This window comes from Papio anubis, chromosome 5 (genome assembly GCF_008728515.1).
Source record: "Papio anubis isolate 15944 chromosome 5, Panubis1.0, whole genome shotgun sequence".
In the NCBI taxonomy this organism is placed as follows: Eukaryota; Metazoa; Chordata; class Mammalia; order Primates; family Cercopithecidae; genus Papio; species Papio anubis.
The window spans coordinates 154,722,324-154,866,502 of record NC_044980.1 but is presented as its reverse complement, the minus strand read 5'-3'; the positions used below and the strand labels follow the sequence as shown (position 1 = coordinate 154,866,502).

The 144,179-nt window shown below is 35.5% G+C and overlaps 1 protein-coding gene across 2 annotated transcripts; it reads right to left on the bottom strand.

Moving 5' to 3' along the window:
- Positions 1–40,006: 40,006 nt before the first annotated feature.
- Positions 40,007–129,469, bottom strand: GABRG2 (gamma-aminobutyric acid type A receptor gamma2 subunit). 2 transcript variants are annotated; one of them, XM_017960107.3, is made up of 10 exons: positions 128,684–129,469; positions 102,679–102,830; positions 101,094–101,161; positions 98,789–99,009; positions 95,128–95,210; positions 92,407–92,544; positions 52,388–52,540; positions 46,229–46,434; positions 43,778–43,801; positions 40,007–42,435 (listed from the first exon to the last, which is right to left on the bottom strand). In XM_017960107.3, exons 1-10 carry the CDS (start codon positions 128,788–128,790, stop codon positions 42,160–42,162), a joined length of 1,428 nt encoding a protein of 475 aa, XP_017815596.3. In that variant the 5' UTR covers positions 128,791–129,469; the 3' UTR covers positions 40,007–42,159. The 2 variants fall into 2 exon arrangements, with proteins under 2 accessions (XP_017815596.3, XP_009207791.4); XM_009209527.4 differs by lacking the exon at positions 43,778–43,801.
- Between the last annotated feature and the right edge of the window lie 14,710 nt (positions 129,470–144,179).

The following is a 144,179-nucleotide window of genomic DNA, read 5'->3' as shown; positions in this document are numbered from 1 at the left end:
GGGAGGCTGAGGCAGGAGAATGGCGTGAACCCGGGAGGCGGAGCTTGCAGTGAGCTGAGATCCGGCCACTGCACTCCAGCCTGGGCGACAGAGCGAGACTCCGTCTCAAAAAAAAAAAAAAATTGGTAGAAAGATAAAATAGAGGTCTTTGTTCTTGAAGGCAAAACCAAGTAGTGGAATGAACCAGGCTTGAAATCTATTCTACCTTAAGTGATCCTGATGTTTGCAGTAATGAATTTCCTTATTTTTTAAACCTGTGTTTAAACAATATAGTTTTTCATATTTAAAGCAGAATGTGTCTTAATAAAATAATATAATCAGGTAAATCAGTATTTACTTAACTAAGTATCTACGTCTCATGACTTTTGTCACAGATCTCAATTTATAACTCTTATAGTTTGTGATATAGTCACAAAACTCGTAGATAGAAAGGCTGAAATCCAATGTTTCTTTACCCCACAGCCTTCCCAAATAACCATCACACTTAATTTTATTTCAAATTTAAAATGTGGTATTCCTAATAATATTAGAATAATAGCAGTAATTAGTATTGATGGTATTAGCAGCAGCAACATCAGTATTTACTGTTTCAGATATTGCCAAGAATGACACAAAAATTCTATTTTTAAATTCTAGCTTTAATCTTTTGAGGGAATGAAACTTTTAACAAGTGAGAAATTGCTTCTTAATTGTTCATGGTATAGAAACACTCTCAGTGGACCTACTTGGTTCTCTAAACAAGATCACCACCAGTTTTGGCTGGCACTAATATTCTTGGAGTTCATATAAACAATGCAATTATAGTATTGTACCTCTTTTTTGCTTTCTGGAACTTGCTGGTTTGGATAAGACTCATCTTTCTCATTTGTGAAATGAGGGAGTTAGATAATGTGTATAGTTCCCTTCAGAACTGGGTTATGTAAGAGTAATATTATACTGACCCGTAAGTAATGATTGCTTTTCCTCTGTGTGTCCATGATTATGAATGACAGCTAGACTGATGGGCACAATCCCTTCCATATTAGGGGTTTACAACTGCAAACCTAGGCAGTGGCAGTTGGTCAAGATTTCATATGCGAGTTCGCAAAAATAATGACACTGAATAATAATACATACTCGCCATGTTAGAATGGACCCAAGGAAGCTGAAGTTCTATGAAGATTTTGACGATTGCCTGAGTCATGCTGAAGAGAAAAACAAAAATGTCATTAAAATCAGTATCTTGGCCAGGTGTAGTGACTCATGCTGTAATCCCAGCACTTTGGGAGGCTGAGGCAGGTGGATCATTGAGGTCAGAAGTTTGAAACCAGTCTGGCCAACATGGTGAAATCTTGTCACTATTAAAAATACCAAAATTAGCTTGGTGTGGCAGCATGAGCCTGTAATCCCAGATACTTGAGAGGCTGATGCACAAGAATCATTTGAACCCCAGGTCAGAGTCTGGAATGGGTTGAGATTGCACCACTGCACTCCAGTCTGGGCAACATAGCAAGAATCTGTCTCAAAAAAAAAAAAAAAAAAAAAGGTTTCTTGACTAAGAAATATATCCTGCTTCATAGTCCTACATTCAGCAACACGTGACCCCTCTGAATTTATGTGGCCTGGGAGTAAGGACTCAGGAAGATATAGGAAGGGAATCCTGAACATCCACAGCCTGAGATAACCTGTATGTGAATGCAATTTTCTGTGGCCTATTTATTCTTATTTTTAGGCCTTTTAACCTTAGTATTAACCCCTACCTATTGAGCAGAGTGTCCTGGAACACCACCTGTAGATTGTGCTCTGCCAAATACATAGAATTCCTGTGGAATGAAGAGTCTTAGGCCATTTTCTATGTGGATTGTTGACAGCCTTTAAGCCCCACCATTCCCCTTCCTTTCCGTGCAATGCCTGAGAAAGCTCAGAAAGGGTGAGTATTTTCTTCTTTGATACTATCAGAATGTTCAAGCCATGGAATCTCTAGACTGTGCATTGGAAAACACAACCCAGCCTAATCAACTAACCACCATTAAAACCAAGCATTTCGCTACCCTTTCAAGCCATTTCTGGACCAACTTGAGAGCCAACCCCTGCTCCCTCCTAGAATGTCTCATTATGTAGGTAATAGCCATTTTCATTCCCTCTTGGTGTATGTGTAGGTAGAATTATCAGTCTCAACATCCAATCAAATTTTAGGTGAGGGATTCATCCATCTCTATGGGGTAACCAAAACATCATCTATGTTTCCTTATAAAATAGGGATAGTAACTTCATCTTTGAAAGCTTGTTAAGAAGGTAAACAGTAATTTAGAAGAAGCTAATGCATTTGCTGGAAGTTATATTTCTTACTGCAAAGGAACATAGGCATATTCAAGATCCCTGGGCTTCTAGATGATACTCTCCTAAAAATGAATTATAAGTAAATTTAAAAAGGACATTGAATATTTAGAAAAAGATTGGCAGGAGGAGATGAACAGCACATAGTAGGAGTCAACAATTAGAGACATTTTTATTTCATTTAAGACTATAGAATAGAAGAATAAGAAGAATAATAGTCAAGTTTCCAAATTATGTCTGCATATTTGCTTTTGATGAAATCTTTAACATAAAATTAATTTTCCAACTCCAATGGTTGATTTTTACTTTCCATTATATGTAAAATATATATGTAATATTGTGTTTTTTCCATTAATTTTGTTATGAGTCTACACAAAACTCTCTTCCTAAGAAAAGCACTAGAATGAACCAAAAGAAAAACAACAAAATCTGATTCCACACAGCTGGAAAGCTCAAACATCTTTCTTTTTTTTCTTTTTCTTTTTTTTTTTTTTGAGACAGAGTCTGGCTCTGTAGGCCAGGCTGGAGTGCAGTGGCGCGATCTCCACTCACTGCAAGCTCTGCCTCCCGGGTTCACGCCATTCTCCTGCCTCAGCCTCCAGAGTAGCTGGGACTACAGGTGCCCACCACTATGCCCGGCTAATTTTTTGTATTTTTAGTAGTGACGGGTTTCACCGTGTGAGCCAGGATGGTCTGAATCTCCTGACCTCAGGTGATCCACCCACCTTGGCCTCCCAAAGTGCTGGGATTATAGGAGTGAGCCACTGGGCCCGGCCTCAAACCTCTTTCTTAACACCCTTGGAAAAATTATTATAAGCAACTAATTATACAATGACTTTTCACAGTTATCTTTTTGGAAATACTGTATTAATGGTGCAAAATAGGTTACAGTTAAATAAGTGAGGAAATTTACAATATAGTTGGAAAGTGGGCAGTGTGTATTGCAGTTCTACAAGGAACTGTTTGGAAATCTTTACAGTTTCACCCAAGGGATCATGCTGTTATTGCATAATTTATGATGCTGGGTAATGTCATGCTTAGTAGCTCTAAAAAGCTAGGAAAATAGCCAAATAAGTGGGGAAACTATTATAAGAAATGCAGTATTCTTATGCTTATTTATCTAATTCAATTAATCTACTCTGTTCTATTTGTAACAAAGATAAATAAAATGATTGAACATATGGTTAAACTAAAAGGCAAGAACATTGACTGTGATCCAATCAATCAAAATGTAGGTACTATGATTTCTCTAACTCCTATCTGAAATTGCTTTTCTCAGTAGAATTACATTTAATCAACCAATTTGAGGAATTTTACTCTCTAGTGTTGCATTACTTGTCATGAAATGAATGCAACTGTCTTCTAAAAGCATAACCTTTGGTACTATATTTCTAAAAATAAAGCATAGTCCTCTAAAGTAGATGTTTTCATGCAGGTGGTATGCAAAATTTTAAAGTAACCATGGCAGGTCTAGATTGCAGCTGTTACTCAGACAGACAGAGCAGTGTCCAGAGGCTCCCTCCATGAATTATTATTCCAGAACAACTACAGGAATAAATCAAGAAACCTGAGAGGACTCACAGACCCCTTTAAGGAAGTGGATTGATCCTGCAGGACCCGGGAGACACCCCAAATACTGTGAGTGTCCAGACTGTGGAAGTGGGAAACATCCACAGCTGAACATCTGCCACTCTCACTGCGGAAACTGAAGGCCTAGATTATGGGAGAGGATTTTGAACTTACCTGGAGCTGAGTCAATTTAAAGAGCAAAGCAAAATACAGGGGTAGAGGAAGCAGTGGGAAAAGCCCAAGGATCTTGTAGGGTCCCCTATCAAGCTGATTTTGTCGGGTCATACATGAGTTCTTCAGGAGGGTAGACAGAAGTGCTGGAAAAAGGCCACAGGGAGAGGGAAATCTCCAGCTAAACTTCATAACAATTTGAACTGACTGAGAAGCCTCCTGGTCAGAACTCAGGGAAAGACATGAATCCGGTGTGCAGACTTCACAGGCAGGGAAAGAAGGAAAGCCATATTTGCTTTTGCTGCTGGTAGGTGGGTAGTCTGGGGCAAGTTCTCAGCCCTGCTTGCCCATTGCCTGGAAACAGACTCGGTGCTGTTGCAGGGGGCATGGTGGGAGTAAGACTGGCCCCTTGGATTGTGTACTGGGTGAGGCCTGTAACTGCCGACTTTCCCCCACTTCCCTGACAACCTAAATGACACAGTAGAGACAATCATAGTCCTTCTAGCTACCCAATTCCATTGACCTGGGAATCTCATCCCTATCCGCTACAGCAGCTGCAGCAAAACCCACCCAAGGAGTCAGCTCAGACACACCTAGCCCTGCCACCACTCAGTGGTCCTTCCCTACCCACCCTAGTAACTGAAGACAAAGGGCATATAGTCTTGGGAGTTCTAGGGCTCTGCCCACCACCTGTTCCTCCACAAACTACTGATGCTCTCTGGAAAGCACCACCTCCTGGCAGGAGGCCAACCAGCACAAAATTAGTGCATTAAACTACCAAAGCTAAGAGACCCCACAGAGTCCATTTCACCCACCTGGCACCTTCACCAGAACACGGGCTGGTATCTATGGCTGAGAGAACCACAGAGAGTTCACATTACAGAGCTCTTTGCAGACAACCCCCAGTACCATCCCGGAGCCTGGTAGACTTGCTGAGTGGCTAGATCCAGAAGAGAGATAACAATCATTACAGCTCTGCTCTCAGGAAGTCACATCCATAGGAAAAGGAGTAGAGTACTACATCAAGGGAACACACTATGGAACAAAAGAATGAACAACAGCCTTCAGCCCTAGACCTTCCCTCTGACAGAACCTACCCAAATGAGAAGAAATGAGAAAACCAGCTCTGGTAATATGACAAAACAGGGTTATTTAACACCTCCAATAAATCACACTAGCTCACAAGCAATGGACCCAAAACAAGAAGAAATCCCTGATTTACCTGAAAAAGAATTCAAGAAGTTAGTTATAAGCTAATCAGGGAGGCACCAGAGAAAGGCAAAGCCCAATGTAAAGAAATCCAAAATATGACACAAGAAGTGAAGGGGTAAATATTCAAGGAAATAGCATAAATAAGAAACAATCAAAACTTCAGGAAACATTGGACACATTAATAGAAATGCAAATTGCTCTGGAAAGTCTCAGCAATAGAATTAAACAAGTAGAAGAAAGAAATTCAGAGCTTGAAGACAAATTAACCCAATCTAACAAAGACAAAGAGAAAAGAATAAAGAAATATGAACAAAGTCTCCAAGATATCTAGGATTATGTTAAATGACCAAACCTAAGAATAACTGGTGTTCCTGAGGAAGAAAAGAAATATAAAAGTCTGACAAACTTATTTGTGGGAATAATTGAGGAAAACTTCTCTGGTCTTGCTAGAGGCCTAGACCTCCAAATAGAAGAAACATAAAGAACACCTGGGATTCTTCTCAAAACGATCATCACCTAGGCACATTTTCATCATGTTATCTACAGTTAAGACAAAGGAAAGAATCTTAAGAGCTGTGCCAAAAGCACCAGGTAACCTGTAAAGGAAAACCTATCAGATTAACAGAAGATTTCTCAGCAGAAACCCTACAGGCTGGAAGGGATTGGGGCCCTATCTTCAGCCACCTCAAAAAAAAAAAAACGATTATTAGCCAAGAATTTTGTATCTAGTGAAACTAAGCTTCATATATGATCAAAAGATACTGTCTTCTTCAGACAAACAAATGTTGAAAGAATTCACCATTACCAAGCCACCACTACAAGAACTGCTAAAAGGAGCTCTAAATATTGAAACAAATCCTGGAAACATATCAAAACAGAACCTCTTTAAAGCATAAATTTCACAGGACTTATAAAACAAAAATACAATTTAAAAAAACTAAAACAAAGAACAAAAAGTCAAGGTATACAGGCAATAAATAGCATGATTAATGGAATGGTACCTCACATCTCAACATTAACAATGAATGTAAATACCCTAAATGCTCCACCTAAAAGATACAGAATTGCTGATGAATATGAATTTACCAGTCAACTATCTGCTGCCTTCAAGAGACTCACCTAACACATAAGGACTCACATAAACTTAAGATAAAGGGGTGGAAAAAGACATTTAATGTAAATGGACACCAAAAACGAGCAGGAGTAGCTATTCTTATATCAGATAAAACAAACTTTAAAGCAACAAAAGCAAAAAAAGACAAAGAGGGGCATTATATGATAATAACAGGCCTTGTCCAACAGGAAACTATCAGAATCCTAAACATATGCTCCTAACACTAGAGTTCCCAAATTTATAGAATAATCACTAATATACCTAAAAAATGAAATAGACCATAACATAATAATAGTGGGGAACTTCAATACTCCACTGACAGCACTAGACAGGTTATCAAGACAGAAAGTCAGCAAAAAAAAACAATGGATTTAAACTATACCCTGAAATAAATGAACTTAACAGATACACACAGAACATTCCATCAAACAACTGCAGAATATACATTCTATTCAACAGCACATGGAACTTTCTCCAAGAGAGATTATATGTTAGGCCACAAAATAACCCTCATAAATTTAAGAAAATTGAAATTATATTAGGAACTCTCTCAGACCACAGTGGAATAAAACTGGAAATCAACTCCAAAAGGAATCTTCAAAGCCATGCAAATGTATGAAAATCAAATAACCTGCTCCTGAAGGAGCAGTGGGTTAAAAATGAAATCAAGATGTAAATTACAAAAATGTTTGAACTGAACAACAACAGTGCCACAACCTATCAAAACCTCTGGGACACAGCAAAGGTGGTGATAAGAGGAATGTTCATAGCCCTAAACACCTACATCAAAAAGTCTGAAAGAACACAGACAATATAAGGTCCCACCTGAAGGAACTAGAGAAACAAGAACAAACCAAAACCAAACCCAGCAGAAGAAAGGAAATAACCAAGATCAGAACAGAACTAAATGAAATTGAAACAAAAAAACCCACAAAAGATAAATGAAACAAAAAGCTGATTCTTTGAAGAGATAAATAAAATTGACAGACCGTTGGCAAGGTTAACCAAGAAAAGAAGAGAGAAAATCCAAATAAGCCCAGTAAGAAATGAACTGAGAGATACTGCAGCTGACATCATAGAAATACAACAGATAATTCAAGGCTACTAAGAACATCTTTATGTGCATGAACTAGAAAACCTAGAAGAGATGGATAAATTCCTTGAGAAATACAACCCTGCTAGCTTAAGTCAGGAAGAATTAGATACCTTGAACAGTCCAATAATAAACAATGAGATTAAAATGGTAATTAAAAAATTACCAATAAAAAAAAGTCCAGGACCAGACAGATTCACAGCAGATTTTTAACAGACATTCAAAGAAGAATTGGTACCAATTCTATTGACACTGTTCCACAATATAGAGAAAGAGGGAACCCTTCCTAAATCATTCTATGAAGTCACTATCACCCTAATACCAAAACCAGGAAAGGACATAACCAAAAAAGAAAACTACAGGCCAATATCCCTGATGAACATAGATGCTAAAATCCTAAACAAAATACTAACAAACTGAATCCAACAACATATCAAAAAGATAGTCCACCATGATCAAGTGGGTTTTATACCAAGGATGCAGGGGTGGTTTAATATACATGTCAATGAATGTGATATACCACACACACAGAATTAAAAACAAAAATCATATGATCATCTCAATAGATGCAGAAAAGGCTTTTGATAAAATCCAGCATCACTTTATGATTAAAACTCTCAGAAAAACTGGCATAAAGGGATATACTTCAATAAAATAAAAGCCATCTATGAGAAACCCACAGCCAACATAATACTGAAAAAGGGAAAAGTTGAAAGCATTCTCTCTGAGAACTGGAACAAGAAATAAAGTCCCACTCTCACCACTCCTATTCAACATAGTACTGGAAATCCTAGCCAGAGCAATCAGAGAAGAGAAAGAAATAAAGGGCAACCAAATCAGTAAAGAGTAAGTCAAACTGTCACTGTTTGCTGATGATATAATTGTTTACCTAGAAAACCCTAAAGACTCCTCCAGAAAGCTCATATAACTGAAAAAGAATTCAGCAAGGTCTCTGGATAAAAAATTAATGCACACAATTCAGTAGCACTTCTATATACCAACAGCGACCAAGTTAAGAATCAAGTCAAGAACTCTACCCTTTTTACAATAGCTGGAAAAAAAAAAAAAAAAAAAAAACCAACAACAACAACTTAGGAATATACCTAACCAAGGATGTAAAAGACCTCTACAAGGAAAACTACAAAACACTGCTGAAAGAAATAATAAATGACACAAACAGATGGAAACACATACCATGCCCATGGAGGGTAAAATCAATGTTTTGAAAATGACCACACTGCAAACAGCAATCTAAAAATTCAATGCAATTTTCATAAAAATACCACCATCATTGTTCACAGAATTAGAAAAAAACAATCGTAAAATTCACATGGAACCAAAAAAGAGCCCACATAGCCAAAGCAAGACTAAGCAAAAAACAAACAAACAAAAACAATAAAACAAATCTGGAGGCATCACATTACCTGATTTCAAAATACATTGTAAGGCCATGGTCACCAAAACAGCATGGTATTGGTATAAAAATAGGCACATAGACCAATGGAACAGAATAGAGAACCCAGAAATAAAGTCAAATACTTACAGACAACTGATCTTTGACAAAGCAAACAAAAACATAAAATGGGGAAAGGATGCCCTGTTCAACAAATAGTGCTAGGATAATTGGCAAGCCACATGTAGGAGAATGAAATTGGATCCTCAGCTCTTGCCTTATACAAAAATCAACTCAAGATGGATTAAGGACTTAAATCTAAGACCTGAAACTTTAAAATTATAGAAGACAACATTGGAACAACTTTTCAAGGCATTGGCTTAGGCTAGAAGAACCCAAAACAAATGCAAGAAAAACAAAGATACATTGCTGGGACTTAATTAAACTAAAGAGGGTTTGCAGGTTAAAAGTAACAATCAGCATAGTAAACAGACAACCCACAGAGTGGGAGAAAAACCTCACAGTCTATACATCTGACAAAGGACTAATATCCAGAATCTACAATGAACTCAAACAAATCAACAAGAATAAAGCAAACTATCTCATCAATAAGTGGGTTAAAGACATGAATAGACAATTCTCAAAAGAAGATACACAAATGGCCAACAATCATATTTTAAAAAATGCTCAGCATTCCTAATGATCAGTGAAATTCAAATCAAAACCACAATATGATATTACCTTACTCCTGCAAGAATGGCCATAATCTAAAAATCAAAAAAGAGTAGATGTTGGTGTGGACGCAGTGAACAGGGAACACTTCTACACTGGTGGTGAGAAGGTAAAGTAGTACAACCACTATGGAAAACAGTGTGGAGAATCCTTAAAAAACTAAAAGTAGAACTATCATTTGATCTAGCAATGCTAGATTCCTCTGGGTATCTACCCAGAGGAAAATAAGTCGTTATACGGAAAAGAGACTTGCACGGGAATGTTTAGAGCAGCACAATTTGCAATTGCAAAAATATGAAACTAGCCCAAATACCTATCCATCAACGACTGGATAAAGAAACTGTGATATCTATCTATCTATCTCTCTATCTATCTATCTATCTCTCTATCTATCTATCTATCTATCTATCTATCTATCTCTATCTGTCTGTCTGTCTGTCTATCTATACACATATATACATGATGGAATATTACCCAACCATAAAAGTGAATGAATTGATGGCAATCAAAGCAACGTGGATGAGATTGGAGACTATTCTTCTAAGTGAAGTAACTCAGGAATGAAGCATAGTATGTTTTCACTCATAAGTGGGAACTAAGCTATGAAGCTGCAAAGGCATACAAATTACACAACGGACTTTGGGGATTCAAGGGGAAAGGGCAGGAAGGGGATGAGGGATAAAAGACTACAAATAGGGTACAGTGTATACTACTCAGATGGTGGGTGCACCAAAATCTCACAAATGACCACTAAAGAACTTACTCATGTAACCAAACACCACCTGTTCCCCAATAAACTACGGAAATAAAAAAAAAAAAAAGTAAAACCTGATAAATCTGAAGGAAAAAGTAGAGAAATTAAAATCAGCTGGATATTTTAACATTTTTTCTATTATCAGTTGATTGTACCAAAAAATAAAACACTCTGAATTCAGTAGGCTACAGAAGAGAAAAATACTACTAATTTGCTCTAAGAGACATGTACTGAACAATATACTCAACAGTAGAATGTACATTTTTATAAGTGCACATGAAATATTGACCAAGATAGAGCACACCTTGGGTTATAAAATAAATTAATGTACAACTCTAAAGAATAAAATCTCATAGAATATGTAATCTGACCACAACAGAGTTAAACTAAAAATAAAAAACATCTAGAAAAAAAATCATGGCATATTTCCCTGTTTCAATTTCACTTAAGTCGTTTTAGAAAAATAATTAAATAAGCCAAACACAATGAGACACACCCATGAGAAGGACCAACATCTTCAAAAATGACAACTAATATTTAATGGATATAAAGCAACTGGAACTATCATACATTTTTGATGGGACTGTAAAATATTGCAATGTATTTAGAAAAAGTTCTGGTGGTTTCTTATAAAATTAAACGTATATCTACCCTATGATGCAGCAATTCCATTATTAGTTTTTTACCCAAGATACATGAAACCCTAAGCTCAAACTGATTTGAAGCTGGTGTTGTGCACCTGTAGTCTCAGCTACTCACGAGGATGAGGCAAGAAGATCCCTTGAAATCAGAAGTTTGAGTTCAGCCTGGTAAACATAGCAAGCCCTCGTCTCTTAAAAAATTGGAAAAATAATATTCCCAGTGGCTTTATTTATAATAGTCTTAAAATAGATAAAAATTCATTTTCCATGAAAGAAGGATGGTTAAAATAAAACTCTGATATATTTATATGATAGTATACAACTCAGAGATATAAAAGAACAATTACTCATAATGTGCAATAATGTGGAAAAAGTCTCAAAAACATCATCCTGTGTGAAAAAAGCCATACACCAAAGAATATATATGGTTTGCTTCCACTTGTATAACATGTAGAACAGGTAAAACTCACCTATAGTAAAAAAAATAAAAAACAACAATGATTGCCTTTTGGGAGTTGATAGTAGGAATCTTCTGGGAAGGGCTAGAGGAAAACTCTCTGGGGATAATGGTAATAATGTATCTTGAAATTGGTTTGCATTATACAGATGTATGCATTTGTCAACAGTCGGATAACGGTACATTTGGGATTTGTACATTTCACTCTATAGACATTTTACTCTTAAAAATGAAAATGAATTAAAAGAATGATGGATAGGTCAAGAGATATGTGAGAAAACAAATACAGCAAAATTTAAAAATGTATCTAATATATGACGGTATTGGTCCATTTTCATACCACTCTAAGGAAATACCTGAGACTGGGTAATTTATAAAGAAAAGAGATCTAATGGACTCACAGATCCACATGGCAGGGGATGTCTCACAATCATGGCAGAAGGCAAAGAAGCAGTAAAGGCACATCTGACATGGCAGCAGGCAGGGGAGTGTGTGCAGGGGAATTGCCCTTTATGAAATAATCAGATCACATGAGACTTGTTCAGTATCAAAACAACAGCAAGGGAAAAACCTGCCCCATATTTTAATTACCTTCCACTGGGTCTCTCCTACAACATATGGGGATATGGGAGCTGAAATTAAAGATGTAATCTGGGTGTGGACACGGTCAAATTATACCAGTTATATATTAATAAAGAAAATGACAGAAATGGTTTTTAACATGAAATTAAGTAGAGTTATTACTACAAATTCTGTCCTTTAAGAGTTTAGTATCATTTTTTAAATTAAAATTAAAGCCCAATAATTTGTATTTATATTCTTTATTGAAAGCATAGGACTTCATTTGAAATGAGGATTTTGAACCACTGACTTCATTTTATTTACACATGTTTTTAAGAGATGGGAGTCTCACTGTGTTGTCCAAAATGAACTCAGACTCCTGGGCTTAAGTGATCCTCCTGCCTCAGCCTCCTGAGTATCTTAGATTGAAGGCATGCTACACAGCTCCTGGCTTGAATGATTAGCTTTAAGCCAGCAATAAATGAATAAATTGATGAATAAATAAATAAATAAGAAAATTCTGCTATTTCCAAAGGTTTTGATGAGATTCACACTCATAAAGAAAAGTTGAGAACAAAGGATACTGCAATAGCATTACATCAATCATGGCAAGATAATTTGTCTTTGTTTTAACAGCACCAGTTTGAAAAAAAAAGAAAGTAAAAGGCTACATTGTATTTAAATGCTTATTTAAAACTGAAAATAAGCCTACATTTTCATGGATCTTGTACATGAGAACATACCATTCCTCAATTGTACAAGCTCATTTAACTTCTGATTCTGGCACAGTTCTAGCTACAAACATCTTGAACTTCTGAAAAACACAAATTAAAATTATTTTGTGGAAAAACTTACGCTTACAAAAGAAAGGAAATCCACAGGTGCTAGAAATAAAGATTAAACAACATCCAAGCAGCAAGAGGAAAGTGTAAAAAAATCCACCACTTTAATCTAGCGATTAAGGTTTTAACAATGACCCAAGAATAAGAGACAAATGTTACTGTCTATAGGAATTAAACTTCCTGCTTAAAGCCATGTCACACAATGAGTTATTTTATTGGCTGCTTGGAAACCTATATGTAAATTGTGTTAGTCCCTGCATGATCTCAGGCATCTTATCTCTCATCTAATTCTTGCTTTGCTTATTTACAAAATGGAAATTATAGCTACCAACTCTTGGGTAGTTTTTACTAAAAGAAAAATCTATTATATTGGAGAATGGAAATACACGAGGTTTAATGGGAAGATATAGAATGACAAATCAGTAAATTTGATATATATGTATATATACACACTCTCACACATACATGTTTACATTCATGTCATTACTCTAATATATATTTAAATATATATTTTAAATGTGTATGTGTATATATATTTTACCATATACATTGTTTTTAAGCTTATGCTTTCTATATAATATTAAGGCCATACTTTAAATATATGTATTTGAGCATATGTATATTTCAGCCTATCTCCGTGCTTAAATGAACACCATTACTTTAGCTGTTGGATATAGCACATTGCATAGATGTGCCATACTTATGATAATCAATCCCTTCTTAATGTCTGTTCTGAACTTTACATTATTAACGAAACTGTAGCAATGTATTTTTTTTTTACCTTTCCTTCAAGAACTTATGTGGACATTGTGTTATACTGAAGTAGACCAATAAAACAATGGATTAGAACAGGAATTTTGGAAAGATACCTTTAAATGTATGCAAAATCATTAAAAGAAGGAGGTTGCATACACTTTGAAGGGGAAATGATTAATGAATACTTTTTGCTGGATTAAATAATTGTACATATGGAATAAATTAACTTAGGTCCTACTTTTAAAAATATAAAAATATGTACATAAATCATTAGCTCTGCTACACACCAACAATGACCAAGCTGAGAATCAAATCAGGAACTCAAGCCTCTTCACAATGGCTGCCAAAAAATAAAAATAAAAAAAAGCAAACAAAAAATAAATAAAATAAAAACTTAGAAATGTACCACCCAAGGACATGAAAAATCTCTACAAGGAAAACTACAAAACACTGCTGAAAGAAATAATAAATGACACAAACAAATGGAAACACTTCCCATGCTCATGGATGGGAAGAATCAATGTTGTGAAAATGACCATACTGCCAAAAGCAGTTTACAAATTCAATGCAATTTTCATCAAAATACCATCATCATTCTTCACAGAATTAGAAAAAAAGAATCCTAAAATTCGCATGGGACCAAAAAGAACCCACATAGCCAAAGCAAGGCTAAGCAAAAAGAACAAATCTGGAGGCATCACACTACCCAACTTTATACTATAACACTGTAGTCACCAAAACAGCTTGGAACTGGTATAGAAATAGGCACACAGACCAACGGAACAGAATAGAGAACCCAGAAATAAAGCCAAATACTTACAACCAACTGATTTTCAACAAAGCAAACAAAAACATAAAGTGGGGAAAGGACACCCTATTCAACAAGTGGTGCTGAAATAATTGACAAGCCACATGTAGAAGAATGAAACTGGATCCTCAGTTCTTGCCTTATACAAAAGTCAACTCAAGGTGGATCAAAGACTTGTATCTAATACCTGATACTTTAAGATTCTAGAAGATAACATTGGAAAAACTTTCTAGACATTGGTTTAGCTGAAACTTTATGACCAAGAACCCAAAAGAAGTTGCAACTAAAACAGAGATAAATAGATGGGACTTAATTAGACTAAAAAGCTTCTGCACAGCAAAAGAAATAATCAGCAGAGTTAACAGACAACCCACAGAGTGGGAGAAAATCTTCACAATCTACATCTGACCAGGGGCTAATATTCAGAATCTACAAGAAACCCATACAAATCATCAACAGCAACAAAACCAATCCCGTTAAAAAGTGGCCTAATACTTTTTATGACTTAGACTATTCTCAAAAGAAGATACACAAAAGGCCAACAAGTATATGGAAAAATGCTAAACATCACTAATGATCAGGGAAGGGTAAATCAAAACAACAATGAGATACCACCTCGCTCTTGCAAAGATGGTCATAATAAAAAATCAAAAAATAATTCATGCTCGTGTCAATACCATGATATGGGTACACTTTTACACTGTTCATGGGAATGTAAACTAGTATAGGCACTATGGAAAACAGTGTGGCGATTCCTTAAGGAACTAAAAGTAGATCTACCATTTGGTCCAGCAATCCCACTACTAGGTATCCACCCAGAGGGAAAGAAGTCATTATATAAAAAAGATACTTGCACACACGTATTTATAACAGCACAAATTGTAATTGCAAAAATATGGAACCAGCCCAAATGCTCATCAATCAACAAGTGGATAAAGAAAACATTACATATATGTGTGTGTATATATATAAAACATTCTATGGTGTATATATGTGTGTTTGTGTATATGTGTGTGTGTGTATATAGATATATGCAAATACATATACCATAGAATACTACTCAGCCATAAAAAAGAATGAAATAATGGTATTTGCAGCAACCTGGATGGAATTGGAGACTATTACTGTAAATGAAGTAACTCAGGAATGGAAACCCAAACATCATACATTCTCACTCATATGTAGGAGCTAAACTATGAGGACACAAAGGCATAAGAATGATACATTAGACATTGGGAACTCAGGGGAAAGTATGGGGTGTGGCATGGGAATAAAGACTACACATTGGTTGCAGTGTACCCTCCTTGGGTGATGGGTCCATCAAAATCTCAGAAATCACCATTAAAGAACTTACTCAAGTAACCAAACACCACCTGTTCCATAAACCTATTGAAATAAAAAAAAATAACTTGTATGAATGCAAAAAATATATATATATGCAAATTAATTATATCTGGAATAATTACCTTAATATTAAAACAATGAAAACTACAAAAGTGTTACAATAAAATATATAAATAGAGTTTTACGTGTGGGGAAGACTTTCTGAAGGAAAACATGTAAGTTCAACCACCATGAATTAAAAAATTCTGCATGCCATAGAAATCATAAAGTTTAAAAAACAGCTGGGTAGACTAAGAGAAGATATTTAAAACATCTATACCTCTCCAATACAAGTAAAATATGCAAAACATAAAACAAACACATATCAATGAATAGGGGGAAAAGAAAACAAGAAGAAAGAAATAAAAAACAACCAATGGTATGGACAATCCATTCAAATAAGAAACCTGAATGATCACAAACATGAGAAAGGATTTTGAATCTCATAAATTTGTAAAAATACAACTTAAAACAAAGCAGCACAATTCAAATCCTATGAATCAGAAAGAACATTAAAAAGTTTTAAATAATATTCATCAGCAGAAGTGTGAGAAACATTATTCTCTTATATTTTTTCTGGTGGGAGTCTAAACTGATGCGACTACTTTGAAGAGAAATGTCAGTGGATAGGAAAACTGATGAACGCAACCACTCAGCATTTCTTTCAAACTATACAGACTGTGGGTTCTCCTTTGATTTGAGTTGAAAACATAATGTGCATAAATTCAGAGGATTACAGAATCCCTGAAATCTATTCATGAGTATTCTAGAGTGTCCATTAACTTCTGCACCAGTGATCCTTTGTGTATAATTATGTTGTTTGCAAACTAACATCATATAATACATATCTAAAGACTAGTAGAGATTTTGTAGGAGCTGAGAACAACTTAGACATCTCAAAACTACCCGTAGAGCAAGGAATGGACCTTTCCCTGTTATAAATTTTTCCCTTGGTACAAGTCAAGCTGAGAGGCAAATTAATAACAATAATATTAATAGTTTTGGTATTGATTTGACTTAGTAAATTTATAGATTGAAAGCTGTCTAAAATGTCAATTAAGAAAATAAAACCTAATTCCAGGAAATTTTATATTGTGTGTGTATATATGTATAATTATATGTCATTAATAATTATACTATATTATAATAATATGTAATATAGTATAATTATCTATGATAATTATTAACTATTATATATGATAAAATATAGTATGTTATATATATTATCATGAATAATTGATATATATGCTAATAATATATAGTATATATTATTAGCATATATATACTATGTATTATAATATATAGTATATATTATATATTATTATTATACATTATTATTAATTATTATATGTTATCTATAAATATATTATACAATATATTATATGTTATATAATATATAGTAATATATAGTATATATAGTATATAGTATATGTTATATAATATATAGTAATATATTGCATATATGTATAATACATATACAAAACACAATATACAATTTCTTGGAATTAGGTTTTATTTCCTTAATTGACATATATATGTTACAAATATATATGTAAATAATACAGAATAAATTATTTATTAAGCCAATCTGGCTGGCATACAAAAGACATGTGCTACATTAGGCATATGTAATACCAACCCCCCATCCTTGACTCCCTGTCCTTTCCCATGCAATGCCAATCTCTCAGGTCACTTTATTAATTCAACTACATTTCAAGGATCATATTTAACTGGCTAAAACTGGCACATAAGATGTATGCTGGCTTAAATGATGGCCCTGGAAAACTAATGCAAAGTGGAAACAATTTAACTTCTGAGGGATAAAATCTCCCTGATGCTCAGCTTAACAGAACAGGAAATCTGTCCCTTAGATGCTGATTAACTTTGCTTCATGCTCTAATAACTAACGCCATGCAAATCCGATCAACTAGCCCTGACAAATTTAACTACAATGCAAACTATCAGTCACGGCCAGAAAAGAGTCTATTCTAGAAATTGCATAGACATTAGCAAGATATTTTGGCAAGGGCATGATATTAAAGGTGCCTTCCCTTCACCTATGTACTGGATCCCATCACATTCGGTGTCCTTAAGGGTCTGGGTCATTTAATACAATTTATTTTATTTTTCTCAGCCTTTTCTTCTCTGTTGACCCCTCTCAAGAGTATTAAAACCAATAAAAGTTTCTCCCATCTTTAAAATATAAAATTTTTCCTTCACCTCTTTTGGACTCCCTGAAGCTATTCTCTTATCTTTCTCATTCCCTTTACAACCAAGTGTCCTGAAGAAGCTGTCTGCAAAAAAAAAATGGCTGTATCCATTTTTTCACCCTCTATTTGTGTTTCACACAACTACAACCTGGCTTCTGTCACCTCTGCTAGGCTGAAATTGTTGTAGATAAAAATCACCATTGACTTCTTTGTTACTTCATTGAATGGAATGTCTCCGCCCTAGTTTTGGTTAATCTTTGCTTGGAATTTGATGTGTTCATCAACCTTTCCTTACATTGTATTCTATTTTGGCGGGGGAGAGAGCATGTTACACCACATCCTTCTTACTGTGTCCTTCTCAGCCTCCTTACTAGAATTTTCTTTTGTTTTCCTCGTGGTTACAACCTCTTTTTATTCTGAACACTTTTCCTCAGTGAACTTATCCATTCCCTGATCTTCATGTACTGTTTTATATTTTAATAATTTAAGCTATATTTCCAGTGTAAGTTTTACTCCTTATCTCCAGTCCACATATCAATGTATCTATGGAAGTATAGCCTGGTGGTAACATTGCACCACTATTAAATGTAAGAATCATAATAATTGAGAACTCACTGTTGATGAGTCCCTGATAAATCCATTGATGAATTATCAACCTTAAAAGGCAGTTTCAAATATTAACTCCCTTTAAAGATAAGTAAACTGAAGTTTACAGATATTTAATAAATTATTCAATACATTCAATTAGAATTGAGATGTGTCTTACTCCCAACCCCATGCTATTAGCCACTTTTCATTCTGCCTCTAGTGATAAATATGCAAGGGCTTCTCCACAAAAACTCAAATCCAACAGAACCTAAATTGAAATTTTCCATTTGATTTATTATTGCAATAATTTGCAATTATTCATCAATTTATACATTCAAGAAATTAGACATTTTCTCTTGCAGATCATGTGTAATAAATCGTAAGTTTTGTAGCTTGTCCTTTCTTAAAACCTGAAATATACAGCCAAATCTCTCTATCCCCACTGTTCAAAACACCATTTAACCCACCCCATAATCACTGCAGCAACTTCCTTACTGGTGTCCCTGTTCCAGTTCATGACCCTTCCAATCCATTTTTCACAATGCAGTCTGAGTGATTTTCTCAAGTTAAATCTGGTCATGTCCCTTTCTTGCTTACTTAGAGCCTGTCAATGTCATTCCACTGCCTTCAGGATAAGATCCAAACTCCTTAGTAAGACATGCAAGGTCATTCATGACCCAGCATTTGTCTAAATCTGTGGCTTCTTCTATCCAAACTACTTACTTCATTCTAAGTTCCAACCACTGGACACTATTTGTAGATCTCCAAGCAGGCTGCACTTTATTTCACCTTTAAGATTTACAAAAAAAGTTCTTTTCTACTGCCTAAGAATGTGACCTTCTCTCTCATTCAGTAGGCTAACTGCACATCATCCTTCATGATTCAGCTTAGATGTTAACTTCCTCTTGTAAGCCTTCTCTCCCTCCCCAAGGTCTCCCTATGATCTCCCAGAGGATATAATCATTACCCTGATCATAGAATTTATCACACTGCCTCTTTTCTTTTGCATCTTAATTACCCACTTTTTTTTTTTTTTTTTTTTTGCACAACTGTCACTGAATTTTATGTCCCTTCAAGGGTAGGCACCTTGACTTTCTCTTGGCTTAATTTTCCCTAGAAGCAGGGCCTGAGAGAAAGATTCAAGTGCAATAATTTTGAAAGTGATCTTCCTTACTGACGACAGAGTAAGGAAGAGAGACAGGGAAGGGAAAGTCATCAATAAACAGATCATCAAGGACATTACCACTCTAGGTGAGTGGAGCTTAGATTCTCCAGGAGACAGTGTAAAATATGTGCCTCAGAGTTACTCTAGCCTAGGAAAGCGTTACCGTATTCACACACTAACTAGTGTGAGCAACTAGCCTGATAGCACTGAAAGTTACAGTTTTATCACTGAAAGTGCTACATCCTGGATAACCCATCAGTCTCAGACAAACCAGAGTAATCACCCTAGAACCAACTTCCATTAGTTATGGTTAAAGGCAGCTAAAGAGAAGACAGGTGATTGGAGGAATGGGGGATTGTTATAAATTCCCTGACACTTTTAGTCTGTTGTGTAGACAATAAGATAAACTCCAATGACCCAAAAGCCCCCAGGCAAAAAAAAAAAATGTGCAAGAGCTGACAGTTGAAGGTTGGGCTCTTCTACATCAGATACAGATGGTAGATGTGAGTCTCAACAGCATTGGCTATTACACAGGCTTTCCTGTTCTAGTCTTCATACATTATAATGTCTGCTTCATAACAGATGTTCTAAACCATTCATTAGATAAGTTGTTTTTAAAAAGAAGAGGTTTCTGACTCGTTCTTGTTCTATTCTACCGAGAAGCATCATTTTATCACTTGTAAGTATTTCCTAGCTATTTTTGAATGAATAAATGAATAGTAGAATAACAGCCTCACTGATTGAAGTAGATAATCTTCAGGGTTTTTATAAAATGTGAGAGATTCTTTTATATATATTATGTATGTGTGTGTTTTTAATCATATATACACATATATATACCCCCCTTCCACAGTGTCCTCTATTATCTCATGCATGGGTGCTGTGGACCGCAAGCACACTATTTAATCATTCTTAATCAGTCCACATTAGGAGACAGGAAAGTTGCAACTTTCTTTCATCAGCCTCACAGCAGAGTAGCTGTGACTAATTGGAGGAGGGCAACCATGACCCAGTTTTGGAGCCCTGGCGCTTCTGCAACATTTAAAATATCACTGTGGGATGGTGGAACATATTGACCAGTGCCATCTGACCTCCTCCAATAATGGAAATGTAGAGACAACTCCAGTCTCAAAAGCTATTTCTCTCTTGCTTCTTAAGAGCACTTTCTGTATTTTTCAGGAAAAAAGAAAAAAAGGAACTAAAAGTGGAGGTGCGGGTGTGGGAGGGGCTGAGCCTTCAAATAGCTCCCTGAAATGTCATCTGAAACAGGAAGGGTTTGGAGGAAAGGACAAAGGGAATGTGTTTAAACAACAACGGAAAGTAAATGCACTCAACTTCTGGTTTTTAGAACACTTGACATTTTTTAAAAACTTTATTTATTTATTTATTTATTTTTTTGAATTGTATATGTAGCCCTGCGGTCTACTTTGCTACGCATATACCTTTTTTTTTTTTGTATGATTTTGATTTACTGAGAACAATCTTTCCCACTCTGACCGTATATATTTTAAAAATCCAGATTTTTGTCATAGCAATTTTACAATTTAAGAATATATCCATTTTCTGCTTATAAAATTAATTTGTACAATTAAAGATTTTAGAAAACTCAGAGGGATATTTTTAAAAATAAAAATCACTGATGGTCTCTAATGTTCCAAACAGCATACATATTATTAATATTTTTTTCTGTGTGGCTGGCTATCTATCATCTCTCTATCTAATCCATCCACAAAATTTGATTTTCTGATTGAACATATGCTATGCGGTGTACTCAAAATTTACTTTGGGGGACCCGCAGTTAGGTTCCCAGAGAAGTTGCAAATAATGATTTGTTTTGAACAGGAGCGATTTTTTGTAGTTCGTTCTCAGATGGATGGCAAAGGCTTGATGTTTTCCTTGCAGAACTCTCTTTGGGTGTTGGTCTTCAAAGCAGCTAAGATCTAGGCACAGTTTAGCAGACCGTGTGACTCTGGTCAGGGAAGACAGGCTTACAATTCCTAAAACAGCTATTTCAAGTCATCTGTCACAAAGATAACCAATTTTCATGTGCCTAATTCTTGTTTGGCCAATGTATGTTACATAGATGAGTGTCAATAGCACGAAAGATTTTCTCATTTGGTAAGAGTTAATGATTCTCCATGGATATGCATATAGGCATTATTTTCACAACATATGAATTACTCTGTTCATACAACTTGCAGAATATTTTTCAACTACTGAAATAATGATACAATTTATTTGACTTCTAGTTATATAGTTAAAATCCGTGGTCAACTGATAACATGCATTTTGTGAAGTGAACAAGTATAAATCTAAATGAACATAACAATGATCTACGGATACTCTAGAAACTGTGTTCATTATCTTTACACTCTTTCAAAGGCAGTATCAATACCTGGGAGATTGATATGAAATTTCACATATAGCTTATGGAGTATAAGGTACAAAAGTTAAACTTTGAGTTAATATAGTTCAAGTCCCTCATGAGAAAACTCTGGATATGCTATATTTTTTCCTGAAGTCACAATGTTTTTTGTTGAAAAACCAGTATTTAAAATAAAACTAATCTGATTTTCTTTAAGATCCCTTATATTATGCCTCATGGCTTCACAACCAAAGTATGTATTTTAATTTATCATAGATGTATATTGTTTGTTGATATATATAAAGAAATATAGAATATGTATATATGCAAACATACACCTTTATGCAATTTTTTTTTTTCAGAGTCTCGCTCTGTTGCCCAGGCTGCAGTGCAGTGGTGTGATCTCAGCTCACTGCAACCTCTGCCTCCCAGGTTCAAGTGATTCTCCTGCCTCAACCTCCTGAGTAGCTGGGATTACAGGTGCCTGCCACCACACCTGGCTAATTTTTGTAATTTTTTTACTAGAGACAGGATTTCACCATGTTGGCTATGCTGATCTCGAACTTGACGTCAGGTGATCTGCCCTCCCTGGCCTCCCAAAATGCTGGGATTACAGGAGTGAGCCACTGTGCCCAGCCACCTTTATGTATTTTTGAAGTTTCTATTGAAATAAATATATGTATTGAAAAGGGTACTGATCATATATTTTTCACAAAATAGGTGCAACCTATCCACCTGTGCAGAACCCAGATCAAGAAGGAGTTTAATGGTGTTATCAATATCGCAAAGTGCTTCTCATGCTCTGCCCTTTTCTCCCTGCTCTCCTCCACAACACACACACACACAAGAATTCTCCTCACATCTACAGGTCTTTCTCCATCACCTGATCTGGAGCACAGCGGCACGATCATTGCTCACTGGAGCCACCTGGGCTCAAAAGGTTCTCCTCTCTTTGCCTCCTGAGTGGCTGGGACTATAGGCACACACCACCAAGACTTTGCTATTTTTTTTTTTTTTTTTTTTTTTTTAGTGGAGACAGGGTCTCACAATTTTGCCCAGGCGGTCTGAAACTCCTTGCCTCCACTGCTCCTCCTACTTTGGCCTCCCAAAGCTCTGAGATTACAGGCGTGAGCCACCACACCTGGCTCTTTCTCAGTTTTATATGAATGGAATCTTAGTGTCTTAGATCAGGTTGTTATAACAAAATATCATAGACTGGGTGATAATGGTAGGAATACATTTCTCATAGTTCTGAAGAATGGAATTCTGAGATCTCGGCACTAGGATAGTCAGGTTCTGATGAGCACCCTCTCTGGATTGCAGATTGTCAATTTCTCATTGTATCCTGTGTGAAAGAAGGAGAACTACCTAGCTTTCCAGCCTGAAAAAGCACTAATCCCATTCATGAACACTTCACCTTCATTACTTACTTCCCAAAGGCCCCATCTCCTGATATTGTCACATTGGGATTAAGGTTTCAAGTTACGAATTTTGGGGGCACACAAATATTTAGTGTAGCGCAAATATGATGTTCATTTGTTCTACATTACAGATGTGAGATTCATACATATTTTATCTGCTTGCTGCACAGAATATGTTATTCTGTATTATATTTACTATATATTCTACAGTACAAAATATGTTATTATGAGACTATACCAAAGCTTTTTTGTTCATTCTGCATTTGATAGGCATTTTAGTGTTTTCGCTATTTGAGTTATTAAAAAAGTAGTATTCTATGTCTTGAATGTACAAGCTGGTAAAAATTGTGCTCTGATGAATATTTTTGTAACTATATTTTTGCTGAATATGTTTATGCTTTCATTAGGGGAATTTCTAGGTCATTGGATATGAATGGTTTAGTCAATTTTTCCAACACTATTCAAAAATATTGTGCAATTTACACTTCCACAAGTAGAGTTTGAGGGTTTATATGGCTTCACATGTTTGCAACACTTGAAATTTTTTCTTTTTCAAACTAGTTTCAGTAGTTGTATATTGATTTGGCATTACAGTTTTAATATGCACTCATGATAGTTAAATAGATTAGTTGGTATCTCATATGTAAAGAACTCACTTAAGATTTGACAATTTTTTATTGGGTTTTCTTATTATTATTGATTTGTCGGAGTTAATCATACAATTTTAGCGAGACCTTTTCCTACATATGTGTCAAAAATAACTCCTAGATCCTCTGTGTGTTGCTTTCTTTAATGTGTCTTTTGAAGAAAATAAATAATCCAATTTATCAGTTGTTGACATTATGTTTAGCATTTTATTTTGGCATGTCTTGAGTAAGAACTCTTTTCTCCTTCAAGTACTTCTTACATTTTTAAAGTTTTTATAAGTTATATAACAACATAGCTTTGAAAGAAAAAAACGTGCTAGGAGAAAAATGGAATAATCTTGAAATATGGCAAATATCTAAAATATCAATGTCCACGAAATACAATTTATTGGAAAAATGTGTATAAACATATAGAGAAATATCTTTTCTTTTTTATTTTCAACTTTTATTTTAAGTTTAGGGGTACATGTGCAGGATGTGCAGGTTTGTTACATAGGTAAACGTGTACTATGGTTGTTTGCTGCACAGTTCAACCCAACACGCAGGTATTAAGCCCAGAATCCACTAGCTGTTCTTCCTCATCCTCTCCCTCCTCCCAACCCCACCCTTTGATAGGCCTCAGTGTGTGTTGTTCCCCTCCCTGAGTCCATGTGTTCTCATTGTTGAACTCCCACTTATAAGCAAGAACATATGGTGTTTGGTTTTCTATTTCTGAGTTAGTTTGCTAAGGATAATGGCCTCCAGCTCTATCCATGTCCCTGCAAAGAACATGATCTCATTCCTTTTTATGGCTACATAGTATTCCATGGTGTATATGCACCACAATTTCTTTATCCAGTCCATCATTGATGGGCATTTAGGTTGATTCCATGTTATGGCTATTGTGAAAAGTGCTGCAATGAACATATGTGTGAATATGTACATATTTGTCATAGAATGATTTCTATCCCTTTGGGTATATACCCAGTAATGGGATTGCTGGGTTACATGATATGTTTGCCTCTAGGTCTTTGAGGAATCACCACACTGTTTTACACAATGGTTGAACCAATTTACACTTCAACAGTGTACAAGTGTTCCTTTTTCTGCACAACCTCACCAGCATCTGTTATTTTTTCACTTTTTAGTAATACATTATGACTGGTATGAGACGGTATCTAACTGTGGTTTTACGTTTCTCCAATGATCAGCTATGTTGAGCCTTTTTTCATGTTTGTTGACCTCATGTACGTCTTCTTTTGAGAAGTGACTGTTCATGTACTTTGTTCACTTTTTAATAAGGTTTTTTTTCTTGTAAATTTGTTTAAGTTCAACAGTTGCTGGATATTAGACTTTTGTCAGATGCATAGTTTGCAAAAATTTTCTTCCATTCTGTAGGTTGTCTATTTACTCTGTTGATAGTTTCTTTTGCTGTGCAAAAGCTCTTTAGTTTAATTAGATCTCATTTGTCAATTTTTGCTTTTGTTGCAATTGCTTTTGGCATCTTCATGAAATCTTTGCCCATACCTGTGTCCTGAATGGTATTACCTAAGTTTTCTTCTATGGTTTTTATAGTGTTGGGTTTTATATTTATGTCTTTAATCCATCTTCAGTCAATTTTTGTATATCATATAAGGAAGGGGTCCAGTTTTAATTTTTGGAATATGGCTAGCCAGTTCTCCCAGAACGAATTATTAAATAGGAAATCCTTTCCCTATTGCTTGTTTTTATTACCTTTATTGAAAATCAGATGGTTGTAGTTGTGTGGCTTTATTTCTGGGCTCTTTATTCTGTTCCATTGGTCTATGTGTCTGTTTAGTAAGAGTACAGTGGTGTTTTGGTTACTATAGCCCTGTAGTATAGTTTGAAGTCAGGTAGCATGATGCCTCTAGCTTTGTTCTTTTTGCTTAGGATTGCCTTGGCTCTTTGGCTCTTTGTCGATTCTTGTACCAGTATAGTGGTGATTGGGTTACTGTAGCCCTATAGTACAGTTTAAAGTCAGGTAGTGTGATGTCTCCAGCTTTGTTCTTTTTGCTTAGGATTGTATTGGCTATTTGGGCTCTTTTTTGATTCCATATGAATTTTAACTTTTTCTAATTCTGTGAAGAATATCAATGATAGTTTAATGGGAATAGCATTGAATCTTTAAGTTGATTTGGGTAGTATGGCCATTTTTCATGATATCGATTCTTCCTATCTGTGATGATGGAATGTTTTTCCATTTGTTTGTGTCATCTCTGAATTTCTTTCAGCCATGGTTTGTAGTTCTTGAAGAAGTCTTTAACTTCCCTTCTTAGCTGTCTTCCTAGGTACTTTATACTTTTTGTGGCTACTGTAAATGGAAGTTCATTCCTGATTTGGTTCTTGGCTTGCCTTTTGTTGGATATATGCTAGTGATTTTTGCATATTGATTTTGGATCCTGAGACTGCTGGAGTTGCTTATCAGCTTAAGAAGTTTTTAGGTTGAGTTAATAGGGTTTTCTAGATACAGGATTATGTCATCTTCAAACAAAGATAGTTTGACTTCCTCTCTTCCTATTTGAATATCCTTCATTTTTTTTTTTTTATCTTACCTGATTGCCTTTGCCAGAACTTCCAATAGTATACTGAATAGGAGTGATGAGAGAGGGCATCCTTGTCTTGTGCTAATTTTCAAGGGAAATGCTTACAGCTTTTGCCCATTCAGTATGATCTTGGCTGTGGATTTGTCATATATGACTCTTATTTTGAGTTATGTTCCTTCAATATCTAGTTTATTGAGAGCTTTTAACATGAAGGGATGTTGGATTTTATCAAAGGCCTTTTTTGAATCTATTGAGATAATAATGTGCTTTTTGTCATTTGTTTTCTTTATGTGATGAATCACATTTGTTGATTTGCGTATGTTGAACAAACCTTTCATCCTGGGGATAATGCCTACTTGATTGTGGTGGATGAGCTTTTTGATGTTTTGCTGGATTTGATTTGTCAATATTTTGTTGAGGGTTTTTGCATTGATGTTCATCAAGAATATTGACCTGAAGATTTCTTTTATTATTGTAACTCTGCCAGGTTTTGGGGTCAGGATGATGCTTCCCTCATCTAATGAGTTAGGGAGGAGTCCCTCCTTTTCACCTGCTTGGAATAGTTTCAGTAGGAATGGTACTAGCTCTTCTTTGTCACTGTGGTAGAATTCACCAGTGAATTTATCTGGTCCTGTGCTTTTTTTTTTTTTTTTTTTTTTTTCAGTTTGAAGGCTATTTGTTCCTGCCTCAAATTCCAAACTTGTTATTGGTCTATTCAGAGATTCAATATTTTTCTGGTTCAGTCTTAATAGGGTGCATGTGTCCAGGAATTTGTCCATTTCTCCTAAATTTTTTTCTAGTTTATGTGCATAGAAGTATTTATAATGTTCTTTGATGGTTGTTTCTATTTCTGTGAGGTCAGTAGTAACACTGCCCTTATCATTTCTGATTGCATTTATTTGAATCTTCTCTCTTTTTTATTAGCCTAGTTAGCAGTCTATTTTATTAATTTCTTCAAAAAATCAGTTCTGTGAGTTATTGATCTTTTGAAGGGTTGTTCTGTGTCACTATCTCCTTCGGTTCAACCATGATCTCGGTTATTTCTGGTCTTCTGCTAATTTGGGGTATTGTTTGCTCTTGTTTTTCTAGTTCTTTTAGTTGTGATATTTGGTTGTTAACTTGAGAATTATTTAGCTTTTCAATATGGAAACTTCATGTTATAAATGTCCCTCTCTTTTTTTTCTTTTTCTTTTTTTTTTTTTGAGATGGACTCTTGCTTTGTTGCCAGACTGGAGTGCAGCGGCGTGATCTTGGCTCATGGTGACCTCCACCTACTAGGTTCAAGTGATTCTCCTATCTCAGCCTCCTGAGTAGCCGGGACAACAGGTATGTGTCAGCACACCCAGCTAATTTTTGTATTTTTAGTAGAGATGGGTTTCACCATGTTAGTAAGGATGGTCTTCATCTCTTGACCTCATAAGATGCCCACCTCTGCCTCCCAAAGTGCTGGAATTACAGGCATGAGCCACTGCTCCTGGCCTACATTTCCCTCCTAACACTGATTTAACTGCGTCACAGAGATTCTGGTAAATTATCTTTTTGTTCTCATTAGTTTCAAAGAACTTCTTGATATCTTCCTTAATTTTATTATTTACCTAAAAGTCATTCAGGAGCAGGTTGTTCGATTTCTATGTAGTTGTATGGTTTTGAGTGAATTGAGTGAATTTCTTAATCTTGAATTTAATTTGATTTTGCTGTGGTCTGAGAGACTGTTTGTTATGATTTCAGTTCTTTTGTATTTGCTGAAGATTGCTTTACTTTCAACTATGTGATAAATTTTAGAGTAAGTGCCATGTGGTGATGAGAAGAATGTATATTCTGTTATTTTGCAGGGGAGAGTTCTATAGATATCTATCTGCTCTGTTTGATTCAGAGCTGGATTCAGATTCTGAATATCTTTGCTAATTTTCTGTCTTAATGATCTGTCTAATATTGTCAGTGTGGTGTTAAAGTCTCCCATTATTATTGTGTGGGAGTCTAAGTCTCTTTGAAGGTCTTTAAGAACTTGCTTTCTGAATTTGGGTGGTCCTGTATTGGGTGCACATATATTTAGGGTAATTATCTCTGCTTCTTGAATTGTACACTTTACCATTATGTAATACCCTTCTTTGTCTTTATTGATCTTTGTTGGTTTAAAGTTTGTTTTGTCAGAAACTCAGATTGCAACCCCTGCTATTTTCTGTTTTCCATTTGCTTGGCAGATTTTCCCCATCCCTTTATTTTGAGACTATGTGTGTCTTTGCATGTGAGATGGGTCTCTTGAAGACAGCATACCAATAGGTCTTGGTTCTTTATCCAGCTTGCCACTTTATGCCCATTAATTGGAGCATTTAGCCCATTTACATTTAAGGTTACTATTGTTATGTGTGGATTTGATCCTGTCGTCATGATGCTAGCTAGTTGTTTTGCAGCCATGTTTATGTGGTTGCTTCATAGTGTCACTGGTCTGTGTACTTCAGTGGGATTTTGTAGTGGCTGGTAATGATTTCTGCTTTCCATAAAATACATAGTGCTTCTTTCAGAAGCTCCTGTAAGGCAGGTCTGGTGGTGGTAACAAATTCCCTTAGCATTTGCTCATCTGAAAAGGATCTCATTTCTCTTTTGCTTATGAAGCTTAATTTGGCTGGATATCAAATTCTGGGTTGCAATTTATTTTATTTAAGAATATTGAATATTGACATCCAATCTTTTCTGGCTGGTAGGGTTTATGCTGAGAGATTCACTGTTTGTTTGATGGGCTTTCCTTTGCAGGAGACCTGGCCTTCCTCTCTAGCTCCCATTAACATTTTTTTCTTTCATTTCAACCTTAGAGAATCTGATGATTATGTGCCTTGGGGATGATCTTCTTGCAGAGTATCTTACTGGGGTTTTCTGCATTTCCTGAGTTTGAATATTGGCTTGTCTAGCTAGGCTGACCTTTAGATGGGGTTTTTGTGTGTGCTTTTGTTGTTGTTGTTGTAATTGTTGTTGTTTTATTTGTTTTTCTCTTAAGAGTCTGGCCACTCTTCTGTAAGGCTGCTATGATTTGCTGGGGGTTCACTCCAGACCTGAGTTGTCTTGGTTATTCCAGCATCTGGAGGCTGTGAAACAGCAAAAATGGCAGCCTGCCCCTTCCTCTTGGAACTTCACCCCAGGAAGGCACTGACCTGTTGTTGGCTTGAACACACCTATAGAAGGTGGCTGGAGACCCCAGGTTGGAGGTCTCCTCAGTCAGAAGGAACAGGATCAGGGACCTGCTTAAAGAAGTAGTCTGGCTGCATTTTGGTAGAGCAGCTGTGCTGTGTAGGGAATCTCTTCAGCCCCTGATCAGTCTGGGCTCTCCAAGGCCCAAAGGCTGGACTGGCTGATGTGCCCAAACAGTAAAGCTGGTGGCCCACTTTATCCCCCAGGCCCTGTGTCCCAGAGAGAAATTAGAACTCTGTTTGCCATAGAACACAGGAAGGGGTTGCCAGAGGCCCCAGCTAAGAGGACCTGCCCAGTGAGAAGGAATGGATCAGGGTCTCATTTAAAAATGTAATCTGGCCATGCCTCGACGAAACAGCCAGGCCATGCTGAGGAACTGCCTCTGACCAAGTCAGCTTGGATTCTCCAAATCCTGCAGGCTGGAATGGCGAAATCATCCAAACAGCAAACAGTCACAGCCTGCCCCTTTCCCTGGGCACTCTATCCCAAGAAAAGATCAGAACTCTGTCCATAGAATATGGGGGGGTGACTGGAGATCCCAGCAGGGAGGTCTCACCCAGAGGAGGCATGAATTGGGATCTCACTTAAAGTAGTAGTCTAGTCATGTTTTGGTAAAGCAGCTGTGCTGTGTAGAGGTGGTGGGGGGGTCCCTTCCTTGTCTAAACTGCTTGGACTCACCAAAGCCCAGAGACTGGAATGATTGAGTCATCCACGCAACAAAGCTGGTGGCCTGCCCCTCCCCTGGCTCTCCATCCCAGGGAGAGTTCAGAGCTCTGTCTGTAGAATACAGGCAGGCAGGGTTGGCTGGAGGCCCTTGCTAGGAGGTGCATCACAGTGCGGAATGGATCAGGGTCCTGCTTAAAGGAGCAGTCCATCAACATTTTGGTAAAGAGGCTGTGCTACACTGGGGAGTTCCTTCCTTGTCGGGATCGTTTGGACTCTCCAAAGCCTGCAGATTGGAATGGCTGAGTCGTGCAAACAGCAAAGATGGTGTCCCACCCCTCTTCTTGGGGGCTCTGTCCCATCTCAGGTCTCAGGCAGGTTCTACCCTGTTGCCAGTGGCTGGCTGGAATTTCAAGATAATAAGTCTTATCTTGTGTGGTGCCATGGAAATGGGGCCTGCAGACCAATCCTGCCCAGCCCCTGGATTCAGCACCCTTCTAGGAGTATGTACAGATGATACAAGACCTAGAAATGATTTAGGCAGATAGCAAGGGTAAGAGAGTCCTCAGAAAGATTTCTTTTTAATAAAAAGCAGCCCCCAAATCATTTCTTTTCTAACAAGAAGCCCAGCCTGAAAAATCAGGCTGCAAACATGGATAAGCAAGCCAAAATCTTGCATAGGTAAATGCTAGCAGCTGTGCCAATAGAAAAGGGATACCTGGAAGCCAGATATATTCAACATGGAGGTTTTCTCTTCCCTTTTCTTTTTTGCTACATGTGCAGTAAAAAAGCAGGCAACACGACACCAGCCAGGTAGAGACCCCCTCTGCATAATAAAAGATTGGGGTGAGATGGACAGCTTCTTCATGTGCTATGCAAATGGCACACCTGGTCCAACCAATTTCATGTGCCCTATGTAAATCAGACACTGCCTCCTCAAGCTCTACTACAAAATCCTGTGCACTTCACCACAGAACCAGAAGACCCACTGCGGAACTTCTCTCTCTCTGCAAGAGAGAGAACTTTTCTCTTTTCTGTTTCTTTTGCCTATGAAACTTCTGCTTTTATACTCACTCCTTGTGTTTTTCCACGTTGTCCTTCATTTCCTTGGCGTGAGGGAAGGAACCTCGAGTATTACCCCAAACAAATGACTCTGCTTCACATACCTCCTGCCTTGCCTGAGTTGCAGTCACCTTTGTCGGAACCCTAGGGTCAGAGTATGTGCATGCCTGAGCAGCTACTCTGCTGAGACTCCTCACAGCTCTGTGTGTCAGACCCAAGGCCCTGGTGGAGTGGCACATGAGATGATCTCCTGATCTGAGGGTTGCAAAGATCCATGGGAGAAGTGTGGTTTTCCAGGGTTGCACACTCACTCACCACTTCCCTTGGCAGGAGGTAGGGGTTCATTTGACTCGATGTTGCTCCCAGGTAGGCAATTATCCTGCCCTGCTTTTCTTCATTCTCTATGGGTCGAATTGTTTACCCTATCAGTCCCAATAAGAGTACCTGGATATTTCAGTGGAAAGTGCTGTATTTTCTTGGCCCTTTTATTCCCCTCCATGAGTACTATGCACTGTAGCTGCTTCTAACCAGTCATCTTTTTCCCTCCCCCTGTCACATCTTTCTTAGCATATAATTTTGTCATTATTGTAATTAAAGCAGACATTTATTGAGTACTAGTGATGAGCAGCATGTTGTGATTAAACTTTGTCATAAACAACAGAACATTTGGAAAATTATAAATAGTATTTTCTACTCAATATACAAATAAAAATATTAGTGCTCAAAGTGTTACTAGTGATAATATGAAGACTAATATAACTTTTGCAAATAAGAATATCATATCCCAATATGAAGAAATTATTACATTTGGAATTCTGATAAAATTATTTCTAATAGTAATGAATTAATGGTCAGAGAAGTATAAATTCCTTTATCATTTCCCCATTGTATTATTTATTCCTCATTATCTCATCTTGCTCTTGGCCTAGATCTTGCTCTTACTCTCACCCACTATAAACACGTAAAGATGACCTATTTCTTACATTTTGTATAATGTATATGAAACCATCAAAATAAGCTTTTGAAGGATGTAGACATTAAACAGAATAACCAGAAAATTATCATCCTTTTATTTTTCTACCTTGGATTAAGTATTAAAACATTATGCAAAAAAATACAATAAACTCTCCAAATTGTGTTCACTGAGGGCTTAAAGAAATTAAGACAATTATAAATAATTGCTAACTTGTTGTATTAGTCCATTTTGTGTGCTATAAAGGAATACCTGAGGCTGGGTAATATATGAAGAAAAAAAGTTTAATTGGCTCATGGTTTTGCAGGCTATACAGTAAGCGTGGTGCTGACGTCTGCTAGGCTTCTGGTGAGGCCTCAGGGAGCTTTTACTCATAGAAGAAGGTGAAGCAGGAGCAGCACACCACATGGTGCAAGAAGAGAAAAGGAGCAAGATACAGAAGGAGGAAGTCCCAGAATTTTTACAACAACCAGATATTTTGTGAAGTAGTTGAGTGAGAACTCATTTATCATTAGGAGGTTGGTGCTAAAGCATTCATGAGACATTTGCCTTATGATTCAATAATCTCCTACCAGGCCCCATCTCCAACATTGGGGTTCACATTTCTACATGAGATTTGTAGAGAACAAATATCCAAACCATATTATTTATCAAGAAAGGAAGTAATTTTAGTCTTGATCCTTGTTAGAATTTACCTGGAAAAATCTCATTTCAGGAAATGTGTTTCTTGTTTCTCCTCAAAACTAATTGAGTCGCTTGGTGGCCATTGATAGTTAATTGTTAAATAACAAATCTCAGTAAGTTGTCTTAAATTTCATGGGGATTTTCAGTAGATACCGTCTTTGATGATACTCTCATATTAACATCTGAGGATTACCTTTGATTATGTTCATCAAGTTAGTGGTACTCTTCTGGGGGAAGATATGTGAGAGGATGCTTTAGAATGTTGTGATTACACACACACACACACATAAACATACACACACACACACACACACGTATATTTATATATATAGTCCTCCTTAAAATAAAAAAATAGAATGGGTATTTTAAATAAAAACTTCACAAATAATAGTCAAATAGCATCCATCTGACAGACTGTATTTTAAAAACTTCATCTCTCAAGTGGCTATTATGGGTCAGGCACTGTGTTAGGCAATAAAGATTTAGAAGTGTAAACTTTGGCCCTCACTTTGAGAAACTGTAGCTTTACAAGAAATATTGCATCAAGTGTATATATTGCAAATGCATGGATATGCATGGTGCATGTATATTAGCTTAAAATGTACAATTATTGCCTATCATAGGTCAATAGAAGCTTTAAAGCCCCGATTTTCAAGGTAGCAGCAGGAATTTATTACTTTAATAATTGGTACTAATTCCCCAGTGACAAACTAGGAAGTCAGCTATTTAATATAAAACACCACTGAGAGCACTTCACGATTCTCTGTCGTTTAGTCCCTTGGTAAAAGATCACTATGCCTGAAAAGCAATGTGTTTTCCAAAGAAATACACGTTGCCTGTGTAATTTCATATACATGCCTGAAAATACATTTATAATGAAAAAAAACCTGATTTGATCCTCTAGCAGACACAAGCAATTTTTAAAAATGAAAAATGCATTATCCTAAGGAAACCCCATGATCCACTACTTCATAGGTTTATTTTCTGTATCTAAGAAATAAATCTATTAATATTAATTGAAGAATATCAGCTTAAACCTACCCCACACATTTATATATATAGAATTTGGAGAGGTGTGAGGCATTTATGATCAGATATTTACCTCTGCATTAATAATACTAACCACCCACTTAATTTCACATTTCTTACCTCTTTTTGCATTATATTGTAAATTCTGTAAGGATAGGGCCTAAGCCAATAATTTTTACCAAGATATCTCCAACGCATAGTGCTGTTCTTGGCATATGGTAGGCACTCAACATACTTACTGAATTGAATCACATCTTCATTGCCTCACAATAACATCAAGTATTTTTGAAGAAAAAAAGAGATTGAAAGAATGAAAGGGGAGAAACAGAGTCAATAGAGGTTTAGAAGAGAAGAGCTAAATTTAAGTGCCATGTAAAATTGTCCTTCTTTTTTGTTCAACAGGGTCCACAATCTAGCCCTAATGAGGACTCAGTTTCCCCCATGACTTCAAGAGGATGGGAAGGCTGTCAATGAGAAAGTCATAGTCTTGTACACTGTAAGAGGCTATGTTCAGAGTGTCAGTACTAAGCTAGTCTGTTTTCCAAATGGTTTACTGTTTTCACTTTAGGTTAAGTTGTCCAAATTAAGTTTTAATTGTCCTTACAGTCATTGTGTTTACAGAAATAGGTCTGTGGTTTTGCTATTTTCAGCCTTGAACCCGGTATAGAATTGTACCCTTGAGCTCTCAGTGACTCAGAAGCCCTGTCTCTTTTTAATGTCTGCAATAACAGATGTGGAATATTGGCTCAGAAGGTCCACCCTTTGTGAAAATAGTTAAAGGTGCTATGGCCTGCAAATCACTGACTAAATTGGCACCCTTGCCACAGGACTCACCAGAAGGGCATGTCTATTAACCCACATTAACTTCCAGAAAGTAGTTGTATAAAGGCTTTTGCTTTATCGTTTTAAAGCCTGTTGAAAAGTTGTTCAGGTTGAACAGATTACCCAATATAAAATATATGGATCTGTAATATTCTAGCATAATAACTTTTAAAGACTACTTTTTCCATGGCATAGAAATCTATTTGAAAACCTCAAACTTCTTTATTTCAGAAAGTTATGATAAGTAGGGTACAAGTAAAGAAGATTTCTTTTGTAGCACTCATGCTAATTTTTGGAGGTTTTCTGGATCATTTCTAGTCATTTCTCTGGATCCATTCTTCAAAGTTCTTCATCACATGTTGTGCCCCATGAGGCTGACCTCTGGCGCACCCTATCTGCATTTCCCTGTCCACTAGTTTCCATTTGGTTTGACCAATTAGATATACTTTAGGTAGGAGAAGAGAGAATTCTGATTACTTATTCCTACACTCTCTCCTTGACTGGCCACTGTTGGGCTGTGGCTGTATTAGTTTAAAGTCACAGCTCCTGTTCTACAGCTTTTCTGGGTCTTGTAACTGTCCCTTCCTTTTGTGCTTTAATGACTGGGATGGTCTGGTAGGCAAAATAATAGTTCCCCAAAAAAGGTCCTTGTTTGAATCCCTGCAAACTGTACATATGATATCTTATGTGGTAAAAGGGAGTTTGCAGGCCTGGTTAAGGATCTGGAGACGAGATTATCTTGGATTACCTGGGTGGATCTAATGTAATCTCAAGGGTCTTTGTAAGTAGGAGGCTTGAGGTCAGAGCCAGAGGAAAGATGAAGGAAATGGACTGATGTAGTTGCTGGCTTTAAAGGTGAACATGAACCACAAGCCAGGGAATTCAAGAGGCCTCTAGAACATGGAAAAGTCAAGAAATTAATTCTCCCCTAAATCCTTCAGACGGAATGCAGCCTTGTTCACATCTTGACTTCAGCCACTGAAATTTCTGACCTTCTGAAATTCATTATGATAATGAATTTATATTGTTCTAAGTCGCTGAGTTCATGATAATTTGTACAATGGATATAGGTAACTAGTTCAGTTGATAGATGCTAGACCCGTTGTACTAAACCATCCTTTAATTGGTAGACTTTAACCTTGCCTAAATCTTTCTAAGTAACCCTTCATTAATTTTTCTTCAATTACTCCTTGGAGTATACCATTTGTTTTCTGCCAGGACTCTAATTGTTAAATGCTTATACATTTTAATTCAGCAAAGCTCATGTTTAGGGATTTATTCTATGAAAATAGAGGAAGACATATATATATATATATATATATATATAGTTATATATATTTTAAATATATTGTTATTTATATATTTATATATTGTTATATATATTTATATATTGTTATATATATTTATATATTGTTATATATATTTATATATTGTTACATATATTTATATACATATAAAACCCTCAGCTCTAAAAATATATATGGAGGAAAACAAAAATAAAAAGGTAAATACTATTTTAGTGATTAACTCTTGCTAATGGATTAAAAACAATATTGTTATGTGCATGTACATAGTTTTCAAACAGTCCATAAGATTTTTATTAGTAATTATAGAAAGGGGGCTTTTAAGCATGAAGGGACCTCCTCACATGTAGAGGAATGCTTTTTATACAGAGAAACCCTTTTCTGACTTCACTCACAGTTAGAATAATGACTTATTCTATCTACAACTACTTGTGTGCAGTTCCATTAGAGTTATTTGTATTCTTTTCTGACTTTTGTATCATATTATGGGCATTTCAGGGCCAAGCATAGCTGAAATTTATCTCTTCCTGCACTCACAGTGCCCTATATTAGGCCCATGGCATGAATTTACTGATAACTTTACATTAAACTGAATGTATAGATGCTTAATGAAAACTTATTTGATGAGGAACTTAATCCCACACCCATAAAACATACAAGTCTCAGAAAAACAAACAAACAAAAAAAAAACTATGAGGCAAATTTATAGAGCATGGAGATAGAAGATGACCATCATGATTTAAGATGCAAATTGATAGTGAATTATTTATAATATATTCTTGTCACAGCAGTGTTCATTTAATGTTTGTTTACTAAGCGGATTGGATGAATGCAAGTATTTAACTCAGATAAACATTAGGAGTAGGCCATTTGAAAGTCACATCAAGAACTGGAAGAGATAAAAGAAAATAACATATTGAACTTTAGTGAAACTGGGAAGACCTTACAGACCAGGTAGAGTCTTTAATTAGAGGCTGTTGAATCTGTTGAGCAGAGAAAGACATTCTAGGACTATTGTGCTTTTTCGTAGAAGTCTCAAGGAGGAAATAACATAAATGAGCCAAGATACCTGTGTGGAGATAAGACATAGTTTAATAGAGTCAGAATGTTAGAGGGTAATCAATAACATCAGGCCATAGCAAATAGCAGAGAAGCGATCGAATAAAAGCCTGCTGGAGAAAAAGGGGCCAAATTCTCTCATTTACATAAGAAACTGAATATCATCAAGATAGAAATATTTGGAAATCCCCAGATGTTAACTGATATTTCTATCCCTCGTCCAGTGATTTTTTTTTTTTTTTTTAATGAGAAAAGAGAGTCCTCACAAATGATGATCAATATTTTTAAGCAAAGTAGATATGGTCCTTGTACCCTGTATTTTCTGAAACTTCATATCCTCACTGAGGATAATTACTAGCATCCAGTAATTCTTTAGTATTAACTCAGTTTCTCCTTATAATAAAGTCTGAGATATACACCAATATTATCTCCATTTTTCAGGTGAGAAAACCAAGGCAGACAAAAGTTGACAGGGCTGATATTTGAACCTAGTTAATCTAGAGCAAGAGCCTCTGCTTTTCCAATTAGTTATACAAACCATAATTAGAGGAAACTATTTCTTTATTATCCAAAATGTGGCAAAAGAAAGTTACAACTGGATTTTGCAATTTCTCTATAATCTGTAACCTTAGAAAGAATCATAAGAGTTAGGTCACTCGCCACCACTTTGCTTAAATAGTAGAAAGAATGAACCTGCAGATCCTAGCCATGGAAACTTTTTGGTTGTCTACTGCCCCATACCCTAAAGGACAAAGGCTAACCCTAGGTCTGGAGTTGTTTAGATGTTTCTTTGAAACAGCATTCTGAAAGTAGTATGGGTAATATTAAATATCAATTGGTCATTTTACATGAGAAGGAATAAAATAAATACAAAACCCATTGACTTCCTTCTGTTATGAGGTATTCTAAAATTCCTGTCTCATTGCAATAAAATGAGTCAAAGTGAGGTTTAGATCAAAGAAAGAAAGCATCCTGCAGTTTGGTAGATCCTAAAATATTAACAGAAAGATAAAATATTCCAGAATATTACTTCTAAATTCTGAAATACTGTGAGACACAGTGGAAAGAGCAATGCTCAGATGACCCCTTGATCTGTCATTAACTAGCTGTGTGACTTTTGGCAGTTCACTGAGCACTGAAAAACATAGCCGAGCTTTTTTTCTGTCATTCCCCCATATTCTACACCTTTGACAAAGATTCATAGTGACAAAGCATAGAGATAGCAATTTTTGACATAATCCCTGAAGACCACATCATTTGGTTAACTTAATTTGACCTTCATTGCAGACAAAAATTGTTGCTACTAGTCAGAATAATATTGAGACTTAATACAAGGAATGAAGGCTATATAAAGATATACACTCAGCTAAAGTTAAGGGCATTGAGTTAGACAGCAGACAACATCTAAGTGAAAACTACATTTTTATAAGTTTGAAAGGTGAGAAATAGATGTTTAAATTAGATGCAGGAAGACATGCAGGATCAAGAGAATGGGGCTGAGGATGGTTAGGGCGACTGTGTTGTGAAGATCATACTATATTCCTGGGAGAATTACAAAAGACTTCAAGAAAACATGACATTGTCTCTGGAGTAGGGCTAATCGACTTTGTATGTTTGTAGATTTGGGGGGTATGAATAACAGTTCTTTGGCCTTAAAAATAACTAATGTAATGTGTAAGTTTTTTCCAATGAGACTGGAATTTCCAACATATAGTTTAAAAGACTTACAATGCAAATATTTCCTAAAAATAAAATAGAGTGATGTAGAGTCACTTAAAGGCTTATATGCATAATGCTGGATTCTATTAGGGAAGCTAGTTTGATAGGGTGAAGGGAGCATGACAACAGTGCATGGAAGGCATTGGAAGTGAGGGAGAGAGCTTTTGACCATTTGTTGCGTGTCATTACATAGGTTAGCATTAGTATACCTAATTTATAGCTGTTAAAATGGAGACTTCTAGCTGGGCATGGTGGCATGTGTCTGTAGTTCCAGCTATTCAGGAGGCTGCGTCAGGAGGAATGCTTTAGCCCAGAAGTTTGAAGCTTCAGTGAGCTATTATTGTGCCACTGCACTTCAGACTGAGTGACAGAGGGAGATCCCATCTCTAAACAAATAAACAAATACATAAATTATTTTTAATGGAGGATCCTGAAGGCTGAATCGACAATTGTCTAACAACTGGTAAATAGTAAAGCTGGGATTCCAACTTTGTCTGGCACTGGAATTAATGTTAACCGTACCAAAATTCTTGAGGTAGAGAAGGCTTGAATTTTTACTTACTTTATTATATGTCTGCCTTTCTTCTTCACTCTACAACCCACATGCCTCTCTTAATTTTTTTGAGGTGAAGAGTACCGCCATGCAAAACACAGTCACACAGCTCACAAATAAAGCTCACTGACAGGGGATTTGGGGAAATGAGACAGGAAAGAGAGGTCACAATCTCTAAGACAAACAGTCCTGCCAGACTACCGAGATGCCACCATGGATTAGAATGCAGCATTTTTATTGTAAAAGTCCACATGTTAGGCAGTTCCCTTTGTGAAAAGGTTTCCAAATACACAGACAGGGAGCAGCTTATAATAAGTGTTAGATTATATATAATATATATTCATATTGCCAATACTATGCACACATTGGAAAGCTAGCTTTTTGTAGTGTCCCCATTACAGAACACATTTCAAGTTGACAATAACATGTTTCTCACCAATGAAACTTGCCAACAACTCTCCCAAAGAGTCAACATTTAATATATTGACAATTCAAAACAAGAAAATAATTCATTCTATTTACATTTGTTTGAGGTTATATACTGGAGCACTGATATATTAAAGGTTTGTAAAACTGGCAGCTAAATGTGTTTCAAGATTCATCCAGATGACTTGATGATGACTTTACATGGTTTTATACTGACAAAGCTGCTCTCTCTTCTATTCTTTTTAGGTTATCTGTAAAGTTATACTAGCTATGACTTAATTATAACAGTAATAATTTCCATAAAAATAATTAAAAAGGGTGCTATTTTAGAAAAATAAGGATTCAGGATGAGTACATGAAGATAGAGCTCAACTCATCATGTTTTAAGTCTGGAGAAACTGCTTTGTTTAATTACAATATAATCTAATGAGACCACAGTCATTGGCTCAACCTCTATGTAAGTCATTCATTTTTGTTTTTTCGGTTTTTAAAATCTAATCTTCAGTACTTTTTCACACAGAATACTACATTCCAAACACTAGTCAGGTATGAATTTTGCTTATTCCTGTTATAAGTTCACAAACAAAATTGTGGATGGGTAAGGACTGACTCATCCCCAAACCTGGAAAAATAATACACAAACTCTAATTATGCCCTAGTAGAGTCATCTCTATACACAAACATAGGACATAAATATTGTTTTAAAAGGAGTATGGACTTTGCCTAAAATGAATTTTTGAAGATGAACATAAATAGCTAAAGTTCTTTGGATCCTACTGATTATTTTTACAAAATCAAATATCACTTGACAACACCTATGTGAGAAGATGAATCACTGGTTTCAGGCCAGCACAGAGATTTGCCAGAAGCATGTGAGGGCAATTCACTTCAAACCATATTTATTGAGCACCAACTATGTGCCAGGCACTATGCAAGGTGCTACGGACCCAAAGAGGAAATGACAAGGATTCTGCCCACAAGGCACTCACAATCACTAGAAGCAGATCTTGAGATGGAGAATAAGTTCTGTTATGATCTATCATCCTAAAAGGAAGAAAAAAATAGCGGCAAGCACATACAATTACTTTATACTCTAGTTATGAAATTGGGCATATTTAGAGGTGGCAAATGTTGATTATTCAGTCTACATTTTACTTAAAGTGTTGTAATATGTAATACAAGGAAAAAATAAGCTGTTCGAATCTTCATGCATGAGGGAGAAGGCAATGAAAATTACTCCCTCCATTTCCAAACCCAAATCCTTATAATTACATTCAGGATTCTTTTATAGCCCAAGGACACAAAATAAAAGACAATAGGATGATAACTTCAATCCATTTATTTTGGATCTAAAGAGATGCATGCACTAAACTTGAAGCATTCTAAGTTATTGAAATATTTACATCATTGTACATGAATGTGGAGGAAATTTTCTTCCTATTTTGAGATAAAGGCATAATAGATTTCTGGACTAGGCTTTCATATTTAAAGTGAATTGTAATTTTTCTTAAATGAGAGAGGTATTCTATTGGGATCAAATTTATCACAACTTGACCCGGAGTGAATATAGGGTACAGTTTTGGACCTTTTCTATCTAATTGCATTATGAATCTAGTAAGGATACCACCACTGTAAATAGTCAGGGCTTTCACTGTTTCATTTGCTGTAGCTGAAAAATATATTATTTGGTTTGAATGTTCTTGCTCTAATTTTACTTTGCCTTGCAGGTTTGAAACACAGCAAACATTGAAGTTCAAAGTACACTAACCAAAGGAGGGCTGGGCACAAACAATATGACATTATAAAATTTACCAGGTTTGGACATAGAAACAAATTCAGATCATTATCAACCACATAGAGGATTATTTAAGTGGACTTAGAACAGACATCTCTCCATGAGACTCAGTGAATAAGACCCATATCAATAAAACCCATACCTCTTCACAGGTAGAGGTAGGAGACCCAATAAACCAGATTAAACAGGCAGAAGGCAGTTGGGAAGAAGATCCGAGCATAGGAGTCCATTTTGGCAATGCGGATATGTATCCTCCCATGTCTCCAAGCTCCTGTTCGACAATCTTCAAAACAGCAGAAAAAACTGGCACAGTCCTTGCCGTCCAGACACTCATAGCCATACTCTTCATCTCTCTCTTGAAGGTGTGTAGCATTATTCATTTGAATGGTTGCTGATCTTGGGCGGATATCAATGGTAGGGGCCTGGGATGAGGGTAGGGAAGGAGAGGGATCAGTTAGTTGTTCTTGAGAGATCCTAGTCTGTTTTTCCACAATGTCACCAATGTGATGATGAATCTGAAAATGGGTACTCAGGAAATTGCTATGACATCATGATCTACAATGGTAAAATTGAACTTAGAAAGATAGCACATTTGCAGATTTCAAATTTTGAGCTTAAGCAGTGCAGCTGAAAATAATATTATCAAGCTAATAGCTATAGCAAGGAGATTGAACACCAAAAGAACTCAAAGTTAAAGATTTAAATAAAACTACATGGAGTCTTATTCTAGTAACTATTAGATGTGAAGTTGGTTACATGAATGCATTTAATGGTGCTGCATGTGAGTAGAACAGATAAATAAAAATGCATCAATTCTGAAATCAAATATTGTGTCATGCTTAGTTATAGGCAAATAGAAAACCCGTTACACTGAGCAAATGTATTACATGTTGTTAATAGAAAATGTTAAAATCTATATAAATATAGAATTCTCCTGATTTTATCCACAAAGGTATGGCTTATGTTTTAAAGCACTATGATATTTTTCCAAATATTCACCATCTATAAGCTTAAGAATGCCAACAATGTTTACCTACATGTGAACGTAAGTTGAGAAAAGAATGTTACTACTTGGCAAATTTCCTGCTAGACCAGTTAGTAAATTTCTATACAAGTATATGATACATTTAATGTTAATTTGGATGATTTAGTTTTAGGATAATGTAAACAGAAATTCTAACATCATGGAATCAGCTATTATATTTAAATAGAAATCTCATTGCAACATAGTATGGTAGAGCCAACAGGCCCAAGGATCACTTTGGAAACAAGGAATGGATATTTTAACTCAAAGCCTTTCAAAACGAATATTGTTCTTATAGAACTTACAGGTAAAGTTCAGAAAAACAGAAATCATTAAGTTTACGAAACAATAATGAACCAATCCATTTTGAATTAAGATTTACAGAGTTAAATTTTAGTTTTAAAAGAGTACAAACTTAGTAGGTGTAACCAGTAAGACTCAATCCCATTTTCATCTGAAAAGAGGAAAATCATTTTGGCTTTGATGGATAAAGCAGCCTTCTTTACCTATGACAGCTCATAAGGATTATAGCTTTTCAGCTTGGTGTAAGATTAATACCTATGTGAATTAGTGTATAGTTGCTGAATCAACTCTAGAAGTCTATAGAACTTTCTCCAACATGTTATCTCTAGTAGAATGCTTAAATATCTACTCATAAAACAAAATAAAACACCATGTAAGCATTAATAGTTAAATTCAGCAGTTGCATGCAGTGAATTTCCATTCCAAAAACATTATACCTTGAAGGAAAACATCCGAAGAAGCTTTGGGTGTGTAGACAGAAAAGAGAATTGCATTTGTTTTTAATAAAAAGGAGACAAAAAGAAAAGAAAAAAGAGAGAGAGAGACAAGATAAATTAAAAATACATTTTGAAAACATAGTAAGTGAAATGAACTGAAATTATAAACACAGAAGGAGAGTTCTGAGCTTGGGATAAAGTATTTGCTTAAAATTAAGTGTAATTTTGCAATTACTAGTGAAAGTTTTAATAAATTAATCTACAATTATTTGACTGAAGAAGCCAGAGTTGTTCAACTGTGAGGAAGTTTTCTATTGCCTGGTTCCCCTGTTTAAAAATACCATGATTCTATTTTCTAATTATCATCAAGGATAATTTAATAGGTGAGTCTTGACACAATTATCCAAAAGGCATATTAAACAGGAAAATAAACTTTCAGCTTCTCATTCCCAGTTTATTTTCTTGGTAGCTCTGATAAATCATCTAATTGCCTAAAAAGAAGTGCATGAAATTCTCAGGTAATTTCATTTTCTGAATTTTTTTTATCCTGTTCTCCTCTGCCTTGTCTTCTTCTACCATTTCCATGACCCTGAATAAAGGAATCTGCCTCTATCTTTGCAACAAAATCCACTCTGCAATGGCCTAGCTGACAGAGAGTGCCAAGGGGCTTTTTCCAAAGGACTCATCAGAACTTGTTTGAAAGTCAGTCCTCACGTCCTTGTTATAGCTGGCAGGTAATATGCCAACTCTCAATAGAACCACCTTCTTGAGGGAGAGTGAAATGGAAAGTGAACAAGAGGGAGCAAACAAAAACAACACAACAAGGAAAATAAAACAAGGATAGAGAAAATGGAAAGTCAGAGAGAGGCGAAACAGACAGGGAAGGGAAGGACTGCATAAAGCATTGTAAATATTTGAACAATTAGAGACAAGCATTTTTTTAAAATCAAGAATAATGATATTTCTTTCTTTACGTGTTTCAAAATCTTACATTCAAATAAACACATTACTCTTGCAGTATTTCACGTGGGTTTCTGGAGCTGCATCGGAATACAACCTAGAATCAGCTAAATACCCTCCTTACAATTCAACCTCCAAAGTCTCTGGGTTGGATAGCTAGAGACTATTACGGCTCCCAAAGCAGAAGAGCAGGATCCAGGACAGTCAGGTGATTCTCTTTGCCCATATCTTGGAAGGGAATGGACCTTAACTTTCATGGGGAGTTCTATGAGCCAGCCACTTTGCTCAGGTGTGTAAATGGGTAACTATGTGCTCTCCTCAACACTCACAATAAAAAACAGTTACTTTAGGCATTTGTGTTTGTGCCTCATCCTCACTGTTTGAAGTTTGGTGGCAAGTAGAAGTCATCTTCCCTGTTTTCAAACCGTGACACTGAAATCAATCCAGGCTGGTAAGTGTATAAATCATCAAAATCAACTATCATCACCAACTACTAATGTTAAGTACACTCATGTGTCGAACACTATGTAATATTTTGGGTTTAATTTTTCTGCCCTTCATTGTCACATTTATTTCTCATAGCAGTCCCACAAGACAAGTGTTTTTAAATTATATATATATATATATATACACACACGCAAAGAGGCTAACTAACTTGCCCATATAATAGTAAATCACTTGTTTTAAAAACAAAAAGATACCTTCCGAGAATGAAACAAATAGAAATTCTCTAATGACAATACACAAACTCCACCTCCACACACACACTAAATCATTTGCAAAAATATAGTCACCCTTGAAACTTCAAGGACCTTATAGCTTCCTAGTGGAATGCCTTAGATGGAAGTTTTAATTTAAAACATCAGTAATTTAATAATATTATCGTGGCCAGGCACAGTGGCTCACGCCTCTAATCCCAGCACTTTGCGGGGCTGAGGCAGGTGGATCACCTGAGGTCAGGAGTTACAGACCAGCCTGACCAATATGGTGAAATCCTGTCTCTACTAAAAATATAAAAATTAGCTAGGCGTGGTGGCGTGCGCCTATAGTCCCAGATACTCGGGAAGCTGAGGCAGGAGAATTGCTTGAACCCAGGAGGCAGAGGTTGCAGTAAGCCAAGATCCTGCCACTGCATTCCAGCCTGGGCGACAGAGCGACACCCGATCTCAAAAAATCAGTGAAACCTGGAATAATAGCAACTAGAAGAAGGTTGCATTTCTCAACAATGGCTTTAATCTCCACAAAATAAAGAGAGCAGGTAACTATATTTGCATAAAAATTCTGACAGAGAGAGAAAAATAGAAACAGACTTGAGTCTCCCTCAAGTAACTAATGACCATAAATGAATCATTATGGCCTGGCCAAACTCATACATTCTGTTTTCATCTTGGAGCCCCAGTTGCTGAGCCTTAGCCTGCAGATAGGCTAATGAAAACAAACTAAACCAAAATCATAAAAATTTCAAAGGTCCCAATGGGAAATGATACATACAGGATTTTTCTTCTTTTTATCTTTGTCCTTGCTTGGTTTCCGGTTGCTGACAAAATAATGCAAGGTGCCATACTCCACCAAAGCAGAGAAGACAAAGATGAAACAAACAGATACAAAGAGATCCATCGCTGTGACATAGGAGACCTTGGGGAGCGATTTCCGGGCAATGGTGCTGAGGGTGGTCATTGTCAGGACAGTGGTGATACCTGAAGAGAGGTACAATAAATCAGGTCATGTGATTGCATAAGCAAGCTGGGTAACTGAGTCACTCGTGAAACTACACTTGTTTCATGACTTCTGATGGGCAGTTTCAACAATGGGAAAGAAGGTATAAGTGGAATTAATTCACTCTATTTACAAATATTTATTGCCTGTCTACTATGTATCAGTTAAAATGACAAACACTGATGAATAGATTTGGTCTGACCTTTATGTAACTTATATTTTAGTGAGAGAGATATACTGTGAATCATGTCAGCAAAGAAAAGTATAATGTCACATTATGGTATGTGCCATAGAGAATACAGGGATGGTGAGAATCTAGTTAGATAGAAGGCTCCGAGAAGACCTTTTTGAGGAGTTGATGTTTAAAAAAAAATGTAAGAAGAAACTAACCTTTTGATTATTATTTGATTAAGGGAGGGTTCTGAGAAAGAGAAATCTTGTCTGTTTTTTAAATTTTTAGAAGACCTGGCACCTGGGGAGGGACAAGGGGCTTAAGATTATTTTGGTAAAAAGGAAGCTATAGGCCGGGCGCGGTGGCTCAAGCCTGTAATCCCAGCACTTTGGGAGGCCGAGACGGGCGGATCACGAGGTCAGGAGATCGAGACCATCCTGGCTAACACGGTGAAACCCCGTCTCTACTAAAAAAATACAAAAAAATAGCCGGGCGCGGTGGCGGGCGCCTGTAGTCCCAACTACTCGGGAGGCTGAGGCAGGAGAATGGCGTGAACCCGGGAGGCGGAGCTTGCAGTGAGCTGAGATCCGGCCACTGCACTCCAGCCTGGGCGGCAGAGCGAGACTCCGTCTCAAAAAAAAAAAAAAAAAAAAAAAGGAAGCTATAAAATGTGGCACATGCAGACAGTTTACACTTTGTTCCAAGTGCAAGGAGAAATTATTCAAAGATGTTAAATAGAGGAGGTGGGTTATGTGTAAGTGGCATGCTCTGATTGACGGATTCTTTTTAGATTATTATAGGATTCAAATAAGTATCTCAGAAGTAACATAATAAGTAATATTTACTGCAAACTTCCTTCTGACAAGCGCAATGATAAGCACTTCGTATACATTGTTCCTTTGAATCTTCACAGCAGGTATTTTCATTCTGAATGTGTAGATCAGAAGAACAAGACTAAAGAACCAGTACCTCATCCAATAGTTGGTAAGTAGCAGACAGAATTGAACACAGAAATTACATGTCTGATTTCAAAGCTCTTACTTTACTAATTATACAACAGCACCTATCCAAACCTGTCCTCTCCGTGATTGTTTAGTGACAGGGAACAATGTCAAGACAACCTATATTTATCAACCAGAGAAGGATGAGGAGATCTCCTATGTAAAAGTTGTGTTATTTATACTAAAGGCAACATGGATTCAATATTCAAATAGGTTCTAGCTCTTGCTATAGGAACTTAAGTCATCTTAACACTCTAGGCCTCAGTTTTCTCATCTGTGGTACTAACTCTTTGAAGGTCCACCTAGCTTACCATTCTACGATTCTAGTTCGGTATTTCTAATCCTGAGTGGAAGCATCTTTTTGCACTACAGTAAAAGCAGATAAAGCTCCCACACTCTAATTACCAGGTATTTGTTATTGATATATTCTTATGAAGGGGACTGAGAAAAGGAAAATACACGTCTTGCAGTCAGTTTAATGATGTGCAATAACATTGACTATTATCTTCCTAATTGTTCAAGTCTTTTAGCCATTTTTGAAGGGTTTAGCTACATTTCCAAGATTCTCCTGCGTCAAACGGAAGTGCTACGGAAACTTCAAAAGAAACAGGTCGGGCCAGGCATGATGGCTCACACCTGAAATTCCAGTACTTTGAGAGGTCGAAGTGTTGGTTGAAATAACAATAGAGGTCAAGAGTTCGAGACCTAGCCTAGAGCCAACATGGTGATCAACCTCGATCTATGTACTAAAAATACCGTCGGCTCTTTTCTATACTGTTACTGATTATGTAATAACCATTCTCCCTTTCTAGTCTGTATACTCTACAACAACAGAATCTGTCTTAATGCAGTGGAGCATCATGCTGGGACTCAATAAATGTCTGTTCAATGAATGTGTGAAACAATGAATCAATGCATAGTATATACATGAAAGATCAAAGATGCTCAATCTACATTTGATAATAGGAATCCATAATTATGACTTTTGGGAGATATTTTTGATTGCAAAGAACAGCAGTTAAGATTTATTGATCTTTCTTTTCCTTTGGCCAGGTACTGTGTCAAGCACTTTCTCTCTATTATCTCACAAGATCCTCATAATGATTCTATAATGTAAGTATTATTATTATTATTATTACAGGTAACAAACACTGAGCACTGGAAGGATAAAAATTTGTTCAAGATAGAAAGTGGTAGAGATGAGATACAAACCTAGGCAGCCCGACTTCAAATACTGTGCTCTGAACCACAGTATTTTAGCTCCATAAATACATGAAAAATATGCGGAATGAAACGCCAGACAGATGGGACCTATTGTAGATTCCTGACTGGGGAGGTGCTATGGGTCTGGCATCTTCCATGTTGTCATGGTAGAACCTTAGGAAAGTTTGAGATCCTCATCTACAAACTGGGAGTGGTGGTGATAATGATGGGGAACCTTATAAGTCTCTTGTGAAGATTAAATTTAAAAATGTGTGTAAGGTACCAATACCTAGTAAAATCCCAATAAATATTAGGTATTGATAGTATTTATTTTATGAAAGAAAGTTCTATTTCTTAAACTAAAAAACATTTAATTAGGTTGTCTATGCATTAATTCATGTAAGTTCCTCATTGTACCTAATCACAACTGATATTTTTGCAGAGGACTGAAAAACTAAATTGGCACTGTGGCCTTCATTTTACAATCAGGCCTGAGGCCATACTTGACCCTTGACAAGTGAAAATGTCAGTATTTATAGTAGGTACTATAGATGAGTTAATTTTTTTAAAATGTGGCATGTGATAATTTGGAAGAAACAAATTCTGACATGCAAGTTAAATACTGATCCAGCAAATTGGGAAAATGTTAGTTAGGCTACATAGACATTCATCACAGCCATGTAGAGGTAGACTCTTGAACAAATTCCTCAGGATATTTTCAGGGCTCTGCCTGGAGTCACAGGAAAGAGACTGCGGTGACATCAACAGTGAGAGGCAGAGTAGGGATGGTTTAAATTGGCTCCTCAACCAACAATAAGACCGCTTCCATTTTGATAAGCAAATAAGTTAGACTTCTCTTACCTGGGGTAGATGAAATATATCCATAGCTTTTACCAGTTCTTCCATTCTTGGCATGAAGTAAGCTCTTCAGGGATGTTACCTCACCTCAAATCAGTTGGGTGAAAAATACCAAATGGTATTTTCATTTCATTCATTGTCAGTACGCCAGAAATACACCTCACCAACTACCACCTGGGAACCAAACTACATTCACTTTTATATGCTCCAAGATGATGGCTACCCATACTCTAGGACTCTGTGCTCAGAAAATAGCCATTATCTCTGAGTCACGTGGATAAATTTATCTTGCTCATCAAACAACATGGCTTAACTGTTCTGTGGCAAGAAGCTTAAGGTCTGCATGTGCTTAAGGTCATCTCATTTAACTCTGGATTGTAAACATTGGAAAAAGTACTGGGACTCAGTGAAATCTAGAGCAGGGTTATAAAAGGTGACTGCACATTTGAATCACCTGGGGATGTTTTGTTTGCTTGTTTTTCAATCCTAACACCTAAATCATGTTCTAAACACATTAGATAAGCATTTCTTGGGGTTGAACTAAGGCATCTGCACTTCAAAAAGTCCTCTAGTGACTTAAATGTGCAATTAAATTTAAGGAGCACTGATCTAGAAAAGTGAGACAGCAAAGTTAAAATAGAGAAACTGGCTAAGCTCCGCTTCTCATCTGTACCTACAATTGGCCTTCAACAAGGCCTCCTACCCAGAGCAAACCTATGGCCCATCAGCTGAGGTGCAGATCTACTGTTTCCTTATGTTGTGACTTTGTGTATGTCATCAAACCTTGCTACAACTCTGCTTCCTTAGCTCAGCTCTAAAAATTGTGATAATAATGATCATTACAGCAACTTCTACATGCAGGTGTTGTGAAGAATAGAAAAGACATAGAGACAATATTGAGCATTCCTGACTTACAAATTATAAACAAATAGAAGTACCTGTCTGCTGTTTGCTCAAGGGCCTCTCGCTCATTCCAAAACTCACTCACTTTGATCCTTTCTTCCACCATAACCCTTTGCCAGTGAATACTCATTTACTGAGTGGGTTAAATGAGCTACCCAAAGAGTAATGAGAGAGATTTTGGCCAGCAAGAATCCAGGCTTCAAGAGGAGAGACTGATTGGAAATCTCATCCTTAAAATGTTTTTGGGAAGTGTGTGGATTGGAATACGTCAATGTATTTGCTCCATCCATTCATAAGTGTATACATTAATTGAACAATTATTTGAGGTCAGTCATGTTCCAGGCACTGTACTAGAGATGTACAAGACTGACATTCTGGCGAGAGACATAGAAGCACGTAATGCAGTATATATCCATTCACAGTGACGAGTAAGAGTCCTAAAGTAATAGGCTCAACATATTTGCGGTTTGTTTCAGCATGTAGCATTAGACAAGATATTTTAATTTTTGAGAAGTACTTGTAACACAAAGTACCACATATAACAGGAAAAATCAAAATAACTTTCTTTTGAAACAGATGGGAAACTAAATTAGGTTTGGAAGAGGACAGATATGCAAATGATGTCTTTTTTCCCCCACTAATCACTTCTGCCCTCAGCTTAATAACTTAGTACAGACCATTTTGTCAGAAAATGATTATAGTAGCCAACATTCCTGAGGCTTTACTTTGTTATGTGCAATTTGCATCAAATACTTTATTTAACCCTAGTAGAACCCAATAAGTTAGATGCAGGAAATTATACATGTTTTATATATGAGGAAATTGTGAATTAGAGATTAAATGACATTCTAATGTTATACTAAATGTGGGATGTCAAACCCATATTTGTGGGACTTCAAAACCCAATTTCCTAGCTATTACACCCTACTGACTCTTTAGACTATCAGCAAGAGATGTGGTTCTAGGTTTTACATAGCTGATGAAAGGGTGTTGAATTTTATTCACCTCTCACAAGCTTTAGTTTTAGTTCAGGTTTTAAAAAGTTGCACGTGCTGGGCTTTGTTTTAGTCTGTGTGAGTCTTCTTCCCCATTTGAAGAAAAAGATGTGAAAATTCAAGACAAAGATCACCATATATATTAGATTGAGCAAATTGCAAATAATCTTGAGTCGCTTCCTCCCCCCAAATTTCACAGGTAAATATGTTTTCTCAAAAATATTTTTTTCCATGGCTCTTCTGTAAAGAGCCAATTACTTCAAATGTTATCCCAATAATTACTCATGTGGCAAATAGCCAAAAGTCAATGGCATGCTGGTAAATGTGTAACAATTAACTCTAGAAAATAGAAGGCCCTGATTTTTATTGTTTCCATGTTCTTAATATGTCCTCCTTGGCTGATTTCACATTATCAGTGTGACATTACTGAATACCAAGTTCGAAAGAGAGTAACACAATCAGCTTTCACAAGCTGGTGCAAGCAGCTTCAGCATATGACCCAGAGACCTAAACAAACACATCTGTTCATATTAAAACAGTTTTTAAAAACTAGTTAACTAAAATTTCTTAAGAAAAATTACTCAAGAAAAGCTATCCAGGTAACTAAGGAGAACCAAACTGCAAAAGTAGGAAACCTTAAACACTGTTTTAAAAAACGACAATTCTCTTGAACATGAAACTAATGGTATTTCTATGCAATTGCAGGCTAAATTGAAAGCAGATCAACATAGAAATAGAAGTAAAAATTACTTGTATTTGCCACTTATCTTGAGAAACTGCAACATAAACAAAGGTGTCTCACCTAAAGATGTTCTGGCTGGAACAGCATCCTTATTGATCCAGAAAGACACCCAGGATAGGACGACAATGAGTGTGCAGGGGATATAGGTCTGGATGGTAAAGTATCCCATTCTTCTGCTCAGATCAAAGTAGACAGACATAACCACATAATCTCCTGGAACAGGACAAAGATAGCACCATACAACCCTTTATCAATCACTGGAAAGCATTTTAAAATAAGCATATATTCAATGGTCATGCACACACATTTAAATTAAGAGTTTTCTACAAGTGGTATGTTGAAAACTATTTTTGCCCACTTGGGTTAAAAAACAAAAACGAAACACAACCTGAACTGAATCCTGACTCTTTTAGAAGCAATTTGTCTACTAGATGGAAGGAAACATTTTTAGCATACCGATATATTTTCTTCTTTCTGTGCTTTCTGACGTCCTCTCTTCCTACTTCACAAACATTATAAAAATGTTCGTTTGGTGAGGAGGGCAGGGAACAGTATTTCTACATTGTGCATATCTTGTCTGCAATTCATTCTAGGTTTTGTAACAATTTCCTCTTATTTCTTAGGACAAAATCTTTATCTATAAAAACCAGACAGGAATATCGTGGTGCTTGACACTAATAAATGAACATTTTACTCAGAATTTATAACTAAATTCCTATGATGTGACATTTTTTCACATGTTAATTGAATCATATGGTTTTCCTTCATAGCAGTTACTTTAAATTTTAAATCTTCATTCATTTGTGTGGTGATTTTTGCAGTATCTTTCCCCCTACTGGACTTTATCTGCGTGAGTCCACAAACAGTGCCCATTTAAGCCCACCATTGCAAATGCTAGTGCTTAGCATTCTGCATGACTCCAAACAGGCATTCAGTAACATTTGTCAAGTAATTGTGCAAATGAATTCATGCCTTTATAAATTCTACAGATAAAATTCTCTAAAAATCAAGAAGATACATTATGGAACATTTGAATTAAAAAGCAAAATTTGGCCTGGCACAGTGGCTCATGCCTGTAATCCCAGCACTTTGGGAAGCTGAGGTGGGCAGATCACAAGGTCAGGAGACTGAGACAATCCTGGCTAAAAAGGTGAAACCCCATCTCTACCAAAAATACAAAAATTAGCCAGGCGTGGTGGTGTGTGCCTGTAGTCCCAGCTACTCAGGAGGCTGAGGCAGGAGAATGGCCTGAACCCGGGAGGTGGTGATTGTAGTAAGCTGAGATTGTGCCACTGCACTCCAGCCTGGGCAACAGAGCAAGACTCCTTCTCAAAAAAAAAAAAAAAAAAAAAAAGCAAAATTTATGTAAATAATCCAGAGAATATATTTAGAAAAACTACTAAAAGAATAAAGGAATAACCATGTAGCCGTGCATGAGAACAATTTATTGTGACACAGTTTGAAGTCTCTGACTTTTTAAAATCATGATGCATAAATTGCTGTTAAAATTCCATGTCATTCATTTTGAATTATCCCAAGTAAAATTTTAAAGCATTTTAATTTTTAAAATCAGAAAATATACTACAGAAACACATCCCAGTTACTACACCTTTTTAAAATACTCTTAGAGAATATCAGTTTCAAATATTGTATCTGCACTCACAATGTGGGATGAATAAATGAGATAGCTTTTCAAATGTTGCTTTTTTTTCCTTTGCTAAATTATATTTTGCTCTAAAATGCATAGATAATTAAATTCAAATCATATCTTTTAGCTTGATTAGTTGGCTTTGTGCCTACGTTTCCCTACTTACATGCCTGATTTAATCTGATTTGAAAATAAGGTGCCCTAGAAGCCTCATGCAGAGAAGATTGACTTAGAGGGGTGAGTTACTACTACTCAGTCTAGTTTTTATTTCCCACTCTCAAGCTTTACCCAATACTCCGCAAAGCTGCTGAAATAGAAAGACCTTTACTGGATGCTCTTTGAGGGAGTAGACTGTCGCCTAACGTTGCATTGTTTCCTAAGTGGGGTTTTGAATGCCTCTTAACACTGCCTTTTGGTAGACTGTCATACAGTTACTTGTTTAAGTCAGACCTGGTTGATGTAGTGATCATGAGCTAGCACTGATCAGGGAATTCGGCTTCCAATGGGACACCAGTTTCCTCCCAGAGATCAATAAGTAGCAATTATTTAGCAACTGTGCCTAAAGACTTGAAGGTAGAAATTTTTTATCAATGATAATAAATTTTAGCTAATTCCCACAGCATATGCTTCTCTATGTTAATTTATTGAACATAAGCTATTTAAAGCCATAGAATTTCATAAATTAGTTTGGTCTTTGCTTTTGTCCTAATTTAGAATATAATAGACACAGGCTATGATTGAAGAGTAAAAAGATTTAATTTGAGATGACCTCTATTAACATCCATCTTTTTGTTTCTCATTTCTTTGATCAGAATACTAAAGGCAAATACATCCTCTCTTATTCCAGTTAGGAAAAGCAAAGTAATAAAAGAAGATTTTTCATTTAAATAATAATATTCAGGGGTACCTTTTCTCCTATTTTCTCAGTCCTTGAGCTTTCTGCACATTTTAAATGTGTTTAAATAAAAAATTATGAATTATAATGTTTTCAATAAAGCTAGACAATTTTAGTAACTTCTTTTTACCTTATCATGTAAGTGAATGAGGATCTGCACTTTGGTATTAATGATCTGGCATTTTTAAAGGTGAACTTTAATTTTGTCCAAAGTTAACAAGATAATTACCTCAATTCAATTCTCCACTTCCCTTTAGGTCAGAGTCTAAACTTCCATCGTCCACTTATCTATCAATTTCTATTATAAGGTAATGGCTTCTGAGCATCTCTCACCATTGCCAGCAAGTCTACAGCTTTTCTACCAGTGGATTATGGACTCAAACTTGAGAACAAGCCATTTAAAAGCCAGGCAGCTTCACGGTGACAGCCTGATGCCTGTCATATCTCCAAGGCTTCGTCGCTTTCTGTATTCCTGAAACCTCTTGGGCTAAAGAGCCTATAAAATCAAATCCCCTTAAAGTACCGCATCAGTGATTCCCCATGCCCGAAAGGTTTAAATGCCAGGCAAGTCAAAGGTGGTTATTTCTGCCACTTCAGATTTATTCCTCCTATTGATTTATCCTAACATATGACATTAAAGTTATAGTATTTTATGTATTAGTTTCATTCCTGCTTTGGTCTTAATTTAGAGTTTATAGATGAAGGCTATGATTGAAGAGCAGAGACATATAATTTCAAACAACACTCATTAATGTTTATCTTTTTTCGTGTGAAATACTTATGTCTAGTTTTAGGAAGAGAGTATCAATGTAGGGGTTTTTTTTTAAAGCTGTAGTGGTAAATAACCATACGATAGTTTTAAAATTTAATATTTAGTGGAGTGTTTAGGTTCTTATTTTCTACATGAAACTATCTCATCTTAAAAACTTGAAGATTCCACGGTAAAGAAGTCTTTGCCTCTATTAAACCCCTGACATAATAGAAAATAATTTTCAAGTTGCCAGTCATGAAAGCCTACTATGTGTAGACACTGGGCTGAATGGTTTGCATATATTATCTGTAAATATCCTAAATGCTTTGTCAGGATGGTAAAAAAACGAAGTATCAAATGTATCTTCATTTTGTTCCTCTCTCACCATTCTTACTCAACTAAAACATAGTTGAATAAAGTATATCTTATTCTACTAGGTTAACTTTGAGGGCATAAATAGTGTTGTACTCTTCTTTACATTCCTTTCTCTAGCTCCTTTTTAAAGCCCACAGATATGTTTAATCACTGCTATGCACAGAGCAGTGTATTAGGTAATGTGGAGATTAAGACATAGGGGGCCTCATAACTGATTCTAAATTAAGTGTGTTAAAAGGACATAAGATTATTCTTTTTCTACAACCCAGATAGACAGAGAGATGTTCTGGGACAATGCATTCGATCTAGCCTTGGCATCCCTCATTAAACACTTGAATTGGGGGCATAAATCCGTGAGGCTGATTTTGACCAAAGGCATGCAGGAGAGTTCATTGAGTTTTCATTTGGGAAAATTGTTTTCTGAAATTAGATCTGTACCTCACTCTAACACACAAAATAAATTTAACATGGAACAAAGATCCAAATTTATGAGCGAATATAAATACTACAGAATGAAAACTATAGAATATCTATATAATCTTAGTGTCGAAAAAGCTTTGTCAAGTATAACATAAAATTTAAAAAGCATAAAGGAAAAAAGTTATGGGTTGACTGTGTAAAATGTAAGACTTCTGTGTTATCAAGACTGCTATCTGGGCACCGTGGCTCATACCTGTAATCCCCTCATTTGGGGAGCACAAGGCACATGGATTGCTTGAGTCCAGGAGTTCAATACCAGCCTGGGCAACATAGTGAAAACCCATCACTACAAAAAAAAAAATACCAAAAATTAGCCAGGCATGGCGGCATGCACCTGTAGTCCCAGCTACTCCAGGGACCGAGGTAGGAGGATCCCTTGAGCCTGGGAGGTGGAGGTTGCAGGTTGCAGTGGGTGGAAGGACATCCTTCTACCACACCTCAGACTCCTGCACTCCAGCATGGATGACAGTGAGACTTTGTTTAAAAAAAAAAAAAAAAAAAAAAGAAGAAAGAAAAGAAAAGAAAAAGAATGACTGCAATAACCAGTTTTAAAAGGCAAAACATCACATTTGAGTGTGGTGAGATATTTCCAAAATAAATAAGAATTCAAAGGCTAATATCACCAATACATAAAGAATTCCCATTTGTCATTGAGGAGAAAAAAAAAACTAAATTTTTAACTAAGCTAAAACATGAATGAAGAACTTATAAATACAAAATATTTGAAAACTCAACTTCAGAGGGGATCAGTGAAATCCAACATCTAATAATAGTATTTCATTTTCAGCCTGGCAGATTGAGGAAAAAATAATTCCTTGGTAATGTTTGGTCCTGAAAATATGTGGACAGGGATCAGAGGTACACTTTCTTGGTGGGGATATACAATGAAGTGAACTTTTAGGAAGATAATCTGGAAGTATATAAAAACATATTTTATTTTTAAATGTCTTGGATAAACACGACAGAAACAAAAAGTTTTCAAATATTGCCACTCAGTTGGCACCAAAATGTTCTCATGGTTTGTCACGTGCCTAGAAGTCTAGGTAGAATACCCAATCTTTGGGCAGAATCTCAATCCCTGAGCTTAAGTGATCCAGAACATTATTGTGTATAAAAGATTTCCAAATTAATCAGTTGCTAACTTCTATAAATGCTACTCCCAGGCAGTTTCTGCATTCATCACTTGCCCACCATTCTCGGGGTTGTTTATTCTCTCATTAACTCTTCTGGAGTACTTTCAATATCTCCTGCCAACCAGGTCCTGTGAGGTCAAGAGAGGGAAAAAATACATAGCTAAGCTCTAGCTTTTGCCATCAAGGAGTTGTCAGGCCAAGAAAGTCATATCAATATATTATCACTTCATAATGGCACAAGAGCTCTAATATAACAGATACATGCTAATTTATCTTACACACCACAATTAAACTTTCTGACAGGCACATTTTTGAAAATTCTGAGTAAATAAATCTATTTTCACCAAACTTAAATAGGTCTATGCTCCTCTTCAGAGAAAGACCAGGCTTCTAAACCTGGCATCAAGGCTGCCTGTAATCTAAATTTAACCTAGGTCTTTCTCTCTTATTATTCTATTTGTATCCTCTGAGCCCTAGACAAATAAATTAAATATTTTTATTTCATGCCTCTATGATTTTTCTGTCTTTATTCTTCCTGCCATCATCTCTCTCCTAGATCGCTAAATAATCTCTTTACTCTTTTTCTTCATTCCAACTTTCTGACCACCTATGCCACCACCACCACCACCCCACACATGTTCCACAATGCAACTACACCTGTGCTATCTAACACGGTAGCCATATTAAACACACTTTAAAAAATTAAATTCACTGTCTTAGTTGCACAAGCCACATTTCAAGTGTGCAAGAGCTACATGTAGCTAGTGACTAGCGTATTGGACAGTCCAGATTACAGAGCAGTTTCTTCATCATGGAACGTTCAGCTGGACAGTGCTAAACCAAGCTTTTTTTTTTTCTAGAATATGTATTTGTTCAGGTCATTCCCTTTGAGCATCTCAGTATGAAATTTACACTGCTTAACATGTGATTCTGGCCCGGTTTGCTTCGATCCATCCTGAACCGTCCCAGCTTTATAATCTCCCCACTTTGAGCTCAGCCATGTGATTTATTTTCTGCTTTTCCAAGGGGAAACTTCTCATTATTTTGACCTTGTTTGCAATATGTTGCTCTCAACTTCCGAAATGTTCTCTACCCCTCTGATCATGCCATATACATATAAATACTTCCAGACTCTTCAATAATTGCCCATTGATATCAGGACACAATAAAATTCTTTAACTTGTTCTCTAGGTCTTCATATGTTGTTTTGTTTTGTTTTGTTTTGTTTTCCCTCACTATATTCTCAGTCTCATATTCAATAGTGATTCTTCACTGACTGGGGTTCCTGTAGTTCTTTACATGACTTCCTCACCCTGCTTCCTCTTCCCACAGGGTTCTTTCACCTGCTGCCTCCTCTGGCCTCAACTCTAATAACCCATCTTTCTTTACTCAATTAACTCCATTTATTTTTCAAATGTAAATTAATGTATCTCATCATGAAAGAAGCTCTTATTACATCAAATGTCCTCAGTAAGACATCATAGTAAGACCTCAGTAAGATCACAATAAAAATATATGATGATGAATACTGAATTATATTCTAGATTATTAATATTTTATGAACTCTATAAGGGATGCAGCTCTAGCTATTTTGCTCACTATTTTATTTTGAGCATTTAGCACGGTGCCTGGGACATAGAGGGAATTCCACAATTATTTGTTACATAAATAAATGCTTTAGCTCAGAATGACAAGAAGAAAATTCTAGATGAGCTATACATCAGAAGTCTTTAAGACCAAGGTGGAGATTAACATGGGTTTTTAAGATATTAAACTTTTACATTACAAATGATTGCATCTGGAAAAATTTTTGCTGAACTTAATGTCAATGGATATAAGGTCACAGTGAGCTGTTAGCAATCTTAACTGCTTGCCAAGAAAAGAAAAAAGAGAGAAGGGAAATCAGCTTTATCAGAGTGGCTGCATTATGTTTAGTAAAGTATTATTCAGTGATTTGAGCTTCTCAGCCAGATCCAATTAGTGAAAGAAGAGAACAAAGGGGTTTGGCTGCTAAAACACAAGCATCACAGTCCGCCAAGACTACTAGGTGTGTTTTCGTTTAAAAACTTTGCCGTTCTCATTTCATCTATTAAGTTCGTGAAGAAGAACAAAATAGCAATTTAGGAAAATATAATTTTAAAAAGTGCATTAACATAATTTTTCTGGTTTAAATTTATCCTTTAAAAACTCCATCTGAATATCCACCTAGGACAGGGATGGAGAACTATAGTGAAGAACGGGAACTGCTTTGAATCATTTTCCCTAGAAGGAGAGCAGTAATTTGTTCCCTCCAGGCTGCCGAGGAGGGATGGTCTCAGTCTCTTAGCTGAGATGGCTTTATCTTGGCCAATGGTATTTCTCTAGAAAAAGTGGCAAGTAGTGAGCTGTCAGCAGCCAACTCCTAAACATCTGAGAGATGGGTGTGTGAGTTCAAGGAAGGTGATAGGGTGGCAGGGGCGTCAACAGTGTCCACTGCAAGGGCAAATGTGAGATTAACTGGGTTCAAAATTCGAATCGTGTCACTAACGGGTTATGCGATTTCAAGCAACTTTCCTATGTCTCTGAGTCTCAACTTCTTTATCTGTAAAGTAAGAATAATAATGGAATCCACTTCGCAGTAATATTGTGAACATAAAAAGAGTGAATATACATGCCATTCTTGGTACAATTCCTGGCACATAGGATGGTATGATAATGTCAGTTATGACAAAGCAGAGTATCTATGAAATATGATTGAACACTGTTCTGACCCGTAATAAACATAGGAGAAACTTACCAAATATTTAAAAGAGAGTTAGAGTTAGAAAGGGTCTTAGAATAAATCTATACCAACCAATTCTATCCTCTTAGAGATTAAGCAGTTGACATTCATCAAAGAAGGATGCTTTATCCAAAGAGACAGAGCTACCTAGTGGCAGGCCGAAGACTCCTGCCTTATAAACCCATACTCCTTCTGTAGAAAACAGCCTCTGCATTCTAAATCAGTGGTTTGGACTATGACGATAAATCCAAAAAACAAACAAAAACAATGTGGAACGCTGACTAATTGTTGAATGTCAAGAACGTGGTTAATATAGAAAGCTGGTTTGGATAACTGGGGCCCTCAAACTCAAACAGAGACTTCATTTACTCTTGAACCTTATATAATGCACATATTAGCTTTAGGAAGTTGAAAACTCATTTGTCTGGAATACCAGCCTGCACCTGACTCAACAATAGCAGAAATTTTCTCTTGGCAGATAGCTTTAGACGAAAGAAAGCTCAGTATTTGCAAAGCCTCCAAATGTAGTGGTTTTCTCTAGGTTCACAGAGTGAGGTCTTTGCTAATATCCCAGTTTTCTGCCTTCCTTTACTAGAAAATTCTCTTTATGCAAGAGGTTCTCTTTCTCACCCTCCAAAAAAGCTACCACAGATGCCTAGCCCAATGTGGAATTTTGTAATGCAATTCATTTGTCTGAGTCCAAAATCAAATTCCAAAAAATGCAGCAAATATGGTCACCTTGGGATACACATAAATAAAACAACTCCAGCTCAGAAATCTAAAACTACAGCTACAAATGAATACATTTGCTACTTTGATCCATCAAAAGAGACAGCAATTTCCCAGTATAATTAACTGTAACTCCTGCAAACATCTAACTAGATATTAAAACATGTTTTACATAAACGCAGGGCAATTCACAGTAGCAGATCTAGTCCCAGGATTCAAGCACATGCGATCATGATAATAAGGTACAGAAATGCGGGTAAGTTGTTTAAATTCTCCCACTAAAGTAGGAATAAACAAACTTATTGCTAAGGCTATTGGGAGAAACACATTTGCTAATGGTAGGGAAAGTGTTTTGTCATCTTTTGAACACAGAGTATAAATAAAGTGGTACATAGAGCTTTTTGAGGACAGTCGATTTGCAAAATAACTTCTGTGACATTGGTAGGTAATTTTCCTGTTGAGTAATTTTTTTTTTAGCCTTTGTTAAAAGGCTGCCTTCAGCCTTCAGGAGTAATAGTAAAGCAGCGAATCTTAATCTTGTTTCTACTAATATTAATGCATCCATGAAAGCCAGTAATATACTCTTAGAGTCATACACTATTAGAATCAGTAATACATTATTAGCGCTCACATGCTTGCATTAGTAAAATTATGCTCTTCTGTTCAACTCAGATTTTGAGAAACAGACTAATTACATACCAACAGGTTTTGTCAGAAGGTAACAAAATATTCTTTTATATGTAGTTAATGTTTGTATAGAGTATGATTGTGACACTAACAGATCTAATTTACCTTCTGCAGAAGTCCCATTTCGGGAGAAATTTTAAAATGTGAATTCAAATTCCATTCTTAGCTCTCATGATTCAATGGAAATAGTTTCAGCACTTCAGAAGAGAGATGCCAATAAGAAGCAGATACAACAGTCTAGTTGCATCTATTAACTCTGATGATAAAATTAGCTTTAATAGAGAAAGTGGGATCTACAGAGGTATCAGTGAAGATCTGATAAATTCTGAGTAATGTTGCAGTCATTTACTTCTACTCAACCATACATAGTTAGGTAAGTGCTAGATATGCTCCTTTGAGTAAGAGATTATAATTGATTTGGAATCCCAGAGCCACAGAGGTGGGGTTGATATGTTACATTTTCCCCTTCTGACATAGAAATGATGAGACTGCATTTCACAGAGAAAATGAGTAGAAATTCTATTTGTGATGTGTGAGAAGAACAAAGAATTCTCAACAGAAGAATGCCTGGTCCACAGGTCTATCCTGAAAAACAGATGCCTTATCCATGGGGAACCACTTTTTCCATCTACTCTCCAGATAGAATCTTGTTCTCCTGAAAAATTACTTGGCATCCATGAATTTATGAAAACAGGACAGTATCTTTAGTAACAACCACATTTTTGTCCCAAATTGGTCAAAAACTAATTTGTGATATTCGGAGGTTATGTTAACTAACCAATCTGAGACTCAGTTTCCTATTTTGTAAAATAGAGATGACAAAATTCTGCATAGCAACCTCACAGAGTTCTTGCAATACCTGTTGCAATAACTGGTTGTAATTAATCAATAGTTGGTGTAATTACCACCATTTTTGATCCTCCCCTTGGTGCCGAAGGCTGTGCTAAGAACTCTGAATGCCACCCAAAACATAGGTTTCACTATTAAAAATATTTCACTGACTAATATACACAGATTTCAAATTTGTGGTAACTTCCTTATAGCTACTTATATTGGAGTAGGTATCTCACCAAGTTTTGACCCTAAATCCAAGGCTTACCAATTATTTTTCAGTAATTCTAATAAGGTAACAGCTGCAAAGCTTAGAAGGGGCGCAGTATGAACATTGGGGGACATTTGAATCATGGCATATGGATTCAGATTATATTTAGATGGATGCTATCTTGTGGATTTGAAAGTATGCATGCTAAAAGCCTTTATAAATATTTATTCTATATAAATTTAATCTTTATCAATAATTTGTATTCTTTAATAATTATAAATATTACACATTTTTGTTCTTTCTTTCAGCTCATAGTTTATTTCATTGCTTGTTTAATATTCCTACCAAAGTTTGAGAACTACCAGAATTTAATATATTAAAAAAAAAGAAGAAAGTAGGAAGAGAATACAGTGGAGGAGAAAGAAGAAGAGAATAGTCGGGAATACTCTTAAAGTGATGTTTCTAAATAACATTTTTTATTGAACATTGGTTTCATAATGTGCTAAAAATAATGACTTCTTCAATCAGGAACATTTGATTTTTGTGGAACAGCATGTCATACCACTGGAGGTTCACCATGCACATTAGCACATGTGTGCTTCTGCACTAGAAGATGTTTGCCTTTAACTTAGCATTTTCTAAAGCTATATTATCACAAAACTAGGTTTTTAGGAAACATTTACTATAGCCTACAGTACACATATTCAGCTGGACTTGCTGTGGGGGACACTGCTTTTTAGGAGTCATAATGCCCTTTGTCTTCCTTCATTTTTTCCTGACCTGTGAAAAGAAATATACGCCCTTTTAGAAGTATTGGAAAGAAAAGATTCCACTGTTTCTCCTCTCACTTTACTCATTTTGGTTATCTAATTGGTGAAATTAAGACACTTCACCACTTAGGTGTTTTCTTACTGAATGGATCTCATAATTCCTTGCTTTTGTCCTTCATTTGATAAGCTCTCTTGAATCAAGGCGTGGATTACTGTTTAGATGATGACCTCGTGGTCTCTCTCCGTGCCTACTATGGAGACTCAGTGAGTGTCATCCAGCTATTCCAAGCAAGTGTATGGTCTCCCACACCCACATCTCTCTTGAGTTGGTTAATACTAAATATTAGCCTTGGAGGAGAAAAAGTAAGAATCCCAGCTGTAAATAAAAACGAATCCTACAAACCAAGGCTACCTGCAATCGAGATGATATTTGAATCCTATCTCTTCAATTTACAACTCTATCTCACCAATGGATCAAAATCAAGAGATAAAGAGAGAGATGTTATTAATAAATATAACCCCAAACCCAGAAACCTCTTTTGGAGAAATAAGCGTATTAGTAGTAACGCTTTATTTTTCTTGTCATTTTCACCTTTTAGATGAGTCTGGGTAACTTTGCATTTGAAGCTGGACTTGATTAATGTAACCCAGGCACTGACATTTTCTTAAAGAAAAGGTTCCACAGAGGTAGAGAAACCTAATGTTATCAGAATACCGAGCTTTCTAAAATGGCTTTGAAAGCAGCTAGAAAAGAAACAAACAAAAAAAAATTGTTCAAATTCAGGCAACTGCAGGGAGTGGTTGCAAAAGGTCAAATCACAAAATGTTCCCCAAGATGTCAAATCACTCCTGGGGATACTCTGCAAAATTATAGGATTAAAAACTTGACCTTACTTGCTCTTTATTTCCAAGCACTCAATTTTAAACTACCGCACCCCTGCCCCCATGGAATTCTTTCACCCAGGAAGTTTTTCATTTTGTGAAATTCAAGGATATTTTTAAGATATCTGTTAAAAATCATTGCCAATATATATTTTAAAACCTCTGTACATTTTAACATACTATATAGAGTTGATTCGAAAAAGCTCAACTTCTCTGAATAAGGAAAATTTCTGTGTTGGTGGGCAAAGCACTGGATTCAAAGTCAGCAGACCTGGCTTCTAATTCCTGCCTACATGTGACCTTGTGTGATCTTGGGTGAATCCCATCTCTTCTCTAATTCTCTTTCTCTTCCCTATAAATTATAACAAATTCAATTACACAATAGATCAGTGAAAACTCTATGTAAATGTTCAATTTAATTTTAATATTTAAAAATTCATAGTGTTATTTAAATTTACATACATAATATATATGTCAAATTCTAACAATGGAAGTTCTAAAATTTATTTTTGAAAAATTAAGGAATACAACATTTGATGAAAAATTTTTAAAAACCCTGTTATTTCTTAATTTGACCTTTATTTGCTTTATAATGTTGAGCAAGAAATGTTACCTTACTTGCCTGGTCTGTTTTTTTCACAGATGAAAAAGGAAAAAATTATCATCTGTACCTCATAGATTTGTTGAATAGATTAAATAAATGATTCCTATGGTGTTTTAGCACAAAGACTCAGATCGGGTGCTTAACAAATGTTATTGAATGTTACTACCATTTTTTTTCACTTTTTAAATGTGTTCACATAACTCATAGGGTCTTATAATCTTAAGAAACTAGTTGTATATCACAGTTGTTTGTTTGGGTTTGCATTTACAAAAAAAAAAAAAAAATCTTTTATGTTTTTCTGTACCTGTCAGGAAATCACATGCTTAGTCTCATTCTTTCGTCTTCCTGTTTTAAATCTGAAAATTCTATACCTGTACCTCTAACAAGATCTTTTATCATGCATTGTAAAGTCAAGAAAGAAGGACAATCTATCCTTCTTCTTTCCCTGGCAAGACTCTACCACAGCCATAGAAATATGAGAAGGCAACAGCTCAACCATGATATAAGAATGCTGCCTAGTAAAGGGTAGCAGGCCTTGTACTCTACATGAAACTCTGCGGATTAAAGGGTTCCTTCAGGGCCATCTTACCTCTACTCCACTGTTAAGCATAATTACCTCCGTACATCAAAATCCTTTGTTGTGACTTGATCGTGTCACTAAGTAAAATAACATGACAACTTTGGAAAAAGCAGATAACTATATGCATTTTCAGATTATATTTGGAATTCAGAACCAAGTTTGTCTTGGTTTTCAGTTTACATGCCAAAGAATTACTCCTATTTATTTATTTATTTACTTACTTATTTTTGAGATGGAGTCTCACCCAGGTTGGAGTGCAGTGGCGTGCTCTTGGCTCACTGCAGCCTCTGCCTCCCGGGTTCAAGCTCTTCTCTTGTGCCAGCCTCCCTAGTAGCTGGAATTACAGGTGCCTGCCACCACACCCAGCTAATTTTGTATTCAAACAATGAACTCTGGCCTCAATCTGTTTGCCATATAAGGCATTGAGTCTCTTTCATTTTATAAAAGACAAACCGGGGGTTGGGGGGAGGTTAGTGTCAAGCATTTTCTGTCCACAGGGAAGATTTTGGTTGTACTCTTGAGCAGAATAGACTTCTAGGAGCCACTGCTCTGAGAGAAGAATCCTGTGAATCAAAGTATGTAGGCATCTGCCCTATATCTGGCTTCTGCTACCGTAGGATTAATATAGGGGATTACCAAAGGCTCTCCAATTTCATTCTTTTGAGTTGGTACTTGCTTTATTTTCACAAGTAGTACCCCATGACTAATCAGCATCAAAAACAATACTACGACGCTCTGCTCACCAAAACTCAAACTTTCTCTGGCCTCAATATGGACAGTTTTCAGTGACAGTGCTTTCATTGCTGATTTAGCGTTTGCATTTGATGGCCGGGCGCGGTGGCTCACGCCTGTAATCCCAGCACTTTGGGAGGCCGAGGCGGGCAGATCACGAGGTCAGGAGATCGAGACCATCCTGACTAACATGGTGAAACCCCGTCTCTACTAAAAAAAATACAAAAAATTAGCCGGGCGTGGTGGTGGGCGCCTGTAGCCCCAGCTACTTGGGAGGCTGAGGCAGGAGAATGGCGTGAACCAGGGAGGTGGAGCTTGCAGTGAGCCGAGATCATGCCACTGCACTCCAGCTTGGGTGACAGAGCAAGACTCTTGTCTCAAAAAAAAAAAAAAAAAGAAGAAGATTTTGCATTTGATCATGCACTGTCAGAGCTGAAAAAGACTTTATAGATTAGACCAGTTTCTTCAAGTGAGCAAGAGGAGCCCTGAAAGGTACAGGAGCTTGTCATAGGTCACTGCTCACACCTAGAACCTGCATGTGAAGCCAGGTCCCTCAGTTTACACTGGGTGCTTTTAATATTTTAACCAATACTGTCATTTTAACATTTTTACAACTAAACTATAAGTTGTAAATCTGAACTACAGTTTAAGCATAAAATATTTAATATATTTGTCCCTCTCCTTTGTCATGCTTGAGTTCCTGAATAAACTTCAGAGTTAACCTAGCCTTGTGGAGTAACTGCTTTAATAATTTGCAAATAATAATCAGGGAAAAATATAGTCCTTAATTGTAAAGAGCTACATTATTGCTAAGGCTCTACTGTTCTCTCAGCATTGAGGAAACAACTTCTCAGCCCAAATGATATAGAGAGATTTTTCAAGGAGGATTTGATGATGGCATTAATGAATTTGTAGCCTACTTTGGTGTTTAAATAATAGTCACTTTCTTGCCCTCTGTAGCCTTCCCTGCAGTGAGGGAAAAAACCCCACAAAAACTCTTTCTTTTTATGCAGTTTCCATAGGATGTACAATTTGTAGAATTTATTCACATTACCATATAACTCTTTTACTCCAACCATTTCCTTAACAACATATAGAATTTGTTGATAAAAAGGTAACAGGAATAGTTTGTGAAAACTGGTTTGCTAACTACAGGAATTATAGAATGGAAAATAGTTGCTTCGAGTTAAACGTAATTGTTTTTAATCTTTTTCATGTTCGGAAAGATGCCCTTAGTGATGTTTTAAGACTTATGTTCTGAACAAGGAGAAAAATAAACACTTCCTTTTCCTGTTTTCCATGTATCAACTTTTGTGTAAAATCTGTAACCTTACCCAATGTCAAATTCAGCAAGATTTCATGTAGCTTATCTTCTGTAGAAAGGCAAAGAAAATTCTGGTGACACAGACATTGCTCATAAACTTTGTTGCTTTCCTATGCCAGTTTGGCTATTGTTATTGTTAAGAAAATATGCTGGTCAACAACTAATAAAATATGAACAGGCTTCCTGTGCTTTTAGTTCTAGAATTATTTCTTTAAAATACTATCACTTTAAAGTAAATAAAAGATAAACCAACTGGAAAAAAGAAAGGATATAATAGATTATTTGCAGTTGGAAAGAATATCAAGGATCACCTAATCCAGCTATAACTGCGACTCAGAGAGTTGAAATTATATACCCAGGGTCACATAATTAGTACCAGATCTAGATGTAGAATTTTAGTTGTTTGATTCTTAATTTAAAAATTTCTCACAATGGCATTCCATTAAAAGACATGCACAGAGATTTCGGTCCATGCTACTGAAATAATAACAGGATAACCATGACCACATAATTATGCACATTTAGATATCAACTCCTTCAATCCTTCCATCTTAGAAATGATGAAACTGAAGCCCCTTGCTTTTCATCCTGCCTCCTCAAGAAGTCGAAGTACAGTATCAGAGCTTCACTCTCATAGAAAACCATGTGATAGAAGAAGGAGAGGAGAGAAGAGAAAGGAGCTCAGCACGGGGGAATATTTATTATCTGCCTGCTGAAAGCTGAGTTTGAAGCAACAGCATTTTGCAAATGCTCATGTTTCCCTCCTATATGTCAGGAGAAGGGAAGCCAGGGCCGTTTCCAACATTGTTCTTGAAGAGCTGTGGCATGCTGTTATGTAAAACAAACCCAGACAATGGAAGGGATGCCAGCAAACAGTCTTACCACACTTAGTCAACTGTCCTCCAGGGAGAGACTGACAGTGTCTCTCTGCTTCCAGCAGTGAAAGAATGCCACTTGCGGAATGTGGGTTGAATGACCCAGATGAGAATCTGAGCTGAAATCAATACACCTCCTCACTGTATCTCAGCCAGAAAAGAGAACTGGGGAAAACTTAAGCAGAAGAGACGTTTGGCTTGGCGTGTAGCCACCTTCTGTGATCTCCAGGAAAGGGAGGGTATTCAGGAAATTGGGCCAGCAGGTAAAAGAAAAGAGGAGTTTCCCTTCTTCTGAATAATTTGAAGTAAAAGCATGATAAATACTGAACTTATAGATCACGCGTGCTTTGCATTTCTCTGGGAAATGGTCTCTTGATACTCTCTGTTCCATGTGACCAAAGAGCTGCTTTCTACTTCCTGCATAACTTCACACAGGGCACCTGCCAGACCATTTACTCTAAGCAGCACTCTGTGCTCTCACTACATCCATGTGGCTTTCAGAACAAATCTGGATTCACACCCTGACTCTGGTTCTTACTAAGTGTGTGACTTTAAGTTACTGAAATCCTTGGATCATCAGTTTCTTCATGCCTATGCTCAAACCTTTTGTGTTGCATTCCCTCCCTTTGACTGATCTGATAGAAAGCATAATATACTAGGTGTCTAATGATTGCCTTTCTTGGGCATTTGCATTTTTAGGGGATTCCTGAAGATACAATGCTGTGAATTCAAGAGACAACATATTTAATAATGGGGTTTTGGTATCATGGTGTATAGGAGGATGGGATCGTATCCATAGCCCTCAAATTCATTGTCATTCATTGAAAAAACAGAATCTCTAATCTGCCCTAAAGACCCCATCTCAATGATGCTCACATATGGAGATATGAGCTTCCAGTGATGGTTGAACTATGTTATAAGTAAAGATATCCCAAATTTTATAATCTTACAAAAATCTTAGATTTAGTCGTATGCTAGAGCATACCATATAGGTGATTAGATGAAGAAAACAAACTAGAACAAATAAACTTAGAATGATCTCAGGGGTTTTTTTCTAGCATACTTTTAATTTTGGGGAAAAGCCATTAGCCACAAATATCTAAAGTACAGGCACTAGTGACAATATGATTTTCATGAAAAAAAACTACATTTATATTCAAAACACAAAGGTTTTCCAGTGTGCAGAGATTTAATAACTTTGCTTTAAAAATTCTTAACAAGAGTTATGAGCTTCTGGCAATCCTGCTATCTTCATCTCCATTACTTATGTGTCTGTACTTAAGACTTTTTTTATCTTTCTTTTCATCCTTAAGAGTGCTACAGTTGAATTCTAATGATGGTAGGTTTGCAGAGGTAATGGTGCCTGGAAATTACCTCTGGAATTTTCTAACTATAAATTTTAAAATGTTCAGGATGATTAACTACTATGGGAAATTAGATGAACTTATAACAACCAGAGTTTGTTGACTGTTGGCTTATGTTGACTGCTATAAGCCACTCCCAGTGGTAGGAAATGTAGATACAGGATAAACAAGAGAGTTAGTGACTGAAAAGTGCCTTGTGTGTACAATGAGAGACTTCAGGTAAACAAGCAATTCAAAGCATGGTTATAACTGCCATGAACAAGGACAATAAGCATATTTTCAGAAATTGCCACATCACAACGTAATGATAAAGGACAAACAGGAGTTTTCAAGTGAAGAACATTTCAGGCGGAGGAAACAAGTGAAAAGTCCCTTGGGCATGTGGAAGCTGCACTTTTTTGAAAAACTACAAACAGTTCATGTGGCTATAACATTGACTGCTAGAATTAAGTGAAGGGGAAGGTGGAGAAAGATGGGCTCGAAGAACTGAGTATGAAGTTTCATGTATGTCATGCTAAGGTATTTGAAATTACTCCTGGGGACAATGTGAAGCATTTCTTAGGCCATCTACCACCATTGGTGTGCAGAGGGAAACCTCATGCTAGGATAACATCTCCCTTTCCCAAAGTTTTAACTCTATCTTAAGATGTCAAGTGGAGTCTCACACTTCATATAATTCCATCCCCCCACAATAGAGGTCAAAAGTGAGTTCACACACTATTCTAGGACAATGATTTCCATAGGCTTTTCCATTTATCAGAGCCCCACTTGTGGGTGGAGCACTGGATTGCACACTGTGATAAACATCCAATCCTCTGGAATGCCTTTCCTCATCTGTAGGGGTGAAGATGAAACCACAAGTACGACTTCTTCAGTCATACTCTCAATAGCTGCACCAACACTAGCTGACTTGAATCTATTATGTCTAATCTTAGTATGAAATGTCATTACTCCCTCATTTCTTGAAGATTTTAACTATTGGCACTATCACATACTCCACATCTTTTGTATTAATTCTTGAGGTTTCAAAAATATGACCCACAAATCTCTGTCTTCTAAGTTTCTTACATTTCTCTAGATCGATGGTATATGAGGTTGACCTCGATACTATTTCATTCACCCTCTTCAATGGCATACTCAAGACATTACTATTTTTAAATTAATAACTGTAACCTTTCCATAATGTCTATTTCATGAATCTTACTGTGGAACAACATCTTACTGTGGAACAACATCTTACAAATCTTACTGTGGAACAACATCTCTTTTTTGTTTCTGATTAAGCCCCTCTTGTACTCTTATACTCTAGCATTCCAAATCTTTTTACTTTATGGAGACCTTTAGTCTCTTGATTCTATGACCTTACGACCCTCCCTCATCCCCTCAGTGGTCACTCCTTCCTTATTCTGTGTGAGTTCTTTGGTTGATCATTACAACCACTCCCTCAATTCTCTTGTCTTGCATTATGTTCATCTGACCAAACCACCACTTTGATTAAACCAAAGTTTTCTTCTGCTTGATGCCTACTCTCAACCAACCTGAACTTCTTGCTGTTCTTTGGACAATTGACGTGTCTTCTTGCCTTAATAACTTTTCAGTAGTTAACAAGTAGTGTTTAAAAACTGGGAATCCTAACTATCAAAAATGGCACAGGACCTCAAACCTTATGCATCATGCCTTAAAGTGAAGCTGCTATCTACATTTGCCTTGAATCCTCACCCAAATTCTTGGTGGGAAATAACTTAGTCACTAGAAGCCAGACACTCTTTGATTATATTTCATGATACCATTTTAAAATGTATTTTAAAATCAGACACTCACAACGGAAAGGATAGATGAGCAAACAACAGAGTAAAAATGAATATCCAGAAGATTAAAAAGAATGCTTGCACCAAAGAGAGTTTGCTCAATAATTCAACTGGGAATAAATAAATATAAATGTTGGAAATTAAGAGAAAAAAATAGGCAATAGATTTCTCTAGTTGTTTCTCTATCAGAAAGTGAAAGTTTCTGTTTTCTCGGAATATAGCATATTTTGTCCCAGGGTTTTATTTTCTTATTTATTTTGAGACTGCTCTGATGTGTAGGTAACGCCCTTTCATGATGACTTGTGAGATTCCTTGCATCATTTTGCAGAAGCATATTTCAATTCTTCCATTTATTAGCTATCAGGAATATTTAGAAAGGGCTAGGAATAACAGACAGGATCTCTAGCACTGTGTGTCATGCAGCACATTAAGAAATAGCACTTTTTTGAGAAATGCAGATTTTCAAGTCTTGCCGAGTTGGAGGGATGCTTTTTCTTCACTCCTCATGTTTCCTTCCCTTGAAGAAACTCCATTAGAATAACACTACCAGCCTCTCTCTGTCTGTCCTTTAACTCCACCCTGGAGGAGGAAAAAAAAACCTGGATGTGCATCGCCCCATTGCTTCCTATTCCTTTTTCTTGGGAGGGCTCTCTAAAGGGCATACCTATTCTATGCTGTTTTTCCAGGAGCGAGTAACACTGATTCTGCTAGATAGGTAATTCTAGTTCTGGGATTTAATATTATAAAGCAATTTCTCTCATAGGTATAAACAAAATGTTTCAATATCATGAATATCAATAACAAAGATGATGCTTTGGTCACTTTCTACTCACTTTATTGGTTGTATTTTTCTATTGTTTTAGAACATGAGAGGCAAGAAGATGGTGTTGCCAATTGAACTCTTAAACAAAAACATTCACAATCATTTGAAAACCCTTGGTCATTCTGCCATATTAGCCTTTATTTATACTACTATACTGGCCTAAATGCGCCCTTTTCCTCTTTAGCTAATTGAAATTTCACAATAAGACCCAGCTCAACCACTTTCTCTTTGAGGAAACTTCTTTGTTTCCTCACGCCTCTCAGGCCCTCTCCTGATCATTGCTTTAACCCTAGTTATTCCTCACCTTGATTCATCATTCATTGCTGCATTTTGCTTATATGGATAAAAGAGAATCATTTTTTTCTCCCAGATTTCCTGATGACCAATCATTTGAAGATGTTGCATCTATAGTTATAATTATTTTCAATGTTTCACACACATACAAAAGCATTAACACAGTGGTTACGGACACATCCTTTGGAGGTAGACTGGCCCATTTACAAGTCTCGGCTTTGCTACACACTATGTGACCCACTAGTAAATTTCCTAACTTCTCTAAATCTGTTTCTCTCCTGTAGAATAATAATAATACAAGTCCTCATAGTTACTATAATGATCAATTGAGTAATGCCATAAAACACTTAGCTCAGCTCCTGACACATAGCAAATACCCAGTGAAAAGATGCTACCATCAGTCTTTATAAATATACATGTGTTTGTATGTAAACAGACACACACTTACATAAGTATGTTACTTTTTCTTTTTGCTATAACTCCCAAGACAGGTTGAGCTCAACTAAACTTTTTTGTTTTGAGAATACATAATTTTTTTTTTGGTTAATGTCCATCAAGTTCCACAGGAAAATTTGTTTAAATATAAATGTGTGGTATGACAATACCATCATCATACAAAAATAATTAGATAAAATAATAATCATTAGATAAAGAAAAGTTTCATATGCATAGAACATTATTAGAGTCCAATGAAGATGATTATATCTTATCCATGACTAATTCCAAACAAACACATCTTTGACTTTTAATGTTGGAAGTGTGAAGAAACAGAAATTAGAAAAAAAAAAATACCAGGAAGATGATTTTCAGATTTTATTGATAGAAAACAAATAGTATCTATTTCTTCTATTTCTTCTTTTTTCTCATATATGATTAGTTAACTCTTTGTAGAATATTAAAACTAATTAGTCATCTTTTAATTGTGATTAAGCACTTTGTTTTCCAATATACAATGATTTTCATGTTGAATATATTCCAAGGTATTTTCACTCTGGTACTTTCTTGACTGTGCCAGAAGTTACTTCCCAGATATATACTGCAAGATATTATAGCATTGATTTTTAAATGTCTAAATTTTAGAGATATTAAAATGAAAAATAAACATAAACTTTAAAATCAACAAAATAAGGTAATTTTAATGATTTCTTTTCTTTCCTTTCTTCCTTCCTTTTTTATTTTCTTACTTGCCTGACAAAGTCTTTTACTATTATGTCAGGTTTTAATGGGCTCAAAATTCATGCTCTATCTTTTCCATTCTCAAATAATTTGTATACGAATAATATTTTATTTTAATGTTTAAATATATTTACTGATGAAGCCATTTATCTAGAGATGTCTTTTTGAAAGTCTTTCTTTTTGGCTTTCATTGATCTTTTATTTTTTCTCTCTTTTTAAAATGACAGTTCAAGACAATTGAAATATAATGTGTTGTCTGCCATGAAGGTAAACAAGCATTAAATAATCTGAAGTATAAAACAGACTATCCCTGAATGTCTCTACACTAGTGATGAAAGCCTTCAATAATACATGTGACAAATGGATTACATAGATTATCTGTTTTCTCTTTTAATATACTCAGTGGAAGTAAATTCTATAATCATTTAATTTTTTAAATGGTTTCAGTTATTTTTGTCTGTTTTAAAATTTGCGTATGTGTGTTTTCATTTGTCTAGTTTGTTTATTTTTGGTTTGTTTTGATTTGCTTTTAATAGGTGCAACACTGCAGCAGAGGCCTAACTCATAGTTATTAGGGTATAGGTTCTATGAATCGCATTTAAGTAGTCAACTTCCTCCCTAAGTTTAGCCAACTCAACTCTTGTTTTGGTTCTAAACAATTTAAAATTAGTTCAAGTTACATAAATATATATCTTGTCAAATTTTAAAGTAAGCATTTATTTGTATGTGTTTGTGTGTATTCTAGAGGAATTAAGAAATACATATCTGAAACTCTTCCAATTTCACAAATTTTCTTATGCTTCTTACGTAATTCAAAGTTAAGATTGTTTTTAAACCTGATTTTTGCCTTCAGTGACACTAAGACATTGGAAAGTTAATGGCAGCACTAATTTATTTATGCATGCACAGTTTCTATGTGACCCTGTGACTGCTAGCTATTCTACATTTTATAGATATAGAAATTCAAATGCCTTAAGTTACATTAAACGATAATCCCTTGATCTTAAGAGGACACATTGATGCTCTTTCTATTCTGTCCACTTCACTATCAAACCCAATTTCTCCCTATTTGCAAGATTCATTTCAAATGCTTCCATTTCATGATCTTTCTTCTAGTTACCTTCTTCAATTCCAGCATGTCTTTAAAAAGCACCTACTGTGTGCCAGGCACTAAGCTAGTTGCTAAGGAGATAACAATAAAATGGGATGTTCGTGGCATTGTATCTAGAGTCGTTCTTACGAAGGAGAAACCCTCTTATCAAACACAAAAAGAGCTTGTACTAGGTCCATTGGTGAAAAGGAATGTTTTATAAGTTACTAATGAATATAATTTATAGAATGTTTCAAAATGCATTTTAACTAAAAATCTACAACATGTACACTTTGTCCACCATTAAAAAAAAATACATCCAAAGGTCTTTTGCTTTGAGCTAGAGTCTGCCAACTGGTTATCAAGGTGTCATCATTCATATACAAATCACATTCAAATTCATCAATTTTAAAAATATCAAGTATAAAAATTCTTTCTAATATGCACTGTTTTATAAGCATTTGCAAATAATTAGCTCACACCTAATTATATGGCGTTATGTAATATTTAAATTGCATCATTGCAATAATAGTTCAACATTCATTAACAGGTTTGGGCAGAAACACAACTGACTCTGGATAAATATTAAACTCAGCAGAAGTATGTGGACATGCGATGGAATGACTCATGAGCATTTAGTGTTCAAATTGTTGCAGTCATTCGTCCATACTTTTGACAGAGGGAGGTTTCAGTAAAAAGCATAGTGCTTCTACAGTTTTATAATGATTCACATGAATAGGTAAGACTTTAAACTTATTAACACGGGAATCCTTGCCTTGTGTAACCTCGAACCTGATATCCCTCGATACAGTGTTTTATATACAATATGTGCTCAGCAAATACTAAACAAATAATGAACAATGTTTCTAATTGAGTAATATCTTGGTTAAAGAGAGCAATGCTGGCTTTTACTACCAGGTTTTAAAGAGAATTCTTAATCTAAACTGACTAGTTCTCTTCTTGTATAATGCAGTTTAAATTGTCGTGTAAAGTTATATAGTGCTTTGCAATTGCAGAGTCATTTTCATATACTTTAATCTCATTTAATAATTGCAAGGATCCTAGATGGTCAGATAAATTGAATATTTATTTTCTATTTATAGGCACGTAAACTGTGGCTAAGGTAGATTAGAAACTGCCTAAGTTCATGCAGCTTGCAGAGGTGTCATGAGAGCTCACATGCCATCTCTATTATCTGATACTTCAGCCAAAATTCTCCCAAGTCTATATCTTATGTTGAAAGATGAATAGTCAAGCAAAAGTTATAGTTCTTGAGTCCTAACTGCAACTCTCTAACATCTCCACTGTACAGAGAATTCAAGTAGGCATAACCTCAGGTTCAGACATGAAACTTCAGTGCTACAGTAATAATCACAAAAAGAGTTTAATATTCCCTTTAAATGTGATCTATTATATTATATTTTCCTAGGCCTCAGAAAGAACCCCTGAGGGAATGAGGTAAGATGGAAGTGTTGGACACAACATCAAATGACTATCATATCTAGAATTACAGACAGATGACATATGTACGGGTGCAAAGGTTGTGCCTGGTACTTCCATGGCCAAAAATTGAATGTAAAAGACAGGGAAAGGCAAGTATAAACCATATAGCACCTGAATTAATGTTAACTTGGCACAGCTATGGAAACACCACTTTTGCCACTTTTTGAGGTTTCAGCAAAGGCTCCTCAAGTAAACCCCAGTTATTTCAGCGCAGGGCTGGCAGATGGACGCTGCAGATACATTTCTCCCACCAGCCTCTGTCTGAGAGGCACTAGGCATGGCAAGCATGGGGGCGATCATTCCAAATGCCAGGAAGAGGAGTGGGTGGAAGTAGGCAACTTGCTAAAATAAGCCCCTGGAGTCGTCACAATTAAGAACTACAATAGCTCTTAAACAGCATTATGACTGTACCAATACCTTCAAATTATATTCCAAACATATCCTAAGGTATTTTAAGAAGTTAAGGTATATTTAGGATAATGATTTCTTCATTCAGAAAAAATAAAAATGAGAATGACATGCTATTGAAGCATGTAGGCATTGATGTGCTCGGTTGTAGTAAAAAGCACAGATTTCAGTGTAAGGGTAGGTGCTTCATCAGTCTTAGCATATAGAGATTCATATAAAAATTATTTAATGTTCAGTTACATCTGGTTCATTGTCATTTCATTGGACTGTGGACTGATCAAGGAAAATTTACCTTCTTGAACCCTGTTTGGGAACATGGGAGGCCCAGAATAAATAATCAAGAAACTTACCTCTAAAAGGAGGTAGTGATCATATATCTACTTCAAAGTTCTAAAGAGAATTATGATATATACTATAAACAAAGTGCTATGGGCAGTTTGCTGCACACAGTAGTTTTCAACAAATAAAATATGCTAATAACTTATTACAACATTGGGTAACTATGGAATCTTGAAGTAAACAGCAATTATCTGGAGAGAAATTTGGAAAGTTGAAAATAGGTTCTCAGTTTTCAGGAGGAAATAAGCATTTGTTTCTCTCAGCCCCAGACAGAACAGAGACTAGTGCTAACACAGAGTTTTGTAATTCTCCTTGCGTCCCTACATACAGGCAAGAGAATGCATTGAATGTTTTAATATGAAAGGATAAGTCTCTTAACTATTTCTCTATATCTCTCTGTGGAGTCTAATTTCAAATTGTTTTTCATCCTATATTTCTTATCTGAAAGTTTAATTTTCAATTCCCAAATGAGTTAAAGGACTGTATTTAACTGGGTCCAACATTCTCAAATGCCCCTGGGGACTTCAAGACGGTCCAATGCTACAGGTCCCTTTTTCACTTTAGGTTAAAGTGCATTAATCTTAGGGACCATCCCAATACCGCCTTCCTCTGGCTTCCTCTGAGTGAGGCATTCTTTATCCTTTTATTTCCACATTTAGCCTTCATCTTTTAATAGCAATTTTCCACCAAAGTGACAGAAAAGTCAGAATTTTGCCTCTTGTGTTGCTTTAATAACACCGTTGATAGTTATCAGCTTGTCATCCTTCTTAAGTGCTGATGACAAAATCTGATCACAGGAACCCAGGAGTGAGAAGCAGGAACTTGACTCACAATCTCAGTCTTGCTTCTTGTGGAGTTGGGAAAAATGATTCATTTATTTCATGTGTCAATTTGCTTACTGGCATATATATATACACACACACACATATATATGCATATATATACATATATACATATATACACATATATGCATATATATATATATATATATAGAGAGAGAGAGAGAGAGAGAGAGAGAGAGAGAGTTTTGCTCAAATATATTCACATGTTCATAAGTTTACCAGGGACTTAAAGCCAGATCTTCTCACCTCTAGCCTAGTTTTGCTATTATAGCACCTATGTAATTATACCCAGAGTTTTCCTTTGAGACATAGATAATATGTCCAGTTATGGGAAGCATTTTAAATGTCCTTGATCAAGTTACACCTGTTACTGCCTCATTCTTGTTTTTATAAAAAGAAAACTAGGCATATTAGGTTAGAGTTAATTATCAAACCTCTATGGCCATTAATTGCAGTCAATAAAACTTATCAGGCTGTTACAGTATATAATTGGCATGAGTACCTTGAAAATACATGTTTTTATCATGTTTATTACAGATACACACACACACACACACACAGCATTGGAACCTCTGTGAATATCAATAGTTGTGTGTTTTTTTTTTTTTCCTTGATAAAACTACTATGGATGGCAGAAAAAGATTTGAGGAGAAAAAAATACACAAAACTGCTATACCAAATCACCACTACCTACAAATAAGACTTGACAAAAATTCTGGGGCTGACTTCTCAAATCAACTACTGGCTCAGGATTTGAATCTATAATTCAAAACCCTGCAAAAATTTGTTGCAGGTTTACAGTTTTAGTGAAGTGCTTAGCACAGTGTCTTTCATATGTGAAATGCCCAACAACGGTTGGCTTTAGTATCTGCATCATCATCATCATTATCATCATCATATCATTACGAACACTACTTATCTGTGCATATATTAACAGTGGCAGATTTTTAGGACCAAAATATCTCTTAGTACTCAATTATTCAATGTCAACCAATGAAATGGCAATTCTGTTTTGTACTAATTCAGTCTTGGGTAGAGGACAGAACAGTTGCTTGGGGTTCCCTATGCTTGTTAATTAGCTTTAGTTCTATTAATAACTGGCCATATGGCAATGTTTTAAATTATTGTTAGCACTATGCTTCATGTACTTTATCTATAAAATAGAGGAACATAATTAATTTAAGAATGCTTCATAAAAGAAAAGGTTAAATCATAGCTCGATTGTTAAGATTAAATACAGGAAAACATTTTAAAAGTTGCTGGAAACTACTTTTTTGACAATATCTTCCTCTTACACAGGACTGTTAGGGACATTAAGGATATTTTTCCATGCAAAAAATAATAACAATCAAGACAATCTGACCTTTACATTATTTTGTGGCCATTCTTTATTAAATCATGTTCAATTACTTCCTCCTACTGATAAGGGGATGATTCTGGTTTATCGTTTCTTAGAAGTTACCACTGGCTAATAACTGTAACATTGAATTTAGTACAGGACCAATATTTTGGACTTGTAATTAATAAAGCTGTTCCAGCAGTACAACAAAGAAAATTTTGCTTATGTTTATAAAATATGACAGTTCCCATCACCCTACAATCATTTTCATGTTAATATCATGTGTTCTCACCTGCTCTTCTGAAACCAATTTTACATAAATTAGAAATCATGCTATAGGTCACTGACAGAGTGAGACAGGCTTGACCCAAAACAGTCTCTTTTTGAGAGGATAATTCTCAGACAGATATTTTCATGCTTGGGCTATATTTTCTCTGTGAGCATGGTATCCCTTTCTCTTATTAAAAGTAACTTATCCTGACACATGATCTTGAGATCGGAAAACCAACAGAAACTAAAACTGGCAAATCACAAGCCTGGGACTCTGCTCCCCATTCACATGATTAGGAATTCCTTTCAACCTCTTTAAGAAGATGGGATCTTTGTCAAAGTTACGGTCTCATACTGCAGAATTAAATGTCACAGAGTATTGCCTGCCCCACTGCTTTTAGAGAAGACTTCATGAGAACTGGTGACTGGGCCCTCTGACATGGCCAGGTAGGTGAGTCACGTGTAGTATAAAGGATTATACTATTGTTAATTGTTGGTGATGGTTTTGTAGTCCAGATATTTGCTTCCCCTTTCTACAAAGTCCATCCCTATAGAGGCCTTCCCTGGTGTCCCTTTGTGTGAAAGCATTGTGCATCATATTCCATGGACATCAGACTTGTTCATGGGATTTGCTTTGGTCAGTAGAATATGAGTCAAAATCACTTAAGACCCACAAAGCAGAGGCTTTAAGGACCATTTTACTCTTCTATTATTTCCCCTTTGGCTTATGAGAATGATATACCACAGAATAAAGAAACACAGGAGGGAGAACAATTGAGATTGTTGTTACTTTAAACCACTGAGATTTTGAGGGTTATTTGCTACCATAGCATTGTCTAGATTAAGCTGACCAATATAGACTGATTCTACCATACTTACATGCAATCAGCTTAAGATAAATAGATGAAGGATAGTTTAGATAGATAGATAGATGGATAGATGTCAAAACAATAACAGGAACATAAATCATAAATTACACACTAGATAAAGAAATAGAGCCAAGAGTAAGTCTGTCTGGAAACACACACACACACACACACACACACACCCCTTGGTGTTTAATTCATAATTGGAATCAGACTGTCAGTCAGGAAAGATGAGTGCCTATTCAGTAACTTACACCATGATATTGCACAAGGTTCCCACCCTTTCTGTCAATTTTACTACAAGGTTGATTGTACCTGGTAATTTCTTCTGGAAAATGAGCATCACATTATAGAATGGCTGTGAAAAAATGAATGAGCTGATGTATACGAAGTGCTTCACAATGTTAGCACATATTATTAGTATTATCATCATTATTACTATTATTGTAGAGGTAGTAGTGCCATTATTATTTTGAGTGCTGATTCACAGGACTATACAAGTTCAGCCAATTTATACAATTAAAATATTTAAAACAAAATAATAAGCTAATAAATTAAGGTCCTTTTATGCACTCTTGATTGCAAGTCTTCTTCCTGTTTGAAGACCTAAGTGTCTATTCCTTCCTCTCTGAAAGCCATGTCACAGCCACTGTCCTACCTTCACCCCATCCCCAATTTCTCATTCACATAAATTCAGTTAGCATCTGCCCTTGCTCCTCCCATTCACAGCAGGTTTATGTTTTCATGCTGAATTCACTTTATCAGACCTTAGCTAGCTTATCAACCATCTCTATGGCAACACCCTGGCCCCCTTCTCTCACCTAAGATCTCCACATGTGACAGACAGAGTAGATCTGTTAATTTCTGAACGGGACATAATAAAAAAAACATGGCAAAAGTTTTGTTAGGAATTCTGGGGGACATAGAGAACGCAAATACCCACCAGATGTTTGCTTCATAACAGAGATGCTAAATACCAGGAAATATGACAGTGTTTTATGAGTGAAGTAGACCTTCAAAATCAGTCTAGTCTGATTTTTATTTGTTTTGAGGTGAAGAAATTGCAGGTTCAAAGAGAAAATGACTTCCTTAAGGTCATTCAGCTACAGATACTGCAACAAAAATGTAAACCTTTAAATAGGAATCATAGGGTATGTAAAGTTCTATACGCAACTGCCTCATTTTATCAAAGTAAGTAAAGAATAGGATTTTATTGCAGAACATTAACTACGTAGATCTTCAGAAAACTACAAAAGGACACAGTATCGATTTGATTGACAATGCAAGACTGCTAATGTGCAAGAAAATGGCAACAAAGCAAAATGGCAACAAAGCAAAATGGCAACAAAGCAAAAACGGCAACAAAGCTTTTAGCTACTTACATGTGAGTTGAAAAAGAAACTAAATGACAGTGAAGACTACAGGCACAGATGTCCACATATAGAACTTCCCAATTTTATTTTTATTCAAAATTCATCTTCCATGAAAGTGGAAGTAGAGATAAACTGAATGAACTTAAAATTGCTTATGTTAGATATTTATGATACATAAGCCCAGTTGCAGAATGTCAAAAGGAGGTGAGACCTAGATTGACAAGATTCTGGTACTTCTTTGCAATTCACCTAATATTTATATTCAGGCAAACTTTGGTTGAGTCATGCTTTTAGCATTCATTTTTTAGAGTGTCATTTTGTGATAGAAAAATCCTCTTTGCCCTTTATTTATCTTATTTATTTATTTATTTATTTATTTATTTATTTATTTATTTTTGAGACTGAATTACGCTCTTGTTGCTTAGGCTGGGGTGCAAATGGCCCGATCTCAGCTCACCACAACCTCTGCCTCCTGGGATCAAGGGATTCTCCCGCCTCAGCCTCCTGTTATCTTTTATTGTAAAAGATAAAATGATGTTCTTCATCTCTACAGATATATATGCGATCTCATTTTGAGATTAATTATCTTTAATTTTCCCCATTTTTATAGTGATACACATACACATTGCTTTACAAAATATGAAAACAGTAACTCAAGAAGAAAACATAACTCCAAAAATAGGAAATAGGACAGGGAGTAGTAGAGACTTTGGTAAACTGGAGATTGTATCACCCACATGTTGAGACAGGTGACAATTCAGCTCTACATAAATGTTTTTACATGGGAATAAGGGCTTTCGCAGATGTTTAAGATATAAAAATCTTTAAATTTCCCATGAAAATTCTCAGTTGTTTAATATTAGCTGAGAAATAAAATAAAATTTAACTCTACCCATCCTGAAGCCCCATGCCACAGGCAGGAGTCAAATAATTGGCTGCCAATTCAGAAGCTCTGACTTTACCTCTTTGGAGTGATTTCCCTGTAAGTGAAATTACACCTGGGCTTGGTCTTTAAGATTCAGCCCTAAAATTTTATTTTTGTACCAATCATACTTCACTCTTAGTCACTAATATTGGTAACAGGAAACCACCCACAAGGAAAAGTGATCATTAGGCGATTACAATTGGTGTCCATGATTGCATTACCTCTTTAACAAGGAACCATTACACAGTTCCTGAATTGCACGTTGTCTTTTATAGTACATAGCTCTTCACCACTTAGCAATGAATAGTAGATGTAATGATGAAAGTACATCATTGGTACATGGTGCTATTAGTCATGTGAGTATAGGCAGATTACAAATTATGTTTGGAAACTAATCCAGTAAACTCACTTGTCTAAACTGGAGCTTTCATCTTTGAGTCTTGTCAGCAATATAACTTATTTATTGTACTCCAGTGTTTCTAAAGAAAGACATCTGATAAAGCTGCTAGTGAAGTGCTTATAGGCAAAACAATTAGGTGTGTAGCGGGCATGGAAGAAGAACTAATTTTAAGAGAATAGAACTTTTTAGTATATCTTCTTGTCATCATTGTGGAACATGGTGTACTGCAAAGAGTAGTTAATTTTGGAGTGGATAAATTGGAAAACAGAGAAATGTGAAAAATTAGACATCTATGATGTGTTTTCTATGTTAACTGTAAAGCACTGTCAATTTCTTGAACAGCAGAGATATCCATATATAAAAACAAACCAGGCTGGGCACGGTGGCTCACACCTGTAATCCCAGCACTTTGGGAGGCCTAGGCAGCTGAATCACTTGCGACTGGGAGCTCGAGAGCAACTCGGCCAACATGGTGAAACCCCGTCTCTACTAAAAATACAAAAATTAGCCAGGTGTAGTGGCATGCACCTGTAATCCCAGCTACTTGGGAGGCTGACGCACGAACCTGGGAGGTGGAGGCTGCATGAGCCGTGATCTCACCACTGCACTCCAGGCTGGGTGACAAAGTGAGACTCTGTCTCAAAAAAACAATAATAATATTAAAATAAAATAAAATAAAATGAAAGCAAACAAAAAAGTGACATTGTAAACCATGTTTAACATAATGGTCAATCCTTTTTCCTTGGGTTTTACTAACTGTTTCTCTTTTGCTGGATGTACCACTAAAATTAGATGTTCTTGATCTCTTAAATGAAATATATTACATGAGTGGCAGGTGAAAATGGCAGATAAACTCTGGTCAGCCCCTAGTCTGTATGCCCAGCAAATTCTTTTCTAGAATGTTGTGCGACACAATGTTGTGGCCTTCATAAAAATTTCCTTTTAAAGAAAAGAAGGTAAAATATGTTAAAAAGAATACATTATTTTCCTCATTGCTATTTGCTGCCCATTTCCAGTCTGTGATATGCTTAAAAGTGCATATCTGCAATGCTGAATAGCATTATTTTCTGAAACTGCAAGACTAACATGAAGAAATCATTTGCTTACGTCAAATAGGGTAAAAGCAATCTTCAATTAGTTTACATGTAGAGTATCATCTCTAAAGGCTCAGTCTTCATTCTCTCACATTTTTGCATTTTCAAAAAAAATTTCTTTCAAATTTATTTTGGGGCAGTAGCTGCTTAGGAGAGATCTGTTAGTTATATCAGTCACATTGATGTAAATTTCTCTTAAATGTAGCAAAATAGGATTTTCAGTTGAGTTAGAAAATATCAGCAACTTGGATTAAAAAAATGATTTTTTGATCTGATTGCTTCTGATAGACTGACAAAATATTAATTTTTAAATTTATTATAAATAGTAGCCATGCAAACCACTTATTATATAGTCTCTCAAATGGATTTTTTTTCAAAGAACAAGTTTTCACAAATACACTGGATTCAATAATTTTTTAGTTAAAGCCAGATTTGAATGGTCATGTGCAGATCCAATTAACTAGTGACTAGTACTGACCACTTAACTAGTAAATAATACTATCTTCTAAGCAGTAAATAACTTTAATGAAAAATGAAAGAATATAATTGCTAAATTAAGTTTCTCACTTGATACTTTTATTATATCTAAACATAATTGCTATTCCTACAGTTTAACATACTGTTGATTCATGTATATGGCTACCATATTAAGTGCTAATACTTCATTGTTGCATGTCTCTGTAAAAGTAGCTTTTATCAAGCTTAGGAATAGTTTTTATTTTAATTTATCTCTTTATGGAGTAAAAATTCTGGATCTGAATAAATAACTCTACCCATTGAATATCCTTGAGCAAATAACTTAGCCCATCTAAACTTTAGTTTCCTCATCTATCAAATGGAAAAATAATATCTTTCTCAGAAGCTTTTGTGAGAAATAAAATACCATTGTGTGTATTACATAGATACTAGAAAGTCATAAAATCCATTGTCCCTTCCTAACTCAAAACGGAGCTACATTTCCCAACCCCATTTTATCTCTATAGGAATACGCAACTAGTTCTTGCCAATAGAACATAAGCAGAAATGACATGTGTCACCTTGAAACCAGACAATTTTCCTTTGATTTCACAGAACTTCTCTATGCCATCTGCCTCCACCCCTTAAAAACTATCTCCCTGCTAGATAGTGTGAACACAACCTTGGAATTTAAAATCCAAATGTGTGATTTTTAACATAACATACGAATATTCCAGGATCACAATGGAAAGAAAATAGGTTATCATTTTTGGTTAACATTTTTGTTTAATGTGTGTAATGACATATCACTAAGAACAAAATAGAGGGGGAGGACTGCTTCCTCTAAATTAAAAATCCCAAGGAGTTTGCTTTTGTATTTGTTTTGAAATTTTATCGAAAACTTGATCATGGAAAAACATTCTAGAAAAATATTCATTTATAAAGAAAGTGGCTTTTACATTAGGACATTAACAGTGTAACCTTGGTTATATCAGGGATTATGAATAAATGCTGAGGACAAGGACTTTAAAGAAGCATCTAATCAAATGCATTCCTTTTATAGATAAGTAACTTTCATTCCAGGGAGGGAAAGTGACTTCCCCATGGCTGCTCTAGGCCCAGCTCTATTTACATAATTCATACACTTTTCTCTTCTGAGACCAAAGCTAACTTTCTAAATTGAAGCTTAAAAATAAAATTAAAATCTATTACTGTGCAATCATCCACTGGTTTATTTTAAGATATTACGCTGCTTCAAGTAGTTTGAAAAATTTAGTATTGACTAAAATAGGCTCACAACTCACTGAGACACAGGAGTAACAAGAGATTGTAGGATTGGTGCTGTACTTGTTTATTTCTCTTTTTTCATTTAGTTTTTTTTTTTTTCATTTAGTTTTTGTTGTTGTTGTTGTTTTTCCCTTTCAACCTCTTCAATTTAAAAAGTACCGTTAACTCGTATTTTTTTTTACCTTCCTTTTTTTCTGCCAAACTAGATCATCTAAATGATGAGTCAAGTTTTACGCATGTCTCCTTAGTTTACCAAGGACATTTAAATTAAAACAAGCTAAAAGGTGGAAGCTATTGTTCTCTATTTGAGGAAGGATTTTATTCATATGCAAATATTGATGTAGGCAGAGAAGGTTGGACTTGAGCTTGGTATTAAATAATAAAATAAATAGGAACAGAGACTTTGGGATAGGTGTAACATAGCAAGAAAACCTCAGGGAAGGGAACAGTATGATGGGATGATGATGCATAGCATTTAAAGATACAGAATATGGATATTTTAGAAATCAGGCAACAAGCATGAACTTCATCCATGGAGCTGGTGTTTCGCGATTGTGATCTGCATGTCACTGGCAGAAAGGAAGATAAATTTCATTTTCCCAGTTATATATTCCTTGTGATAAAAATCAGGAAAATATAACTAGAACATGGAATCTAAGAAGAAAGTGGGATTAAAAACAACAAAAACAGAAAATAATTTACATGGTTATGCCAAAAATAGTTACGAAGATGTTTCATGAAACCCTGATGTTTCAGATGCATTGCTAAAGACAATATGATTTAGTGGTATTCTGACTTGGGAGAAATGTGGTATATTTCTTTGTGATTCATTATGATGGCACAAGGATCCCACTAATGTAGGTTTCCTGTAAGAAACCAATTTGTCCACTTTTCTAGCCCACATCTCAGGATGACAACAGAGAAGAAAAAAGAGTCAAAAATTATGGATAGAATTTGATGAGCTGGCCGTGGCAACATGACACAAAGAGTAAACTCTTCTAGTTTAGAGTACACAATGAGCAATGGAAAACATAGATAATAGCATTCTGCATTATATATTTCATTGATGAATGATATACTGTTGTATCAATGTAATTGTCACAAGTGATTAATATAACAATTATCTATAATCACCTCTAAGTCAGCCACCAGGTTAATAGTCCATGATGACTACCACTCTGGTGACTGGCTTGGAGATGATTTTAAAAAGTTTCTGTTGTGAAGCTTATGTAGTGGAGGAAGGGGTCAGAGACTGAAGGGTAAAACAAGTGCCCAAGCAACACAAGGCAGAAATCATGTTTTCTTAAGGTGGGTGACAATGCTCTTGGAGGAGTTAATGGAATAATAATGATAGTGATAATAATAGTAATATTGTTGCTTTCCATTTGCCAAGCTCTTCCCATTTGTCAGGCACATTTTTAATGCAGTATGTTTCTTAATTCTTGGAGCAACCCTGTGGATACTGGTGATTTTGGGCTCGGATATATTAAATGATTTATATAAAGTCACACCACTAGTAAGTGGCAAAGCTGGTGTTGAAACCCGAGCTGTCTGACTCCAGTGGTGAACATTCTTAAAAACTGCTTCAAGTTGTTTTGGTATTAAGATCAGTGAAGGCACTGTTGAAGAGATGCCATTGATTTAAGCCTTAAAGTCACAGAGATGAGATGGTAGTGATGCATTAAGAAGCCATTCAAAACAGAAAGAGATTGAGATTCAATGTGAGTGTAAGACTGGTTAAACACAGAAAAGTATTCACAGATTGGTTCTTTCACAAGCTGGGAAATTATAGAAAACAAGGCTGGAAAGTTCCTGCGACCAGATCCTTACATACTAGAAACAATAGCTTGCGCTCAATTGAACCTACCGAATTATTGAGACATGAGGAAGGGACATATCAGGGGCTCACTGGGCCATGATGGGAGTCAAATAGTGTTGTGATTAAGAGCATGAATCTCAGAGCAGATGACTTTGAGTTTCTGTCCCAGTACTTGAACTTGATCCCTGCAGGTAAATGAACCCCTCAAAGTCTCAATTTTCTCATCTGCAGTGATACCATCAGTGTTAACAGTAAATGTAACTATGGTTATGAGAAAGCAGATCATTTACACATGGTGCTTGCTGTGGTGCATGTAGTTAGTGCTTAGTAAGTGCTAGCTTTTACAATTAAGGTGAAAAGCATACACTGGAGATGAGAGAGAAATTGACAACAGGCATATAACTTAATAAGCTACTGACACATTCCAGATGAGAGCAGACAACATCATGAACTAGGACAGTGGCAATGGCAACTGAAAAGAGGACAGTTACACAAGATATTTCAGAAGCATAAGTGCCTTCATGATTCATTAGATGTGGGAGGCAGAGACATGACTCTGAGTGTTCACGCTTGGCTCACTGGGGCAATGGTTGTTCTCTCCCAGATACAGAACAATCAGGAAGGAATTACAGTTTGAAGAAGAAATCATGGATCCAGAATCTGTTCTAGCATATTGACAACGAATTAAAAATATTCTTCAAATCTTATCGACCTACCTCAGGGGAAATATTTTTCTCAACTGTAGTACAGATAAAACTAGTATTAGAAGAGGTGATTCAGGTGGTAGATGCAAGGACTCTCACATAGCATTAAATTTCCTGGTGAGTAAATTCTCTCCTGTGAAATTCTTCTTCTACTATTCTGTTTATACCAAAGAGAATGTTTTGATTTGGTGCTAATTGCTGTTTACTCAAGCTCTAATATCCTTTTTTCTGTCTTTCTCTTGTTTTCAACATATTCAAAGTCTAGGGAACACAAATATATGCACTTAAACTGTAAGAGTATTCACTTGTTTTTAAATCATATTTTTATATCACTTATATTTTTGTCAAATGTTCTGGTTTTCCAATTATGGTCCTTGTATTAACTTTCCTTTGAAAAATTAATTTCATTAAAAAACCATGTATCAAGGAATACTATGCAGTCACACAAAATGAGAACATGTTCTTTGCAAGAACATGGATGGAGTTGGAAGCCACTATCCTTATCAAGCTAACACAGGAAAAGAAAACCAAATACTGCATGTTCTCACTTGTAAGTGGGGGCTAAATGATGATAACACAGGGACACATAGAAGGGAACAAGAGACACTGGGGCCTTTGGGAAGGTAGAGGTTGGGAGGAGGGAGAGGATCAGGAAAAATAAATAATAGATACTAGGCTTAATACCTGGGTGATGAAGTAATCCGTACAACAAACCCCCGTGACACAAGTTTGCCTATATGAAAACTTGTACCTGTACCCCTGAACCTAAAAGTTAAAACAAATAATAAAATTCATTGTGCATTCAAACACACACACACACACACACACACACACACGAATCAATTAAAGAAAAAAATAGGAATCAGAAGTACAGTCACTACTTGGATATAACAAAGCTTGAATGAATAAGGGTTGGAAAATCCTTCACTAAGCTATGTCGCAATTTGGCAATATTCTTGCCCAGTTACAAAAGAGGCATTTTAAAGGGAGATACATTTACCACAAGTGTAAAAGAAAGTCATGTTATAATTGGCTAAGATTGAGCTCCTGATAATTTCCCAAGAAAGTTGTAAACATAACTTCCTTGTAGACATTCATTAGTTACAGAGCTATGCTTTGAAGATAAGAATAGCATCAAAAATCAAGCAAATATCGAGAAAAAACTTCCAATCATTAAAAAATCAGCTGTCACAGAAATCAGGCTGCCTTTCATTATCAACATTAATGTTCAATTCAGCCCTTTCTCTTCACAGAGCCCATTGAAATAGTACTACACACAAAATACAAACCAGCGGGGTGAGGAGTGGGAGAGAAGGCCAACTATGCAGGCTATCCACAATATTAGGTCGCACAGAGAAGTTAATGAGATCAGTTACATGATGGTACACACTGTGAAACGTAGTATCTTTCAATACTGTTTTGCTGTGATTTCCTTAGGAAGATTAATAGCCTTGGGGGACCTTGTTAATTCTTTTTGCTATGCTTAAAGCAAGTAGATAATTTTCTCCCACAAGTGTCTCTTAATAGATAGTAAATTCCCTAGATCATTCTCCACACGAGACATTGGGGAGGTGGTAATGTTAGGCTCTGTGATGTGAACTCAACCCTTCTGTCTCCACCATTTGTCCTTCATACCACTCTTGGGCTCAAAACAACTAAACAAGAAACCTTCTAGTCATGAGTTTGTGGGTTCTGTTTTAGAGTCCTGGAATAATTGTAGAAATATGAATATACAACAGAACTTAATGGCCAGTTTCTCATCTGGAAGCATGAAGATTTGGAGATTAATTTTACCTGGTGTGTGTGTGTGTGTGTGTGTGTGTGTGTGTCTGTGTGTGTGTATGTGTTTTCTTTCGCAGGTGGAAGACTTCAGTTCTAAGGCAATCCTTAACTTTTCCTTTTTGAATCAAATGAAAGATTGTTCTACGCCGAGCGCAATGGCTCACGCCTGTAATTCCAGCACTTTTGGAGGCCGAGGCGGGCGGATCACGAGGTCGGGAGATCGAGACCATCCTGGCTAACACAGTGAAACACCCTCTCTACTAAAAAATACAAAAAATTAGCCGGGCGTGGTGCCGGGCGCCTAAAGTCCCAGCTACTGGGGAAGCTGAGGCAGGAGAATGGCGTGAACCAGGGAGGCGGAGCTTGCAGTGAGCCGAGATCGTGCCACTGCCTCCAGCCTTGGAGACAGAGCGAGACTCCTTCTTAAAAAAAAAAAAAAAAAAAAAAAAAAATGGCATAGCAATTTTAATACTTGATGGTCCCAGAGTTTACAACTGCTGGAAAATGTGGAGTACATAAGGCCATCTTAATTTAATATATTTATTCATTGACTATGAAATGTTTTGAGATTCCTTCGATTTTCCAAATAAAAGAGCCTTTATGAGACATTTGCAAATGCTCAAAACAATGTTACAGTCAGATAATTCTTTGATTTGGAGGATGGTACTTTTGAAAGTAGAATCATAAATTTCCATCTTTGTGTAGGTCCTTTATTTGCTTCTCTCTGTAAAGTAGATGAAGGCCTGATTCCAAATTATTCCACATGCAAAAAATATTTCCTATGAATTCTAGAAAATGATCAGGTGTTTGTGACTAAATCAACATAAAACAGCTCAACTCTTGGAAATATGTTTCAAATAACATCTTAATAGATGGTAAGCTGAGAACACAATGTTTGTATTTGAAATTTAAACATATATAAATTAACATAATTTTAAAAGGAGTAGTTGGATTAATCTACATAGAGAATGTAAGCAGCATTGTTGAGAGTTCAAACTGGCCACCCATGAGACAGATCTGGTCTGGAAACGTATGTAAGTTGCCCGACATAGAGTTTTAAATTAATAATTGATACTATTAGAAATTATGAGATTTGATATAAAAATATTTACTTTTAGCTTGTCTTAAAATAAATCTCAATTCCTGACCATATTGTCATGCACATCCAATAATCATAATTAGTATTAGTAAGAGCTACTATTAACCAAGTGCTAAGTGCCAGCTATCATTCTAAGCATTTCATTTTATTTATATTTTGCATAAACACTGTCTCCCTGTGATGCAATTTTTTAAATGCACATTAGGCATCTGGAAAAGCTGATCTCAGAGATTCAATACATTTGCCCGATGTCTATAGCTTATAACTGATGCAACTGGGATTTGAACCCAATCCTCTCTGATACTCAAGAATTGTTCTGTTATCCACTGATGGATAAGTTTAAAATATTAAACTACTGAATGGAGAATGGGTCCATATCCACTATGCTCACTTTTCTGCATTTGTAAAAAATTCACTCTTCCTGTGTGAAATGTGGCGATTTCAGTACATTAGGAAACATACTTTCTACAAAAAGTACTTCTAATAAATATTTTCTTTTTTCATAATTGGTATTCATTTTTCCTTAAATAAATTAGGGAATAATTTACTAATCCAATTTGAATCCAATTTGCCCAAATTGGTAGAATATATTTATATTTATCTATTCTACTTGAATTTCAATTATTAAAACACTTCATTTAATTTTCTGATTATCATTCATAGAGAGGTATTGAAAAACCTTCTAAATCATATATACCAAAATTTAAACTCTGGAAAGGTCACTTGAAATTCTTTGCAAGTGCATCTTACCAGAAGTTGTCTTCACTACTTCAGTGGTATTTCTCAGACCAACAAATGAGAACTGATAAAGCCTCCAGGATCTTGTGTCACCCACTTCAACAGAACTTCGCTTCCATTGATAAACAATTTCTTCACGTGGATAACCATCTGCCATGAGATAGGAAAGCTCACATTAAAAATTATTATAAATTAGCATATGTAGCACTATATAGCAACAATCTTCTATGAACACGACACAGAGGTAAAGACTGAGAAAGATAGTTACAAGCTAGATGAGGATCTTGGACCAAAGGGCATTGCAGTGAGGACATAAATTACAATGACATTGCATCCTAATGGGAAGTAAGATTCAAAAATTCAAAGGTCAAATTTACTCTTGAAAATAATTTAAATGACATAGAAGGTATACTACATGTGGTTTTATATATGCCATATGCATATTTTCCATCATCTGGAATAGTACATACCAACTGACCAGTCCATAATAAATAGTAGAAATGCAAAGTCTTGCATCACAGTGAAAGGCAGTTAACAGGGCAAGATTTTGAGTCACATAGAAACAGAAAATAGTAAGACAGAACAGACTCAAAACTTCTCCAAAGGATGCATTTGAGGTGGAAGATAGATGGAAAAAATAAACTAAACTATTAATTATCTTTCTTTCTCAATTTGTCAGGACTCCATTTTAATATACACAGAAATACACAATTAAAAGTAGTAGTAAGTAGAAATGCTAAGAGGACGATATCAATGAGCTTGTACTAATAGAACAGAAAGTATATTCGTTGAAAACATCACACTGGCAGGTGAGATAAAGTAGTGGTTATGAGTACCATTTCCCAGCCATTCTACCTTGGATAAGTGTATATTTTTCCTCCTAAATTGTTTGTTCCCTTATAGGGAGGATAATAGTGCTTATCTCGTGGAATTGATGGTCAATGTATATTTGTTGAATGGACAAACATTATTATGAAGTCAACTGCAGAATTAACTTTTTCAAGAAAATAAATGAAAACCAGAAACCATTTTAACAGTTTGTGTACTAGTAATGCCAATTATTATGTGAAAATAAATAATAATGGCATGTAAAGATTAGTTTGATTATGAACACTGACTGAGTACTCGGAATAAAATCCCACATAGTTCCTCCTCTCTATTCCCTTTGATGCAGCTTTGTCTATTATATGTTTATATTAATTAAAGAGGGAGGAAAAAAAGAGTCTGTAGAGAACTATTGCAGGGGATGGAGAGGGGTATGACAGGATGTGATGAAAATTGAGGAAAACAGTGGTAATATCCAGGCAACATGGTGAAGCCCCATCTCTACAAAAAATACAAAAATTAGCTGGGTATGGTGGTGCATTCCTAAAATCCCAGCTACTCTGGAGGCCGAGGTGGAAGGATCACTTGAGCCCCAGAAGCAAAGGCTGCAGCGAGCCGAAATCACACCACTGCACACTCCAGCCTGGCCAACAGAATGAGACCCTGTCAAAAACAACAAAACAAAACAAAACAAAACAACAAACAATGATGATATGAGGCAACTTTGTGCAGAGAATGTGCTGGTAACTGAATTGTTTAGATAGCAATAAGTAATATTAAATTGTGTTTGGGTTCAGAGGACCATTTTCAACTGGCCATCTGATGCCACAGAAATCAACAGTTCTTGAGTTTTAGCTGACACAAGAAAGAAGTAGTCCCACTTGGAAAATTAAAAATAAGCAAAGCTAATTTCTCTAAAACTCAGGGAAGCTTTAACTTTATAATTAAATATATTTTATTCTTTGATTCAGTAAAACATGAAATAAGTTTTATAATGAGAATTTTTCTAGATAAATATAATGTACAGTGATATTTGTCCTCTGTTTTCCTCTGGTATTGATGAAAAGATAAACATGTGATTACTTCTCTGATCATCAACTTTTTTCAAACTGTGATTACTATGACTTAGTGGACTCCCTGGTTGAGAAATTACCTTTCTACAAACATAATTTTAAAATCTATAATCAGATTTTTATTCTGTCCAATATGCACAACTGGCAGACAAAAATTTTAAAAGAAGTGATTGACCTTTCATGGATGCTGAACAAATAGTAAGGAAAACGTTTTGGGAAATTTAAGTTTGCTTGACTTTGGTTCAGGCAGAAAATATCCGTAAAGGTTACTAAAGCATAATCTGCGTTAGATCATCATGGATCCTCTTGCTACATTCTATTATCTATCTGATAAAAATAATAAATATAAAAATAATGGTTTTATATTTGATCTTATTGTGTGTCAAATAGTAGTTCACATATATGTTATCAATGAAATAATTTTGCTGTGGGGCAGACCTTAACTAGCAACGTGCTGCTATAGTCCCTTCCTAGGCCCATAGGAGAAAAAGGAAGAGGATATATAATTAAAGATTGCACCCTTTCTATTGAGTCCAGTGTTGGCCTTACAATCCATTACAAAAAAAAAAAAGGCTCTAGGCAACCAATATATTAAAAGTATGCAACTCAATGAAACCTATTTGTAATTCTTAATAAAATCAGTCCTTCTTTTGCAGGAATCACTCTAATCGGAGCAAGCTGGGATTAGGATGACAGAGATGGTCAAAATCATTGAAGTCAGTAACATAACTTAATACAACTTTGAAATTTGTTATGTTTCTTTCAATTAATTAACATGGCAATCAGAAAGACTGTAAGTGAGGGAGGATACAAATGGAGAAGGAATATTACTTACAACTGGAGAACTCCAAGGGGCAGGAGTGTTCATCCATTGGGAAGTTGTGCAATTGTAATTGGCACTCGGCATCAATTGTCAACCTAAGTAGAAAGATATTAAACATAAGATGAATTTTAGACATAATTTTAAATTTTAAATTTGCACAATTTTAAATGATTTTTTTTTTTTTGTAGAGAATATCTCACATTGTGATTGAAAACACAGAGTAATCCCCAATGAAGAAATCCACCAAGTCCAGGAAAAAATTACATAAGACTTAATGTAGTCTGTTCATTTTCACAGATCAAATAATGGCACCTCACTTACCTCAACTATATTTATTGAAAATTTATGATCACTTAAGTTTTTGGTTTTGGTTTTTCTCTTTGCAAATTAATTGCTCACGTGAAACTGCTCAGTGAATATATTTAACAGAACCAACTGTTTTAAGAACTTAAGCTCGTTTACTGTTTGCATGTAAATGAATGTTGATAATTCTAAGATCTTATCTGCTAATTAAAGCAGGACCTTCTGTTTGTAAGAACTTGTTAGCTGTTAGCTTTAATTGCTAAAGGTGAGTTTAAAAATACCTGTGTTGCACAATGGTGTGGCATTCATTCTACACTACACTGTCACGAAATAGGATATTCTAGAGGATGTCATTAAATAGGTATTATAGAGTAGAAGAATATCTGATAGAATACAATAAATGTTAAATGCACATACACAGACATATTTGAAAAATGTTTGCCAGTAAATCTTAATTAGTTTAAGTCTTATTAGTTAGTGTTTGTTAAAGCATACAGATTTTCTCAGTCTCAAGTCCTGGGCTGGAACTCCAGGAGGGAGAAGATTTGAAAGTCAGATGTCTTTACCACCTCTGGGTAAGTATGAATGTAGTCTCAAATTGTAATGGTAATGGGTTGATGATTTCTAAAATTTCATATTTTTAGCTATATTTCTTACACTGTGCAGATATTATCATTGATGTAATAAAAGTATCATTTTAGGGAAATTTGTTTTTAAGAGATTTTCCAATTAGTATAACTTTTAATTGAAAACAATTAAAAATCTACAATTCTATGAGATAACGGAGCAATTACTGATGTTAAAATATATTTAATAATTATTGAGCCCTTAATTAACTATGAAGCACTGGGTAGAGTGAATTGTTTCCTCATTTAACAAGTATTATCATGCATTTATTGTACCTGAACTTGTCCAAAGTCACATAACTAGAGGCACAGTTGAAATTTGGGCCCAGGATTATCTACCTTCAAAACTGGAGGCTTTAATCATTGTTACTATATATTTATATGCTCTTCAAAGGGAAGAATAGTTTTAGTCATAAAGGAAGCTACAATTAAATTTGACATTTTATTAGTATTACTACTCCAAATTAAACTGGAATTATTAAAATTGAAAATAATATAATTGCAGATATAAACATAGATACAGATCTAAATGTCTTTGGGCATGCACAAAAACACAAACACACTCATAGTTCATTTTAGATAGCCAGAACAAAATCGTCTCTCTATATAGACATTCAAGCTTTGATTGAATCTCCGTTAGTGACACTTTTGAGGTGGCTTTCATAATTAACTAATGCAGTGATTCCACAAATTAAGTCCAAAAATGACTACAATGTTATAAGAACAATAAAGACACTTGAGATAGTATGATTGACTTCATATTTCGAAAGCTGGACCGAGCTCTGATGTATCAGGGGAATTTTGTACCCACTAGATTCTAAATTCAGACATTGGCCAGATGACATGGCTGACACCTATAATCCCCAGACTTTGGGAGACTGAGTTGCGGACTGCTTGAACCCAGGAGTTCAAGACTACATGGGCAACATAGTGAGACCATCTCTACAAAAAAATACAAAAAAATTCTTAGCAGGGTGTAGTGGCACGTGCCTGTGGTCACAGCCACTCGGGAGGCTGAGGTGGGAAGATCACTTGAACCTCTGGGAGGTAGAGGTTGAGGTGAACCCAGATCACGCCACTGCACTCTAGCCTGGGTGACAGAGTGAGACCTTGTCTCTAAATAAATAAATAAATAAATAAAAATTCAGTTATTACTATATCTCTAAGTTTACGAAAGCCATGATGAATATAAAATGCCTGGAATGAATTCATTTTGGAATTGTGGCTTTTTCTAATAACTGATATAATTGATAAAGATTTTGGAGCCACTTTCAATATTATATTTTGTATGTTGAGCAAGCACATTTAACATGAATCATTTGAAGCTAGAAGTTCTCAGATACGAAGATTTAGAATTGCATTATTCTTATTTTGATTAAAATGTATAAATAATTTTAATTTTTCTATATTTACTATGTATCAGGCTCTATGTTAATCACTTTACTTATCACCCTATTTTGTCCTTGTAGCAACTCCATAAGGTCAGAATAAGTATCTCTGTTTTATAGAAATTAAAGAAATGAAGGTAAAAGAGTCTGCTCAGTTGTGGTGCCAAGGTTGGGGGAGAGGCGGTACAGGGTGGGACAGTGTGGTTGTGCTTTCTTTCCCAATAATTTCCATCAGTTCTCACTTAATTTTCCTAAATAAAAATGTGACCATGTAAAAACATCATGCTTACTAGGCAAACAAAGGTTCTAACACCAAAAGTCCTCCTACCAGATAGCTGCCCCTAAGTCCCTTTATATAGAAATGCTGGAGAGTTGCCCTAGTTCCTGCAGATAATAAGACAGAGAGCTAAGAACCAAAGTCAGATGTCTGATTCCTAAGACTATGTACTCACCTATTATTTTATCTAATAATGTACTCCCACCAACGAGAAACTTCAATGTAAAAAATGTTTTCAATGCAAAGTATGAAGTGCTAAGATAATGGCATAAAATCATTATTTTATTAAAGTAGCATTTTACTCTAATTTCAAAATTTAATTTCAGAGGCTGAAAGATAGCTCCTTCAACTTTCTCCCAAGTATGTCTATTCCCAAGATAGACAATAAATTAAGTTAAACAGCCTATTAACATAATGGGAAGTGGGGTGCCAGGAGACTAAAGATAATAGATTCTAGGTGCTTGCTATTGTGAAGCTAAAAAGAGAAGAATGTATGGAGACATACACATCAAAAATTCTCTTTTAGCAACTATTTCTTTGGAAATGAACATATTTCCAAGCATAAGAGGTGGCAGTCCTGAGGATGACCAGTTATGTTTTAATTTTTGTGTTTTAAAGTACCAGAACAGGCAAACACATAAAAAGCCAAGACAGGTGCAAAGGTCAGATGATATTGCAAGACAAAGGAAATTTCAGGTCAGTTGTGAGAAAAAAAAAAGTTTTCACAACAGCTGTGGAAAAATAAGCTTTGCCTATAATTAGGGCTTTGATAAAGCTCATTGATAGCAGAAAGAAAAAAACTAATGTTGTGATGTCATATACTATTTGATAACATGCCAACCAAGACGTAGTCTTGACATTTCTTTTTCTTCCTTCCTCCCTTCCTTCCTTCCTTTCTCTCTCTTTCTTTCTTTCTTTCTTTCTTTCTTTCTTTCTTTCTTTCTTTCTTTCTTTCTTTCTTTCTTTCTTTCTTTCTTTCTTTCTTTCTTTCTTTCTTTCTTTCGACTTGTGGCTGATTTTTGTGTTTGTTTGTTTGTTTTCTTCCTAACAATTACTCCTTTCCTTTTGCAAAAGAATACCTTAGGGTGTAGAGCACTCGACCATCGTTCCAAATTCTCAGCATCCTGTTGGGGGTGGTGATCCAGTGTGCATCAGCCTTTTTGGAATTTCTGAAGAAAGTGTCTGGAATCCAGATTTTCCCCACCATGTTGCTGTTCAATCGGAGGACTTTAATGGTGCTGTTAAATTTCAAACGTCGGTCATACCATGTTTGTGCAAAAAATATATCAATAGTGTATTCCTGTTTTAACGAAATGATAAAACAGAAAATTTGTACACAGTAAGATTATATTGTTGAGTATTTGTATATTTCATTCCTATTCTCTTTGCCAATCTGAAGCAAAGCTATCTTGGCTTTGAATAATCCAAAAGAAAGCTAGAGTTTTGCTGAGGAGATTACCATTTCAGCCATCTTTTGTAGATACTTTTATGAAAAAGTAGACCTGTCTAAGTGAGTTCTGGCAAAAGAGCATAGCCTTGATACAATCCTTTACTTTCCATGTCTATAGAGCAGAGCGTTGTGTTGTTTTGAACTGGCTAGTTCCTTACTGTGAGGGCTGTCTCGTGCATTGTAGGATGTTTAGAAGCAATTCTAGCCTCTACTCCTTAGATGACAGTAGCAAACCACAAACCCACACTCAATGTTGCCAAGTAATGACAACTAAAATTGCCTTCAGACACAGTCAAACATCCCCTGAAAGGGAAAAAAAAGTCCAGATTCAGAACCACGGCTATAGAGTGAAACAAAGTACAGAATATGCAAAAAAGTCCTAAGCAGGAAATCTGGAAACTCAGTTGGCCTATATTAAAATGGGGATCATAAAGAACCTAACTGGGTAGGCTGTGTTAGGATAGAAAATGGATCAACAAAAGGTCCTTTGCATCATGCCTGGCAGAGAACAAACACCCAAGGAGAGGTTTTTTTCACTATTTACTTGTAATGTTCTTTTCTCTAAACAAGATGAAATTAACAATTAAAAATAATTTCTAATACTGTGCTAATCTCTATTACAAAATGCATTCTTAAATGCTATAGTGACAAATTACTGTAATTATTTCCATCAAGTATACATATCACTAAACTGGAGAGTGCTTTACTTCAGTAAAAGAAAAGCAGGTATGGTGTGAAATTCAGACCTTTAGGCCTGAGTCTTTTGTCTCATTCACATTGTTCTGTTTTCTTTCCTTGCACCACCTCCCACTGGGTGTCATTGTGATTAGCTACATTTCTACCCCAGAAAGCCATTCTACCCTTGTTCACTATTTAGTTTCCTTTTTACAGTCTACAAGTAATGAGGAAAGAACCTGTTTTATGAAATCCTTTGTCAACCAATTAGTGATGTGCCAGTAGAAAGAATAATTAATTAATTTAGATTCTACATTTTGGCAAGAAAAGCCATGAATAAAAAACTTTGAGTCTTAAAACAATATTTCACAATCTTTGATCCTAGAACAGTTCTGGGGACTGTTATTCCTAAAACAAGAAAGTTCTGCATTTAAATAAACTATCTATATAGCTTCTAATTCTTAGATATTTATAATTTATTTCAGAACTCTAAATATTCTGAGAATTATGGCTATAAAGAAGTTAGAATTTGTTTAATGATTAAACAAGCAAACTTACTAGCTTGGAGTATGCAGGTGATGGTATATCACCTCAAGTGGCATATCAATCTCTCTGACATAGCAGAGCATCTTTATTGCTAGTTTGGTAAAAATGGTTTTAAAGTTATAGTATCACTATATTATACCATATATAATATGGTATAATATGGTATAATATGGTATAATATAGAATATTATATTACATTACGTTATGTTGTACTTCATTCTGCTCTACTCCATTTTATGTTCTCTATTATATGATATTTTGGACTCCAGTCTAGTTTTGTATTTCACATTTGGGTAGAAAGTGTTACATAAGAACAGAATTACATTTATTATTACATCTGACACACTATTTTATCTGAGAAACATTTCTGATTTGAACAAAACTGTCGATATGCTAATAAGTATTTGAGTACTATATCCTATTTTGTAGTCAGTAGCACTTGGCAAGTAAACACCGATTGATGAATTTCAACAGCATAGCGTGTTTACACAAATTAATTATATATATATAATCCTACTTAATTCTCATAACAAAAATAGTTAACATTTAGTTATCTTCATATTACAAGAAAAAAAGGATCTGGATGACTATCTTTCACTTCTAAAGTTTTAAACTTAAACTTTTTACTGGCATGTTTCTTGCTATTTCCATGACATCGCATTTTCTCTCAACATGCTAATAAAATAGACAAAGAATTTTACTTGGAAACTCACCATGTTGATAGCATTCACTGGACCAATGCTATTCACATACATGTCTGTGTGAATTAATGTTGGTTTCACTGTAAAGAGAAACATAGAAATGTGTGCACGTAGACAGGTGCAAGATTTTAATGTTTTAATCTTTGTTTTCTAGAATAGATTTATTTAGCTACATTAGAAGTAATTTATTCACAACTAATTTGGTACCAGTTACTAATTCACCACATTTGAATAACTATTTTGTTTTCAAAGAAATATCTTTTTTAAGCATGCACATGCAATAAGCACGCATAGTAGAGTTTTGAAACCAATTATCCTTTTAAAACTAACATAAAAATGAATAAATTAGAAAATGCTTCTCTTAGCTTTTCTCCATCTTTCTCTCAGATATTGTGAATTTTACCATGTTTCTTTCAAGCTCTGAAATTGACTTGAGCATGTCCCTGACTTGACCCATATAGAAAAATAATTGCTTAATAACTCAGAAAAAAATAAGCACTCAGAACATGAAGTGAACATAAAGAGCAAACTGGTAATATAAATTGGTTTTGGATCACAGTTCCCTGTTGATTCCTTTAATTACCACAATATCCTCACGCACTTCTCACCAACACAAAATTAATCTTCCTTGATGATTTATTGTACACTGTGATACCACAGATAATATGAGAAAACCATATGGAAACCCATTACATACCTATTTGTCAGAGAAGACTGATATTAAAAATCTGTAGTATAATATCCATGACTAAATGCATGGTCCCCATTTTTATTTAACGTTTAATGAACCTCAAGAGCATTAGTCTCTTCTTTATTTTTTTCCTTGAAAGTGTCATGTCCTAACTCACCATGGTGGACTGAAGTGTCTATAACTGGCATTCACATTCTTGCCTTCTCCTGGGTGAGGCTATTCCTCCACCTCTCAACTTTGGGCTGGATCATCTGATTGGCTTTAGCTAATAGTATATATATAAAAGTGAATGTACCAGTGCTAGGCCTAAACATTCAGCCTCATGAGATTCTACTTACTCTCTGGCTGTTTTCTACTACTATGAGAAGGGTTATCCTAGCTAGGCGCTGGTCCCAGGAGTAGAACGAGGAACATGCACAGTACAGTTCCCCTAAATAAGCAGTTCCAGCTTGCTTTAGCCTAGATTAGTATATCTCTCAGGGGGGGTATTACATAAATGTTTATTGTCATATGTCATTGAGATTTTCTGGTTGGTTGTTACACAAAAACAGGTAAACAACCTATCCACTCTTTACTATTATTGACTTGTTTGATTTGTTTATGTTGCTTCATAAAGGGGTCATTGCTTTTTTTTTCTACAATTTCTGTCTGAGATATCTAGGAATATTTGAATTTCTAACTCTAGCTCTCAAGCTTCACTTGAAAATAATATTTCTTCATTTTGAATTTATTGACACTCCTCCCACTCCTAGGCCAGAATGCTATTTAATCACTACTTTTACAACATATAAAAAAGTATAATTTAAATCTTCCTTGCTCTTGAACTACACTGATGATTTTTTTCTAACAAAGTAGACATGTTTATGTGCTCCTATCTATAGCACAACACAAAAGACTTTAACAAACCTCCTATATCAGGCCGAAGTTTGTTGTCATATCCTTCCAGCAGGTTGTTTAAGATGACAGTGACATCACCCTCAGGAACTTTTGGAGTCAAGACCCATGTTTTGTTAGAAGCATAATCTTCATAGTCATCATCAGATTTTTGGCTAGTGAAGCTAAGAAAAAAACATATTGGTCAAAAACATATAGATTATACTCAAGTTGACTTTTATCCACAGACCACCAGTGGAAAAGAAGAAATAAAGCAGGATTAAAGCAATGTTTAAACTGAAAAGTCTTACTTGAGGGTTATTCTAATTAAACTGCATAGATGGAGACTAAATGTATTCAAGTGCACACTTCAGGTTTTCAGAATTCTTTGCCCTCCCATGTACAAGTAAACCATGTTTTGCCAGTTACTTTTACTTTTCCCGTATTTGATATTCTTTCTGCCTACTTCCCAGTCTCCTGAAGGAATTATAAGGAAACTATTTGTGTGAAAGTGATGGTTAAATGACCATACGTAGTCTAAGAATTCAGGTATAATGTCTCCTCTTTCCTCCTTTGAAGAGTTCACTTGCCTCAACTTATTAATGAAAGTAAGAGACTGATAATTAGATTCCCTCCCACGAACTGCCAGACCTGCCTCTCCCCACTAACTTGAACACTAAGGAGAGCGCTCAGTCTCTCTGCCTTTGCTTCCTCCACGGTGTGTTTATGTGTATTTTTTCCCCTCACTAGCACTGAAGGCAAGGGCGGTTCTTCTATCTTTGGTTGTGAAGAACCCGGTACTGTGAAGAAGAATGTGGTTACAGACTTTAAACCACCCTTTATCATGGCAAATATTTCTAAGCTGGAAACTCATACCAATGGTTAATATACTACGGTCATAGAAATGAAATGACCTGTTATAACTGATCAAAAAGCCACACAATGTTCTTTGATTGTATTCGCTATACCCAAACCTATCAGAAACCCCTTCAGCAACTGGGCTGGAAGCCACCTGAGAATGACTCTGGAAGGGGATTGGAATTCCTATAGCTTACCAATCCCCTTAGCCCAAGTCCCAGGGCAACCCCGCCAAGATGATGATATTTTCCAGATCCAGGGGCAACGCACACCCTTGCAAGATCTGCCATTTTCATTTTTATCAGCACCCAATGAATATTGGTTACTTTTGTAGTTTAGAGTAAAATTTAAAAAAAAAATACAAACTTAAAATATAACATTTCCCATCCCTGCCCCCATCTTTACCTTATATTACGAAGCATATAGTATAGAATGAATTTTGTCAGCTATGACGTAATTGCCACATTTACCTTGAATAAATAAATGTATATATTCATATATTCTCAAGTCAGATTTATCACCTTTCTTCAGTCATACTCAGTCATCAGGTATATATACTTGCACAAGGTAGTTAAATATACATACCTATGTGTGTATGTGTGTGTGTACACATGAATGCACATATATGTTTTATATACTTCGTATATATAGATCTTGATGACTAAATATTGCAGAAGATGATTATGTGATTAATCTGATTTGAAAGTAAGGATAGAGGATGAAGTCTTAGGAGTAATTACTGTCATGGGTCAACTTAGTGATTACAGTAACCTCTTTTTTTCATTCCTTTAAAGTTTTATGACTAGGAAACATCATGAAAATATATCTGCAAAAGGCCTAACATACTGTCTTACATCTTGCCCTTTAGTGAGCATAGGAAGTTTAAAGGAGCATTAATTTCACACAGTGCCCATAGTGGGTATAATGGGCTGGGCAATGCTTCCGTCAGCTCTCAGAGAGAAAAGCCTCCATGCAAGCAGAGGCCAGTGTGCTGCTAGAAGAAAAAAAAAAAAAAAAAAATCCCTCTTGGGCCTCAATTCATCATTTCTCCAGAGCACTGCTGAACTCTGCCTAATAAAACTTTAATCCCCTGACCCAAATCTTCCTGGTTTAGGGAAAGAAAAAAAAAAGGCTCTCTGGCAAAGTAATTTTCAAATCCCTCCAATAACTCTTGAGAAAAGAATATGGTTGGTTCGTCAGATACCATAATAGAATTTATTACGGTTTAAATTGTTCATGCAAAACTGCCTTTTCAAAAAATCTATCTCATTCTCTCTCTCTCTCCTCTGTCTCCCTGTCTCTCTCTCAGGTCTATAAGACACATGCACCCTATTAATTTTTCTTCAAGAAAAGGGGATATATACTAAATTGTTTGATGTGTTTGTTTATGACACCTCCCACGCCAACAAATAAATGAGTCAAGTATAATGGTGTTGTGTTACCGTCATTCCTACTATCTGGCAGACCAGGAGGGAAAATACGTAAAGTGAAAAGATAAGGGATACTTTTTTAGAAGTAAGACTATTTCCAGAATTGCTCCAACAATTCCTTCAGAGTCATCACCTAGTTTTTTTTCACACTTCAGGATGTCTACTTAGCCATCGAGAGGTAAAATAGAGTACTTAAGAGTATATATTTGGGAATCAGGAAATGCTAGTTCTGTTTCTGGATTCTTGTCTTGCCTGACACTTACTGTTAACGACTTTGGGGAAGTTATTTAACCTTGCTAAGCCTCAAAGTTTTCATCTTTAAAATAGGTTTAATATTAGTTTTCATATTACATTCTTGTGTAAGGTTAAGACAATGCTTAAGTGCTTAGCACAGTGCCTGACACACAGTACTGAAAATAAGTCCATGACAATTACTATATTATTAATGAATCAGTAGCATAATTCATTAATAATGGAACAAATATTATTATAAACATTATATTAATCATTTTATAAAGTGACCACTGATAGATTTATAACACCAGCTCCAAACATGTACCAAAACCCTACATCTACATATGTTGCTTCAAGACTTTTAATACAATATGGGTTGAGGAGAACTAAAAACAAATGTTTGTCAGGAAGAAAAATAATGGTGTCCACACTATAAATAAATAAAGTTATTCTTTTCCACAGTTTTTCCAGCTGAGGTCTAAATTAAAGGAGCTGATGCATAATCTGGGATTGTTTCCAGATTTGTCTTTAAGAAAGGAACTTCTTTTATTAAAGTTATGCTTTTTCTTTCTCTAGAGTGCTTTGGACATAAAAACCTCTGCATTCACAGGTAGGCTCTCTAGGAATAATGAAGTCTTACCATCAGATGAGACATTCTGTGGAATTGTAGGCTCCATAAGAATGTCTGGGCAGAAACAGATTGATAATGATTTGAGGAATTCACTCAACAGTTGAGTGGGTAGAGAGCAAACATATTTGAACTTCTGGCTAAAGGTACTTACCTACATGGAACGGCCTTTAGAAGTTATTACTCCTCCTGGTACCACATAATTAAAAATATATTCTTACAGAGTAAAATAACTGAAATTAAACTTATCCTTCAATTAGCTAGCCATAATAAAAACATTTTTGTCATCTGAGTGATAGTTTCTGAGTGATAGTGTCAGAAAAGAATGTGAAGTTTTCATCTTTGAAAACATTCAAAAAAATGGTTAGAAAATCACCTTATTGAGAGCCTGGGGCCACAGCAGCAACATCGCCTGGGAGCTTGCCAGAAATGCAGAGCTTTGGGACCCACTCAGACCCTGGAATCAGAATTGCTATTTGAACAAGTTTCACAAATGATTCATATGCATATTAATATTTGAGGATCTCAGTTATAGAGTGGTTGTATCGGTGGCACATATTCCTGGCTCTGTGTGTATGTGTATGTGTATGAGTATGTGTACGTGTATATGTACTTGTATGTGTACATGTATGTGTATGTGTTGGGGTGGGATTTTTTAAAATAAAAATTCTCAGGTTCCTGCTTTAGATCTAAATCTGAATCTCCATGTTGTATATTAGATTATTCATTTTTATTCTCATCATTACAGTTTTATGCATAATTTGAATTTAGGCATGATTACAAACATGAATTCATACTTGTAATTAGAAGTAAAAATCAATCCTATTTAGAAGAACAAAAGTGGCTTATAAAACACAACAAATACTGCATACAGATTGTTCATTGAGAGGTTGCTGACAAGTTAACAAGATTCTAGACTTTTTAATTTTGGTACATATTCTGGATGTTTGCCATTGTGAAGATTAGTCATGCAGTTTCTGGAATTTTAAATTTCCACCTAGGTATTTCAGATTTCTATATATTTAATAAAGCTCTCAGTTTACGGGTAGAGGAGGAAAATCTAGTCATTGCCCAGGATAGTAGAACAGCAAATATTTGGATGAGAAATAAAGGCATTTGTCTGCTTGTTCAGATGTCTTTAAATCTATTGGTGTTTGATATAATAAAGACTGAATATATATTTATCCTTCTCTAAAGCAGGTAAGTAGTTGAATTTTAAAAATTGATTATTTGTATTCTTAAACTATTTTTATATTTTTAGTGTTTCCTTCTTTCATAACGTTGGTTTCACTAATATTTGTTTGGTACAATTTTTGGTTTACTTTTTAATAAGTGCAATGAGTTTATATGCAAATTATTTTATAGGTCAAAACAAATCTCTCAAGACATACACACAGGAAAATGATACCTTTGACCTTTTCTAATAAAAATCCCCACGCATTGGATTTTCTGCTCCATTGTCACCTCTAAAATTGTGAATATCCACTACTTATATCTCATAAATCTCTATTCCTTCCTTTACCACATGCACAGGGACTCATTGCTACTCCAGATTCCCATGAGACTGTAGATTCCACTGGGAAACCCATGTCCCAAAAGTATCATTAATACAGGAATCTCTTGTTCCCTACATTATCATGTTAACTGAGAGTTAACTGAGTTCTGAAAATCAGGCCAAATTCCAGAATATTTGCATGTAACTGTCCTTTCTGCCTTCAACCTTTCCTTTGCTCCACTCCTCCATCTACTACTTAGCATGTTTCAATAAAAGCATCTAATCATAGAGACCATTTCTGACTATCTTATCTACATTTCTTGCCCACCCACCCATCATCTGTTCTACCAGGAGATTGTTTCATAGAATTTATCACAATGTGCATTTACTGACTTGTTTATTATCTGCCTTCATTACTAAACTATAAATTTCATGAGTGTATGCTCAATGAAGATTTTTGGAAATGATTTTTATGCTCACCAGTTTTCCTCAGAGAAGTAATAGTATTAAAAATATTCGCTATGTTCTAGGTATAACCTTAATAAAGATTTCACATACATTCTCTCACTTAATCCTCAAAACACTGATATTCCTGTAATTATTCCTGTTTTACAGATAAAGAAGCACTGTTACAATCACAATTATCACTTTAGTTGGCCAAAACTAAACACTGAACCATTATTCTTTATGACTTTGAGAAAGAAATTAAGACCAAATAATCTACAGCTATACATTCATTAAACAATAAGATCATCCAAAATAAATGATTGCTCCAGTTCATTTTCCCTTAGGACAATACATTAGTTGATGCCTGAGTCCAATAAAAGACATGATGCCTTTGGCACAAAGTTAATAACGTTCAGATTTCATAAACTTGCCACTGCAGATACCAATGATTTGATCCCACCACACTGAGAAATAAAAGCAAAGCTTGCAATTTAACATAATGGATGTGATCATCTGCCTCATTTAAACTCTTTCCTCTGTTTGGAAAACAATGTATATAACAGAGACAAGACACACATATAAGCTAGTTCAGTTTAAAGGATGTCCTTCAGCCACTGCAAAAGGTGGAGTTTGGTAAACAGTGTAGGAACAGGCAGAGTAGGTGAGTGTACATCCTCAGAAGGCAAAGGGAACTCAGTATATCGTGGTAAGGAAGACTCCACGCAGTACTATCCGGGAGGACTGGCTACTCTTTAGAGACATAGTGGTGTTCGATGGACAGGGCTATTGGGGCGCTAGTTGCTTCTTCATATAGGTCCTTCAATGGCCTGTGGGATTTTATTCCTCCCAGTAAGGACATGCAAATTCCCTGTACAAAACCTATTCAGAGGGTGCTCTATGCATAAGTGGGTACACGTGAGTGTGTACATGCAAAGAGGGTAGAATTAGGGCAGGAAAGTAAACCATTCGGCTAACAAATTGTCCTACTTAAAATGTTTTTCTCACCTCACATCCTGTTTAATTTTTTTGATATTAGGCTAACAGCTGTTGGTGTGTTTGGCTGAATCAATTATCAGACACTTAGTTTGCAATATAGAAAATGCAAATTGTTTACTTTATTAACAGCCACAAATGATGCATATCAAATAAACGTCTGTGGGATTTTATTAGCTAAGATGAATTTGATTGTAAGTATCACAACATTCAAACTAAATTGGGAGACACTAACAGGTATAATTTTAAATCCTGAGGTAAGGTGAGCTTCTGGGAGTTTCGACTCAGTTCCTTAACTATGTATTCAAAATCTTAGATTTTTTTTCTATCTCTCTCTTCTATCCTCCATGGTGTCAACTTCAACCCAAAGAAGGATCTATGTGGTCACAAGATTCTGGCAACAGCTTTTCACCTCTATGCTTCTTTGTATGTATCCACAAAAACAGAGAGATAGACTTTTCCAAAAGCTCTCTCTAAAAGAAGAAAAGAGTCACTTTTCTAAAAGCCCCCCGCAAAAGCCTCCTGTTTTTTAATATCACTAGCCTAAATGAGATCAGACACATTACACTGATATCAGTGACTAGAGAATGAGAAAATGATAAATATTTAACCTTCATTATATAAATCTACCACTAGCATAAAATATGAAAACAGCTTCCCCAAAAGCACATGAGTTTCACAGATACCAAATTAAAACTGTGATAGTTCAGAAGGTGAGGAGGAAAAATGTGGAGAGGCAGTGACTACGCTCGTTGTGGAGAGTAGAACAGAAATAAATAATCAATGTCAGGTTACATTCTGAAATTATCATTATAGTTTATTTTCTATGGATTACACCTCCCTATCATAGTTTACTGTTTTTATTCTTTGCCTCAACCCTTCTTAAATAAAAGGGAAAAGATGTAGAGTAAATAGGACTCTATACTGCTGGAGGGAAAATATTTTGGCATGATCTGCTAATAATGAACATTTTGTGGATTCTATAACCCAGAAATTTAATCTCTTGATTATTTCCAAAAGGAAATGCATTAACACATCTACTTAAAGACATGTACAAGAAAATACATAGTTGCATTATTTGTCACATACAGGAAAAAATAGAACTCAAATCAACAGTAAAATTGATAAATAAAATAAGGCTTGTACACATAATGAAATATTGTACAACAGTTCAAATTTGTGAAACATTGCTACATGCAGCAACCTAAATTTGAAAAATGAAAATCTGAGCAAAAGATGTCTGGACATTTATATACATGGACAAATATGCAATACTTCTGTTACATAAAATTTAATGACAAGAAAAATTACCTGTAGTGCTCAAAGTCAGGACAGCAGTTATTTGAGGTAAGAGAAATAGGACAGAAATTAGGAAGCAAAGAAGATGTTTTCTGGGGCATTGGCAATATTTTATTCTCAGACATAGTTGGTAACTACATGGGTTTTTATTTCAGTGTTTGATAATGCATTGAGTTATATTTTAATCTTCCATGCTTTTTATACATTAATACTTCTTAAGAAAACAAACTAATCAAGTTTAGCTATGAAGGTTAAAAGCAGAGCATTAAGCACCTAAGGACAAGAACTGCTTCTGTCTTCAAAGGTGTTGTTTTCTAAAACTTTTTAAGTGTCTGGCTTTTGGCAAGGCACCCAATGAATAGTTTTCAAAACGTGAGTATTCATTTTTTAAAAGAAGATTCAGTATTTGTGGAAATCAACTTAGTAAGTAGCTCACTCTCTTTATATATGTGCCCATGTAACAATTAGAGTTAATACTAAAAGGAGCTGTCTATATAAATCGCTATTGTGTGGTTGCCATTGCTCTCTTCATCAAGTGCTGATGATTCTCTGCACGGGAAAACTCAAATGACATATGTTTAAAACATTTTTTAAACTGTAATGAAACAAAGCATGCACGAGTATGTTTATTGCAGCACTATTCACAATGGCAAAGACATGGAATCAACCTAAATGTCCATCAGTGATAGACTGGATAAAAAAAAAATGTGGTACATCTACACCATGGATGAGTATGCAGCCATAAAAAAACAATGAAATCATGTCCTTCGCAGGGACCTGAATGGAGCTGGAGGCCATGATCCTTATGAAACTAACACGGGAACAGAAAAGCAAATACTGCATATTCTTACTTATAAGTGGGAGCTAAACAATGAGGACACATGAACAAATAGAGAGGAGCAACATGCACGGGGGCCTCTCAGATTGTGAAGGCTAGGAGGAAGGAGAGGATCAGGAAAAATAACTGATGGGCACTAGGCTTAATACCTGCGTGATGAAATAATCTGTACAACAAACCCCCATAACACAAGTTTACCTATGTAAGAAACCTGCACTTGTACCTACCACTGAACTCAAAATAAAAGTTTTTAAAAAAGTAAAAAAAAGGAAAAAAAGGACTAAAAAAAAAAAAAAAAAATGAAACAAAGCCAAAGTTAACACAAGAACAAATCCTAAAGTCACGTCAGCTGTCCATGGCTGCTGGGTAGGACAGAAAGAAAAATGTGCATGCTAAATTGTGGTTAGAAAGAAATGTAGAGAAATGATTCTTAAACTGGAATATTTCTCATTTATCTCTTTATAAAGCATTCAGTAGAATTATTTACAACACGTTAAAAATAGTATTTTCACTTTCTCATTCGTGTATACCTTGCTACAGAATAAAAGCTACGATGACTATGTTCTACTTAATATATGTACAAGGAAGCTCACAGTTGCATTGTCACATACAGAAATAAATAACACTCAAATCAGCAGTAAAATGGGTACATAAAATATGGCATGTACATATAATGAAATACTGTACAACAGTGCAAATTTGTGAAATATCGCTACATACAAAAATATTGACAGCCTCATAATCTGCATGACCTTGGGAAAACTGGGACAGCTTTTCTTGCACACTACACACTAACGTGGAAGATTTTAAAGGCAGTAACCTGAAGTGGGTTCATAAATATGTTGGTCTCATGCAGCATTTTTTTATCAGATGGTAGAACTTACACACTATACTTGTCTTGTTATTGGACTATAATGATAACACGATGACAAAGTCAATGTAATAAAGAAGGCTTCCAGTCCTTCACTCCAGAAACACACATAGATTGCATTTCTTGCCATGTTCTATGAAAATCCAAGACCCATTTTAATCAGAGAAGATATGCAAACCATAAAAGAGAAGGATGTAATTATTTACCCTCAGGAAATATATCAAGCAAGAAATACTTTGTATTTCTTCATTTATATGATGACTAATACATTATAAATATGCAAGGTGCGGCAAATACTGAATTTTCAAAATAGGACATAGGTTAGTCATTCTTAACCCTGGCTGTGTGTTAATATTAAGTGGAGGGTTTAAAGAAATGCCAGTGCTGAACTCCTACCTCTTATACTGATTTAATTGGTCTCCATGAGACCAAGACTTTGGTATTCAACTAATTCTAAGGTGCAGCCGTAATTAAGAGCTACTGCAAGATAGTGTGACAGAACAACCTGGACTTTCTTTTCTTAGAGTAAATAATTACTTTGGTAACTGCTTTAGGTAAGCCAGATGTCACTTGCTATATCGCTTCATGGTAAACCGAAAATTCAAAATAGCATCATCCTCAATATTTTTGGGCTATTAAGATAGCCCTGTATTAGCATTTCCTAAAGCTTGGGACACCTGCTGTAGTACACAGACAATTTTAATTAAGTGTCACATAGGTATGGTATTAAAAGATATTGAAACATATAATTAGAAAGTTTTTCCCTTTTACATTTTCTTTCAGCATATCTAATTATACTGAGGGCAAAGTCTCGGTTTATTTCTAATTTATCTTTAGCCACTCTTTTCAATTTGCTAATCTGCCTTCTAAAGAGAGCAACAGCAAGCTTGGCATATCTGGGAGACCAAATACATAATTAAAATTTGATAACATTGTTCTGGTATCATTGAATTTACTTTGCTGTTGTCTTCTAATATGAAAAGTGACACTGATTTCCAGTTTGTATTGTTTTATTAAATGCATTAAATAAAATAATCTTACTAAAAACTACTTTGTCTTATGAAAAAAGTTCAGTCATAAATGATCGTGTATTACTTAGATGTGGCAGAAAACATTGAATTTGGGAAACAGTGACTTACAGATTTAGATTTCTTGATCCTTCACTAAACGGCTTATATTTGAGACTCTTTTTTGAAAACAGTTGCAGATGGAAAGAAGTACAAAGTATAATGCTGATATCAAAACACTCCTTATCTATTTAAGGAGACAAATACCTGAACAGCTAGAAAAACAACAACGCTTAAATAACAATGCAAGACAATACCAAAAACGTTCTCACATTGTAGAACACGACTTAACTCTATCTGTCAGCACCTCCAACTTGACATTGAGGTTATTTCTATCAATGGTTTTTTTGCATTCACTTTCAAATCTCAATTTATGTGGGTAAGAAGAAAAATTTCTTCTAGAATACAAAATATTTTGAGGAACTGATAAAACTCTTGATTCTTCCTCTAGCAAAAATGTTCATATATATAAACATGAATAATTTTTTAAATATTTGCAAGGAGTCCACAGATGGATAGGAGATTTTCTGTGCACTTTCACGTGACACATGAACAAAAGATTAAACTGTCTCAGATTTAGAATCATTTAAAGGTCACTGAGAACAAGTGTATGAAAATGAAGGCTGGTTCCATATTTAGGCAGATATTCAAATGTATCAAATGTATTTGAAAATTCATATTGTTCTATGGTGACAGGAAATGAAATATTCCAATTTTATTTTCATGTTTAGATGTTTGAAATGATAAAGCAAAATTTTTCAGATAGTTGATTAAATTTTCATTTTCATACACTAGTTTTAACAACACATGTGCATACATCTGAATGACCATAATTCTGGAAATTTTTCTTATTCATCTTTCTTATACTTTTCTGTTTGTTTCTTTCTTTTCTAAAATTGTGCTAAAACTTTATTTTCAGATTCAAGGTAAACAAATGCCAAAACTGTCCTCGTGGTCAGGGCCAATTCTAGAAGACTACTACTAAGTTTTCATTGACTCTTTATAGATAAAATATTTTCTTAAAATCAAGGTTTTATTGTTCACTTTAAAAAGTTAATCAAGTCATTTCTTACCCTTATCTTTTAGTCTTGTTGTTAGTACTGTTCTTGTTCCTCTTTCCTCCTACTCTCGTTATATAAATAGCTTATTTTTATCTCTATATAATATGAATTTACATAACTAGGAATTATGAATACTCCAGATTATAGAAATTTGTGTTCATTCACTCGTTTGTGTTTATTCACAGACATCTCTTATGAGCTAAGCACTATTCTTAGCACTTAGAATTATTACTTTTTTTAAAAGTTCCATATTCAGAATGAACAAATTAGTTCTTCATGAACCCATTTCGGAAAGTCCAAAATTACATTTGTTCCTGGAATTCTGGAACAATACAAAAAAATCCCCAATGAAATTTGAAAACATCCTAACTTCACCCCAATTTTAAGCATGTGTTAAGTCAGAAAGGTTTATATAATAGAAGAGGGCTGTTTGTGTAATTTACAGATTTACAAGTTTAAATCTTTTAACACTCAATAAGGCTAAAAGCCTTAAATTATTATGAATTCATATTAGAAAATGAGAGTGCCTTAATGAAATAACAAGATAAGTTACCGTCTTTGCTGGCAGTATATTACCATCTCTTACACACGGCTGCAACACTAATGTGCATTTTGTAAAATTAGGCTTTTATAGAATCCATACTTCTTCCCCCATCTTCCCTATTATTACTTTCTCTAGTCTTCCTACATCATCGGGTACATAATCACCAGTAGTATCAAAGCAGAACACGTAACCATTGAAAAGTTCATAATTAATTCAATCAAGAATGTACTCTCAAGGAAAAAAAAAAACTCCATTTTGTCTAGAAAACTGAACGTGATCATTTTTATGTAAGCGTTTCTGGAAAAAAAAAACTTAGCTAGACAGTCACTGTGTTTTAAAATCTGGTATTCTGTAAGATAAGTTTTTAATTATCCCATGTAAATATTTAGGAGTGGAATTACTGTGTAATATATTAAGTGTGTATTTAACCTTATAAGAAATTTCAAAACTGTTTTCCTGAGTAGCTATACCATTTTCATTCACACTAGCTATGTAGTTCGAGTTGCTTGACATCCTCACCACACTTGGTCTTGCCAGAGTGGTTTTTATTTTGCCCATTCTAATAGATGTGAGGTGATATCATATTATGATTTTAATTTGCATTTGTCTAACAGGTAAAGGCTAATGATGTTGAACCTCTTTTCTTGTGTTTATTTGACACCTCGACAACTTAGATGAATCTCAAAAGTATTATGCTAACTGAACTGTATGTGTCTCTAATTATACTCTTGAAAGAAAAATCTTCAATGATGAATAACAGATCAGTTTCAAGGAGTAAAGGATTTGTTGTTGTTGTTGTTTGCTTTTGTTTTGTTCTTGTGAGTACCATAAGTACCACTCAAACCAAGAATACTGATTGGATGATGCTTATGGTACTTGAGAGAACTAATATATGTGTTAAAATGTATGTAAGTATACACTAAGAGGTCAATTATGCTGTATGATAACTTAAAAATACAATTATTATTCTGTAATCATCATTAAACTTTAAAAAATATTCTCTGCCATTAGATATTTGTGGAAATTTTCTAATAATAAAGTATGAGATAATTGGGCTTAAAATTTTAAAAATTTTGTGGGGAGAAATAAAATTTCATTAATGAACTAGTACTCTGGTTTCTTATTAATTTTGTATACAATTTTTAATCTCTGTCTTACTATTTGCCTGGATTTATACACAGATTAAGTTCAATAACAAATTTTATGGATAGGAAATAAGTATACTTTTGTCAGTGGTCTCTATGAGAATCCCTTAAAATTTTAAACGTTCAATTAATGTCCAAATCATAATAATTAACTTGGAATTTAGCAATAGTCTTTGCCATTTATTAGACGCAAAGTATTTAGCTCTATAAAAACAAACCTATTTACACATTTACACACATTAGTTAAATATAATGCAATAATTTCATTACAATGCCATAAAATAAGTATGTTTTAAATCATTGACATAATAGTAAAATCAATAACTGGTTCTTGGTCTCGCTAAGATTTTGCAGTAGGATTTAGAACAACACGTTACATAACTCTGATGAAGCTAAAAGTCAGCGCTTGAGTTAATTGGCAAGCAACTGAAAACTGGTAGGTAAAATGCAACTCTCACCATTCCCCAGATTATATAGGTACACTTTTCCCTAAGAATGAAACTGTTGGTATTAGTATATGAAGTCTTACACCAATCCAAACTCCTTCCCTAGAATACAATTCAAATTACTTACCATGGTTTTGAGACCATACATTAGGAAATAGTTTTCTGCCTCCCAAGTTCTTCCCCCTGACTGTTTCATTCTCAATCTATCTTCCAGCCACCTGGACCTTCTTTTCATACTTAAATTACACCAAGCGCTTATTTCTTTGGGGATTCTTGTACCTGCTGTTACTTATGATGATAATGGTCTTCCCTTCAATCTTTTCATTGCTGGGTGCCTTTCCTCCTCTCATAGTCTCAACTTCTTATCCATTATTCATAATTGCCTTTCCTGGCCAGTATATGCAAAGTAAAATTTCCTGGATTATCTTCATCACACCACACTTGTTATTTCCTCAATGCTATCACAATTTGAAGTTTATTTAATTTGTTTGTTTACTGTCTGCTTTCCCCCAGACAGCAAGGTCTATTTCCTAGTACAGTGCCATGCAAGTATTAGAAACTCAATAAACATTTATTGAAGACAGGAAGGCAGGAAGCAGGCAGGAAGGAATTTGTCCACCTTGCATTTATATTCATTCTGCATTTAACACATTACCTCAGAGCTCAACAGGGGCCAAATGGTATCTTATGTTAGCTTATTTCAGGGGAAAAATGAACAGAATCATGTGGGTTTATTGGTTTAAAACTGCAAAAATTAGCCAGGCATGGTGGTGCACCCCTGCAATCTCAGCTACTCAGGAGGCTGAGGTGGGAGAATTGCTTGAACCTGGGAGGTGGAGGCTGCAGTGAGCTATCGCACCACTGCACTACAGCCTGGGCGACAGAGTGAGACCCTGTCTCAATAAAAATAAGTAAATAAAATAAAAATAAATAATGTTTGAGTATAAGATGTATATCTGGGTACACAATTAACTTATATCAGAATCGATAAGTGAAGTAAATCAATATATAGGTATGACATTGTCGATAAGTAAATTTATAAAAGCAGTGTTATATATTATTACATTATATATAATATATTATATTTTTACAACTATGTCCTTCTTCTAGAATATAGGCTTTACAAGAGCAAGAATTCTGTTTGCCTTGTTCAGCACCATATCTTCAGCAGCTGGCACAGTGCTAGCAACATAGTGGGTAGGAATTAATAAAACGTGATTAACAAAATAACTAGTAATCCAGGAGGGTATAGTGTGGGTTACCTGAATCAGAGTATACAACTACAATCTCTAATTTTGTGCTTTATGCGCATTTGCACTTTTCTGATATATTTTATTAAAAGTTAAACAACTGTTAAGAATCTGCTTGGTACATCACATACAACCTGAAGTAAAGGAGACTAAAATTGAATCAAGAAATCTCTCCATCCTCATATGACTTTCTAGAATTTACTGTGATGCTTGGTCATCAGAGAAATTGGGCTGCACATGCAAAGGGAAGTCGATCTCCCAAGAGGACTTCCATCATGGACCATGGAAACTGTGTAAATGGCCTGTTGAGCACAAGAGTACCTGGAAAATTACAATCAACTGTAATAGATGTTTTGAGGAGTATGTGAGTACTCATATATTTTTGTTTTTATGACACTGAGTTCATTTTATTTGCATTTTTAAAATTATTAATTATGTAATATTAAAGCATTTAATTTAAACAAATTTAATAAATTTAATGATTAATATATAAAATATTTTTTATGAGGTGACATGCAATGTGACTGAAAGGTTGTAGATTTTTGTTTGTCTAGACAAAGTCACTTTTATTATTTCAGGCTTTAAAATACAATAATTCGCTTAGCTAAATATCGTTCCATGTATGACCTCACTTTTTAAACTTTAAATAGAAAATACCTATGACAAAATTACATCTCAAACACTGAGCCATCACTTTGATGAAAATTCTGTATTGAAGAAAGATGACATGATTCAAAAAAAATAGATAAGAGGTGGCCGGGCACGGTGGCTCACACCTCTAATCCCAGCATTTTGGGAAGCCGAGGCGGGCGGATCATGAGGTCAGGAGATCGAGACCATCCTGGCTAACATGGCGAAACCCCTTCTCTACTAAAAATATAAAAAATTAGCTGGGCGTAGTGACAGGCGTCTGTAGTCCCAGCTACTCCAGAGGCTGAGGCGGGAGAATGGCGTGAACCCGGGAGGCGGAGCTTGCAGTGAGCCGAGATTCCACCACTGCACTCCAGCCTGGGCGACAGAGCGAGACTCCGTCTCAATAAATAAATAAATTAATTAATTAATTTAAATAAATAAATAAATTTTAAAAAAATACACACACACACACACATATGGTAAGCTGCTCTGAAAGCAATGCCTGTGAAAGGTGATAGGAAAATAAGCCCAGTGTTTAAAGGGATCTGATTAAGTTTAATGTGGCATAACACTATTTGTGAGGATACAATGAGAAGAGCAATTTGCAACCCAGAAGAAGGCCCTCACCAGAACCCAGCCATGCTGGCATCCTGATCTCAGACTTCCAGTCTCCCGAACTGAGAAACACATATCTGTTGTTTATAGGCCATGTAATCTACGGTGTTTTGTTTTAGTAGCAGAAGCAGACTAAGGAATGAACTTCATGTAGATCCCTCCCATTATGCATCAGGATAGGTCTGTATCATCAACAGCATATGACAGAAGCAATGGTGTATAATTTTTTGACACTTCATTGTAAAGACCATGGCTTTCATCTTGAAAACCCTCTCTCCCACTCCCTTCCTCCCTCCTTCTTTCCTCCCCCAATCCATTCTGTCCCCTCTTTCCAACTCTCCAACACCATGTAGAGCTCATAAGACAAGAAACTGGAACTTCCTTTTAATAGCCACATTGGAGTGAGCCTGAAAATTGATTTTCTAGCACCTTAAGATGGCCAGGACCCTGTTCAACAACTTGACTGCAATCTTATGAGAGATCCTAAGTTGCAATCACCAAACTACCCATTCTTGGATTCCTGCTCCTCAAACACTGCAAAATAAGAAGTATTTCTTATTTTCAATTGCTAACTTTTGAATAACTGGTGATGTAGAGTTAGATAACTAATGCAAAGACAGATGATATGTAAGGTTGCAATGACTTAAAGTAACTTAAACTGTCATACACTGAAATAGTGTTTTGCTAAATTTCTTACAATAAAATACATCCATGCTACGTCCTAGACATTTCATCAAGAGTAATAACAGATGCCTTCAGCATCACTTGTGCAATAACATCCATGACAGTTTGTTTTCAATTAGCTTCAAACTAGAAGCATCAAGGGGACACTGGGTAAATGTACTGTAATTCATACCATGGAATTCATAATAATGAAAAAGAACTCATGATATGTGCAAAAGTATTATATCTCAAAAATATTATGTTGAGCAAAAGAAGCTGGGCACAAAAAAGTAAGCATATTGTTAATTTCATTATTATGAAGTTGTGCAACAGAAAAATAAAATCTATGATTAAAGAAATCGGAAAAGAGGCTACCAGGGGCAAGCAGGGATTGGAGAGAGGAAGAATGATGACTATTAAAGAAGCCCAATAAAACATGCGATGTGATAGAAAAATCACACACACACACACACACACACATTCTCACACACACAAACACGCACACACACAGGGGTGGTGGTTATAATGCTGCATACATTTGGAAAAAAACTTCATCTAACTGTATATTAAATTTTGAATAATTTATTGAGTCTATATTATGTCTTTATTTAAAAAAAAATAGTTGTGGGGGAAAAGTCTATTATGTGGTGAGTGAATTGGAAGGTAGCAAAAACATATTCAGAAAGGTATCTTGGGCAGTGTTGAAGTAACCCAGGTGACAGATGATGTCGAATTTTGTTATATGATCAGATGTATGAGGCACAAAGAAAACTGAAAAGTTAGTCATGACCCTGAAGAGCAAAATGCCAGCTTAGATTGTTTCCTTCCTCATTACTCTCCAGATTCCACAACAACTGCTTCCACTTCATGCTGTCCAATATAAACTTGACCATCAAGAGTAGCAACCTGAGTTTGCTCTGAATAATGAGTTGAATACATTTGCCTAGCAACTCAGTGATAATGTTTTACAATATCTTTGGGAAAATATCCTTCTTTCCATACAGTGACAAAATTATCTTCAGGAAGGAGTCTTGTATGACAGTACATCTTTTCTCATTTAAATAGAAGCTATTCCACACTGTTAGAGATATTATTAAGTTCAATGTTTAAATAGGCATTCTGAAAATTTAGGGACCTCTACCCAATTTGCTTATCTCATACAAGTCAAAGCAACAAACTGAAGAATTAGAAAAGTTGTACTTTAAAAAAAATCCCTCTTCTACACTCCCACAAAGTTCAGAATTTAGCAGGGATGGGGGGACTACTTGTGCCTCCAGGGATATATCAGGGGATAAATAATGTTCTGTATTAATAACAAAACCAACAATAACAATAACAGTAGCAAAAATAATACCCAGTAAAGGTCACTTACTCTGTGCCCTTTAATATGTATTGTATCAATTCCTACTCAAAATAAACTTATGAAAAATTATTATCTTCCTTTTTATTTGAGACGGGATCTCACTCTGTCATGCAGGCTTGAGTACAGTGGTGCAAACGTGGCTCACTGCAGCCTTGAAATCCTGTGCTGAAGTGATCCTCCTGACTTAGCCTCCCAAGAAGCTAGGACCATACCCAGATAATTTTTTTTTTTTTCTTGAAATAAGGTCTCACCATGTTGCCCAGGCCAGTTTGGAACTCCTGGGCACAAGCGAGCCTCCTGCCTCAGCTTTCCAAATCTTCATTTTATATATATATATGAAAAGATAGAGTGAAACTGGTTGACTGAGGGTCAACAAACTGAACCCTGATCAAGTGTGTCTCCATAGCTTATGCTATTAACAAGTATACTATGCTGTGGAAACTATTTTTTTGCTTATTTTCTTTTATTTTTTTTCTGACAGCCATATATGCTGACTTAGAGTGAGATACTGTAAAACAAGTTGAAAATATTTCCTTTTATTGAAAAGAATAAAAATTTGGGGGGAAATGAGTGCAATTTGTATTACTTAATTAAGCATACAATTATTGAACATCTGTTAGAGACTAGGCGTGCTATGAAAGGTGAGTTGTATCAATGGCATCTCTTCCTTTGTGGGTCCTAGCTTTTAGCTGAGAGAGTTAGAAAATTAAAAAGTAAAAACAATAAACCAATAAATAACGCATCTTTTTCTGATTAATTACTAAAGGCTATAAGTGAGTACTAAGGCAAAGTAAAGCAGAGAGGATTAGAGGACTTGGAAGTACAGGGTGGAGTGAAGTTTGCAATTTTACATTGAGTGGTAGGTGCAGGCTTTGTTGAGAAGGTGAGGTTTGAGCAAAAGCTTCCAAAAGGTGAGTTAATCAGTGGATATGTGAGAGAAACACATTGCACAGGGAACACAATATTATACAAACTTTTCCCTATGTTATCATGACTAATTTTCCGATCCTGAGAAAAGAAGAAGACAAACATCCTATTCTCATTTAGTATAGATAGTACACTGCTAAGAAGGAACAGAGCTTTCTATAAAAGACTAGTAAAACAGCCCTCGGTGCCTTTTCTTTCCCCGTCCTCGCAGCTACGTGTAGAAGTTTAAGGATTAAATGGCAGAGGAGTACTTGTGGAAGAAGGTTATTGGCTTAGGAGTAGAAGGAATTGTTCAATTTCTTATCTCCTACCATAGTGGGAGGTAGCTCCACTTCTGCCTACGGAAATCAGGTAATTCACTCATAAATGTCCACCATCAAAAAAGACTAAGAGGCCAATTGTTATCTCTACTACAAACACAAAAACTTTTACAACCTCTTAGCATTCTCTAAACAAGTGGTTAGAAAATTCTTTAGGGAAATTTGGCCTGTATTCTGTATAATGCAAAAATCCCAGATTTGACTCAAATACAATTCATTTCATAAATTAATTAATAAATTACACATTTATTTCTCTTTTTATGTTTGGAGTTGCTTTCCTCAATTATGTATCTCAAGTGTGTTTTCAAAAGCAATTTATAAAAAGAACTGATAACCAACAAAAAAAGAACACGTGAAAGCATCAGTCATTTATTTTTTCCTATCAAGATTTTAACGACGTATTATATCCAGTTTGTTTTAGCTGTTTTACTGATATAAATATACAGTAAGTTCTGCTATTTCTTTAGGTGTATTTAAGCAAATACACACTGTATATTTGTCTTACTAGGTAGACTTTGGCTTTACAGCAACACTTGGGTTCATGGCAGGGTTTCAATTATAACAAAGGATCTTTGCTTTAAAACATCCCTTGTTTTCTCCACGATTATGTTATTTGGTACTTAAGTGGTTTTCTTTATGAATGGGTGGAGAGTGTAGTATCAGAGCTACTTATTTAGCATTTACATGGTATTTTATCTATGCAGAGTTATACAATGATTTTTATAATAATATAGAATTATTACCATAGTTTGTGCTCTTATATCATAATACTGTAGGGATTAATATGATTTGAAGTTAAGTTTTATTTTTACCCCAAACCACTAATGTGTAACTTTAAAGGAGCTTTTTATTTCCTTTTTAAAAGGATATTTATTCTGTAGTATGGGGAACAAATGAATAGGAAATAACCCTCCCCAGTAACGCAAGTTAGAGAGGACTTTTACATTTCTAAACAACCAAAGTATTTCCTTACATTTAGAAAAAAAAGCGAGAGGCGGGGGGTGACTATACTTGTTCAATGTGATGTATTGCGATATGAATTCAAGGAGGGGATCTTAATTCTGTTCTACAGCTAATAGTAAAGGATCCTTGAAGAAGTCCCTTAATCTCTCAATATCTCATTTTCTACAGTTGTCAGAAGAAAATATTATCTTTTTCATCTAACTCATGAGTCTACTGAGAGAATAAAACTGTGAATGCAAACATTCCTGTAAAAATGTAAAATCCCTATTACTTTCTAGAAATTAAAACTTCTTATTACCCTAGAAATTAAAATGTAAGAGCTTTTATGTTGTTACCGCATAGTAATGTTAATTAACTGGTTGCTCGTATGATTGGGGTGATTCAAAATATGTCATCATTCAATACCTACATATTAAAATTATACATATCCATATATGAAGTTGTAATATTATTTCTACTTTAATATTGAGTATAGTTGCCTCAATTTTGTCTTCCACTTTTCTAAGAATTTGTGTAAGAAAACTAGAGGACAACATTGAGCAAGTTTCCTACAGATTTGCTCAATAGAAGGCAAAGTCTCCTCTTTAAAAATGGAATGACATGCTATAGTTAAGTTTCTGGATGTTCTGGATGAATAATTAAGTGCAGATTAAACTGTGCTTTACTTATGTGGACACAACCAATGAGGAAATATATATTCTAAACATAATTTTGGTTCAGCTGTAAATAATTCCATTTAATATGCTCTTAAATTAAGAAAAACTGAATTTTAGACTGTTACTAAGCATTTCTGTCTAGACCTTTCAATCAAAACAATGAAAATGTAATAATGATGTCATTATTGGAGATTGAGTATCTTAAACCATGTCTTTATATAGATTAGACATTTTGATTTATTCAGTGGACTGAATGGATGTAAAGTATCTGTTGTGGATTCTATCATCTGATGACAGAATGAGAGAATCATGAATATTAAAACTAGTAAATAACTTGTAGATAATCCAGTCCACCTGTTACACTTCTAGGAACACTATTGATGGATTGAGACTCCAAACTGATTTAAAAAACACAGAAGATATTATTGACAGATCTAAAAAACCAAGTTATTATGATTCATATGTATGCACATATATAAACATCATTATATATGTATACATGTTGACTTATATCCACATTCATACTTATTATATTATGTGCTTCTATTAATCTATTGTGTTTAAGCAAGTTATTTAATCTGTCTATAATCTTGGTTTCCTAGTCTTTCAAATGTAGTTGATGATAAATACTTTATGGAGTCACAGTGAGGATTAAGTGTGTGTGTGTGTGTGTGTGCGCGCGCGTGTGTCTTATTTGATTCAATGTGTATGTATAACATGACACAAGTGGAGCATAAAATTGATATTATCTTATGACTACTTGATTTCTGACTTTGAAGAGGTCACATAGGTGTCTGATACCCCAGCAGGAGAAAGATGCATTGCCTTCTGCATGACTACCTGAATAAAGTATCATATCTGGAATATTCATCTCAACTGAAATCCTGAATCTTTAAGCATTTAAATAGTCCTGACACCCGTAGTGGTCAAACCATCTCCAAACTACTCTGATTATAACTTTTAATTATAATTCAGTCTTCTATAATCAGTCAATTTGGCAGAAGTATTTGGAGAACAACAAGTATGTATAATTCCAGTAAAGCCTACTTGTACTTAAACTGAAAAGTCTGTCTTGGAATGGCTGGGAAATTGTAGTAGAGAGGTAGCCAGGACCCTAGTAGCATAATATTTATAGCAAAGAAATACAGTATCTAAAATTAGTCTTAACTTCCTTCCAATTTGAGTGGAAATCCTTGGCATGAAACAATTTTTTAAAGTATAGAACAGAGACCTCTATCATTAAAATATATATGCTTTAAATCAATCATTTTGAGGAAATTAGCTGCTCTAAATGAATCTAGGACATGAAACAGGCGTTTGTATAACTCATTATTTAAATTACAAGCCAATTTTCAACTTCTGCCTGCAATTCAGGTGTTTTGTTTAGATAGTAGTGGGCAACTGGGTTCTGGGAAATACTGGGCGATGAGTATTTACTTTCTTTCTGTTCTTCTTTATTTTTTCTTTCAGGTTAATGGTGGCTTCAGGATAACCTTTCAAATTTGGAAGGTAGAATAACCCTACCATTCAAATAGTCTACCCAGTCTACCTCAGGATAGACTATTTGAAATGTTTTGTCTACAAGTAAAGCAATTTAGGATGCTGAGGAAATAAATTTTTTTCTGGAGGATACCAGATGGAACATTTAGAAAGATAAGGAATAAAAAGCCTGTCTGTAGAGATTAATTCTGTAAACAAATAAGGGTATATTGAAGAATCAAAATATTTTTTTCTACATGCTTAGTCTTAGCCTGTTAAAGAAATATGTAAAATAAAATTACAGAATAAAAACACTTTAGCAGCTCATAAGAAACATCATGGAAAGCATCTTAGTTTAGGCAACAGCTAAAAGTAGAAAATATGTATAAACCTTTAACTGCATTTTTTTGAAAAAAATTCAGAATGAGCACTTTAAAGTTTGGATGGATCATCAAAAATTCAGTCCAATTTATTTCTGCTCAGTCTATCCTTGAAAAATAATTGTTTGTCACTCTAAGCATATTATAAAATCTTATTTTATTCTAATAAAATGAAAACACTTTATGTTTCACTTATTCTTGTTTACTCTAAATTATTTTTTATGTTTTTCTATATTTTTTCTTCCCCTTAGTGTATTTTTACTCTGACATGGAATAAAATTACACCAAAAAAGTTTATAAGAGTATAAGATTTGTTTTAAAATCTCTATCCACATATATGTGGTATATATATAGTTTTTCAATATAATCACATACACATTATATATGTATGTATGTTTTTTTTTTTTTGGAACCAATATCTTCTCATAACTAATGTGGATGTGTTCTTTATACTATTCCTCATGCTTTATTATATGTATAATTTTCTCAATGATTGACATACAAATAAAAGATTATTGATGTTAAATTGATTCATCCTGCCCAGCTGAATAATAAAGTATGAATTATCAAAACACTTTTAAATATTAAAAATAGCAATAAATAAACTTTTGGAAATCAGCAAAGTATAGACCACTTTTCTTCAAAGTGAGATCTAGGGTACTTGTTGAAAATATTCCTGTTGAATATTCCTGTTCTCCACCCCAGACATAATGATTCAAAAGCATTCAGTGTATAGTGTAGGAATCTCCATTTTAGCAAGTTCTGCAGGTTATTTTTTATGACAGCACAAGATATGTGAATGTTTAAAAATTTTGAGTTTCACAAATTAACTATTTCACTTATAAGAAGACATATTAGTTATTAATATTCTCACTTTGATGCTTTATTTATCTCCTTGTTTTACTTTTGTAAAGACACAGACTAATAAACTTTGTCATTTAATGAGGATGAAAACAATCTTTTGAGTTATATAAATAAAAAACCAATTATTTATTTTGATTTCTCTTTAACTTTCCAGGTGGTTCTGCTACTACTGTTTACCACAAAAGTATTATTTCATAAATACCATTTCCTATGGGCTCCTCGTGTCTCAAATATTTCCCAGTTATTTATTGTCCTTCCTTAGGATCAACTTTAGAGATCAAAGCTTCTATTTACCTCCAGTCCTACTAAACGATTCAAATGACTTTTTTTATGGGATTGCAGCAGACTGAAACTCGGATCACATTCTCTGCACCAAACAGCAATGACTCCATTCTCTGTCACTATGAGAGAATGCAAAGATTACCACTTTGGGGAGTTTCCATTACAGATAGCTCATGTTTTTAGAGCTCTTTTAAAAAACTCATCTAAGATAGTCTGGTACAAATTGAAAATTAGAACGTATCATCAAATTTACTTTTTATATGACATTGAAATGGAAAAGGTGGGGCTGTGGCAACAAGAAGACACCTGAAATAATATTTTACTATGAACTACAGTAAAGTGAAACATGTTTAGGTTAAAATAGGGTTACTGAAGATAAAATGCATAATATTTTTATCTATTAAGTTAGACAATTGTTTACTAGGATGGAGATGAGTCAAAAATAAAGACATTCCCTTGTGTCTTGTCTAGATTTTAATCCACAGGTTTCATTAATGATAAAAACAGAGGAAAGATATTTTCTATTAGTAAGTAACTATCTATTTTCTAATTTCTGAAACAAATTAACAGCTATCCACAACCTTAAGTATAAAAATGAGTTCAAATTTTGAATCGAAAAAAAATTTTTTTTCAGGATTTCACTAAATTATCTTACATATAAGACTGTTTCCAGTAAAAGGCCCTCGCCTATTCTGAGAAAACTACTGAAATCTTATAATCCTAGTGAAAATACATTCTATTTTTATAGTAAATAAGGAAGGTACAAAAAGTGCTGGAAGAGTTAAGCAGACCCTCTATTTAGAAACTCTAAAGTGAGATTTTCTCTCTGTTTTGTTGGACTTCTTTATCATAAATCTATCTGTCTTACTACCCATCTTAGATAAGAGAGGGTCAGAGAAGTTGTCTAGTTTCAATGATTTTTTTAAAAAAAAACTAGTTTAACCTCCATCCCTTTCAGCTGCATTTGTTACAACTACCATGTAAGATTGTCATCTCACAAAAAAATATTAGGGCACTGTCTTGATATAATTTCTACAGCTAGTTTTCGTTTGTTTCTTTCTTTACATTGGTAGGATATGAGAGGTATATTTATAGAACTTTATTTCAAAATGAAAGTATAGAAGAATGCAAGTAATGAAAATAGTGGACCTCTGACATGCCTTTGGTCCTAGCTAGAAGGTTTGGAGAGTGGAGGAGGTACTTAGGTAGGTAGACCAGTAGCCAACTAAACTGCATGGATGGTTACTCCTCTAATACTCTTAGCTCAAGGAAGTTCAAGTAAATTTAAATGCCAAGCACTTCAGAGCATATACATTCTCAGGGTTTTCAGGAGTCCAGTCTCCAGCCTGTCCTTTTTGTTTCTATTCAGTGCAATAAGGTTTTAAAGCATTAATGCATACTTCACGATTTTGGCATCACAATCACCTGGTTCAGCATATTTTCCAACACTGCAGCAAGGCCAACTCTTTTCCAGACACATATTCCCCTATGCAATAATTTAACTACATTCTCCACCCTATGCCCAATAGTCCTCTTCCCATATCAAGGAGGGAGTAGAGGCAATAAGATCAGGATCTCTATATTTCATTAGTGTCCCGTGGCTTCATTGGCCTTCTGTCTGATTTTATGGATGCCCTGAGTATATTTAGAGACGTTCTATCAGGTTAGACAAGCCTCTCTATCCCTTTGGCCCTAACCAGGACTGCTGTCCCTGGTGCTGAACCATGTTTGCACACGGGGAGTTGGCTGTTGGGTCAATGGGACTGGATGCAAAACCTGGCTGACCTTAAGAATGCCAGGTGCAGAAGCAAGCGATGCCTTAGTACACAGGAACAGGGCCGCCCGCCGCCCCTCCCCCCAGCTCCCTCACACATATCTCTCCGGTGTGCGCCAGGACCCATTTGTAAATTTCTTCATCAGACCCCCACCCAAAACGCTTGCAACATGGCCTCAAATGCCGGCGTCTATCAGCACAGCCCACTCCGACATCAGACTGCAGTAACGTGAAAATGCTACTCCCCAAATATTTAGTCTTTATGAGGTTACCTTTTCCACTCTAAAACCAAACAAAAAATAAAATAAAATCCAATAAATGAATACATTAACGAAAGTGACCTTCCACTTTTCTTCCTCCAGTCCCCGCCCCATGTATTCACTCTCCCCTAAATTATAAAGCCTCCCATCCTAGGAGAGTGTTTTAAATCTGGGTGGTCTCCAGAGTTCCCCCTCCCCACACCTTCTCCCCACCTCTTCAGAACAAAACGACGCCAAAAAGGGCACATCTTACCCAGGGTAGAGCGACAGCAGGAGCAGAATCCACACCGTCATTTTCTGTGAAAATACAGGAGTCGAGTAGACTGAGCTTCCTGTGCTCCATATATTTGGCGAACTCATCGCTTTTTTTTTTTTTTTTCCTCCTCTCGCCTCTTGCCTCTTGGTTGCAGAAGAATCCCTCCCCTTTGTATTATTCTTATGCTTATGATCTTGTGGTGGCTCCCCCCACCTGCCTCTAGTAGGTCCCGTTACTGGGGAGATGGATTGCTACCAGATTTGGGAATTAATATTCAGGGGGCAGAGATAAGATCAGCACAAACGCTTGCAGATACCATCAAAGCGTCACTCTGGCAGCGGCTTCCAAGTCTGGGGGAGTAATATCATCGAGGCAGGGGGAGGGTACAAGGAGAGACTCACACGGAGACAAATAAGGGAGAGGGAAAGACGCGCACACTCGTGTATACTCATGCCCCTCACACTTACGCATTCTCCCCCGGGTCCATCTCTTTGGGGTTATTTATTTGTTTGTTTTCATTTTTTTTCTTTTACAGGGGGCAGCGCCCTGTGCGTGTGTGTGTATTTAAAATAAATAGGAAAAAAATCACTAGAGACTCTGCGTGATTAACTATCACGCAGATTAACTATGAGGTCAAAGTGGAAGTGATGCACGCTGCTGCAGCACGAATTAACACATGCGTGGTGTCTTTCCAAAGCTTTTTAACCCTTTACTGCACACACAAGCACGCAAGGACTGGCATTCATGGGGACAAGAGATGCTTTAGCAAGCCCAGAAACTACATCATCAATGACAGAAGGTTTGTGGTCGTCAGATCTGCCAAGAATCCTTATTTTAAACTCGTACAGTCTTAGAAATCATGGTTGCATTGTTAGAGCTGGGGGAGCAGACAGTGGGGGAGGTGTGAGTGTCTCAGTAAGTCATCCTGTAGGCAGACAGATTTGGTGAATTCAATTTGAATGAGAGAAGAAAACATTGATAGAATTAAAGGACATGGAGAAATTCTATGCTACTCAGAATTCATTCCTCCCTTGTCAGTTCTCCAACCCCAGCGAAAATGCACAGGCACAAAACTGCTTGAAGTTTGACAAATGTAATTGCACAGGGATAGCTGCTTGAGTAAAGATTACACACCACAGAATAGGAGGGCCGCTTTTTGAAGGAAGGGTGGGCAGAGGGGTATAATCAGGAGGTCATTTAACAATGCAAAGGGTTTTCTGTTTGTTATGTAGGGGATTGATTTTTTTGTTCTTCTTGGTAATAATCCTGAAAGTTTTTAGGTTGGATGAGTGGTATTAGCATGCTACTTTCTTGCCTAGAATGTTACTATAGATACTAATATATAGAAGATACCCCCTTTATACCAAACTAGTTCATCCACCACAGAGGAAATCCCTTTCATTAATCGTGAAAAATAAAGTGGGGGAGTGTTTCATGGTTCTTTGAAGTCAAGATACCACCACAAAGGTATGCAGGAAGCAGTACTAGTGATGAGGACCAATCTTAGCCCTTTGTGGAAAGTGAAAAGGAGTTGTTTCAAAATAAGTGCCTTTTCTGCAAGAAAAAGTCCTCCAGGAATGGAATTTGAGTAAGGAGTCCAGGAGACATAGGAATAGAACATGAGAAAATCAGGTCCACGCTCCATCACTAACACTAAAGTATACCCAAGGAAAGCAGAAAGAATTACCAGTAGCTGTTGTCCAACACATGGGTTGAGGAGACGCATTCTGACAATGAAGCAAAAAAGGCCTGACAGACCCACCTGGAATCCCGCAAGGCTTTATAACTCTGCCTCAGGCAGAGTTATTCTTTTTTTTAATGATTTTTTTAAATTATACTTTAAGTTCTAGGGTACATGTGCACAATGTACATAGGTTTGTTACATATGTATACCTGTGCCATGTTGGTGTGCTGCACCCATTAACTCGTTCTTAAGGCATTTAGACAAAAATCCAATGAAAACCATATTCAAATGCAATTTTGACTTTTTTCCATTGCTACTGAAATGTTGGCAGAGCAAACATAAATCCCCTTTTTATATAATCCTCCTGTTCTTTGCCGCACTGTGAAGGTATTTTTCCTTTCTTTAATTAATTAATTAATTAATTTAGAGACAAGGTCTTGCTCTGTCACCCAGCCTGGAGTGCAGTGCGACAGTCATAACTCACTGCAGCCTCAAACTCGTGGGCTGAAGCAATCCTCCTACTTCAACCCGCTAAGTATCTGGGATGATAGGACTACATCGCTATGCCTGGCTAATGTCATGCCCCTTCTTATGTTCACAATTTTTCTTCCAAAGAGCCTAGTTTGTTTATAGGTGTATATATTTTCTTAGTGAAATTATTGAATCACACTTTTGTAGGCTAAGATTTCTGTGTGTGTGTGTGTGTGTGTGTATTTACTTAAGTGCCTACAGAACCCAAGCAAGTGAGATAAATGGAAGACATTGGCAGGTTATGAATCAGTAAAGTGGTGAAAACCATGCACACTCAAGTGCCAATACTCCATCCAAATGGAGCTACCACACTGTTCAGTTCCAGTCAAAATTGCCAGAAGAAATGGAAATAAGAATTGCAGAGTCAAATGCTCTAATTTTTAAAATGCGAAGGAGGACAACCCAAGTAGGCATCCAGGCCACAAGGTTGCAATTTTTATGGACTATATAAAATATCTACCATGCATGACATTTCCAATTTTTTTGTGTAACTTTCTCAAGTGAGTTTATTTATTGTCAAACGTAACGATTTTGTGAAAACGAATGCTGATACGTTCACGAAGAAGATCCCTTATCAGTATATGAATGGCCCCTGTAAATTAAAAGCTATTGAATGATGGAATTTTGTCCAGCATATTAAGAGAAACCATAGAAGTAATTTTAATATTTATAGTATCTGAGTACAAATTTAATTGTGCCATTCATAGCTAGTAGGCATCAGTATGCCTCTGTGGATCTTTCTTATCTGCTGACTGCTGTCTTAAAAAAAAGTATTTTAATATATTTTCTAAGATTTTACAACATGTGTTATACTCAATGGTGTTTATAAGAGACCTAGTAATTTCTTTTGTTATCAACTTTGAGGTATACTCTTGCCCATTTTTAAGATTACACTTATAATCAATAAAGTAACCATTATTTGATAAACATCATGCTTATCTTCTCATTGTACATAGTATATATGTATCTATTATAGAGGAAATATATAATGTATTTTCCTATCTGACACAAATTTTATGTCTGAGACCCCTACAACAAAAGACAGATTAACAATAGAAAGGCATAAATATTTATTTCATACAAATTTTATGTGACATGGGAGCCTTTAGAAATGAAAGGTCAAAAGAAATAGGGAAAACTGTATATTTTGTGCTAAATTGAATAAAGAAGTGGATAGTTGTGCAGAAACATTATTGGGTGAAAACAGATATTATCTAAAGGGCATAAATGGGGGAACTCAGAGAGACTTGCTGGTTCAGATTGTTCTCCATGTCTCTGTGTCTTCAGAGATAAAGACCTTGTTTTATGTGAGGCACGGGGAGGACATCCCTTGGATGAGGGCCTTATGACCTATTTTCAGGGGAAGGTCAACTAGGTTTTATGGCCCACTGCTGGGGAAAAGGAGCGAAGGAAATTCTCTATAGTTTCTACAGCCTGATTCAGGAGAGAAGGGGTGTAGAAGAAGGTCAGAAAGACTTTCTTGCTTCTGTGGTTTTCCCAATTTACTTCAGTCTAAAATCCTCAGTATGCCAAGTTGCTGCATATATGTGTATATGTGTGTGTATGTAATTAATTATATTAACGTTTGAAAAGCATTGGAAAGTAAAAGAAGAAAACTACCACCCAAATCCACTTATCCAAACAAGCCTTGCCAATATGTTGGAAAATTGTTTTACAAGTTAATTCTCTATGAATGAAGTTTTTTTTTTTTGTTTTTGTTTTTTGCTTATAATTTGACATTGTATTATTGCTACTATTCTTGTGATAGTTACTACACCCAGAAGTGAATTATGAGGTTATAAGTTGGACAAGTTTGGTTGTTGATATCAAATCTCTCATTACTTGGAAAAGTAAAATGTATTATTTTTATTCTGCTTCTGATAGTGACAAAGTAGACTATTCTGTAGGTAATAGTTATTACTATTAGACAAAATATTAAATAAGCAAATATGTGAAGTAGTGGGATGCTACCTAAAGGAGGCAGAAAGTGTGAAGATATGGCCAATAAGAGAGGAAATTGAGGCCGGGGGAGGTGGCTCACGTCTGTAATCCCAGCACTTTGGGGGGCCCAGGCGGGCGAATTACCTGAAATTCAAGACAAGCCAGGCCACCATGGTGAAACCCCATCTCTCATAAAAATACAAAAAATTAGCTGAGCATAGTGGTGTGTGTCTGTTGTCCCAGCTACTTGGGAGGCTGAGGCAGGAGCATCGCTTGAACCTGGGAGGGGGAGGTTGCAGTGAGCCGAGATTATACCACTGCATGCCAGCCTGGGCGACAATAGCAAAACTCCATCTCAATAAATAAATAAATAAATAAATAAATAAAATTGAATTGGATAAGATCTAAGATTTTGTGGCTTTCCCCCTGTGGAAACTTCCTGGTTTTTAGCACAGAAAGTCCAACATCCAGGAAACCCTTCCATTCCAAAAATGCAGGAAGGTTAGAATCAGCAGACAGCAGCAATCTTATTGACTTGATGTTTAAGAGGAAACTTTGGCACTAACAGAGCAGATCACATGAGCAGGGAAATCACAGACAGAAATACAAGACTCCACATCTGTATGTAAACTTGCCTTAAATTTTGTTCGCTTTTGTGTGAAAAAGAAGAAAAGACATAAAGAAGCCCAGAAGATAGCAAAAATTGAGAGACTTAAAAAGTTGAGCAAATATTTCAGCTGCCACTAACTGCAGGAGACACAGAGTTTGAAGTTTGAATTCCAATAAGTGAGGGGGTCTTCATAAACCTCTCTGACATTCCTTCAAAACCCCTGAAGGACCATAACTTTTCTCTGTTCTTAAACAATGGATTTTCTCTAAGGACGAAACTGAGATTGATCAAACTGCAAAAAGTATAAAATGAATCCTCCACAAGATTAATTTATCAGTAATTTAACTCATAATATTGATAATAAAAATCAACAGGAATCAATCAGAGGGATATAACAAATCAGAATGTCATTAATATACAAAATGTCTTGTACATTGTTTAAAAAAGGTCACAAAGCAGTATAGATAATAGGATAAATATATATACATATATATATATTTGTATGTGTGGATATGTATATATTTTTTAATACAGTCAATAGAAACAGGAAAACCTGAGATGCTCCAGATACTACAGTTGGCAGATAAGGATATTCAAGTAACCACTATAAAGTTGTTACAGAACTTAAAGAAAAATTTGGTAATAAAGTATTTACGGTCAAATAAGTTAGCAGTAGTGAATCACAGCAGATAAATGGAAATTATTATTATTATTACTGTTGTTATTATTATTATAGAGTCTTGTTGTGTCACCTAAACTGGTGCAGTGATCTTGGCTCACTGTAACCTTCTTCTTCCAAGTTCAAGTGATTCTCTTGTTTCTGCCTCCCGAGTGTCTGGGACTACCAGTGCGTGCCACCATGCCCAACTAATTTTTGTATTTTTAGTGGAGACGGGATTTCACCATCTTGGCCAAGCTGGTCTCGAACCCCTGACCTCATGTGATCTTCTGGCCTTAGCCTCCCAAAGTGCTGGGATTACAGGAGCGAGCCACTGTGACTGGCTGGAAGGATTTTATTTTCTTAAAAAGCAAAATAGAAACTGTAGAACTGAAATGTATAGGGCCTGAAAGGAACGAGTCACTGCGTAAGTTTTCATAGCAGGTTGTCAATTACAGAATAGCAGTTGAAGAAGTGATCAGCAAAACTTGAAGACAGATTAATAAAAATTATCCAATATTAAAAAAAGAAATATATTAAAAACAAAAATAAAAGAGACACAGGCTAACTGTGAGATAACATCAAACATCCTAATAAAGTTGTGTAGAGGGAGAAGAAAGGAAGAATTAAGCAGAAAAATATACAAAGTAATAATGGGCAAAATTTTCCCAAAATTGCTGGACAATATTAACATATAGATCCAAGAAGCTTAGTAGACCCAAAGCAGAGTAAACACTGTAAAATCGACTTGTAGGGACTTTATAGTCACACATCCAGAAACTAAAGATACATTGAAATTTTGGAAAGTACCCAGAGAAAGAGGAACCATTACAATCTCTAGAGAGGCCAATAATATAGTGACTTACCAAAACAAGTGAGCCCAGGAAATAGTGGATGACAACTCCTTTCCCTTCCCTTCCCTTCCCTCTTTCTTTTGTTTTCTTTCTTTCTCTTTCTTTTTTTTTGTCTTGCTATGTTTTCCAGGCTGGAGCACAGTGGCTATTCAAAATCATTGCACACTACAGCTTGGAACTCCTGGGCTCAAGCGATCGATCGTGCCTCAGCTTCCCGAGTAGTAGTGATGACAGGCAAACTCCACCATGCTGGCTTCTTGGATGACAACATCTTTAAAGTGCTGAAATAAAATGTATACACAGAATTCTATATCTAGTAAATAAATCCTTCAAAAATAAAAGCAAAATAAAGACATTTTCAAATAAATGAAGGCTGAGAGAATTTGTCACCAGTGAAACTGAACTAAAAATAATGCTACAGAAATTCTTTATGCTGAAAGTGAGACCAGATGGAAACCCAGATCTAGAAAAAGGAGTGAGGAGCACTGAAAATGGTTAATATGTGAGAAAACAGAAAAAGAGGGTATATTTTATCTTGATATCTTTAAAAGGCACCTGACTTTTTAATGCAAAAACCGTAACAGTGCATTTTTGAGTTTATAGCACATATGAAATATATGTTAACAATAGCACAAAGTAGTGCCACGGGATGAAATTACAACGAATTTAAAGACCTCAATTGACTTTATTGTGATTCTAGAATTAGACAATGCTTCATTTCCTTAAGTAGAATCTGTTCCAATGAGCTGAGCAGAAGAGATTGGTTTCATAGAGAGGGGCTGAAGGAGGCAGAAGTGAACAATTAGTCAGTAGTCCTTTCGAAGTTTACTTTTCTTGCAAGGTGGGGATGGGGGAAAAACAATAGAAAAATAACATTATTTAACATCAGGTTACTTGAAGCTAACTCTTTTGTTTTGTTTTGTTTTTTAGAGACAAGGTCTAACTTTATTGTCCAGGCTGCAGTATAGTGGTATAATCATAGCTCACTGCAGCCTAGAACTCCTTGGCTCAGGTGATCCTCCCACTTCAGCCTCTCAAGTAGCAGGGACTATAGGTATGCACCACCACACCTGGCTAATTTTTAATTTTTTTTTTTTTTTTAAGGAGATGCAGTCTCACTATGCTGCTCAGGCTGGTGTCATTCTCCGGGCCTCAAGTAATTCTTTTGCCTAAGCCTCCCAAAGTGTTGGAATTACAGACCTGAGCCTGTACACCCTGCCTTGGTTGCTTTGTGTGTGTGTGTAAGGATTAAAGTAGAGAAAATTTCATTATCCTGTCACCTGAAGATTTCAACTGACCTCTGTGAGAAGTTGGCTGTTATCTGTCTCTTCTCATTTCTGTGAAGGTCAGATAACACCTTAGTTTAGGTTTGGTAATCTGGAACTTTAGCATAAATTACTCCCATTTGATTTTTACTCTGGTCTGTTAGGGCCTAGTGTAAGAGCTTAGTCCAAAATAATAGCCTCCTATAATTTCTACTTAACATTTTCTGGAGTTAGAGATAAATAAAATTCTACTGTTATAAGTTTCTTGCTTATCTAATGAAGTGATATAATAGTAACTGTAAATAGACTTCGATACATTAAATATGAAAATGGCAGTCCTGAAAGTATCCACAAAAAAAATACAAAAAAGATATATTTAAAAACACGGAAATTAAAACAAAAAAACTAAAAAATAATTTAATATATGAAAAATAAGGCAGAAAGTACAGAGCAGAGAAGGAAAATAATGGGACAAACAAAATCCAAATAGCAAAACTGTGGCTGAAAGTAGATATGAATCCAAGGAGTATTATAAAAGATAATGAGAGGTTTATTACCATGATAAAAAGATTAACTCACCAAGGAGACATACAAATTATAACAAATTACATGTCTGATCGTAGAGTTTCAAAGTAAATGTAGTAAAAGCAGAGAGAGCAGGAGTAATAGACAATCCCATAATCATACTTGGAGATATTAACAGAAGTTTTCTGACTTGACGTGTATAGAATACTACATCAAGTAATTGCAGAATAAACTATAAAATGTGCATTCTTTTCAAGTTCTCACAAAATAAGCTTCATGATTTGGCTCTCTTTTTGTCTGTTATTGGTGTATAGGAATGCTAGTGATTTTTGCACATTGATTTTGTATCCTGAGACTTTGCTGAGGTTGCTTATCAGCTTAAGGAGATTTTGGGCTGAGACGATGGGGTTTTTCAAATATACAATCATGTCATCAGCAAACAGAGACAATTTGACTTCCTCTCTTCCTATTTGAATACGATTTCTTTCTTTCCCTTGCCTGATTGCCCTGGCCAGAACTTCTGATACTATGTTGAATAGGAGTGGTGAGAGAGGGCATCCTTGTCTTGTGCCAGTTTTCAAAGGAAATGCTTTCAATTTGTGCTTTTTATACTCACTATAATAGTCACAATGAACAAAACTGGTAATACCAATTTTATTAATTTTATTTTGAGGACATAGAGTAACAAAAACTGAAACATTTCTGGTGAAAATGTAAAATGGTTCAACAACTTGCAAAATATTTTGGAGCTTCTAGCAATGTTAATCACTCATTTATCATAAAACTAAGTGATTCTACTTCAAGATATTTATTTTTTAAGTCAAAATATATATCTCTAATAAAGCCCTTCTAATAAAGAATTATATAGATATATTCAAACTGGAAACAGTCCAAATGTCATCAACAGGAAACCAAATAATCAGATTTTAGTGTACATATACAATGGAATACCATTCAGCAACAATCTTATTAAAAACTCATTAATATTACACATTCAATCACATTGTTCAATGTCAAAAGTATTATATTAAACAAAGAAAAAAAATAGTACATATTACCTAATTCCATTTATACAATCTTCAAGAGTAGCAAAATAAGTCTATGTGATTAAAATCAGTACAGAAGTTGCCTGTAATAGGTAGCAATTCACTGATTGAGGCACAGGAGAAATTTCTTGAGTGAAGTAATATTCCACATTTTTATGGGAAGTTATAAATAGGCTTAAATGCTTATAAACTCATTGAATCATACACTTAAGATCTAAGCATTTTCACTATGTGTCAATTTAGTCTTAATTAAAAATTTGATTAATAAATATTATGTTAATCATTAAGCATTTTTCCTATGCCAGGCTGAGTGCTAGGTGACAGACCTTATTTAATCCTTATTTAAAAATTCCTACAAAGCAGATACTATTATTATTAAAGTTTACTATAGAGAAGATTAAAGTTTATGAAGGTTACATTGCTTGCCCATAGAGCTCATATAGTCCATGGTAGAGCAACTTTTAAACCCGGATAATCTGATTTTAAAATTTGCACACTTAAGCATAAATGTATACAGTGTTTTAATAATATGATTGCAATAAACAGCATTTTTATCAATTCACTTATCTAATCATTAGCTATAACAAAACTTTAGTGACAACATGCTCTGATACAGAAAGTATGTAATTCAGAGCCAGGAATCTTGATTCTGTCATTAACTCTGTGACGCTGAAAAAATTACTGCATTTTTCATATATGATTTTCTCATCAGTACAATGATGGGATGGTATAGGAGAGAGACACAAATCTTAAAGTTATAGCATTCACTGACCATGAGACAAAATATCTATAACTCCTCCAGAAAAATTAGCTCCTTTAATTAGACCATGACATTAATGGGGTCAATGTCCATATTATTTCACTAAAAGAAAAACTGGAAAAAATGCTTTGTTTAGTCATCTTAAGCTTAGTGTTCTTAAATTTCACAGGAGAGTCAAAGTACTTACCCCGTGGTTCAGGAGAATACTAGATGAGCCAGATTAAGAGACTGACTCATTTTTTCCATGCTTTGAACTTGGGCTGTCCTCATGACTTGCTTTGTTCAAGAGAATGTACAGATTTGTAAGTTCTGAAGTCTGGGCCTCCAAGGCCCAGAAACAAATGTGTGAAGTCCAATTTGACCATTCTTTTGAAATCACTAGGTTTATCATTTTTTTTTAATGCCAAAAATATAGTCTGAAAACTCCTAGCCGTTCTCAATATTTTACTTGGTATGGCACACAATGTAAAACTTGATCAGTGCTGTGAATTACCCTGTAATGATTCTAAGATATTTTGGGCAATCATGACACAGGTAAGCAAATTTTTCCCAGGCTATCATCTTATTGCTAATGATATTCCTCCCAAGGACTTCCTTGTAGACATGAGTCACAGGAGTGCCTATGGGACAGACAGGCCTGGAACTGTAGTGTGAATTACCTTTCTAATGGCTTCCCAATCTCCACAGATATCCCTACAAGAGGATTTTAAACTGCAGGGACAAATAAGGGGCAAGTAGAAATGACAGTACACAATCATAGTGATCATTTATGGCATTCTTGGAATATACTTTAATTAATTTCCTTTCTTTTTTTCAGACAAAAGGTGAATTTTTAAAATTGATACCTAACATTTTATACATGTTTATGGCTCATGTGTGATATTTTGATACATTCATACAACATGTAATAATCAAGTAGAGTATTTAGAATATCCAACATCTTGGACACTTGTTACTTTTTGTTTTGAGAACTTTTCAAATCTTCTCTTCTAGTTATTTAAAAATATACAATAAATTATTGTTAATTGTATTCACCATATTGTGCTATTGAGCAGTAGAATGTATCCCTCCTATCTAGTTGTGGGTTTGCATTCCTTCATCAACCTCTCCCGGTCCTCCTTTCTTCTCTATCCTTCCCAGCCTTTAATAACCATAATTCTGCCATTTACTGCTGAGTACAACTTTTTTAGCTTTCACATGTGACTAAGAACGTGCACTATGTGTCTTTCTATGGTTGACTTGCTTCACTTAACATAACTTTGTCCAGGCTCATCCCTGTTGCCATGAATGATAAGATTTCATTTTTTAAATGGCTGGAGTAGTATTTCATTTGCATGTATATAACACATTTTCTTTATCTATTCATCTGTTGATGAACATTTAGGTTGATTCCACTCTTGGCTACTGTGAATAGTGCTGCAATAAACAACGGGGGTGCAAATATGGCTTTGATATACTAATTCCCTTTCCTTTGGATAAATACAGCCGTGAAATTGCTGGATCACATGGTAGTTCTATTTTTAGTGTTTTGAGAAACCTCCATACTGTGTTTCATAGTGGCTGTACTAATTTACATTCCCACCAACAGTGTGTGAGTTCTCTTTTCTCTGCATCTTCACGAGAATGGCTACAATCTAGTCATTGGCTAGCGTCACATAGAATGGCTATAATAACCTTTATTCTAAAGGCGAAAATAACCTTATTTTTGTCTTTTTGATCATAGCTGTTCCTGGGGTGAAATTATATCTCATTGTGGTTATGATTTACATTGGAAACGTGAATCATTTCTTAAATTATGGATTTAATTTAAAACAAGTTTAGTTTTTATAAAAACATGATTATAAATAAAAGCCTTATTGCAACTATCACAGTTTATTTGATACAGTTTGCATCAGCAGAAAACAAGCATGAAAACTTAGAAAATACAATATGAATACACCAAATTGTAGGGAGACTTTCAGCTTAAGAACATCAGACTGTTTTATTAAGGAAATGAATTTTATCCCCTCGAATTAATATTTAAAAGAAAGCATGGTTCCTTTAAACTTAGAGAAAATATCTTAAAATATTAACTGCCAAATATTAATGCTACTGTCAAAAAGTGAAAGGTTTCAGCAAGGAGAATTAATATATATTTTAAGTCTTATCAGAAATGTTAGTATCTTTTCTAGGTTACAACTGATTAAGAATTTTTACATTTGTCTTTTCTGCCTAGGAGTCCATAATAATATTAATGTCATGGCAGTGCATGCATTAAAAGATTAACATGTGTAAACAATTGGTATAATTCTTGGCCTATATTATATGTTCAATAAATATTATCTTTTAAAATCATTATGACTTTTCTTATTATTCTACAACATGTGTCAAAATGTATTAGTACCTACTAATTACCAGGCATTAATCTAGTCACTATTTAAGCAAAGTTGCATTAAACAAATTTCTTGCCCTTAAGGAGATTATAGTTTAGTGATTATTATTTTCTACCATTCTCACTCCTACTGGAACACTAACTAAGCACTTTCTTCTTCTGTGCTTTGTAAATAAATAACCTCTCCCTCATAGATCTATTCTCTTAGGAGTCTCCCAGAGCAATAAACTCGGTACATCTAAAACTTAGCTTCTTATAAAATCTTTCTGAAAAAACTTCATTTCCACATTCTCTGTGAACTAATTTTCCTGTGTCCACATGAAATCCTGGCCATATCTCTCACAGTTTTTCTGGCCCTGTCAGCTAATTAATGAATGGGTATTTAGGAGGCATTAAGAAGTGCAATTCAATTTACCACAAAACTCCAAATGCTTCCCAGTTGAAAACATGTCTTGCTGCAATGGAAAGGTTTACGGTTTACATCAGGAGAAGAAAGCTGAGCAGAGGAGGGAGAATTAATTAACACTTCTGCTTTGTCTTGGTATATCTTCCTCCATTCCATCCCTGAGAAGTACACACACCCCACACATGTAAGCACACACGTGCCCGCTCTGAAGTTGCTTTCTAACAAGAAAGCAGAAAAGATTTCACTCAATAAATACATTATAATCTGGTGTCAGGACCTTGGATACACAATTACTGTCTCTTTTATAAGACACTTTTGAGAGTTCATCGGCTATCCCCACTAAGAACCATTAAAAGCTTTCTGTTGCAGAGAGTGTATCTGGGTGGTGATGATGATCTCTCTCAGTTTGAGATCTCAGTCTCTGCACTGATCAGAAGTCCTTTACAGTGACCCACAGCCAACTTCCTTTCTTGGAAATCACATCTAACTTGGAAAACACATAACTATGTTGCCAATCTGTGAAAGCCCAGGATATCTCCCATGCGCTGTGTCTTCCTCTCTTACCATAAAGCTCTAGTCCTAGTCTCTTGCCTTCAGACTGTTCCAATTCTGAATCATGCACATATCATATGTCCTGCAAACTCTCCAAGGAACAGATTACTCCTCTGAACTCCAAACACAGCTTAAAATGAGAAGCAGTCCCCTTCCTGGCTTCCTTCCCATAGATACAGTTTTCTAAACAGACCTAACTGCACACTGAAAATTCCCCAGTGAAATTCTCTCTGCTTGCTGTGTAATGTTTGTTAATGAATTTATCATTTTCATTTTCATGCCCTGGGGTTAGGTGATCAATATGGATATGGTTCTCAACTGTATCAAACCTAATCGCCTTTTTTGTTAACTAATTCTTTTTATTCATCCATGGACTATCTTATAATACAATTCAAAACCACCCCTACCTAGCCAATAATTTAAAAATACTTTCCTAACAGTAACATAATGTAAAACAAAAGTAAAGTAATATATAATACAAATATATTTCCAACCTGTAAACACCAAGGCATGACTATCATAAAATATACAAAGAAGTCAATATTTTTTAAAATTAATAGGTTTATGCTTTACAGCAGTCTTTTGTTCACTGTAAAATTGACCGGCAAGTACATAGTTCCCACATATCCCTTTTTCTTTCTTTCTCTTTCACAGGTAGCGTCTTCCACCATCAAGAGTCTGCACCTGTGTGATACATTTGTTACAACTGAGGAACCAACATTGACATATCTTTATTTATTTATTTATTTATTTGGAGACAGAGTCACTTTCTGCCACCCAGGTTGGAGGGCAGTGGTGCGATTTCTGCTCACTAGAACCTCTACCTCCTGGGTTTGAGCAATTCTCCTGCCTCGGCCTCTCAAGTAGCTAGGATTACAGGTGCCTGCCACCACACCTGACAAATTTTTGTATTTTTAGAGGGACAGGGTTTCACCATGTTGGCCAGGCTGGTCTCGAACTGCTGACCTCAAGTGATTTGCCCCCCTCAGCCTTCCAAAGTGTTGGGATTACAGGCGTGAGCCACCGCACCTAGCCAACATATTATTATTATTATTGTTATTATTATTATTTAAGACTGAGTCTGTCTCTGTTGTCTAGGCTGGAGTGCAGTGGCTGAAATCGGCTCACTGCAACCTCTGCCGTCAGGCTAATTTTTATATTTTTAGTAGAGATGGGGTTTCACCATGTTGTCCAGGTTGGTCTTGAACTTTTGACCTCAGGTAATCCACCTGCCTTGGCCTCCCAAAGTGCTGGGATTACAGGTGTGAGCCACTGTGCCCAGCCCATTTAATTATTAATCAAAGTCCACAGTTTACATTAGGGTTCACTCTCTGTGTTGTATATTCTATGGATTTTGACAAATGTATAATGGCATATAGTCACTATTACAGTATCATAAGAGGTGTTTCACTGTCATAAAAATGCCTTGTGCCATACTTACTCATTCCTTTCTCCCCCCATAACTCCTGCGGTCCCTGATCTTTCACTGTCTCCATAGTTTTGCCTTTTCCAGAATGTCATATAGTTAGAATCTTACAGATGGGCTTCTTTTTCTTAGTAAAATGTGTTTCCTCCATGCCTTTTTGCTGCTTGATAGCTCATTTCTTTTTAGCACTGAATACTATTTCATCATATGGATGTACTGCAGGTTACTCATCCATTCACTTACTGAAGAGTATTTTGGTTTATCCAAGTTTTGGCAATTATGAATAAAGTTATTTTAAAAATGGTGTGCAGGTTTGTGTGGACATAAATTTCAACTCATTTGGGTAAATGCTGAGGAGCACAGTTTCTGGATGTTACACTGACAGTATGTTTTGTTGTGTAAGAATCTGTCAAACTCTCTTCCAAAGTGTCTGTGCCAGTTTTCATTCCCACCGGCAAAGAACATGAATTCTTGCAGCTCCACGTCCTTACCAGCCTTTCTTCGTGTTGTCAGGGTTTTGGATTTGGATTTTCACCATTCTAATAGGAGTGATAGTATCTCATTGTGTTTTTAGTTTGCACATTCCTACTGGTATTAAGCATCTTTTTAAATGCTTACTTGGAATGTGTACACCTTCACTTGTGAGGTGTCTGTTAAGATTTTTTGCCCATTTTTTTCAGTCTGATTGAAAAGAAGGGAAAAGAGAAAGGAAAAGAACAAAAAAGATAAGACTGACAAGAAAAGAACTTAAGATGTTATATAAGAATTGTGTGGCATCAGGGATAGAAGCAGGTAAGACTAAAAGTAAGCAAAAACCAACAACAAAATTATAGTTAAATAGAATTTTAGCATGTGACTTTAGTG

Bases quoted from the DNA above. Each gene is read 5' to 3' on its own strand.
- GABRG2 (XM_017960107.3), bottom strand. From the start codon at position 128,790: ATGAGTTCGCCAAATATATGGAGCACAGGAAGCTCAGTCTACTCGACT. The intron at 52,541-92,406 runs GTAAGATGCACT...GTCCTGTTCCAG, and splicing joins AGTAGTGAAGACAACTTCTG to GAGATTATGTGGTTATGTCT. The intron at 46,435-52,387 runs GTGAGACACCTT...ACCTCTCTTCAG, and splicing joins TCCAGCCAGAACATCTTTAG to GTATCACCACTGTCCTGACA.